The sequence below is a fragment of the Nuphar pumila genome, chromosome 6 (assembly GCF_984573655.1).
Source record: "Nuphar pumila chromosome 6, dmNupPumi1.hap1.1, whole genome shotgun sequence".
Taxonomy (NCBI): Eukaryota; Viridiplantae; Streptophyta; class Magnoliopsida; order Nymphaeales; family Nymphaeaceae; genus Nuphar; species Nuphar pumila.
Window position 1 is genome coordinate 96,376,428 of NC_143254.1, and position 116,179 is coordinate 96,492,606.

Here is a 116,179-nt window from a genome sequence, read left to right on the forward strand (position 1 = left end):
TATATATATATATATATATGCTTCTACGGTGATGCCTTCATATACACTTGTTTTAAATTTCAGCTTTATATACAAAATCTAACCTTTGGACTATATTTAGCATGTTCTATTTACCATTTTCATGTGTTAAGTTGACTAAAAAAATGATGTATTATACCATTTTTTGGTTACCATTATTTTCATGAATTGTGAGCCGTTGATTTTCACTGTTTTCTTATATATATAAAAGGGCCAAGGGTAACCCGTTAGCTCACTGACTGGCCGGACCCAACCCATTTTTTGTCGGGTTGGGTTTAAGCCCAGTTCAGGTCAGACCTTCTTTCAAAAACTAAGCCCAAGGCCGACCTGATCGGACCAGGCTATGGGATGCGGCCCTAGTTTTAGCTTTTAAACATTGAAAAAGCAGTGGATCTTAATTGAGACTGGAATCAGACCTATGTCCGATACAAAAGTGTAAAAGCAGACCTAGTCCACATATTACTTGTAACGTGCAGGTCTAATTAACCCTGTTAACTAAATGGACCTATATAACTGAAGATCCTGTCAGATCGGATCCATGTCGGCCTAGTTGCGATTGACTCATGAGTCATTTGACTATCCTCAACTATAGGTTTGGATATAATGGTCCTCCATTTGATGTTGAGCCTCACACCTCACAGGCTGTTTTCTTTTTTTATAGGCAAGCTAGGGTTAGGCAGACGACTACCAGATATCTCTTGAGCTCCATGTGACAGAGGGATTCGAACCTGAGCCTTCAGTTTGGCATAGGACCCCGCTTACCACATGGGATACCTCACAGGCTGTTTTCTCTGGTCCGGCCTCATGGGCTTCACTTGTTTGTTAGTAGCTGTTAATGTGCGTCACCTTGTGTTGGGATGTTACAAGTTCAAAACCCAATGGTACCTTCATCTCAGGTTTGACTTCCACCGAGTGTGCAGGTGCCTTTAACTGAAGAGCTCTTGAAATGAATAGAGAGGTCTCGATTTATGATAAAATTATATTACCTTCTTTTCATGCACAAAATCCAAGAAAAACTCAAAAAGAAGTAAAAAAACAAGAAATAACCCAATTTAATATTCTCAATCAACTTCAACTTAAGTGTCTAATCTTTTAGGCCCTTCTCATATTTATAGGAAAAGAATATTCATTATAATAGAGCCCTAAACTCTGATAACCCTATAAAAGATAAAACTTGTCTTACTTATCTTAATTTAATTAAATTTGAATATCGGATACAAGATTCATTTACAAAAATAATCTGAATACCGAAAATATCTAAACTAAATAATATGGATTTTAAATGATCCAATGAAGAAAATACCCGGATATGCATCGCTTCGATCCTGCATTAGCTCTGTAAGTTTCAGTGTCGGTGACCCGACCCAGAGATTATCCAACTTGTTAAATTGTCATTATAGCAAGGTGGATACAGGTTTTTGGGTCTCATCAAAGGCTAACCACTTTTTGTGGCAAAAATACAAAAAGAATTCTAGCTTGGCTAGTTTACAATAAAATAACCATGTGAAAGCAAAGAAACCAACTTGAAATTTCTAATTAATAATTGATTGTCCATAACAATTAGTAAAAGAAAGAAGGGACAAATACATGTATTGTAGTTAAGTTCCTTTCACTTTTTCCATGCCTGCCATTAACTTATGGTACAAGTTGGATTAAACAATTACTGTGAATACTTCCATAATACACATCAATTACTGGGTATCTAGTCTCTGTCCTAAACCTAATGAACTGCATAGGGTTATGCATATTTTACCAAAGTTAGTTGCATAAGTTAATGAGGTTTCTGATACTAAATTGATCCGACCCGAATTCTTCATTAGCATCGTCCATCCAGATCACTAGGCCAGATATATAACCTGTTCAAGCTACATCCAACCTGTTTACATCCCTACTCTCTTAATAATGAACTACTTATTAAATTAATTAGGCTGAAATTCATGGAATTGAAAAGCTTAATTGGGTATGTCTGCTTGGTTTTGCAGGTCTCACTGGAACAAGTTCGTAAAGGAAATAATACAGGTGCCCTTATTTTTTACTATGAGAGGCATATAGATATTACAAAGGGGTTTTTTTTTTTTTTAAAGGCAGGCTGGGGTTACTCAGACCCCTACCAGTTATACAACTATACCATTGGGTTTTGAACCTGCAACGTCCCAAGACAAAGGTGACGTGCACTAGCTGCTTCTACCATAGAAGCGGAGCCCAAGGCTTTTTCTACCAAACCGACTGTAGATTTTAGGGCCTGTTGTTGCGGGTCCAGTTTTGGTTGTTATTTACCCGACTCATTGACAGCAATACTCCTAAGTGCACCCTGAATGTGCGTTACTTTTCATCATAAATAAGTCTTCTGCCCTGGCCCCAAGGGGTTTTGGCATAATGGGGTTGGGCCTTGGCTGCTTGACGGGTAGTCAAGGTTCGAAACTTATGGGTGTCACCTCTCTACGCAAGCCAATGCTTAGCATAGGCCTTTGGGGCAGGGGTCTTAACCTTGGAGTTTTATGTTGCCGGCATGATGATCGTAAGTATGGCTGGCTGAGCCAGCATGATCAGATCTTCGGGTCGGGTCGGGCTCCGCTTGTCTGGTAGGAGCAGCTATTGCACGTTGCCTTGTGTTGGGACGTTGCAGGTTCAAAACCCAATAGCTTAGTTGTATAACTGGTAGGTGTCTGCCTAACCCCATCTTGCCTTTTAAAAAAAAATCTCTTTTTAGACATGCTTTTTTCCCAACAATTTTTTCAGTTGCAAATCATTATTTCTTCTTGTTTTTTCCATAAATTGGCGATTCACCCAATTCAGGAACTCGAACCAAATTTCTTTGTTTCCAAGTATACAATTTAGTTGGTCAAGTTGGTTACGTAATAGCGACGATTATTTGAAAGTTGGTAAATATTTGACATGAAGTCATTATCAGAAGATTCATCACTACTTTTTAAAGTTTCTTGACGTGAGCTTTTTCTTTCTTTCACACTGTGAGCCTTCTTATCCTTTAAAATTTCCAACTATGGACGCCTGGATTGATCCAGAGATAGGTATGATGTCATCATCATCACTTAATCATTGTCATTTTTTTATAGTCCAACAGAAAAAACTTCTTCACTGATCACATATTAGCTGGCCTTTGGTGGTTAGTAAAACCCTTGAGGTTTCCCTGCCCACCGGTGAGTACATCCAGTGGCGTAGCTAGGATTCATGTGTGTATGTGTGTGTGGTGGTGGTGGTGGTGGTGGTGGGGGGGGGGGGGAACAGGGGTGTAGGGAAAAAAATTGGTGTGATAGTCGCGGGTGGGGGATTTTTTTGAGATAAAATAAAAAAAGGCTACAATTATTAATAAAAATCTATTTCATATGGACAAATCAAACTATTTGCTGCAGTCAGAGCTGGGCTAAAAAAATGGATAAAAATCTATTTCATATGGAATCGGGATTGGGCTTTTTAAAAAAAAAAATTAACTGTTTCGGGAGGCTACAACCCAGTCCTGCCCCTCCCCCCCAGCTCCTCCTCTGAGTACATTCACTTCGATCTTGCTGCAAGGGACGACACAGGTGAGTTTCGAGTTTGTGACATCCGGTCAACTTGACATTCACAAGTCGCCCCTACCAGATGAGCAGAGCCCTTGTGGACAGTCATTGTCATCTCAACTGCTGCATGAGGACATGCAAAACTGGAGATTTCTCTATTCCCTTTCATTTGTTTGTGTATGGGGAGCTCTCATTTCCCAACTATCGCCTCACCTTCAAATCTCTGAGTGAGAGAGGAGCTGAATTTCCCATTACCCTATAACTCTGGTTTCCACACCACCATGGTCACTGTTTAACAAAAATTGTAAGAACTCTCAAATATGTAGCAGCTTGCATACAAGATATCGTGTCACAATATCTCATTCTTGGATTTTTTTTGGTATGGAAAACCTCATGATGTTTAAAAATATTTTTAATGGAAATCTTGATGCATTTAGAGCTAAAAATGAAAATAAAGGGGTTTGTGTTGGACGTAGGAAGAGATGAGGAGGTAATTCAAATAAAGAAAACAATTGGGGACCACTCCTTTATGGAGTACTTTTGGACTTTGATGATGCAGAATAGTTTCATATTGAAAAATCTCAAAAAGGTTGTGGGCTTTATAACCTACATGGAGATTCTAACACTTGTTCCAAAGAACAAAAGGATGGGATGGCTACCACATGCGCGCGCGCCCATCCGTCGTGCCCAGCTAGAAACGGAGATGGAGAATTGGCCCTTTAGGGCCATATCCATTCAAAGTCTAATGTTCTTTTTGTCCCGCATTATTGTTTTTATTTGGATTAAATAATGAGATAAGAGAAATATATAATGTATAGTTTCGTTATCGGGTCACATTACTTCGTAATGTGTAACAGGTCTCTTCTACGTTTCGTAACTATTCAGGGATTATAAAACATGGTTAGAGGGCTGGGGTTTCAAATACGAAGATGCATGTGACTCGCATTTTTTGTTTTCTCTCTCCCTAGTATCTCTCTCTCGATTTTCCCTGTGGGTGTTCCCCTGAAAGGGAAGTTCTGCATCATTCGTTCATTGAGGTTGTCTTCGAAGGACAAACTACTATCAGAGTGCACCGATCCAGATCATCGAGGCTACTATATCCTGAGGGAAGGATGTTAGACCTTTTTGCACCGTATGTGGGGGCAAATCTTCTATAAGAAGAGTATTTTTATATGCCTTAGCCTTTTGCAGAATAATAACATGCTTTCTTTGTTGTTTTTATTTTATTCAATGCATATGTTTGATCTTTTGATATTGACTGGATTTTGGTTTAAAACAGTATATGACATGCTTGAACCTTGTTACAACTTGAATCAAATGTTTTATTTCTATATCATGTTATATGAAAATCCAATTTACAACATGATTCTGTTTTTTATTCTAACAGTCTCTTAGAGAAGATTCGAAGCATGTCAATTGCATTGGGTTTTATACCGAAAGTAGACATATCCGGTATGCCTAAAAAAATTATCGATTAGAATTTCAAGCGCTGACAACAGCGCATGAAAATCTGGTTCACGGCTATAGGTTTGTTATATGCTCTAAAACTCGAATGTCCTTTGGTTTCTGAGACTGGTCTTGATCCTGCTGTTGTTAATGCGATTGTAGAGTAGAAAGAGAAGGATGGTATATGTCGTAGTTGCATTTTGTTGGCTTTGTCCAACACTTTGTTTGATGTATATTGTTCCTCGTCTACCACTGCTAAAACCTTATGGGATCAACTTAACAAAAAAGTATAATATCGAAGGTTAAGGTCTTGAGAAGTACTCGGTTGCCAAGTTTCTGAAATATCAGATGGTTGAGGGCAAGTCGGTCACTGAATAGGCACACGAGTTTCTGTTGTTACTTCATAGTTTGGCTGAGGCTGATATGAAACTTCCTGAGAAGTTTCAAGTCATGACTATCGTAGAAATTTTTCCTAAGTCTTGGGTAGACTTTGGCATGTCTCTCAAGCACCGTAGAGGAAAGATCTCCCTGGATGATCTTATGGTAGCCATAACCATTGAGGAAGGACATAGGAGTCAGAAACAGGTTGTGATGCCAACTGAACAGCCTAAAGTGAATATGATGACCGGATCATTTAAATGCAAGGGACAAAAAGCAAAACCTGTAATGAAAAATCAATTTAAACCTAAGGCCAAAATACAGAAGAAGGCAAAGAACAAACTGTGTTGGAACTGTGGATAGGTTGGACACTGGGCTAAGGAATGTTTTTTCAAGAAGGCCAAGGCTCATGGGACCACAGATGGAATGCCTCAAGTCAATACGGTGACTGAGGTCGTTGGGACCAATACTGGGTATGTTTCTGTTAACCCGTAAATCTATCATGTTTATGAGCTAACTGAGTGGCTGGTTGACATTGAGGCTAATGTGCATGCTTGTACTGATAAGTTTGTTTGTATCTCATACCAGGCTATTGCAGGCAGATCCGTGACTATGGGCAACTTCACGACTGTAAAGGTGTTGGGGATTGGACGCGTGGACCTAAAGTTCTCTTCATGACGAGTTCTATCTTTACACAGAGTGCACCATGTGCCTGTAGTTAGAAGGAATATTTTAAGTGGTTCATGTCTAGTTAGAGAGGGTCGTGAATTTAATTTTAAATATAATAAAGTTATTATTTTATATTCTGAAATCTTTATTGGCAAGGGGTATTTAGATAATGGTTTTTTTGAACTTTGTGTTAAACATGTTTGCAGTAATAAATTAGAGAATGATGTTTCTTTTGATTCATTGTCTAATGTTGCTTATAAAATAAAATCATCTGATTTGTGGCATAATAGATTGGGTCATGTGAATTTTAATTCTGTAAAAATACATGATAAACTTGAAAATGATTCCTGAACATTCCATAGATAAAACTAAAAAATGTGAAATTTGTGTGCAAGCAAAACAATGTAGGAAACCATTATGTACGGTTGTTAGAGATTCTGAAATTTTAGATCTGGTGCACACAGATATTTGTGAGTTTAATGGAGTGTTAACTAGAAATCATAAAAAGTACTTTATCACTTTTATAGATGATGGTACTAAATATTGTTATGTGTATTTGCTAAAATCAAAAGATGAATCCTTTGATAAGTTTTTTATTTTTAAGAATGAAGCAGAAACACAAACTGCTAGAAAACTTAAAATATTGAGGTTTGATAGAGGAGGAGAATATACGTCTAACAAACTTGATTAATATTGCAAATTTGTTGACATAGTTTATGAGTTTACTGCTCCATATTCTCCTCAATCTAATGGGATTGCAGAAAGAAAAAATAGAACCCTAACTGACATGATAAATGCTTTACTTGGGAGTTTTGGATTACCTACCTGTATATGGGTGGATGCTCTGAATACGGGTTTCTATATTCTGAATAAAGTTTCCCAGAAGCATAAGGATAGTAGCCCATTTGAACTCTAGAGAAATGAGAAATCTAGCTTAAAATACCTCAGAGTATGGGGGTGCCTTACAAATGTACTTGTCACATAGCATAACAGGAAGAAGTTGGGTCCTAAACTATAGATGTTGTCTTTTTGGGTTATATAGAGAACAACTATGCCTATAAGTTCTTAGTAATTAAGTTTGAAATATCTGACATAAATGTAAACTCTATTGTTGAGCTTCGAGAAGCTGCATTCTTTGAGGATGTGTTTCTCATGAAAGTTGGTATACCTCAGAATCTTTCTTCTTTAGATGTACCTTCAACTTTTGGTTCCATTCCCGAACATGTGAAAAGAATGACAAATGTGGGGGTTGAGCCATCTTGTTCCCACCCTAGATCAATTGAGTCCGAGGAAGTGGTTGAACTAAGAAGGAGCAAGAGACCATGGATTATCAAGGATTTGGGAAGTGATTATATCACTTACCTGATCGAGGATGATCCTCCCACTTTTCGAGATACAATAGCTTCACCTGAAGCAAGGCATTGGAAAGAAGCCATAAAGAGTGAAATAAACTTTATTGTCTCTAATGACACTTGGAAACTAGTTGACCTCCCTCGTAGTAGCTCCACTATTTGGTGCAAATGGATCTTTAGGAAAAAGTTAAAACCAGATTGATCCATTGATAAGTACATGGTTAGACTAGTTGCCAAGGGGTTCAAACAAAAAAAAGAAATAGATTATTTTGACACCTATTCTCCGGTTACTCGGATGACCACAATTAGGGTGTTTATTGCATTGGCTTCTATTTATGATCTCTCGGTCCATCAAATGGACGTGAAGACTGTCTTTTTGCTTGACGATCTCAAAGAAGAGATCTATATGGATCAACCTGAGGGTTTTGTGACTCCTAATAATGAAAATAAAGTTTGTAAACTTGTTAAGTCATTATATGGACTAAAACAAGCCCCTAAACAATGGCATGAGAAGTTTGATAAAGTTATTTTATCATTTGGCTTTGTTGTCAATGAATCTGATAAATGTGTTTATTGTAAAGTTAAAAGTGATGCATGTATTATTTTATGCATGTATGTAGATGATATTCTATTGTTTGGTTCCAATATGAGAATTGTGAATGAGACTAAGTCATTTCTTAATAGTAAACTTGATATAAAGGATATGGGTATTGCAAATATGATCTTAGGATTAAAGCTGACTTGTTCAGCTGAGGGGATAACTATTTCTCAATCTCACTTTGTTGAGAAAATACTTGAGAAATTTGGCTATAACCAAGAAAGATCTGTAGCAACTTCATATGACCCTTCTACTCCTCTTTATAAGAATATGATTGGTGTCTTTGTGTTTCAATTGAGGTATTCTCAGATTATTGGAAGTTTGATGTATTTTGCAAATTGCACGAGACCGAATATTTCGTTCTCTATGACAAAATTAAGTAGATACACAAGTTATCCAAATCACACTCATTGGAAGACATTGGATAGGGTACTTAGGTATCTGAAATGAACTATTTCTTTTAGTTTGCATTACAAGAGATTCTCTGGCGTTCTTGAGGGATATAGTGATGCAAGCTGGATAGCCATGAACTCTGAGAGTTATAGCGTAACATGTTTTATATTTACCTTGGGTGGCGGTGTAGTCGTTTGGAGATCAGTAAAGCAGACCATCTTGTCACAGTCTACTTTTGAGGTTGAGCTCTATACTTTAGATATCACATGAATGGAAGTTGAATGGTTAAATGGACTTCTTTAGGAACTTTCTCTTATGAGCAAACCAATTTCTGCAATATATGTACATTGTGACAATATGACCATAATTGCAAAGATCAAAAGTACAAAATATAATAAAAAACAGAAAAGACGCATCCAAGTCAGAATAAAATCTGTAAGGGAACTGGTGTCTTAGTTAGTGGTTGTTGTGGAATGTGTTGGATCCAAAGAGAACACAGTTGATCCATTAACTAAAGGACTAGATAAGTCATTAGTTCTGAAATCTAGAGAGGGGATGAGACTGAAACCCTTCAGTAGTTCATCTACAGTGGCAACCCAACCTATCTGAGTGAAGATCCTATAAAGTATGTTCAATATGATAATAACAAGCTGTAGGGTAACTTGATAGCACCTTCTTAATAAGATACTATGTATCTATGTCGAATCCTCTGATTACTCTGGAAAGGTGTTGTAGTTGCAAGTTAAGGAAGAGTTAAAACTCTAAATGGGTTCAAAGCTTTCTAGGTGAGATGTTAGTAGTGCATATCTGGAGAAGCCCACCTATGTGAGTGTGACTGTGTTGCCGTAGTTTAAGGAATTGGGTTATTCCTGAAGTCACTCATGAAACAGGATTCAGGCGCATGGTCATTAACGCGTTGCTCCTAAATATTACAACCAGAACCTTTATCGCGTTGTTGCTAATGAACACTCCTACATCAAAGGTTCAAGTTCATGATTTTAGTTCACTTTGTTCCTGTGAGGGTAAAGTTAGTCAACTAAGGTAGTGGTTCAAACTGGAAGGTACTATTATTGAAAGCATGATATGTCCTGCTGCAAATTACTTCATCTTGCATCTTTGTTTCCTCCTGTTTTCATTCTTTGAATTTGTGAGGGAATGTTGGATATATGAAGAGATTATGAGGGAATTCAAATAAAGAAAACAATTGAGGACCACTCCTTTATGGAGTGCTTTTGGACTTTGATGATGTGGAATAGTCCCATATTGAAGAATCTCAAAAAGGTTATGGGCTTTATAACCTACATGGAGATTCTAATACTTGTTCCAAAGAACAAGGGGATGGGATGGCTACCACACACATGCATGCGCGCACCTGCCCGTCGCATCGTGTCGAGCCAGGTCGGGTTCGAGTTCGGGTAATTGGACCTTTAGGGCCATATCTATTCTAAGTTCAATGTTCTTTTTATCGCACATTATTGTTTTTATTTGGATTAAATAATGAGATAAGAGAAATGGATAACGGATAGTTCCGTTATTAGGTCACATTACTTCGTAATGTATAACGGGTCTCTTCCATGTTTTATAACAATTTAGGGGTTATAAAACGTGGTTAGAGGGCTGAGGTTTCAGATACGAAGATGCCTATGACTCTCGCATTTTTGGTTTTCTCTCTCCCTACTATCTCTCTCTCGATTTTCCCTGTAGGTGTTCCCCTGAAAGGGAAGTTCTGCATTATCTGTTCACTGAGGTTGTCTTCGAAGGACGATCTACCATCGAAGTGCACTGATCCAGATCGTCGAGGCTATTGTATCTTGGGGAAAGGATGTCGAACCTTCTTGCACCATATGTGGAGGCAAATCTTCTCTAAGGAGAGTATTTTTATACGCCTTAGCCTTTTGCATAATAATAACATGTTTTCTTTGTTGTTTTTATTCTGTTCAATGCATATGTTTGATCTTTTGATCTTGTCTGGATTTTGGTTTAAAACCGTATATGATATGCTTGAACCCTGTTACAACTTGAATCAAATGTTTTATTTCTATATCATGTTATATGAAAATCCGATTTATAACATGATTCTGTTTTTTATTTTGCGGTCTAAGTTCAAATTTCATGGGTGTCACATCTTGTGCAAGCCAAAGCATGACTACTTCGTGAGAACAAGGGGTAAGCTCACGGAGTTTTACGCTGACAAGATAATGATCAAAAGTAAGTATGGCAGGCAACACAACTAAGTCTCTAATCCTGAGTGTTGGTTTCTCTGTGTAAATATATAAAAAAATTAGTAAGAAATTTGCATTAAGATTATGATACGTTTTAGAGGTAACAAATTGATTTTATTGGCATGTTATTATGATTCACATTTTTATGAACTCCGTGTGGTAAGATAAGTGATGTTTGTGACATGGGAATGGACTTCTCAAGTCCCTTCAATTTTTTTTTGGAATTTTCAACTTGTAAATTCCTACATGCCAACTCCCTGAGGGTAAGGGGGTAAGCCCACTGAATTTAACGCTACTACCTCTAGCAAAGCCAGTGTGACTAGGTCTTTGATCCTGGGGATGGTTTATTCACGTAAATATCAATAAAAAAAAACTTGTAAATTCCTACGAATATATTCATCCAAATGAAATCTAATAATAAATTTTATCTAAGACTAAGTGGTCACGTCCTCAACCCGGAGTTTTACCTCGCAGGTGGGCGGACCCATTAAGTGACACCCTTTTGGGTAAAGGTTTTCCATCATTATAAAAAAAAAGACTTTTTGATTAGCTTAACTTAAATAAGAAAAACATTCCATAGTGTTAACTATTAATTATATCGTAAGAATTTAATTCCTATACCAATATGTGTGATTGTGCGTTGTTGCATGCCAGTGTGCTTGTATGTGTGTGCGCGCATGTTTTTTTTTGTGTGTGTGTGTGTGCGTGGGTGTGTGGGTGGGGTGGGGGGGGGGAGAGGAGAGGAATTCAAACCCTGGGTGGGCTCACTTGCAAATTGGTGTCCTAATCCTGCTATTTGAAAATCAGAAGTTAGCTGACAGGACGCAGCTCAGGTTGAGTAGGTCAGAGCAATGTGGTCAGTATCAGACCTGTATCGTTTGGCCAATGATTCAAGTGAATTGGCCGATACCAATTCTCAACTGTTCTGTATTGGCCAAAAAAATAATTAAAAAATATTATGTGTCAGAACGTAACACTTGCTAAATCCATTAAAATAATATTAAAAATCTAATTTAAGTTATTTTTATATTTATTAAAAGTAGCCAATTCAAGTCGGCATCGTATTGAGCCGATAAGCACCAATACTGACAACACTGGGTTAGGGTCAAGCATGATTTCGTTGGGACAAGGAAGTCTTCGTTGGATATCACCAACATGAATTTGACTAGATTATTCTCCCAATCAAAGAGGCAACTTCGTAGGGAAAAGATTCATAGTTGACTTGGCTAAGCACCCCAACCCAAGTGGATGCGATTATGTCAGCCTTGGTGGCTAGTTAGTGAGGGTTTTACTAGCAGGAGGCTTGCCAACACAGTCAGTGAGTGGGAAGTGGAAGCAGATCAGGTCATGCTGAAAATGAGCGTTTTTGCTCATGCTAACAACGTGGCCATCCGATTTGCATTTTAAAAAGCTCAAAAGTCAACAAAACCACGTGGCATTCATCCAAAATGCAAACAGACGACCACGATGTCAGCATGAGCAAAAACACTCATTTTCAGCATGACCTGATCTGCTTCCGTGGGAAGTGGGTCCTTTGGTATAGCAAATAATAATAAGAATAATCGTTTTCAAGAATTATCTTGGAAGTTACAACATCATGAGATTTCCAAATATCTCGTTTTTTCTCCAAATTACAATATTTCCATCCCATCTCTTTTGTTAGAGGGAGTTTATGACTCATTTTTTGTTTTACTCGGAGAAACCGACCTAAGCGCAGAGACCTAGCCACGCTGAATCAGCCTGCCATACTACGGTCTCTGTCCATATCGGCATAATACTTTGAGGGAAATAGATCAGGTCATGCTGAAAATGAGCGTTTTTGCTCATGCGGACATCGTGGTCGTCTGATTGCATTTTGGATGAATGCCACGTGGTTTTGTTGACTTTTGAGCTTTTTAAAATGCAAATCGGATGGCCACGATGTCAGCATGAGCAAAAACGCTCATTTTCAGCATGACCTGATATGCTTCCTACTTTGAGGGCTTACCCTTCGACCGGAAGCAGATCAGGTCATGCTGAAAATGAGCGTTTTTGCTTATGTGGATATCGTGGCCGTCTGTTTGCATTTTGGATGAATGCCACGTAGTTTTGTTGACTTTTAAGCTTTTAAAATGCAAATTGGATGGCCACGATGTCAGCATGAGCGAAAACGCTCATTTTCAGCATGACCTAATCTCATTCCCCCTTCGACCCCAGAGAGTCGCCAAGCTTCCGCTTTTTGAACCTAGACTCTAACTGTCACAGGCCTATTTTTTTCAATGAGCCAGCGCGGCGCAACGGTCCTTCCCACTGCCGCAAGCCTACTTGTCAGCTCGCTTGCCGATCGCAAAAGCTTGTAATCAGAGTGCAAGAGAGCAAGAGAGAATAGAGGGAGAGAAATTGCAATCACAAGAAGCAATCACAACGAGGGTGAACAAAAGAAAGCTCAACGCATTTACTTCATTCACAATTTTGCCCGCAGGCTATTACAGTTCAAGTATACGGGCTGCCCCTTCAGGGTATTGATTCACCTGAACCGGGCAACTTACATCAGACTCAACAAAAGCAAAACAGACTCTAAGCGCAACTGTACATTATAAGTCGCAAGGGAACATGCTCCCCCCTTCAAATCATGCGTCGTCCTCGGCGCCATCTGTTTCGTGGTAAGCCCTGACTTCAGTCGGATAGCGGCTATTCATTCGAAATGCAGGCTCCCACGTTGGTTCGTTGTTTCTTCCCACTTCACCAAGTATTTCTTCGTGTGTCCCAAGTAGTTGACCTTGTGGCGAATGATCTGACCGAGGTGCTTCTCGGCCCGTTGTGCTGCCGGGGCCCTCTGCATGATGGGAGCACGTTGTGGCACACAGCGTTCCGGGTCTCCATCATCTGGATGAAACTGCTTGAGGTTGCATACGTGGAACATCGGGTGCACCTTGAAGTCTGGGGGCAACTCCAGCTTGTATGCCAGCTTGCCCACCTTCTTTGTTATGGTGAAGGGTCTCTCATACTTTCTGAGTAGTCCGCGATGCCGCCCGCGAAAGATGCATGTGCGACCAGGATATAACTTCACCAACACTTGGTCCCCAACTTGGAACCCTGCGGGCCGACGGTGTTTGTCCGCCCACTTCTTCATTCTCTTTGCCGCTTTGTGTAAGAATGTCTTTGCCAACTCATTTTGCTCGTGTCAGTCGCGAACAAACTGATAGGCGAATGATGGCCTTCCCTTTTCTTGTGTGGCAAGAGTGTGTGGGGTCAGTGGCTGATGCCCCGTGGCTATCTCAAATGGACTGTGGCCTGAAGACTCGCTCTTCTGCAGATTATAACAAAATTGTGCCACATCAAGGAGCTTCACCCAATTTTTCTGATTGGCACTAACAAAGTGCCTAAGGTACTGCTCCAGTATCCCGTTGATATGCTCTGTTTGCCCATCTGTCTGCGAATGGAAGCTTGTTAAAAACAGCAACTCAGAGCCAAGTAGCCGAAATACTTCACGCCAGAACTTGCCCGTGAAGCGAGCATCGCGATCACTCACAATGCTCTTTGGTATGCCTCAGTGCTTCACCACATGCTTTACGAACAACTCTGCAGTCTTCTCAGCAGGGCACTCCTAGGAAGCTGGGATGAAGGTGGCATACTTTGAGAAACGATCCACCACAACCAAAATATAACTGAGGCCCTCTACCCTCGGCAGACTAACAATAAAGTCCATGGAGATGCTATCCCAAGGACGTTATGGAATTGGTAGAGGCTCAAGGAGACCGGCAGCTTTCTGGTTTGTCCTCTTATCTTGCTGGCAGATGAGGCATGTCCGCACATACCCCTCAACGTCGTCTCTCATCTGCGGTCAATAGTAGCCGCGCTCAAGGAGTGCTAAGGTCCGCTCCTGACCAGGATGGCCGGCCCATAGTGTATCATGGCACTCCTTGAGTAGCTCTTGGCAAAGGCTTCCCCAGCGTGGTACAAAGATGCGTCCCCCTTTTGTTACGAGAAGGCCATCATGTAGCCAAAATCGTCGAGTCTTCCCTGCCTGTGCTAGAGAAATAAGGTGTTGTGCGGTCGGATCCTGCTGCGTATCCTCGCGGATGCGGCTCAGCAATGCACCCTCCAAATGCACTTCGGAAGACTCCGCGCGCGCAGCTGCCAGTTCAGCCCTACGGCTCAGGGCATCCGCCACAACATTGGTCTTTCCAACCTTGTACTCAAAGGCAAAGTCGAACTCAGCCAAAAACATCTTCCATCGAGCTTGTTTAGGCGTCAACTTCTTCTGTATCTGAAAATAGCTCGTGGCCACATTGTCCATCTTGACGACAAACTCGGCACCCAAAAGGTAGTGCTGTCAGGTCCTGAGGCAATACACAATGGCGGTCATCTCACGTTCATGCACTGTGTAACGCCTTTCTGCATCGTTCAGCTTGTGACTCTTATATGCAATCAGATGACCATCTTGCATAATAACTCCGTCAATGGCAAAGACTGAGGCATCAGTGTGGACTTCAAAGGGACTCGAATGATCAGACAGTCGCAGCACTGGGTCCCTCACTAAGGCTTTCTTCAAGCCATCGAAGGCATCTTGGCACGCTCCTGTCCTAAGCCATACCCGATTCTTCTTTAACAAATCTGTGAGGGGCGCAACAATGAGGGAATAACCTTCGATGAAACGCCGATAATAGTTTGCCAAACCGAGGAATGACCGCAATTCGGGCACTTTGTTTGGCGAAACCCATTCCTGGATGGCCCTTATCTTCTGCCCATCCATACGCAGCACACCACACCCCACAACGTGGCCAAGAAAGCTGATCTCCTCCTGCCCGAAGAGATGCTTCTCTCGTTTGACATAGAGGTCATTCTCCTTCAGCACCTGAAACACTGTTCGCAAGTGCCCGACATGTCCCTCCATGTTGCCGCTGTAGATCACGATATCATCCAGGTAGACTACCACAAACTTGTCTAAGTAAGGGTAGAAGATCTGGTTCATTAAAGTCGTGAACGTGGCTTGAGCATTTGTCAACCCGAATGGCATTACTAGAAATTCGTAAGCACCATAGCGGGTGACGCAAGTTGTTTTCAGCTCATCACTTTCGGCAATCCTCACCTGCCTGTAACCCGATCGTAGATCTAGCTTGGAAAAGATACGGGCACTGCCTAGTTGATCGAACAAGTCCGCTATCAATGGCAATGAGTATTTGTTCTTCACCGTGACCTTGTTCAAAGCATGGTAATCCACACATAACCGTTTAGAGCCATCATGTTTCATCTGGAAAAGGACCAGGGCACCAAATGAGGCTTTTGATGGACGAGCAATGCATGCGTCCAACATCTCGTCTAGCTGCTTGCGCAGCTCCTTCAGCTCAACTGGCCCCATACAATATGGAACCATTGCAGGAGGCTTCGCTCCTGGGGTCAACTCAATCTTGTGGTCGACCTCACGTCTTGGCGGAAGATGCTTTGGCAATTCCGGGGGCATCACCCCTCGAAACTCCTCCAATAGTGGGGCTAGGGTCGGCGGCACTGCTGCTTCTACCTTCCCTTCATCTGCATGCACTGCAACTAAGAATGTCTGCTCCCCATGCTTGACACCCTTCTTCAGTTGCATTGCCGATAACACAGAAGACTTGCCTTTCTGCGTAAGGCACTGCATTGTGTGTGACAGGTCTGACCCCATGATCATCAACGTGTTAAACTTTGGCAACATCATAACATTCTGGCTTCGCAGAAACTCCATACCCAGAATCACCTTGAAATCGTCCAGGGGCACCACAGAGAAGTTGGCTTTGCCGACCCAACTCCCCACTTGAGTAACCACATCTCTTGCTTCACCAAGGATGAGCTTGGCCTCAGAGTTTACTGTTTTGATAGTCCTCTGCTTTGGCCCAGTTTTCAAACCCAACCGCTCTGCCTCTTCCCGAGAGACAAAGTTTTGTGTGACCTCCGAGTCTACTATTGTTGAAGTAGACTTTCCTTTCATAATGACTTCTACGTACATATAAGTTCCTTACTGAGCTGCATGTTCTTAGTTGCGCAACTTCTAGTTGCGTTAATCGATCGCATGGCCCCCATCCTTGGTTGAATGGTCTCAGTGTCACTGCATTCAGTATCGCTGCATTCTTTCTGTACAACATTGGCTTGCCCGTCGTCCTTTACAAGGCGCTTTAGGCACTGCCTGACGATATGTCTATCGCCGCAGAACCAACATGTCACAACCGCACCCTTGTTGTTGTTGTTATGCTTTGTGAAATTCTGTTTCTTTTCAGATTGATGGTGTGTCGACGCCTCACCTTTATCATTGCGTTGCTCATCCTTCTTGCCTCCGTGGTCAGGCTTCTTCCCAACTTTGGTTGATGGGGTGAAAGGCTTGCGCTGAGTGTCAATTAAGCGCTATGCCGCCACATATGCATCTTCCAAAATACGGGGGTCGCTCCTTTCCACTTCAGACTGTGCCCATGGCTGAAGTCCCACAATGAACCAGTTGAGCATATCGTCTTCTGGCATGTTAGGTATCTACAGCATAAGCTTCTGGAACGTTCTGACATAGTCTTGCAACGAACCAGTGTGTTTGAGCTCACGAACCATCTGGTAAGCCTCTCTCTGCACATTTCTTGGCATGAAGTAGTTGCGCAACTCTACTTTGAAGTCATCAAAGGTGTCTATCACACATTTACCCCTCTTCATGTCATTGCGCTTCCACCTCCACCAAGCGATAGCATCACCATCAAGTAAGGTCGCTACAACCTTAATCCTTAGATCTTCAAGGGTCACATTCTGGATATCCAAGTAGTCTTCTACTTGGAACAAGAAGTTCTCAATGGCCTTGCTGTCACGAGAGCCATTGAATTTTGTGGGTCTTGGCACATCAATCCTTGATGGCCTCTCACCATTTCTATCATTTAGGGTCATCGTCCGCTGCAACATACGGTTCTTCAACTGAAGCTCCCATACTTCAGTCTGCAAGTCGACCATTGTAGTCGTCAACGAAGTGACCTGCCCCATTAATAAGGTAACCTGCTCTTGCAGGCTCGCCACTACATCATTCAGTCCATTGAATGATTCACATGCGCGTGAAATCGCTTCGTCATGCAAAGTCACCTCTTCCACCAGCTTGTTAACAATTGCAGCCAACTCTTCTTGGCCCCGAGGTGAACCCATCTCTTCAGCTTCAACAACTGCCTTGCCTTTGGTGTTGCACAAGTTTTGATAAGGCGCCACGATGTCTTGCTCACAAATCGCAGCTTGTCGGCGTGTCTGACGACACCGACTCCGGAGTCCCTTCCCCAGCACGAGAATGGTCTCTGGTACCACTTGTCACAGGCCTATTTCCTTCAATGGGCCAGCGCGACACGACGATCCTTTCCACCGCCGCAAGCCTACTTGTCAGCTCGCTTGCCGATCGCAGAAGTTTGTAATCAGAGTGCAAGAGGGCAAGAGAGAATAGAGGGAGAGAAATTGCAATCACAAGAAGCAATCACAACGAGGGTGAACAAAAGAAAGTTCAACGCATTTACTTCATTCACAATTTTGCCCGCAGGCTATTACAGTTCAAGTATACGGGCTGCCCCTTTGGGGTATTGATTCACCTGAACCAGGCAACTTACATCAGACTCAACAAAAGCAAAACAGACTTTAAGCGCAACTGTACACTGTAAGTCGCAAGGGAACACTAACAGTCTAGGTCTCATCTCAATAGGCCAAACCCCTTGGGTCTAGGAAGTTTATGAAGTATATGTAGGGTAAGTGGTCCACTAAGCTGTCAATGGATGCGTTACTGATCACTATCCCAATTTGCCTGGCCTAAAAAAAAAACATTTCTATGTTATTTTTCTACTGGTTAGATAAGCTCACACCAGTCAAGGTCAGTAATGATCTCTAACCCACTGAACTTGTCCCGAACACAATTTTCTTTAATTTTCACTGTAGACTTGATTCAACATTAATCAGGGTTCGTTTGGGAGCCGGTGTCGGAAGTGGAGACAAATTTCCGAGCTCCCCACCTCAACTCTGCTGGTTATTTTGGTGCAGTTGAGAGTAGCGGTGGGCATCGGCCCAGCCCAGCCCCAATTAGAACTTGGCCCACCGAGTTTTAAGTGCAGCCCGACCTGGAGATGGCCAAGCTAGTTTACTAATGAGTCGGGTTTTCACCCGGTTCTTAATGGGTATGGGTTTGAAGAGAAGCCCATGACCCAGTCCAATGGGCCAATGTGAAGTGGACTGGCCCCGTCCCACATGACCCAAACCCATTTTTAAGTTATATTTTAATAAAATTAATTTTTAGAATACCAAAAAATGAATTAAATAAAAAAACATAAGATTCAAAATTTTACATATGATAATGTTAAAAGTATCCAAATCAAAAGTTCATAACAATATTTTGCCCATGACATATCATTTGAACTAATAAATGAACATCAACTTTCCAAAATGACATACAACACGATCTTGAATTCTAGTCCTCCAATGCAAGGTTTCCTCAATCCATTGATATTTTAGTCCTCCTAAATAAACTCAATCCCATAAAATTATCTTTGTGTCTCTTAAAATTATTGCAACTAACTAGGTAAATAGTAAATAATTAACAAGTTCTTGCGTATCCAACTAGTTATCTTTCTAGATTTCTTAACATTAATGCAACTAATTAGGTAAATAATAATAATTTATTTTTAAAAATTTATATTATTAAAAAATAATAGATAGCTAGTCCTGTTAGGCCAGCTCAGTAGCCTACAGGCCGGTCTGGGCCCAGTCTACCTATATAACTGACCAGGTTTCGGCCTCGTAGCTAATGGGCTCAGACCTAAAACCTTGACCCAAACCGAGCCTATGATGGGACGGGTCGGCTTGGCCCATAAGGCTGTCGGCCCGGTAGTTGAGTTTGGATACTCCGCTCATTATTTTTGGCGAAGTTCAATAACATCCTTGTGAGAATGTCATGAACTCCCCCTCCCCTCTTTGCTGTCCCTAGGGGTGGCAAAACCTGACACGACCCGCCAACCCGACTCTTAGGCGGGTTCGGGTTTGGAAAAAATGAACCCGTTTAATAAATGGGTCGACCCGCCTAACCCGTTTATTAAACGGGTCGGGTTCGTGTTAGGGGTATGCCAACCCGCCAACCTGCCTGACCCATTTAATAAACGGGTTAGGCGGGTGGGTCAACCCGCCAACCCGACCCGTCAACCCGCGATCCTGAGAACCTGTTTACCCGACCCAACCCATTTATTAAATGGGTTGGCTGGTCGTATCGGGTTACCCGTTTATTAAACGGGTCGGGTTCGTGTTTGCCACAGCCGACCCGTTTAATAAACGGGTCGGGTTTGGGTTGATGTATGCTGACCCGCCAACCCGTCGGGTCGACCCGCCAACCCGACATGATTGCCACCCCTAGCTGTCCCATCTCGATTCTGGTCACCCTCTCAACTCGAGCCACGATAAGGTGCCATCACATGGCACACTTTGAGTGTGCCTCTGCACCTAGCTGCCCTCAATCTGCTGCTGACAGTCTGTCAGGTGTGGGGGCTCGATGGAGGGCATCCACAGAGGCACACTCAAAGTGTGACATGTTGTGGCTCCTGATCTGGGCTCTCTCCCCTCCGGCTCTCAAACAGAGCATAAGGTTGTTTCAGCCTAACCCTTAGGCCAAGTTTTTCATGTCAAATGGGTGCCTCTTGCTTTCATACCTAGTGCTTTTATTAAGACTCATTTATTCTCAAGGTAAAAAAAAAGTTTTATTTTCAATTATCTGTTGACTGTACAAACCTATTGTGGGATCCATTTAACGTGGTAGTTTCTTTAAGATGGAGGGCCACTTGAATATGCAGTAAATTCTCCATTAAATGTGAACATCTCATGTGAGAAATGAAAAATGCAAGTGTGTGTGTTGAAAACGAACCACCGAACCAAAATTTTCACGTTTAGAATTTCACTGCAGTTGACTCACTCACTGCCACACCAAGCAATCAAAGCAAGAAAAAAAACAAGGTAAATAATGAATAAACCAAACACCGTTTCAAAGAAAGCCGAAAGTGAGAAAAGCAAGGAAGAAGACGACGTTGTTGCCGTCTTCACTTCATAAACTCTTGTGGGACTTCCACGATAGAGCGTCGTCGTACACTCTCTTCACCTGTAATGTTGTCAGAAAACGGCCGTCGAGACCCCTGAGGAAACTCCAAAATCACACCTCTCCAAGTGAGAAAAAAATGGCATTTTGCCTCAAGTTTTGCAGAGGGAAGTCTTCTTCGCGGTAAGTTTCTTCTTTTTCTCTCTCTCTCTCTCTGGCCTCGTTTCTTTTTCTTTCATTTTCGGGGGTTTGTTTATTGGCCGTGATTTAGTGATGATGATTGTTGATCTTTGGAAGACTCTATTTTGCTTGGTTCTTGGTTTTGGTTGGCGTGATTGCTGGGACCAGATCTCTCTCTCTCTCTCTCTCTCTCTCTCTCTCTCTCTCTCTGTGTGTGTGTGTGTGTGTGTGTGTGTGTGGTGGTTGAATGGTGTTTGGGAAAAAGATTTGGTTTTGCATTTGGGGTCTGACGGGAAAAGGAAAAAAATTGCTTGGTTTTGTGCTTTTTCAAGGGGCGGAGGGTTTTGTGGTGTTGTTTAGTGAAGTGGGGTGTGGTTGAAACTGTGGCAGGAAGGGTGGGGAGAAGAAGAACACGACGTGGAGGATCTTTTCGTTGAAGGAGTTGCACGCCGCCACCAACAACTTCAATTACGATAACAAGCTCGGGGAAGGCGGGTTCGGGAGCGTCTATTGGGGCCAGTTGTGGGATGGATCACAGGCAAGATCTCTCTTTCTCTCTCCCCCCATTATGGGTATTCCCTGTTACCGGATTTTTTTTTTTTGGTTTCCCCTAATTTCTCTTACTGGTGCTTCATTAATGTAGATGGTGCATACAAATGTTGATATCCCCATTACCTCTTCCCTTTTTTTCTTTCCAGTTTTGTTGGTTTTAGTTAATTAATCGTTGCATTTATTTTTGGGATGTTTCACCATCGTTCATGATAGAGAAGCCTAGTTCAAACTCCTTGTTTTTTTTCTTTCTTAATCCGAGGTACCCAGATTGCTGTTACATACATTTGTATCGCTTCTTACTGTCCCCCTTCAAGTCTTTGTTGGGTGTGGCATGCTTACGCTCGCTTGTTTGCAAATGTATAATTTGGGTGATCTTGATTGCGTTCAGTAGGGTTGGGCGTCAGACATGGTTGTGATTCCAGTGTCAATTCCTAGCAAATGGACCATGCGAAACACATCTGCAGTGCTATATTTGCAAATATATATATATATATATATATATAGATAGATAGAGAGAGAGAGAGAGAGAGAGAGAGAGAGAGAGAGAGTCCCGGAAAGAAGGTGGTAACTGCAAATTCCTCCCAGCAATCCTAGAAAACCGGTGGTTTCCCTGTCATAAAAAAGATGATAAACACATCTATGGAATCATATTAAGCAAAAAATTCATGCAGGTGGACTTTTTGAAATAGTTTCTCATGCCAAGTCCGTGCTCAAATTAGGGAGGATGGACTTTTTAAAGCATGTCTTGTTATTGCAACATGTGGAGGTCAACAAAATCTAATCTTTCTTATAGCTAATTGGAAACCAATTAGGAACTGGGATCATGATCCATTGATCTGATAAACATGGTTACTGTAGGTGGTGTCCTAGCAAGGGTATTCATCACCTGGTGGAGGTCTTTAGATCTCGTGGTATCCATGATGGTTCTTAATCTTTTTTGCTCTGACACTTATTCTATTTGATCAATTGTGCCTCTGAAGTTTTCTTAAATATAAATATCTTTTAGAAATTCTGACTAGCAACATTCTTCCACAATCCCAGTTACTTCCTGTGGCAAGATTATGTTCTTGTTTTCTGCATATCATGTTGCAAGATTCTTCCTCAATACCAGTTATTTTGTTTAGCAAGATTATGTTCCTGATTCTGCATATCATGTTGCTCATAATGATGCCAGTCTGGTATATTTTTCATTGGATACTCCTCTTTTTCTATCAAAATTCTGTTCCTTAAGGAAGTTCGTGTAAAAGTATCTCCAACAAGATACTAAGATCAAGACCTTAATATTCTTGATAATAAACTTGGCACACATGCACAATAAGAACACTTTCGAACACTTTGTGCCCAAAAGCACAACTCACAAAATCTCACAAATGCACAACAACATAAAAAATATTGGAATCACTTTATTGAGCACTTGGGCTTTGACTCAAAGCCATGAGAATACAAGAGGGGGAATCCCCTATTTATAAGAAAGTAAAGGAGCCACATAGGAGGCTCCCAAGAGAGTCGTTGGGAGCCCCCAATGACTCTTTGGGGAGCCTCCCTATGTGGCACGAAATACAAAAAAAGAAAAAAGGAAAAAATAAAATAAAAAGAAAGGTTACAAGCATATTCCAAAATGGAATATGCGTAAAACAGGAATTTACAGAAATACCCTTTTTGGGTGGATAAGAAATATATATATATATATATATATATATATATATATATATATATATATATATATATATATATATATATATGAGATTATAAATATCAATACATAATTTAACACCCCTCCTCAAACTTAGGGCATGATGACCGAAAGTTTGCCAAGGAGAAAGTTGAATCTTGGTGCACATAAGGCTTTGGTGAAAAAATCTGTCAACTGATATTCTGAAGTAACATAAGGTAGATCAATGACTCCTTGCAAGTAGGCTTCACGAACATAGTGACAGTCCATTTCAATGTGCTTAGTCTGCTCGTGGAAAGTATGATTTTTGGCAATGTAAATTGCACTCTTGTTATCACAGCACAATTTAGTATGTCCTTCAATAGTGATCCTCATGTCTTTAAGCAGTTGATGAATCCATACAATTTTCATGGTAGTAGTTGTCATGATACGATATTCAACTTCAGTCGAAGATAGAAAAACTTTTCGTTGTTTCTTACATCTCCACGAGATTAGTGAATCACCTAAGAACACACAAAAACCAGTGGTGGAGTGACGGTTATTTGGGTCACCTCCCCTATCAGAGTCAGTATAAACAATTAATTTTAACTCAGAAGAGGATGACAGAAAAACTCCCTTATTTAGAGTACCCTTTAGGTATCTTACGACTCGTAAGACGACACTCATGTGAACATAAGTAGGTGCATGCTGAAACTGACTTGCCGTATGAACTGCATGTGAGATATCTGGTCTGGTAATACTCAGGTACATCAACGATCCTACAAGCTGTCTTTAGGAGGTAGGATCGGAGAGAGGAACACCATCATCAATTTTCATTTTAGCTCCTACTATAGCAGGAGTTTCACAAACCTTATCAAAATGTTGTGACAAGCTGAGCATGATTGATATCTATGCTCCAGCTTGAGGGGGAGTGTTGAATATAGGTGGTTTTAAGTTAAGTCATTTTATATTAGAGTTTTTTTTTAAATTCTGTTTTTATATTGGGCTTAGATGTAATTATTCCTTTTTGCCTCTCTCTATTTAATAATAGAGAGAAGCCCTAAGAAAAGTTAACGAGTTCTTTTTCTGCAGCCGTCCCTCTCTCTCTCTTTCCCTTTTTCTCCTTTCTCTCTCTCTCTCTCTCTTTCTCTTCCTCTCTCCTCCTAGGGTTCGGTGCATCTCTGCTATTCTTGAATAGCTTGCATCTGATATTATTGACAGGTCAGTAGCAAGAGGTTTTGTAAACATATCTGCAACTTGGTCTTCCGACTTTAGATATTTGGTAGTGATATGACCAACTTGAACCATATCTCTTACATAGTGGCAATCAACCTCAATGTGCTTTGTTCTCTCATGAAATACAGGATTGTTCGCTATATATGTTGCAGCTTTGTTATCGCACATCATGGTCATAGGAGAGGAAACCTTCACCTGAAGATCATGAAGAACAGTACGAACCCACATCAATTCAGCAGCTGTTTGGGCCATAGCCCGATATTCTGATTCTGCACTCGACCTAGAGACCACATTTTGTTTCTTACTTCTCCAAGAAATCAAGTTGTCTCCCAGAAACACACAGAATCCTGTGGTAGATTTTCTATCCACTACAGATCCTACATAGTCGGCATTAAAATAGACCACTATCTCCAGAGTTCCACCTTTCCTGAACAATAACCCCTTTCCAGGAGAAGATTTTAGATATCTGAGAATCATAATAGCTGCATTCCAATATACCTCAGTTGGTTTGTCCATAAACTGGCTAACTTTGCTTACTGCTAAAGCAATATCCGGCCTGGTCACAGTTACATACAGTAGTTTCCCTACTAGGGAGCGATAGCTTTTGCTATCAACCGGTTTTGACCCTTCTTCAAACAACTGAACTTTATGGTCCATGGGAATATTTGTTGGTTTAGCTCCCAACATTCTCGTTTCCTTTAATAAGTCAAGAACATACTTCCGTTGAGACAAAACCATCCCTTCACGGCTCCTGGCAACTTCTATACCCAGAAAATACCTGAGTGAACCAAGGTCTTTTGTAACAAAGTGTTTTTGAAGATGAGCCTTTGTGGCTTCAATAGCTTTCACATCATCTCCTGTAAGAATGATGTCATCCACATATACCACCATAACAACTATGCCAGAGCTAGTTGTCTTTATAAATAGTGTATGATCTGTTGCTGACCTATTAAAGCCAAAGCGTGACATCACTTCAAACAGCTTTTGAAACCATGCACGAGGACTTTGTTTCAAGCCATAAATCGCCTTTCTCAATCTACACACCTTCTGACACTCCCCCTCAACCTCGAATCCTGGAGGTTGTTGCATGTAAACGGTCTCAGATAGATCCCCATATAGAAATGCATTTTTCACATCTAATTGGTATAAGCTCCAACCATGCTGAACAACTACTGAGAGAACAAGACGAATGGTACCCATCCGTGCAACAGGAGAAAAGGTTTCAAAGAAATCAATACCATATGTCTGAGTATACCCTTTTGCTACTAATCTAGCCTTGTACCTTTCAATAGAGCCATCAGATTTGTACTTGATGGTATATACCCATTTACATCCAACAATGTCAGCATCTGCTGGGGGATCAACTAGATCCCATGTATGCTGAGATACTAAAACATCCATTTCTTCCTGCATAGCCAGCTTCCAGCGATGATCAAGCTCTGCCTGTTGATAGTGCAGAGGAATAGTTTCAGCAGATAAGGCTGAAATAAAAGACTTTATCTGATTTCCAATTCTGGCATCGGAGACAAAATGAGATATGGGATATAAGGTACATTGTCGTGTCCCCTTTCGTAGAGCAATAGGCCTGTTATCATCATCATGATCACTATTGTCAGTAGTACTTACCTCAGGGGAAGAAGAAGATGAAGGCGCTTGAGGAGGTGGAGCTCTACGCACATATACCAATGGAGGATTATGAAATCTGGAAGAGGATGAAGTTTGGTTCGGTAATGAGGGCACGGATTCCAAAGGAAAAGGGGGTATAGGTAATGAAAAAGACTCAGCTGGATCATCCTACAACGGGGAACTGGTACTAGAGTAATATGGAGTGGATTCCAAGAAAGATACATTCGCACTGACATATTCTCGGCGAGAAATAGGATCATAACATCGATATCCCTTTTGGTTTTTTGGATAACCTATAAATATGCATTTTGTAGCTTGAGCAGCTAATTTATCACGGTCAAGGCCAAATTTGTGTACAAAACAAACACATCCAAATATTTTGGGCGAGAAGGAGAAGAGTGGGGTATTGGGTTTTAGGATATGTAATGGAATTAGATCACCCACAGAAGACGAAGGCATGCGGTTGATCAGATAACAAGCAGTGGTAATCGCATCACCCCAGTATAACGCAGGAACATTGGATTGAATCATAATGGTCCTGACAACATCAAGCAGGTGCCGATGTTTTTGCTCAGCCACCCCATTTTGTTGAGATGAATAGGCACAGGAAGTTTGGGGTTGGATGCCATGATCTTGGTAAAATTGTATAGATTTTTTTATTTAAACTCGAGAGCATTATCAGTGTGCGAACAATCTTGACAATAGATTCAAACTGAGTTTTTATTTCAAGAATTAAGGATTTGATAATACTTGAAACTTCAGATCGTTCCTTTATTAAAAACACCCATGACAACTTAGAGAAATCATCAACAATAACAAGATAGTAACGACACTGAGTCCTAGTAGGAATCTTACTAGGACCCCATACATCTGCATGAAGAAGTTCAAAAACTTTATTACTAGACTGACTCTGACTTGAAGGGAACGAACTTCGATGATGCTTTCCCAATTGACATGCTTCACACTGAAATGATGTGGTGGAAGAAATTTGAGGAAAGACCGAACGAAACTTTGACAATGAAGGATGACCAAGACGACAATGCCACTGAACTGGACTGAATGAGTGTTCCATTGCAGCATGAACATTACCCATTGGATGATGTAGGTAGTAAACTCCATTTTCTTCATAGCCTCCACCAATCTTCTTCCCCGTCAGCAAATCCTGAAAATGACAACCCATCGGATCAAATATTACTCTACAGTTTTGTTCTCTTATAAGGCAACTAACAGAGAGTGAACTTTGATGAAAGTTTGGAGCATGAAGAACATTTTTCAACTGTAATGAGGAGGATATAGAAATATTTCCCTGACCAACAACCGGGGAGGAACTCCCATCGGCTAATGAGACTCCTCGATGAGCATTAATATCCTTTATATCTGAAAAAACACTTGAATTCCCACATAAATGTCTGGATGCACCAGAGTCAATAATCCACTTACTGTCAGTCGGATGAAGATGATTTCTGGTTGAATAGGCAACACCAGCTACAAGAGGGGTGAAACTCAAAGGACGAAGAGCTATCAGCTCATCATATTCAGCACGACTGAGAGTGATACTACTGTCACTTGCGGAGATATTTTCCTGTATCTTTGTTGCCTCGTGAGTAGTAACATTTGCTTTAGGAGCATATGACTTTGATGAAGAGGAGGTTGGCCGGCCATGCTTATCCCAGCAACGATCTTCTAAATGTTCAGATTTTCCACAGAATGTACATTGAAGCTTTCCTCTGCCTCCAATACCTCGTCCACGACCTCGTCTTCTGATATTCTGAAGATTTCCACGCCCATAACCAGATGAGACAACTAGAGCAGATGACTGAGTCACAAGCTGAGATTATGGAAGAGAAACTGCAAGTCTACTCAGACGATTGTATGCATCAGCAAGAGTAGGAACATCTGATCCAGTCAACATTTGGACTTTTGCAACAGAGAATTCTGAAGATAAGCCTGTAAGAAACCGAGCAACCATAGTTTGTTCTTGATGATCCTTCTGCTTCGAACAACAGAGAGGCCTGTGAGCATTGAGCCTTTCAAACGCAGCTTTTACTGATACATAGTATTGGGCCAAGGTTTGATCCCCCTGCTGTGAATTATATATCTCATGTTCGACTTGCAGGATACGACTCACATTAGTCTCTTGTGAATACGTATCACGAAGATTGTCCCACATCTGTTTGGTTGTATTATAGTAAATTAAACCATCTGCAATATGGGTTTCGACACTATTCATGATCCATGACATAACAATGTCATTATCTTCATCCCAAGTAACGTATTTTCCCACCTTTTCATTGGGTTCATCTTCCAACAAAATATGTTTTCTACGATGTCCAGACACCGACAACATAAACGTTCTGGACCACCTGGCATAATTAGTTTCATTCAACCTTACAGAAGAGTCGTACGAGAAGGGATTGGCAAAAGCCTTATACTCTCCAATATGCTCAATTTTGGAATCACATTTCGAAGTTTCACCCATACTGAATATTTAATTCTATTTCAGCCAAAACAAATCAACTCTACCCACTTGAATAGCAGGTTTTATAAACCCAGCAGCCACAACAGGTATACAATCTTGCCAGGCTTCACGCAGCACATACGATAGCGTATGTGACGATCACTCATCAGCCAGAACCGACGACCAGCATCTATACTCAACACAGAATCCCTCGACAATAATAAAAAATTTCACATAAGCATGATATTTTCCAACACAGCAGATATTTTCCAACACAGCAAAGAAACAATCTTGCTGTTTCCACGACAGAACTTCTGAAAAAATAAATTTCAAGACAGCATGTCTGATACCAAAACTAATATGCGTCTTTCACAACAAAGAAAAACATCATGACAGCATGAAAATATACCCAGCAGGAATCACGGTATCACGAGATGCTGAAATCACGACAGCAGTTGTTGAACCCATATTGGCTTATGCTGGAAATCACGACAGCTAAAAACAGGATGCTAAAAAAAATCACAACAGGGACACGATAAACAAATCACAGCAGCAGCAGATCTCTATCCCAAATAGCGTAAACAAATCCCAGCCGCAACACATCTCGATCACACATAGCCACACGGAAAGACATCTGTTATCAGCTTCCACACCCAGAAATCACGGCAGATGGAACTCAAGAGAAAGGGGTTACGGCTGCCGAACACACACTCCCACGATGCTCCTTAGATCTGATAACAGATCTGCCATCAGATCTCACTAAAAAAAAACAATTAATACACACATGGTTCCAATATAGTTTTTGTTGGTGTAGATCGATTGCAGAGGAGATCATGGTCTATCACGTTCCTGAGATCGTTGGCTCTGATACCATGTTCAAGAATAGCAGAGATGCACCGAACCCTAGGAGGAGAGAGGAAGAGGAAGAGAAAGAGAGAGAGAGAGAGAGAGAGAGAGAGAGAGAGAGAGAGAGAGAGAGAGAGAGGGACGGCTGCAGAAAAAGAACTCGTTAACTTTTCTTAGGGCTTCTCTCTATTATTAAATAGAGAGAGGCAAAAAGGAATAATTACATCTAAGTCCAATATAAAAACAAAATTTAAAAAAAAACTCTAATATAAAAGGACTTAACTTAAAACCACCTATATTCAACACAAGCTTAGTTTGAGACAAAAAATACCCTCTATGAGAGTATGCTACTTCAATACCCAAAAAATAAGTTAGAAATCTCAAGTCAGACATTTCAAACCTATCCTTTAAAATTGATTTTATGCTTTTAACCCCTTTAGAATCGCTTCCGGTTATAAGCATGTCATCCACATATAGAAGTAAAATAACAATCTCTGCATTGGATTTTCTAACAAATAAAGCAGTATCAGTAAAACAAGATGAAAAACCATTTTCTATCATTACGGAATTAAACCTATCATACCAAGCATTGGAGGCTTGTTTCAGACCATAAAGTGCTTTACGAAGGCGAAACACCTTTCCTTTAGCAGACTCCATTCTAGGAGGAGCATCCATATATAATTCTTCATTTAGATCTCCATTTAGAAATGCATTCTTAATATCCATTTGATAGATATTCCATTTGTTGATTGAGACAACAATTATAAGACATCGGACAGTGACCATTCGAGCTACCGGGGCAAAGGTCTCTTCATAATCAATCCCATATTTTTGACTATATCCTTTTGCCATCAAACGGGCCTTGTATCTCTCGAGGGTCCCATCACTCTTAGTCTTAACCTTAAATAGCCATTTACACCCTATTGCTTTCTTACCTTTAGGAAGGTCTTGAAATACCCATGTCTTGGCTCTTCTCAGAGCTTCGAGTTCATTATCCATTGCGGATACCCATTCAGGACATTTTCGTGCTTCCTTGAAGTTTCTAGGTTCTATGTAAGAATGAATGCCGCTTAAACATGCTCTATGTTTATGTGAAAAAGACTCATATGAGATTAACCTGGAAGGGGTTTTTCTATGTCTTTCGGTCCTACGAAGGTTTTCCTCACTTTGAGGAGCAGTCCTATCATCATATCTTTCAAGGGCACTTCTGAAAGTATTTTTATCTCTATTAGTATAGGTTATGGGATCTCTATGCAGTTCCTCATTGACATGTTGATGAAATGAAGAGGACACAGGACTGGTTTCATTATCACTTGAGTCATTCTGATTTGACTCATCATTCATCACCTTCAGTTAAAAGATCAAATAGAAAAAAATAGTCTACATTCTTGTCATTAGATTCAAGTTTTTCAAAACCACTGAGATTTTCCAAAAAACTTACATTTCTGGAATCATATAGTTTATCATTTTTAATATCATAACACTGAAAACCCTTTTGAGTTTCAGAATAACCAAGAAAGGCACAAGGAATGGCCTTGGGGAAGAGTTTATCATTTTTGTCAGTAAGGACAAAACATTTACATCCAAAAACCTGTAACCTGTTATAATCAGGTTTTTTTTCATACAATCGTTCAAATGGGAAAACCTTGTTCAAATTTTTTGATGAGAGTCTATTTATGAGATAGACTGATGTAAGGGTTGCCTTAGCCCAGAGTCTTTTCAGAATATTCTGAGAGATGAGCAAAGTTCTAGTTGTTTCAATGATATGTCTATGTTTTCGTTCAGCCAACCCATTTTGTTGTGAGGTTTTTGGACAAGATTTTTGATGGAGAATATCATAACTATCAAGATAACTTTTGAATTCATTTGAAAGATATTCGCCACCGGAGTCGGTTCTAAGAATTTTTAAATTTCCATTGAATTGATTTAAAATTATCATATGAAATGTTTTAAAAATTGAAAAAACTTCATGTTTATGTTTAAGAAAATATATCCAACAAAATCTAGTGAAATCATCCACAAAAATAACATAGTATATGAAACCTCCTTTAGTTATCACAGGAGCCGGACCCCATACATCGGAGTGAATAATTTCAAAAGATTTTGTTGTAAACATGGATCTTTGAGTAAACGGTAGACTTTTCATTTTCCCAAGAATACATTCATTACATACAAAATTCTCATTACAAAGATGCTTAATAAAAGGCAAATAAGAGATTTTAACAATGTTGGGATGCCTCAGTCTCTTATGTCATACATGAATATCTTTGTTTTGAGCAACATTACAAAACTGGTTCTTGAGGATTTGGAGAAAATCAACATAGTAGAGGTCTTCTCTTCTAGAACCTTCTCCAATCAACTTCCCGGACTGGCGATTCTGTATCCAACATTTATTAGAAGAGAATTTTATATCGCAACCATAGTCCGAGAGTTGAGAACTTGAGAGACCAAAAGTAGGTTTAAGTTAAGTTTTGATATAAGACAAAGTTTTGGAATAAAGAAGTCTTATTTTTCAAAATTGACTATTCCTTTAATTTCAAGAGGTGTTCCATCCACCGTTGAGACTAAAGATGGAAGAGAATTTTTAGAAAAATCGGAAAGCGAACAAGCACTTGGAGTCATGTGAAAAGATGCACCGGAATCTAGGAGCCAAGATGTCTTACCGAGAGATGAGGAGGATGTCATAGCGGCTCCAGAAATGCCTCCCTTGAGAAGAGGTTGTAGAGCATCCACAATTTGTTGAAGGGAAAGAGGCACATTTGATGAAGATGGCCGTTCCTCTGGTTGGGATGCCATAGCCGCAGCAGGGATTTTCTTCCATTTGGGGCAAATGGGTTTGATATGCCCAGGTTCTTTACAAAAATGGCAAGTTAATTTGCTATAGTCTCTTTTGCCATATAGATCATTTCCTCCTTGTCCTTGATTTTTGAAATGAGGAGGTTTGTAAGTCTTCATATTGTTCCCGGGTCTTGACACGACATTAACCCCTTCACAATCATCTTGAGAAGAAGATGTAACAAGGATGCTAGGATTATTCTTACTAATCCCCATACGGGTCTCCTCACTACTAAGCTTAGTGATTACATCTTCAATAGAGGGAGTTGTGAAGGCGGATAGAAGAGATGACTGAATTTGTTCAAATTTGGGTCTAAGTCCATTTAGAAATTTGAAGAATCGATCTTTCTCTTGTTGTTTTTGTCTTAACTCAATTGCTTCTCCGCTCCATTTTTGTTCGAGTATAGCAAGCTCATCCCAAATAGACGATAGTTCGACAAAATATTCCCGAATAGACAAATCGTTTTGTTGAAGGGTCAAAGCCTTCTTTTGGAGGTAATACTTGTGTGATAAGTCTCTTGAAGTATACATTTTTTCAAGGTACAACCAAGCTTCGGAGGCCTTTTTGAACTTAATGATGTTGGCGTTGATCTTGGTTTCTACGGACGAAAAAATCTAAGACAAGATCTTGAAGTTCTTCATCTCCCACTCATCATGCCTTTTTGAATATTCTTCTAGAGCTTTTTGTCTATCTTCCCCCTCAAGAATCTTAATATTCCATTTTTCAATGATTGTAAGTTTGGGTTCGGGTTCCGGTATTGAACCTTGAACGTACCCCCAAAGGCCCTTTCCTTTGATATGGGCTTCCATATTGCCGGCCCAAACATGATAGTTTGAACCACTAAGTTTAAAACCAAGGGAGAAGTGAGAGTCTTTTTCACCCATTAGAGAGGGTAGAAGATAAAAAATAACACGTACCTCAAAAGATTTTCAAGTCTTTCTTGATAAAAGAGGCTTATAAAATATTGCTCGAAGAAGATGATCCACTTCAAACTCCAATAGCTTGAAGGCACGTTTTTCGAGGCATTTAAAAATGAAGAGATGCACGATTCCCCTTCTTCAATGAGGCTCTGATACCATGTAAAAGTATCTCCAACAAGGTACTAAGATCAAGACCTTAATATTCTTGATAATAAACTTGGCACACATGCACAATAAGAACACTTTAGAACACTTGTGCACAAAAGCACAACTCACAAAATCTCACAAATGCACAACGGCATAAAAAAATATTGGAATCACATTATTGAGCACTTGGGCTTTGACTCAAAGCCATGAGAATACAAGAGGGGGAATCCCCTATTTATAAGAAAGCAAAGGAGCCACATAGGGGGCTCCCAAGAGAGTCGTTGGGAGCCCCCAACGGTCACATAGGTGACCGTTGGGGGCTCCCCAACGACTCTTTGGGGAGCCTCCCTATGTGGCACAAAATACAAAAAAACAAAAAAGAAAAAAGGAAAAATTAAAAGGAAAAAACAAAATAAAAAGAAAGGTTACAAGCATATTCCAAAATGGAATATGCGTAAAACAGGAATTTACAAAAATACTCTTTTCGGGTGGATAAGAAAATATATATATATATATGAGATTACAAATATCGATACATAATTTAACAGTTCACTGCTTAAAATTTATTCTCTTATTCAAGGCAATGTGAAAATGAAATCACATTCTGTGATATACACCAATTCAAAAAAGGTTGAGAAGGCATTTTATTTAAGATGAGGTTATATTCCTGAGAAATTACAATGTTCTAGAATAAATGTGTAAAAAATGGACTTATGGATGCTCTAGTTTCCAACCATGCACAAATCCTTAAACCATGTACATATTCTCTTTGGATTCTTAGTTCTTAGCCTCTAAGTACCTTAATCTTCTTGTGGCCTTGTTAAAAGGTAAAGTTGCATGTACTGACAATCTGATTGGTTTTTTCTCCTGTATTTTGTCATTCATCATGTATAGAATTTCTTCAAATTGAACTCTAAACTAGTGTCATTGAAGCTCTTTCTTATCATGAATGGAGAGAAGCTATGAATGATAAATTTCAAATGAACTTGCAAATATAATTCATGTGATAATATTGGAAATTTTTTCCTTATGGTAATTTTAAAAGTTGTTTTTCTTAGAAAAATCTCTACTCTTTTTCAAGAAAAAAAATGAATTAGAAAGTAGAAATTTTGATTTAGAAATGAATTTTCTGGAAAAATGTCATGATCAACTGATTCATTGGATTAGAAAAACCTACCAAATAATACCTTCACTATGTTCAATTTAGGTGAAATGACTGCTCAAGTTGTATACTTGAGCATGTTATTATCATTGGAAATGATTCTTAGTTAACTGAAAAATTGGACAATCTATGAAGACATTGTGATATCAAGGATCTTGGACAATTGTGCTATCTTTGTGGAACTAATGTACCCAATCTGGGGAATCTTTTACCAGAAATGTGCATTGGATCTATTCAATGAGGCTGGGGTATTTTTAGCATAACTTATTCCGGTAGGAACCTTGATATTCACTGGGTACGTTGGGGGAGCAATGGAACAATTACATATTACATAAGATATCTTATGCTTGTATATACCACCATGGATAGGTGAATTACTAGGACTGTGCGCTAAAAGTCTGTGAATATGCTTTGAGTTTTGGGGCCCCATGATCTATCAAGGATGTTCTGTTCCCTTTTTTGCCTCTCTTTGCTTGCTGGTCTATCAGTAAGAAAGTGCCTATTTATTTGATGCCTCAGTTCACCAATTCCCTTGTCTATTTATTGTACTGTTTGCCATACATAAGATCCTTATAGGTAAAATGCGAAGGATGGTGATATTATGTGAGGATAATCTCCAGTTGTCTTGTCCATTTGTTGTACCATCTGCCATGCATAAGATCCTTAAAATGGGAAGGATGGTGATATCATGTGAGGATAATCTCCAATTGTCATTGTCTTTGTCTTTTTTGCCTATGGAGCTAATGATATCCCATCACTTGATGTACCTTTTTGTTTCCTTAACCACTTGATGTACCTTAAAAGTTAAAATCCTTAATTATTAACTGTATGTTTTTCTTCATTTTTAAAGGACATAGGGTTCAATATTTTTCTGTAGTAACTTTAGGGCAAATGTCATAAATGGATTTCTCTAGTAACTTTAGAACAATTAAAGTATTGTCTTTTTCTATGAGTTTCAAATGCATCATAATGAGGTGAGAATGTTGATATCCTGAAAGACGGTTTTCAGTGGATTAGACACATTGAGATAGGTTTGTTGCATGCGACTATATATTTATGGCAGTGTTATGAAAAGCGTTGAGGCGTAGCGAGGCGCTCCACCAAAATCTGAGGCGAGGAGTAAGCCTCGAGGCGTAAAGCGTAAGCCTTAAAAAAATTGAAAACTTAAAAAAAACTATAAAAATATCTAAAATTATAAATAAAAAATAATGCTTTATTGATGAAGCAACAACCAACAAAAAATAAAAAATCTCAAATAAATATTGACAGAATATAAGATTAACATGTAAAAGTAACATTAATGCAACAAGATGATCTACGTAAGTATCTAAGAAATAAGATATGAGCATTCATTCAATAAAAAATTAGCAACGAAATGCATATTAGCATTAACAACATCATGTCATAATTAGAAAATGCATGTTAGCATTAACAACCAAACATTAATATATTTGTCCAAAACTCTTCAAAATGAGACTAAAGCACAGATAGACGCTAACATATAAGAATATTCAATAAAAAAACTTAATATCAAACAATTAAAAAATTGGGTAAATTTATTATTCAAATGTAGTGTGTTAACTTTTTGCCACTAGCATTCACTAAAAGTAGCTTGTCAACATAAGGGCCAGAATTCATCTATTAATATGAAATAATAGATAAAGGTTGATTCAAGCTGCAAAGAGCTTCTTGTTCACTTTTTTCTAATGAAATCTTGTTGAATCTATAAACTGTCATATAGGTACAGCTATGGGTATGAATGCAGGTGTGTGCACATAGGGTACAACATCAGAATTTACAAAAGTATGGGGTATAGGGGTACGACACAGCTATGTGTGTATGTGCGCATGTGTGTATTTTTTTGTTTGAGAAAAAATAGGTATACATGCATGTGTGTTTGTGTGTATCAAGCACCATACAATAATGAATAACAACAACCCTTTATGCACCTTAAAATGGTTCAAAATAGGTAATGGATTGGGTTTGATTGGTCAAATCCAAAACTGGTCTGACCCATGCCCATTGAAGTACTAGTATCTGATGAGTTGTAGAGCCTGATTCAGAGTTTTTTTCCTTGCAGTAAGGGGGGCCGGGGGCTCCCCCCTGGTGCGGGTCCCCTAGAAGAATTTGTTTTCTTGGGCTTATGTTTGAGACCCGGTGTCTTATAGATAAGACCCGATTTGTTTAGGTTTAGGGTTGTTGCCCTTGCCTTGTGTTGAGACACGCTATAAGGGCATTTTGGGTTTACGTGTTATTATATATTGTGTGAGGGCTATTTTTTGTAATTTGGTGCTCTTGTTTAATCTCTATTTAAGAAGAGATTAAACTCTAATAAAGTGAAGCATCTCTCTCTCTCTCTCTCTCTCTCTCTCTCTCTCTCTCTCTCTCTCTCTCTCGCACGCGCGCGCGCGCTCATTCTTCCACTGCCCAGGTATATTTCTCTACATGGTATCAAAGCCAACGCTCCTGGAAACTTGACCTCTCGATCTTCTTCAATCCCTGCGTGAAGGAAATCGTTCAACTGTGGATCGGGAGATCACTTGCAGAAGGATCGGGTAAGGTACGTATGAATCTGAAGATCGCGTGAAGGGAGATCACAAGCTGACGATCGGGTAAGGCTTAGTTGATTGGTTTCTTTTTGGTAAAGATCTGATAACAGATCTGTAGTCTGACCAACGTCATGACTCAGATCTGTAATCAGATCTACAAATCGTTGCAAAGCCCACTCAGATCTACAATGGATGTTTAGTCAACCCGATCTGGTGAGTGTGGATATGCACACTACGCTGATGTCGTGGAGTGGGAGACAGGGATTAACTTTGCTCGTGTTTGATAAGGATGGAATGACAACAAGAAGCAGTTTTTTTTTTCTGCGTAAAGTCTATCACAGATCTAAAGGTAGAGTCTGCAGTTTTTTTTGTGGTACAGATTTGATAAACCAAACACATCTTTATAACAGATCTGAAAGTAGTCTCTCACTGCTGTGGTTGAGAGTTGAATCTACCAGTGTCAGCTGGAAGTGTCGCAGTTTCAGGTATGAACCAAACACATCTTTATCACGTTGGATGTGTGGTATTGATATACATTCTATAGCAATCCTTTGTTGAGGTGGAAGGTTTTGGTCAAGTTCCTTTAAAATTATACTTGAAGTGTGGATCTAAACAGGCAGCAATTGTGTATCTCAGATTTCATTAGTAAAATCCAATCGAGATATAGTCGGTTTCATAGTTGGTTGTTGGTGTGCGCGTGTGACTGTACCTGTTCGTTTTTAACCCATTACTTTTCCTTATGGTTCTACTGGTTAAATCAGATGCAGATTACTCCAATGATTATGTAACTCTTAACCGGGCTGAATATAACAAGCTTCTTGCTTTATGCTCATCATCTTCGAAGTCTTCTGTTGCTAAGGTTGCGTGCTTGGCAGGTGATGGCCTATCTGGCCAAGGTGGTAGGTGGATCATTGATTCTGGAGCATCCAGACACTTGTGCGGAAATTCGAGTAACTTTTTAAGTTTAAATCCTGTGACTGATAAAAAATGGGTAGTTCTTGCTGATGGGAGCTCTTCCCCAATTGTAGGGCAGGGAAACATATCTATTTCCCCTACCCTTCAATTGTCGCATGTTTTTCATGCTCCTTTGTTTCCACAGAATTTATTATCCGTCAGTCGAATGACAACAGAGTTGAATTGTAGGATGATTTTTTATCCTATGGGGTGCACAGTTCAGGACTTGCTAACGGCAAAAAGGATTGGTAGTGGCTATGAGGAAGGTGGTCTGTATTATTTACATCAACCAGAGGTTTCGGCCTATTCTGTTGTTTCATCATCCTCAAGTCCTCTATTATGGCATCATCGCCTGGGTCACCTTCCAGTGACAAAACTTCGTTGTGTCATTCCTTATATACCTCCTTCAGTTTCCTTTCAGTGTAAAACATGTCAATTGGGAAAACATTGTCGAAGTTCTTTTCCCTCCAGTCAAAGTCCGTCCAGTCAAGGATTATTTGGTCTTCTTCATGTCGATGTGTGGGGTCCGAGTAGGATTCCGAGTAGAACTCAGTGTTGTTATTATCTAGTTATTGTTGATGACTTCTCAAGGTTATCGTGGGTGTTCCTGTTAAAAGATCGGTCTCAAGGTCCTGTCGTTCTTAAATATTTAATTGCTGAGATAAAAACTCAATTTGATGTGTGTGGTAAAATTGTTCGCACTGATAATGCTCTTGAGTTCAAATCTAAAGACTTGCTTCAATTCTATTCTGCTAATGGGATTCAACCTCAATTTACATGTCCCCATACCTCCCAGCAAAATGGTGTGGCTGGGAGGAAACATAGACAAATCCTCAATGTTGCTCGATGTCTAATGATTCAATCTAATATGCCTGCCTCGTACTGGGGCGATGCGGTTTTGACTTCCGGCTTTCTTATAAATCGCATGCCTTCAAGTTTTGTAGAAGACCAGATCTCAATTCAAATTCTTCATCCGGAGGCTCCTCTCTTTCCTATCCCCCTAAAGTTTTTGGGTGTGTGTGTTTTGTGCATAAGCTGGGTCCTGGTCGAGATAAACTTGTTGCACAGTCTATTAAATGTGTTTTCCTTGGGTATCCTAAAAACCAAAAAGGATATCGTTGCTATGACCCTATATCTCATAAAGAGTATGTCAGTGCAGACGTTACCTTCTTTGAGTCTATTCCATATTTTTCGAGTACTACTCTAAGATTACAGGAGAGCCTTGTGTGATTCCCTTCCTCTGCCAATTCCTCCTTTTCCGTTAGAGTCGCTTCCTCCTCAGTCCTTGGCTCCATCGTATGGGATATCTCGCTATCGAAACCCTCCCATAGTATACTCTCACAGGGTACCACCTACCTCCATGCCTCTGTTATCTTCTTCTCCTGAGGTAAGTATTTTTTAGCATACTACAGTTTCTGCTCCTGATGATGATCTTCCCATTGCTTTGCGCAAGGGAAAGAGACAGTGCACTCTCCACCCCATCTCGCAATTTGTTTCAGAAGTTAACCTTAGGGCATCTATGAAGAATTTTATTTCAGCTCTGTCTGCCTCCTCTGTTTCGCTTCATCACAGTCAAACTCTACTCGACTCCAAATGGATGCAGGCTATGCGTGATAAGATGGATGCCCTATGGTCTCGAGGCACTTGGGACTTGGTTGATCCTCCCACTGATGCAGATATTGTAGGCACTATGTGGATAGTATCAACTTTAGATCCTTGGTGGGTAAGTTGTTATATGTGACTGTTACTAGACCTGACATTTCATTAGCCGTGAGTAAAATCAGTCAGTTCATGGACAAACCTACTAAAGTTCACTGGGATGCAGCTATGATGGTTCTCAGGTACTTAAAGTCATCTCCTGGTAAAAGTCTGTTGTTTAAACGAAATCCCTCCTTGGACGTTGTTGCTTACACTGACACAGATTATGCGGGGTCTGTTGAAGATAGGAAGTCAACATCTGGATTTTGTGTGTTTGTGGGAAGAAATCTTGTGTCCTGGAGGAGTAAGAAACAAACTGTTGTAGCTAGGTCAAGTGCTGAATCTGAATACCAAGCGATGGCCCAGACCGCAACTGAGATTATGTGGGTAAAATCAGTTTTGACTGAGCTTCAGGTAAAAGTATCCCTACCTATGTTGATGATGTGTGACAATAGGGTTGCTACATATATTGCCAACAACCCAGTGTTTCATGAAAGGACTAAACATATTGAAGTTGACTGTCACTATGTTCGCGACTTGGTTCAGGCTGGGTATATCTGCATCGATCATGTATCTTTTGAAGATCAAATAGCTGATGTCTTTACCAAGGCTCTGGCGAGGTCGAGTTTCTCTCACTGTTGTGACAAGCTAAGCATGATTGATATCTATGCTCCAGCTTGAGGGGGAGTGTTGAGACATGCTATAAGGGCATTTTGGGTTTACGTATTATTATATATTGTGTGAGGGCTATTTTTTGTAATTTGGTGCTCTTGTTTAATCTCTATTTAAGTAGAGATTAAACCCTAATAAAGTGAATCGTCTCTCTCTCTCTCTCTCTCTCTCTCTCGTGCGAGCTCGCTCATTCTTCCACTGCCCAGGTATATTTCTCTACACCTTGTATAAATTATTTCTTTTCTTTCTCTCTTGTATCTATCGAGAAAGAGCAATAAAGTTTTTCCTCTGGGCGGTCGTAGTTTTTTACTCCCTCTCGGATTTGAGGGGAGGTTTTTCCATGTAAATCTGTGTGTTCTTGTTGTGTTTTGTTTTCTTCGGTTGTTTCTTGCTTGCAGTTTTTGTAACAATACCAGGTATACTTGAGTTGACACAGGTCAATATTTTCATGAAGTAGCCATATTACATAGCTCATGACAAGCCAAACCAAGTCGAGGCAAAAATTTACCTTTCTTCTTCTTCTTTTTAGGCTGACATAGGCGAGAGGTGCAAGAGACCTAGACGAGCAAGTGCGTGAGAGACGAGTGACTAAGTGAGAGACGAGCAACCGAGTGAGTGAGAGATAAGTAGAGATGTGGGAGACGAGCGAGAAGTTGGAGAGAGTGAGTGAGAGACCAAGACGAGAGGCGTATGAGACGTACGCCGCATTTGCGCCTTTATGTTGAGCTTCAAGGCACAAAGGCCCTCGCCTTGAGGCGAGGCGCATTTTTAATAACACTGATTTATGGTGTCAAGTTGACTGCATGTTGTTCCTCATGTTGATTCACCATGCGGGAGAAGACAATGTGTTCTCTATTTATTGGCTAATCGGGATCATCCCAATACCATACTTCATCTTCATTAGGATAGAAACCGAATATGTGATGTCTTTATTACTATGCACATTAAAAACTCTAAACTCAAGGCAATGAAGTATGAATATCATATTTAAGTGCAAATTCTTGAACAACATTGAAGTCATTTTGATTATTGGATATTAAATAATAAATCTTAGTTGAAATGAATGGTGAAAAAAAATGCAAGTAAATAAAAAAACCGATTAGTTTTATAAAAGTAGATGATGTTAGGGACAGAGTTTTGAGTGCTTTTTACACTGGTTTGACTATGTTCATGAAGAGTCATGGCGTGTCCATGTCCAGTTTCATGGCGTGTCAACATGGGATGCATGCAAAATGAAGTACCTGTGTGATATTGCTTTTATATCAATAGTGTAAGGAATACCTTTCTAATTCATGCAGCAACTGAGTCACCTAAGTCCATGGAGGCTTGATCTTTGTTCCTTGGCTCCTCTGCTGATGCAGCAGCTCACATTTGGGCCGAACTGGGTCAAGTCACTCAATTTCTGGGATGAGTGCCAGGTTTTCATGAGTTTTATTTTGTTGTTGAAGTGGCCCTTGTAAGAGCAACTTTTCCTTGGCAGATTGCTATTAAAAGGTTGAAGGTCTGGAGCACCAAAGCTGAAATGGAATTTTCTGTTGAGGTCGAGGTCCTGGGTAGAGTCAGGCATAAAAATCTACTGAGTTTAAGAGGCTACTGTGCCGAAGGACAGGAGCGTCTTATTGTGTATGAGTACATGCCAAATTTGAGCTTACTTTCCCATCTTCATGGACAGCACTCATCAGAGTGCCTTCTTGATTGGGATAAGCGGATGAAGATTGCAATTGGATCTGCAGAGGGGATTGCGTAAGTCATCTTACATGTGTTTTTCTTTTCTTTCTCATATATGCACTATGAGGCCATGAGAGTGATTGCTGACCAAATTTCCATAAATGTTGTTGAACAGCTACCTTCACCACCGTACACCCCATATCATTCACAGAGACATCAAAGCAAGCAATGTGCTTTTAAATTCAGACTTCGAAGCTCAGGTAGCTGATTTTGGGTTTGCAAAACTAATCCCAGATGGTGCTAGTCATGTTACAACTAGAGTAAAAGGCACACTTGGTTACCTTGCTCCCGAGTATGCCATGTTTGGGAAGGCATCAGAGAGCTGTGATGTTTACAGCTTTGGAGTTCTGCTGCTTGAGCTTGCTAGTGGTAAGAAACCGATAGAGAAGATCAGTGTTACTGTAAAACGCTCAATTGTAGAGTGGGCCTTGCCTTTGGTTTGCGAGAGGAGGTTTGATGAAGTGGCTGACCCAAAGTTGAATCAGAAATACAATGCAGAAGAGCTTAAAAGATTGGTGCTTGTTGCATTAGTATGTGCACGCAGCAAGCCAGAGAAGAGACCCACAATGTTTGAGGTTGTAGATTTGCTGAAAGGTGAGCAGAAAGAAAAGCTGTCGAATTTGGAAAATGATGACTTGTTTAAGCCAGATAAGTCTGGATTTTTAGTTGCAGAAGAGAGCACGGACTTCATATCTGATGAAAGCCATGCAAAGAACACAAAGAAAGAAGCTGTGGTTTCCAGAGTGGATTCTTGATACCGGCACTAAATCCTCTTATTTTACAGTATCTGTTAAAAGTAGTGATTGCCTATTGTTTCAAATGTTGCTGAAACTGCGTTCAAATATTCAGTAGGGTCTGTTGGTTAAGGTGCAGATACCAAGTTTCAGGTGCTCGGTCTTGTGAAGAGGGAAGCAGGGAAATAAAACTCTACCGAGTTAAATTTAGTTGGTGTGAAGTTGTACATTTTCTTGTATTATGTGTGGTATATTAAATTTTGTGTGAATTGCCCTGACAGGTCAGTGGTTGTTTTCTTGTAATTTTACGGGGTACTGAACATGTTTGCAGTAAATAATAGAAACAGGGGCATCATTCTACACAACAATCTGATGCCAAACAAGGATTTGAAGTAAATGAGTTGATATGTGTGCTTTGTTTGCTTGTTTATACATTCTCTGAAGAAAAATGATCACATACCCATCATGGCATAAACTTAAACCTGCTTGCGCCCATTTGGAGCTTTCATTCTGAACCATCTGTGCGATCTGTTTGACTAATAAGAATACTCCGTTTTTCTCTTTCATATCATATCCTTTTATATACTAGTCGAATTGTAAAACTTCATAAAAATGGCTGTATCCCTGTATTCACAACCAATTCCATACTCCGTAGGTTGTTGGCAGCGACCCCTTTTTGCTCAAATCTAGATCTGAAGGCCTTATATATGTCTTGAAGACTTGTTTCTGTTCGCTAAGACAGACATCAGTTCAACATAGCAACTGTTACGCCATGTTTGTGTGTGGGAAAATGATGAGAAAATTCTGAACAAAATGTGAGAGAATTTTTGCATGTTATTGCAAATGTTACACTTTTTTATATGAAAATTTATTGTGTTTTGTATGATCTCACCAGCTGCATGTATGAAAAGTTCCTCCACGTAAAATGGTGGAGATATGGTGATGAAAACTTTTGCAGTTGTATGTCTCGTACTTTTCATACGATATGAATGCACAAAATTTCTAATGCAACATTTAACCACGTCCAAACGTGGCCTAAGAGTGTACCAATTCGTGGGCTATTAAATACCTTCACATGGCCAGTGTCTAGAATGCACGATGGCTCAATGACAAAACAATGGTAAGTTTCCCAGTTGCCTAAGTGGCGCCCGTTGTATCCTGAGAGCTGGATGAAAAAGGTTTTATTCGCCTACAGTCACTGGGTTACACTCATTAGAAAAAGGAGAGAGGAGAGAAAGAGAGTGTGGAACTTAAGGTTAGGAAACAAATATATATATAAGATTTAAATGTTATTTTACTAGTAATTTTAATAACGGGGATGGGGGCAGGGCAAAGTCTACCCCTACCTCCATCACCGCACGAGCTTTGGTTTTCACCTCCATCCCCGGTTTATTTCTCATTTCATGTCCTACATCCTCATCCCAAATAGTGCGGGTTAGGATGGATCCTCATTCCCCCTGTCCCACTGCCATCCCTATAAGGCGTTGAAACCTAGACAGTGAGAAAGAGGGAGAACCTTTTTTTTTCTTTTTTAAATTATGGAACAATTGCCTTACACAGTTCATTGGTGTAAAACCTAATAAATTGTTTCCCTGCTCTTACATATTGCAGAAATGAAAAAAGACTGTATGGTAAGACAAAAATGATGTGATTAAAAAATGCCCACAATTTACCAAATCCACCAAATAGACAATCTTGTAGGTTCTCAAAAAATTTTTAACGTTTTTATTCCTCACAAGTGCAAAATTTTAATTTTTGCATGTCATGATGCTAAAATAATACACCCACGAAACTCATCAACAAAATCGCATATGAGGTTGTGATTTTCCAAAAATAATTGTGAAACTTGTCACGAGTTTTGTGCAACCACCTGTACAAATTATAAAATTTGTGAAAGTTCGATAATTGTGAAATTCTATAATATTTATGAAAGTTCGATATTGTAAAAATTTTTATTCGTATCGCACCTGTATTGTGGAATTCCTTTTTTTTTTTTGCGAATTTTTGTCAAAAGATAAAAAAAATTGAAAGTGATTAATTTTAAATTAAGGCTAAAAGATGTGACTCTACTTGGAGATCCTACACTTTACCATCAACTAATTGGGTCACTCACTTATTTGTTTATCACTTGGCCAAATATAGCTCATGCAATTCACTCGGTTAGCTAGTTTTAGCATGCTCCAACCACTTTGCACATCAGTGATGTCTTGAGAATTGTCAGATATATCAATAATACTATAATAAAGGGGGTTTTCTTATCTTCATCTTCTTCATTAGATTTACATGCTTATAATGATGCTAATTGGAAAGAAAATCTCAATGATAGAGTCTCAACTATTGGTTTTTGTATATTTTTAGGTGACTCTTTGATTTTATGAAGATATAACAAGCAGCAAAAAGTATCTCTATCTTCACCATAAGTAGAATATTACGTGATAACTACAACAGCTATGAAGCTTGTATGGCTAAGAAGTTTTCTCATATATATAAAGATAATAGACTCAAACCCTTTGAAGATATGATACGATAATAAGAGTGCAATTTATATTGCAAGCAACCACACATTTCATGAGCGAACCAAATATAATGAGATGAATTGCCATTGACTATGATGAATATCTGAGAGGGACCATTGACTTGTCATATGTTACACCAGAGTACCAACTGACTTACTTTTTCATCAAAGCTCCCCTTGCTCTTTGGTTTAATTTTTTTTCTCCTTAACAGACTTTCACTCTAAGTTTGAGGGGGGGTGTTAAAATATATGTGTATGTATGTATGTATGTATATATATGTATATATATATAGTTTTAAATTTTATAATAGTTAAATTCCCTATAGGAGTATTTATGTCTTTTTACTTATAATAAATATTGTTTATTAAAACAATAATTGTTTTTCTATTTTTTTTTCTTTTTGCAATTAGGGAGTTCCTTACCTTAGAGTCGTTGAGACCATAAAGTCGTTGAGTGCTCCTAATGGTTACAAAGTGTGATCGTTGGGAGCTCTCAATGACTCTATTTGAGATCTCCCCAATGTCTCTCTCTCTCTCCCTTGTTTTTTGCGTATAAATAGGAGACCTCTCCCCCCCTTATTTTTTCAATGATTTCCAAGCATATTATCAATAAACTACTTATTTTTTACTTATTTGCGTTGCCCTTGAGTTTTTTTTTCTCGTTTGTATTTTGGAAGAGTGGTAACCCCAATCCTCTTCCCTCTAAAACCCCAACCATTCCGGCGATTCTCATGAAAGTTGTTCATTTCACCTCATGCAAGGTTGTGGTATACTTCTCATCTACTTCTTTTGTTAACTATTAAGTTTGCAATATCTTTTTTTTTCTCATTTACCGTTTATGGTTTATCATCTTTAGAGATTTTCGCACGTAGTTATTTATTTTTCTTTGTTCCTTGTCAATATTCGATGCTTTTATCAATATTTTTCTTTGTTTGATTGGGGGTGGTTGTGGGTGTATTGTAGTTTATTGAGGGTTGTTGGTTTTTAGAGTTGTTAACTGAGTGATACGTTATGTGGTTAGTACGTATAGGCAGTTATGATGGCTAATGAAATGTATTTATAAATTACTATAACATTAAGCACATCTCCTTTGGAGATCTATAATATCTTTAAAAACGATATCTATAAGGAATTTGTAGATTTAATATCTCATAAAACCATATATATGAAAGAGTTAATAGTCCTTCAGTATAAGTGCACTGAAAATTAAATGGTGAAAATATATGGATACATCTCTTGAACAACGATGATGTATAACCAATGTTATATAGGGGCAACATTTACTTAGTTACTAGTAAAGCTATATGAATTGACAATGTTTGCAAATTTAAACAAGAAGTTAGAGGGAGTATAATTAAACATCAAGTGGTAGTATAAAGTAATATACAATATGTGGTTGAAAGTGATGAAAAATAATAGAATGATGAAAATATTATAACTATTGTGCATCTATCTTAGCCACTAGCTATTGAGTTCACTCCCTTGGCGAACATACCATCATTCCCAATCATTTATTATGAGAGGATTACTGCAAATGATATTGAACCACTTGGACAAATCAGTGTTGATAGTTTTCATCGCAAGATGTTGTATAACACCCAACCTTTCAACGTAGATGATAAATCTAGGTAAATGTTGACGTTTTTTCTAATGTATGTTTGAACTGAAGGTGTTATTTTTTTTGTTAATCTTAAAAGTTGGTAATGCAAGAATGTTGCATTTTTTAAAGCAAAAAGATACATAGATACAATGAGTTTTAATTTTCTTTGTGCAGTCAATCAATTATTTTATGCTAATAGTAATGATGTGCACAATGCTTAATCAAATGATAGTGATGATTCTAAGTATACAATATTGGCTGAGTCGGACTCATAAACGATAGGGGAGGACCAAATTAGTGATGATTTGAAACAAGTACTAGTGGGTGAGAATGATGCACTATTGACATTTGGGAAGTCAAACCCTTGGTTCCCAATGAACGAATTCTCATTCAACGAAAATTAATTGAAAATAATTTATACAAAGGTTTTTCAATTGTATGATAAGTTGCGCAAAGGAAAACCAAATGAATGCAAACAGTTTCAGTACCTATCAACATGGTCAAACAAATGTGAAATTCCTTGCGGCAAAAGGTTTGCTGATCTTAAGTAGTATCACAAGTTTTTGAGAGATCATGTGGTTAAAAATAACTTTAAATTAAATTTTGTAAAGAGTTGCAGTATCAGAGTCACTTTCATATGTACGAGAAAAAACCTACAGACTATAGTAGATTGCCTCTAGAAAATCCTTTACATAAAGATGTGCAAAGCAACATTCTTTAAAGTAAAGATGTATCAAAGTGAGCATACGTATAGTAGATCAATAGACAACCTTGTTATAGGAAAAATATCTTCAAAGTAGATTTTACATATTATTCATAGACGCTTGCATGATAACTTGAAGATATCTACAAGAAAAATAATGAACAACCTTAATTGTGATGTAGGTGTGGAGGTTTCTTACAAACAAGCATGACATTGACATAAATTGACTAAGCTAATGCTATGGTTCATTTTAGGAGTCCTTCATGATGCTTCCTACTTATTGTCAGCATTTGATGATGGCTAACCCTGAATCAATAGTGTTCATTGAGACTGATACAGACAACAAATTTAAGTACATGTTTATATCCTTTTGGTCATATATCAATGCGTTTGTCAAATGATGTATTCAATTTCTTATGGTATATGACACTTTTACAAAGGAAAGTACATGGGTATTTTGTTATTTGCTCATACAATTGATGCTTATAGTGATATATTTATTGTAGCATTTGGAGTGGTGGATAAAGAATCGAAGAAGTCATGAAAATATTTTTTGGGGTATATAAATAACCAAATAAATATCTACGATGATGATAAGTCTAAGGTTAAATAATAGTTGACAATTATTTCATATAAGCATGATGAGATTTTGTATGTTGTCGCTCGCATATGGCGAAACTGTCATTATGGATATTGCATGAAGCACATGACTTAAAACTTTTTGAAAAATTTTTGTGCATTACTTAGTGCATACCGGTGGTACGTTGACAAAGCACCCATAAGACAATAATGCTTTTTTTATATTTCAAAGATCCGTGAGCAAAGTAAAAAAGCATACAAATATGTTGCTGATAAGGTATAACCAATACATTGGGCTAACAATCATTTTTTAGTTAGAAGGTATAAGTGCTTAACCTCTAATATAGTGATGTGCTTTAATTTGCTGATTCTTCCCATACGTGACAAGACATTAATCCCACTTATTGAAAAACTTTGTATAATGTTGATGAAACTTTACAGAAAAAAAAAAGACTAACAAAGAGAAAATGACTGATATTGTGGTGCCTGAGATAATTACGAAGATTAAAGAGCATTATATAGAAGCACAAAAGCTAGGGTTTCACAATTTAATATAAAAGCAAAGTTAGGGTTTCATAGAAACTAGGTATTTTGTGGTCTCCAACTAATGAGAAATTATGGTCATTTTTCTATTACCAAACATCGATGGTGAGAAGATCGACTACTCTTCATCAATACCAGAATCATTGATGAAAAGTTTTTTTGGTAAGAGCGTCGTATGGTATGGGTAAAATAAAAAATAAAATATGCAACACATTCTCATCATAGGGAACGAGAATAAGAATGATGTGTCTCCCCATCAACACTGAGTCGACGTATCTCATAGTTAGTGTTCGATCATGTCGTATGTGTGGGATATGCATCATTCTTGAGGCCTTCACTTTAAAAAAAACGAGTTTTTTTTATTAGCACATTTTATGGTATGTAGAATCGATGGGGGGCATATGCTCTAACGAACTATGATAACTGGATAAATGTGTTTTTTCTCTATCAATACAATGTCGCCGCATCTTACAGTCAACGTTCGCTCAACAAAAAGTCGATGTACCACTTTTTTTCTCTCCATCAAAGAGGCATTAATAAACTATATTCTTGTGAAAGAATTAAATGAATGCAATGTCTGAGTGATTTCATTTTGTGAAAGAATAGAATTAATGTAATGTATGAACGACTTTGCTTTGTGAAAAAATATAATAAATACAATATATGAGAATCTTCATTTTATGAAAAAATAAAATAAATAGAATGTATGAGCAACTTCGTTTTGTAAAAGAATGACATTTCATTTCTCAACTCCTTTTTTGCATCCAAATGTCCTATTTTCGCAAAACCCCGAATTTTGATCCCCTCCAACAAATTTTTTGACAAATCTTTTGTGAATGGTAGAGGCGAATAAAAAATTTTGCAAGAAAAATGATTTTTGCAATACCGATACAATGCCAATACGAAATTTCATAATATCAGACTTTCGTAATATTGATGCGATGCTAGAAGCACAAAAATTTTCACCGCTTTGTACATAGAATGCACAACTTCAAAAGCCTAGTTTCATTCACTCATTTGTAAATTGGGATGCAATCTCCTTGTGCAAAATTGTCTTTATTTTCTTATTTCTTCATTGTTTTTGTTAATCACCAATTAACCTTTGTATTTGTGCAATTGTGACTTGATTTTAGCTTCCGTTATTCACAATGATATCTCTGTTTTGGTGATAAACAACTCGATAATACCCCTACAAATCAAGCCCTGTATATTTTGCCACCACTTATATAGCATTTTTTATAACTGAAAAAGTTTTGAAATGAAGTGTATGTTTGCTTTGATCATAGGTGAGAAAGTAGAAGCCATAAACTTTTACAACATTCTAAAGCAAAATCAATAACCAAAGTGAAAGCTAGTAATCACATTCACAACTTGCACTTTTTGGTGTTATACTAACCTTGAGAAAGTATTGTGTGATTGTGATTTATAGACATAGGATTCAAGAATAACAAGGCATTGCAAACATACCTGAAACTGCGTTATATTTACATTTTTTTAGACAATTCTAGAGGTTCTTTATCAAGTTTCAAACTCAACCCTGCATCATGAACATAGCCATAAATCTTGTTATTCGGATTTTCTTGTCATCTAAAAAATTTAACAAGATATTAATATATTCAAATTTTAAACGACATAAAAACATGTTTTTACAAGTATAATAAAAAAAGTATGAAAAATATAAAAACTTAAATATCACATTTTTAAATGATTATATCAGTGCCCCAACGGGGTTTGACGTAGTCGGATGGGGGCTAGGCCATTAGGCAGGCAGGCAGTCTATATTCAAATTTCATGGGGCGTGTGACTTCGTCCTTGATCATGGGGGATTTTTCCGTGTAAATATAAAATAAAAATAATTATATAAGTGTATGGAAATTTCAGAAGATCTTTAAAAATATGTTATATTTATATCTTGTCCACAGCTATGTGACAAGGACATGTCATTTTGTCGGAGAATCCCCGGTGACACTATAAACTATATATATTTAATGTTTTAAAGTTTTATTTCAATAAAAATACATTTTTTAACATTAAAATATAAAAAAGCACCAAGTGAGGGTTCAACGTGGTTGGTAGAAGCGGTCAAAGCAGGTTATATGTTCCCCCCCCCCGAACAGGGCAGTTAGCTACATCTCATGATCGGGGGTCCCAAAGAGCACCACGTATGTAAGCATGTGCGTCTCGTATCCCCATGTTTGTCAGCATTAATTAGCGTTGGAGTTTGATGCGATTGCAAAGACTTAAGTACCCTCTCCTCCATTGGTGCAAAAAAAAATGGCGGTTCTTGAAAAGGAGTGGTTGTAAAGACTTAAGTGCCCCGAAGATGATTATTTAAGACCCAGTCTCTGCACTGCAGGATTATCCGAGAAAGAAATCTCCCCTGGAGGAGGCCATGAACATCAACCCTCTTACTCTCTCTCTCTCCCTTCTATTTATGCTTCTGTGCACATCCATTAGAAGATCATACATTGCTCCATCAAGCACCGACTGACCTGCACAGGAAGAGGGTCTGGGGGCTCCTCCCAGCGTGGGTAGCATCACCAGTGTGGGTAGCATCATTCAACTTGAAGAGTTATGGAGTCTGATTCAGAGCTTTTACCCTTACAGAAGGGGGGTCTGAGGGCTCCTCCCAGCGTGTTCATGGCCTTTTGCCCTTACAGGAGGGGGGATTTACATTTCGTAGAACACCCGTCACCGGAACGAGATGAACACCCGTCAGCGAAACGACGGCTCCGCTGAGACCTCCTCGCTAGAGAGAGGAAGACGACGTGGTGGAGCTTCTGCTGGCCATCCTCAGCGCGACTGCACCGACTGGGTTGCTGTCGAGGAGGAGGGCGAGAACGGTGACTCTTAGCTTGGGCAATCTTTCTTTTGATGATTGTGGTTGTAATGTATCGTTGAAGTTAAAATGAGGAATGAAATGACAATAAAATTTGCTGAAAATTTACAGAAATAAACTAAACTCAATAACGAAGACCCCACTTTTTACGAATTTGAAACATGACCTTTGGTTAGGGAGATATGGCCCTGACAAGTTGGTCCTAATTCGGGTAGCGATTTACAACGATTTGCTTACTGAATAACATTACAAATCGCTATAGCGATTTGCGGAAACACTACAAATCGCTATAGCGATTTGCGAAAGAATCTACAAATCGCTACAGCGATTCACGGAAGAGACTACAAATCGCTGTAGCGATTTGCGAAAGAATCTACAAATCGCTATAGCGATTCACGGAAGACACTACAAATCGCTATAGCGATTTGCGATTTGTAGTGTCTTCCGCAAATCGCTATAGCGATTTATAGTGTCTTCTGCAAATCAATATAGCGTTTCGTTGGACATATAAGTAAAGATCCGCGCCGGGGGGGAGCCCCCGGACCCCCCTCCTGTAAGGGCAAAAACTCTAAATCAGACACATAAGTAAAGAGAGAAGGGAGAGAGAGTGAGAGGGTTGATGTTCATGGCTTTCTCCAGGAGGAACCCTTTACCTCCCTTGATTTCTTCTCTAGAGAAAGAGAGGGTTTTACAGTGTTTTACGAAGAAGGAAGAAGAAGAAGATGACGATGGAGCAATGTAGGATCGTCTGTTGGATGTGCACAGAAGTAGAGAGAGAAGGGAGAGAGAGTGAGAGGGTTGATGTTCATGGCCTTCTCCAGGAAGAACTTTTTGTTTCCCTTGATTTCTTCTCTAGAGAGAGAGAGGGTTTTACAGTGTTTTACGGAGAAAAAAGAAGACATGTTTGTCCTTTTTTTGAACAGAAAAAGAAGAAGACTTTGAAGAGTCAACATCATCCTCGACTTTCTGGATGGAGGACATGTTTGTCCTTTTTTTGAACTGTTTGTTTTTTCTTTTTTGAATGAAGGGCATTTTTGTCATTTTCTCAAACCATCACTTTATGAGAAAAATAGCAAGAAAGGGTACTTAAGTCTTTGCAACAACACCAGAGTCCGATGCAAAGTTATGTCAACATATACGGGAATACGAGCCCCATGTGCTTGTACACGTGGTGCTCATTCAAAGCCCCGAACACAGACGTAGGATTCAGTGAATCATCGGGGGCGAACATACACAACCCTCTCAGAAGCGGTCAGTGCACGTCTTCTTTTGGTAGGACGTTGCAGGTTCAAATAACTTGTGGGGTTCTGCCTAACACTAGCTTCTGTGTCCTCATGTCTCATTTTCTAAAAATTCGAATCGTGTCCACGTATCTTTGTGACATAGGTCAGGAGATCAGTTTTTCTTTCCCTCCCACCGGCTTGGTCGTTGCCCAGACGGTCTGAGCCTATGAGGCGGTTCGTCTCAACCAGGGCGACCTGATCGCGTATATAAACCCTGATCTACCGCCTCGATGGGTTTGGCTTTTTTTGTTTCCTCCGTCCCTCTGCGGGCGAACCAAACCCTCTCCCTCTCCCTCCCTCGCTCACTCCCCCTCTGCAACTAAAAACCCTAACAAAACCCTAACCCTAGCAATTCCTCCATCGGAGCATCTCCGGATTACTATTCTCTTACTTTTTTCGTTTCATCGCAGTGGGTTAGCCCCTTCTAAGGCGTTTCAGTCGAAGAATTTTGACGGGCAGAGTCGGTTTCCGGGGATCTCTCTAGGGTTTTCTTCGTGTGAAGATGTGGAGCGGTGAGATGGGATCCCAGATGGCCCCTCCCGGGACCGGTCCGGTGGTTCCGCTGCCGGCTATGCAGCCTTCCTACAGCGTGCCGCCGTCGGCGGCGGAGACGGAGGCTGCGCTCGAGGAGAAGGCGCGGAAGTGGATGCAGCTCAACTCGAAGAGGTACGGGGACAAGAGGAAGTTTGGGTTCGTCGAGACTCAGAAGGAGGACATGCCGCCCGAGCATGTCCGGAAGATCATCAGGTGAGTTGTTCATCTCATCCTCCCCCTAAAATAGGTTTCCTTTTCCTTTCTTTTTTTTGTGGGGGGAGGGGGGCGGGGTGTAATTTTTCCCTGTTCGCAAAAGATGCTGTGAAATGTGTCTCCCTTGAATTTTTGTTTTGTGTTGGATGTGTTCGTAGAGTTGTCTTGGCCTTCATGGATAAGGCTGCCTAATTTCCATATATTTATGTTGAAAATATCATATTCATTGTTCATTCGTTTGCAGCGGTAAATAAGTTTTTCTAAATGAGCGGTGGTAAAATACTTGTATGCTTCATATGTTCATGATATAAATCTCACTTCCCAATGTCGGTCCGTTTGCATTCGTTGGTTGTTCCATAAACTGATTTGTGTAGCCACCATGCATTTTATTCGGAAAACAGATACCAACTCTTGTATAGCATGTTGTGACTTCATAAATTTCCTTGAGGCCGATCGAAACTAGAAGCACAAGCCTGTGGTTTTGCAGACGTCAAGAAAGTTGGTACTCCTCCAAATTAGTTTTTTTTTTCCCCATAACAGAGCTTGGGAAATTAGGCCCCCCTCCCTTTTACAAACAGCTTTTAAGCCAACCCAGACAGACCAGAGTCCTCTTCAAACTACCAGGCAGTTATTCAACCACCCTTATACCAGTGGGGTTCGAACTTGCAACGTCCCATCACATGGCGACTTGCACATACTGCTCCTACCAGATTGTCGGAGCCCCTGTTGGCAAATTAGTTGGTTTATTGACGTGAGAATTATCTCTGATATATTGGGTGTGGATGATCTATTATCTTTGGTAACTTGTACAAGTGCACACCTTCCCATGGAGAAATTCTATTGCTGATATACACAAAATGGGCAACAAGTAGCAATATATATATATATATATATATACATGCAGATGCACAAAATGGACAAGTAGCAATACATATCTAGAGTGGGGAGTAGGTGCCTACTGCGATTGAACAAGGGTTTTTGGGGTGTTTTTCACAAATGTGTTTGGCATAGTCAATTTGCTAGAAAATGTGCTAGAACCCGACCCTAAGAAGGGGAAGATTCTAAAGTAGGGCTCCAGGGATGGTTAAACTTACCCTCTCTAGGGACCAGTTTTAGCAGTTATGCTCTGAGTTGTCTGAATGAAAAGAGGGCAAGGGAAAATGGAAGGGGCGATTGACCTGACAGGGTTCCCAAGAGGGATGCCTGAGGCTGTTTTAGGGCAGAGCATCGACAGGGTAGGAGGGAGGCAATCAATCCCGCTGGCCTGCATGCAAATAGGCGTGTGGAGGGAGAAACTTAATCACTCAGGCAAAACGTGAACCACAGAGTGAAAAATAAAATTCTCTCATTAAACTTCGTTAATTTCATTCATAATTAATCAAGAATAATAACAATTATTTATAGAGTCTAATCTATGTCACATGGGTGGAGGTGCGGGTGCGGGGGGTGCGGCACTTTCAAAAAATTTGGGTGTGGGGGTGCGGCAAAAATATAAAAAATTATATATATATATATATATATATATAATTTTTAAGTTTTAACAGTTAACAACAGTAACACTAATGAAATAAAAAATAATTATCACAATTATCATGAAATCAATTCATCATCATGCATTCATGCAATAAATCAAATTAACAATCTACAATTCTATTCTACATCATAAAAACCAACATAATCAAGAGTCTATTGGTTTTAAATTCAAGTGTGAAGCTTCAACTGTTCAACATGAATTCAAATCTAATTGCTAATTGGATGCTCCTCACTTTATCAAATCCGAGTACACAAATTCGGGTTTGGTTTGGATGATTACTGCTTTCTAGAATTAGCTTAGCATGCTAGAGCTATGCTTGAAGGAGATAGAACAACAAAAGCCATCTATAAATTAGTGATGAAGAGAGCATTCTTAGCCCTAGTACTGCAAATAACAAGTATAAACATGAACTGTCAATGCAAGGTAGCATCCCCCTGCGTATGTCCGTCTGAACTGTCTCTATTCCGGTAAAACCAGCAGCTCAACAGGTGATTCTAATGTGCCTTCCTAGTTGCCCAAAGATAATCGCACTGTATACAATGTGTAACAGCATAGTGTAACAAAATAGTGTATGAGAAAGCAATGTTGAAGTCATTGGGAGCACTTCATAAACACACCGAAAATGGGAGGAAGAGTAAGGTTGCAGAGAGACATAAAGGGAGGGCAGGATAGAGGGGTTTGGGAGAGGGAAAGAGAGGGTTGCGTAGAGAGGGAAAGAGAGGGCGAGAGAGAGGGGTTTTGAGAGAGGGTTTTGAGAGAGGAAAAGATAGGGTGGGAGAGAGAGCGATAGTGAGAGAGACAGAGAGATTGAGAGTGAGAGACAGAGAGAGTACCTAAGGAGGAGAGGTCGTCGTCGGGGTCCGACAGAGAGGTCGTTGCCGGCTTCGGCTTCAGGAGGAGAGGAAGGGAGGATTAGGGCAAAACATTTTTGCCCTAATCTTCCCCTCTGCAGCCCATTTCATCAGGCGATTTTTTTTAAAGTCTAAAAACTGGACATAAATGACCCTAGGTGCGTTGACCGCACCCAGGGTCGGGTTGAAACTGGACAAAAATGACCCTAGGTGCGTTGACCACACCCAGGGTCGGGTCGACCGCATCGGGTGCTGCACCCGTACGTGCACCCATGTTGCGTTGCGTCGACGCAGGTGCGGCACTTGGTTGGCCGTCTGTGACTTAGAGTCTAACTAAGAGTCCTAAAAGAAATAAAAGATTAAAATTAAGAATCCTAATAGGAAAGAGGATCCTCCATTCTAGACTGGGCCTCTTGGGCGGATCTGGATCCATAACGACTTTTCGAGGTCGGATCTTGGACGGTTCGTAACAATCCACCCCTCTCAAATTCGGCTTGTCCTCAAGGTGAGAGTTTTCTGGAAACTGCTGCCGCAACTAATCTTTGTCACCTTCGGGGTCAAACACTTGGCGCATGTTTTTTTCACGTGCCTTGATGGGATTGAGTCTTGGGATATTCAAGGTATGGGTCCGATCTTGGTTTGGATATGAACTGGGTGGGGTTAAGGTTTGGGTTGGGTTCAAGTTTGGATCATGAGTTGAGTTTAGGTTTATATGTGTTTGGATTGAGTCCAAGTGTAATGGATTGGATTTGGACTGAAGTTTAGTGGATTCAGTCTAAATTTTGAGGTTTGGGGCAGTTCAGACCGATTGGGATAGTGGTTAGGGTTAAAATGGGTTGAAACGAGGGGTATTTGGCTAAGAATTGGGTCCAAATTTGATGGGTATCTAGAGGTAGGACAAAAAGCATAGATCTTGATTTGATCAAAGAAGGAATTCAGACCAATCTCCACCAATTTTAAGTAAGGGGTGGGGGGGGAGGGGAATCCGAGTCCAAAACCAATGGCAACTGGTTTGGGTCCTGGGAACCAGTGAGAATCGGGTTAGAACTAGTTTGGGCCAGCCCTGAATTGGTGTCATGCTCGTAGAAACCGGTTTCAAGGCAAGCCACAGGGGGAACCAGTTTCTTAAAGAGAACCATCGTGGGGTTCTCTCACCACGAAAGGGGGATGGTGGTGGCTAGGGTTTGGAATCCCACCAGCCACCACCATGTTCTTCGTAGCATAGAACAGGGGTCCCACCGGTAGGGATGGCAGTGGGGCGGGGCGGGGCGGGGCGGGGGACAAGGTCTCCACCCCCGCCCCGCCTCTTCGGCGGGGATAGATTTTATCCTCCACCCCCGCCTTCATCCCCGTTTCATGTCCTACATCCCCGGTTCAAACGGGGATGAGGCGGGGCGGGGATATTGTGGGGAAAAGTGGTCGGGGCGGGGATCGTGGCGGGGACGGGGCGGGGCGGGGAAAAGTGCACGTCCATCCCCGCCTCCACCCCCGGATGGGGATGGATTTTAACCTTCGTCCCCACCTCCATCCCCGTTTCATACCCTTCATCCCCGGTCCAAACGGGGTGAGGCGGGGCCCCGCTTTCCCCCGGTCCACTGCCATCCCTACCCACCGGTTGGGCCAGGCTGGTTGCCAGTTGTTGGAGTCGTCTCTATCGATGGTACCTTCCCACCACGTTGGAGAAGGGCGAGGGTTTGAAATCCCTCCAGCCTCACCCATCACTGCTGAGGTGTCGACGATAGGATCCCCAACCGCCATCCAGGTGTCTCTCCGCCTTGAGCTTGCCGGCGGTGACCCGCCAGCCAGCTCTCCATCGACCTGCACCCACCCATGAGTGATCAGATGAGTGGGACACGACAGGCAAGACATGGAAGTGGGAGTAGCTGCAAGAGGGCTTGCCGCCAGCGGTGCTGGTTCTCGTTGTCCTACCCTATCCGACGGATGGTATCCGAACAGGGTCCAACGGTCGGTCAAGCCTCGGGTGGCTTTGTGAATGCTTGATAGGGTGAGGTATGCCCTAGGTGTAGCTTTCGACAAGACAGAGAGGGAGAGGGGAAGAAGGGGGTCGGATGGTGGAGGCAGCATGGGCCGGGGGGGGGGGGGGGGGAGGGGTTGGCGCCGACAAGCAAGGGGCGACACCTTGCTAGTATTTTTCAGCTGGCGGGTGGCCTCTGTCGGTGGTGGGAGCACCGATGGCCGGATTTCACGAAGATATGGTTGTTGACGTTGGCGTAGAGGGAGGTGGTGCGGGCGTAGACAGTCTTAAGCAAGACTACTCCTTGTGGCCCTCCATGAGTTGAGAGGTGGTTGTCAGTTCTTGTAGAGAAGGGGAAGATGGTGGAGTAGGAGGCTGAGAGGGACAGGGGTCGATGAAAGGGCTCTGTCGGTGGTCTGACTCTAGTAGGTGGACTCCACCGCGGCTATGCTCGGGTCGGTGGGAAGCAGAGAGAGGAACGAGAAAGGGGAAAGGGTCAAGATAAGGGGTATCAAGGGTAGATCCAGATCCAAAATATGGGCTTGAACCAGATCCAAACAAGGGTTAAAAGGGAAACCCAAGTGCACAAAACCAATTTTGGGTGAGAAACCGATATGTTGATGTGAAGCTGACGAATCAATGCAGGATGCCATTAAGGGGATGAATGGGAAGGAGGTGCATGAAAACCGAGAGGGGCGTGGGCCTTTGCTGCGTCGATCAGGGCAGTGTGTTGGTCGGCGTGGCTCGTAGGATGAACTGCTCTGATACCAAATGTTAGAACCCAACCCTAAGAAGGTGCAAATTCTACAATAAGGCTTCCGGGCTCGTTAAACTTACCATCTTGAAGGATCGATTTTAGCAGTTATGCTAGAGTTGTTTGAATGAAAAGAGAGCAAGGGAAAATGGAAGTAGTGGAAGGGGTGACTGACCTGGCACAGTCCCCAAGAGGGGACACTTGGGGTTATTCTAGGGCAGAGCGTCGGCAGGCAGAAGAGAGACAATCAATCCTACTATTTTGCGTGCGATGGATAGGCGTGTGGAGGGAGAAACTCAATCCCTCAGGCAAAATGTGTATCACATAGTACAAAATAGAATATAGTGTAAAATAATTTTCTCTCAATAAACCTCACTAATTTCATTAATAATTAATCAAGAATAATAACACTTATTTATGTAGTCTACCTAAGAGTCCTAAAAGAAATAAAAAACTAAAAATAAGAATCCAAATAGGAAAGAGGGTCCTGTGGTCTCTGTTAGACTTGGTCTCTTGGATGGATCTAGGTCCAAAACAATTTCTTGGGGTTGGATATGGGACGATTCGTAATAAAATGACACTTGGATCATGTTTATTCGATGGAAAAAACATGAAAGTTTAAGCTTGAATATGTAAGAAAATTTTATACCATCGATTTTCAAACCTTATAAAACCCTACCCACATCCAAGAGTCCATTCCTATAAAATCAAGCATGTAGAACACATCTGTACAGTCAGATTTGAGAAAAACTCTTCAGAAGCCTAGTATGCTGGCGGTAGGCACAAATCAGAATAGAGACAACTACCCCTACTCTATATATCTATATATTGCTTTATACATGCACACATGCACATGCATGAATTGGAATAGGATGTGAGGAAAAGAAAAAAATGAATAAAGAAGTGAAAAGATTTTTTTTTGTGCATGTTTACACGCCATGTGAAGGATGTGTATTGTACTTATTTTCTCAACTAGGATTTTTCATAATAGCTGTTGTTTCACCTCTGTGATTTTTTTTCCAAAATGTCACATGGTATTTGTTTCTGAGCCCTGACCTGTGGGCTGCTTTCTTTTGGCTTCTGTTTCTGGTGGTACCTCTGCCTCCTACTATCGGGGGCCACACTGGCAACCTCTTGGAGGAATAGGAAGATGACACACTGGTTATCCTCGTGTATCATCTATATTGATTATGTTTTTATTGGAAATATTTGGTGCATATCAGATAGTCCATACTAGTTTGTCTTTTCATTTTTTAAGATACTTGACTCTGGCATACTTTATGTTTTCATTGCAAATGGTTGGATCGGCAGATTGTACCATTTTGATCTGCTATTACTGTCGTGCTCTTTGTTTGCTTGTGGTCTCACTATTGCTTTGATAATTTCACAGAGATCATGGGGATATGTCCTCAAAGAAATATCGTCACGACAAACGTGTATACTTAGGGGCACTCAAGTTTGTTCCTCATGCTGTGTACAAGCTTCTGGAGAACATGCCGATGCCATGGGAGCAGGTCTGGCACAGATGTCTGTTTTATCCGCCTTCTGCATATCTGTGATTTTCTATCTTCTGTGTCGTTTTCAGTTCTGTTGGTTGAATTACTGACTGTAAAGTGTTTCACTTGATTGCAGGTTCGTGATGTAAAGATTTTATATCATATAACTGGAGCAATCACATTTGTTAATGAAATTCCTTGGGTGGTTGAACCCATATACCTTGCCCAGGTAATTTTTTGTTTCATCCTGTACCTCCTTTTTGACTTAGGGACATATTTGTTTTTTTTATCTATGTAACATATGCTAAATGTGAATGACAGTGGGGTACAATGTGGATCATGATGAGAAGAGAGAAGAGGGACAGGCGCCACTTCAAGAGAATGCGGTTTCCACCTTTTGATGATGAGGAACCTCCTCTGGATTATGCTGACAACCTGTTAGATGTGGATCCTCTTGAGCCTATACAGCTTGAACTAGATGAAGAAGAAGATTCTGCAGTCTATACTTGGTTCTACGATCACAAGCCCTTGGTGAAGACAAAGCTTATAAATGGTCCGAGTTACAGAAAGTGGCATTTGTCTCTTCCGATAATGGCAACTCTTCATCGGCTTTCAGGGCAACTTCTTTCTGACTTGATTGACAGGAACTACTTTTATCTGTTTGACATGGAATCATTTTTCACTGCTAAAGCACTGAACATGTGCATACCAGGTACTCTTTTGAACTTTATTGTTTTCCTTCCTCTCCCTCTCAGTTGTTAAGATGATCTTCGTAACTGCTTTAGTCTTGTAGAAGGAAGGTCGATGCACAGCCACCTGTGTAGAGAGAGAGAGAGAGAGAGAGAGAGAGAGAGAGAGAGTCGGCTGCACAAAAAAAATCTTGTTACTTTGAATTAGGGCTTCTCTCTATATTAAATAGAGAGAGGTTAAAAGGAATAATTACATCTAAGTCCATTATGAAAACAAAATTTTAAAAAACCTCTAATATAAAAAGACTTAAACTAAAAGCCACCTATTCTCAACACTCCCTCTCAAGCTGGAGCATAGATATCAATCATGCTCAGCTTGTCACAACATTTTGAGAAATTTGGCCTAGCAAGAGGCTTTGTAAACATATCTCCAACTTGGTCTTCCGACTTTAGATATTTGGTAGTGATATGACCAGCTTGAATCATATCTCTTACATAGTGGCAATCAACCTCAATGTGCTTTGTTCTCTCATGAAAGACAGGATTGTTTGCTATATATGTTGCCGCTTGTTATCGCAAATCATGGTCATTGGAGAGGAAACCTTCACCTGAAGATCATGAAGAACAATGCGAACCCACATCAATTCAACAGCTGTTTGGGCCATAGCCCGATATTCTGATTTTGCACTCGACCTGGAAACCACATTTTGTTTCTTACTTCTCCACGAAATCAAGTTGTCTCCCAAAAACACAGAATCCTGTGGTAGATTTTCTATCTACTATCTCAAGAGTTCCACCTTTCCTGAACAATAACCCCTTTCCAGGAGAGGATTTTAGATATCTGAGAATCATTATGGCTGCATTCCAGTGTACCTCAGTCGGTTTGTCCATAAACTGGCTAACTTTGCTTACTGCTAAAGCAATATCCGGCCAGGTCACAGTTACATACAGTAGTTTCCCTACCAGGGAGCGATAGCTTTTGCTATCAACCGGTTTTGACCCTTCTTCAAACAACTGAACATTATGGTCCATGGGAATATTTGCTGGTTTAGCTCCCAACATTCCCGTTTCCTTTAATAAGTCAAGAACATACTTCCGTTGAGACAAAACCATCCCTTCACGGCTCCTGGCAACTTCTATACCTAGAAAATACCTGAGTGAACCAAGGTCTTTTGTAACAAGGTGTTTTTGAAGATGCGCCTTTGTGGCTTCAATAGCTTTCACATCATCTCCTGTAAGAATGATGTCATCCACATATACCACCATAACAACTATGCCAGAGCTAGTTTTCTTTATAAATAGTGTATGATATGCTGCTGACCTATTAAAGCCAAAGCTTGACATCACTTCAAACAACTTTTGAAACCATGCACGAGGACTTTGTTTCAAGCCATAAATCGCCTTTCTCAATCTACACACCTTCTGACACTCCCCCTCAACCTCGAATCCTGGAGGTTGTTGCATGTAAACGGTCTCAGATAGATCCCCATATAGAAATGCATTTTCACATCTAATTGGCACAAACTCCAACCATGCTGAACATCTATTGAGAGAACAAGACGGATGGTACCCATCCGTGCAACATGAGAAAAGGTTTCAAAGAAGTCAATACCATATGTCTGAGTATACCCTTTCGCTACTAATCTGGCCTTGTACCTTTCAATAGAACCATCAGATTTGTACTTTATTGTATATACCCATTACATCCAACAATGTCAGCATCTGTTGGGGAATCAACTAGATCCCATGTATGCTGAGATACTAAAGCATTCATTTCTTCTTGCATAGCCAGCTTTCAGCGATTATCAAGTTCTGCCTGTTGATAGTTCAGAGGAATAATTTCAGCAGATAAGGCTGAAATAAACGACTTCATCTGATTTCCAATTCTGGCATCGGAGACAAAATGAGATATGGGATATAAGGTACATTCTCATGTCCCCTTTCGTAGAGCAATAGGCCTGTTATCATCATTCTGAAGATCACTATTGTCAGTAGAACTTACCTCAGGAGAAGAAGAAGATGAAGGCTCTTGCAGAGGTGGAGCTCTACGCACATATACCAATGGAGGATTATTAAATCTGGAATATGATGAAGTTTGGTTCGGTAATGAGGGCACAAATTTCCAAGGAAAAAGAGGTATAGGTAATGGAAAAGACTCAGCTTGATCAACCTGGAACGGGGAACCGGAAATAGAGTAATATGGAGAGGATTCTAAGAAAGATACATCCGCACTGACATACTCTCGGCGAGAAATAGGATCATAACATCGATAGCCCTTTTGATTTTTTGGATAACCTATAAAGATGCATTTTGTAGCTTGAGTGGCTAGTTTATCACGGTCAGGGCCAAGTTTGTGTACAAAACAAACACATCCAAATATTTTTGGTGAGAAAGAAAAAAGTAGGGTATTAGGTTTTAGGATATGTAATGGAATTTGATCACCCACAGAAGACGAAGGCATACAGTTGATCAGATAGCAAGCAGTGGTAATCGCATCACCCCAGTATAACGCAGGAACATTGGATTAAATCATAATGGTCCTGGCAACATCAAGCAGGTGCCGATGTTTTCGCTCAGCAACCCCATTTTGTTGAGATGAATAGGCACAGGAAGTTTGGGGTTGGATGCCATGATGTTGGTAAAATTGTAACAGACCTTTTGATTTAAACTCGAGAGCATTATCAGTGCGAACAATCTTGACAATAGATTCAAAATGAGTTTTTATTTCAAGAATTAGGGATTTGATGATACTTGGAACTTCAGATCGTTCTTTTATTAAAAATACCCATGACAACTTAGAGAAATCATCAACAATAACAAGATAATAACGACATTGAGTCCTAGTAGGAATCTTACTAGGACCCCATACATCTGCATGAAGAAGTTCAAAAACTTTATTTCTAGACTGACTCTGACTCGAAGGGAACGAGCTTCGATAATGCTTTCCAAAAAGGATGACCAAGACGACGATGCCACTGAACATGACTGAATGAGTGTTCCACTGCAGCATGAACATTACCCATTGGATGATGTAGGTAGTAGACTCCATTTTCTTCATAGCCTCCACCAATCTTCTTCCCCGTCAGCAAATCCTGAAAATGACAACCCATCGGATCAAATATTACTCTACAATTTTGCTCTCTTATAAGGCAACTAACAGAGAGTAAACTTTGAGGAAAGTTTGGAGCATGAATAACATTTTGCAATTGTAATGAGGAGGATATAGAAATATTTTCCTGACCAACGACCAGGGAGGAACTCCCATCGGCTAATGAAACTCCTCGATGAGCATTAATATTCTTTATATTTGAGAAAACAAGTGAATTTTCACACAAATGTCTGGATGCATCAGAGTCAATAATCCACTTACTGTCAGTCGGATGAAGATGATTTCCGGTTGAATAGGCAACACCAGCTACATGAGGAGTGGAACTCAAAGGACGAAGAACTCTGATCTCCCTGCTGCAAATTATATATCTCCTGTTCTACTTGCAGGATACGACTCACATTAGTTTCTTGTGAGTATGTATCACGAAGATTGTCCCACATCAGCAGCTCAGATTGTGACGAAGAAATGAAGTTCCATTTCAGAATTGCAATAACCACATTTACACAAACTACTCAAATACAAACGAAAGTGTCCCAGGTTTCGGCCTACAAAAAGCCACCTGTTGCTGCCCAGAAAAAATGTCAAGCACGTGACCTCTTGAAATTGAAATTTTGGCAACGATGGCTCAGTCCATCATCGACTGTTTATTTGTAACAATAGATTAAACTGAGAATTTTCTTATTGGAAGTGGACCATCATATAATACACCAATAGCCGGCCATGATTGCTTATAAATAAGTCCACTACATATCTCAGGTTACAAGAGTAAGTACTAAATTTTAACATCAAAACATAAAGATGGCAGATCCGAGACAGAAGGCAGAAAAGCCGAGACACGACGGCTGATAAGAACAAGCTGGACTTGTGCAAACTTCCTAATGATTTTATCTGACCAAGAGCAGGTGATCAGGCACAAAAAACCACAAACCCACAAAGATCAGTTGCATTTGCCAGCACAGCGGATGCTTGACGCCCCTCGCCCAAGAAACTTTATCCGGTCAGATTACAGCTGAACGCAAAGTTATAAACCTTCTGTATTAACACGGATGTTAGGATTACCAAATTCATAACCAAATTTAAATAACAAAAAACAACGACGAGGAAGAGGGAGAAACGGAAGCGCAGGGTGGCAATCACACACGAACGGATGAAGATAATTAAACAAGAAAGCAACATCTCGATCGAAGAGAGTATCAATCAAGACTCAGTCCGAAAGATAAAAGATCTTCCCCACAAAACAATCACGCTCCTTCTTGTACACAGACACCACCACAGTCATTAAAGAAAACCCTAAGGAAATAAAAACCGAGACCCACACCCCAACCAAAAATAAAGAGAAAACATTCAAACCAAAGAAAGAGAAGAAACAAAAAAGAGCCCCATCGATGACCAATCCGTCGATACAACGACAAAAATCATTATCTTCATCCCAAGTAACATATTTTCCCAATTTTTCAGGGGGTTCGTCTTCCAACAGAATATGTTTTCGACGATGTCCAGATACCGACATCATAAAAGTTCTGGACCACCTGGCATAGTTGGTTTCATTAACCTTACGGAAGAGCCGTACGAGAAGGGGTTGGCAAAAGCCTTATACTCCCCAATATGTTTCATTTTAGAATCACATTTCGAAGTTTCAGCCATACTGCTCACTTGAACAACAAGTATTCAAGTAGAATTTTCCAACACTGTAAGGAATCAGCCCTGCTGTTTCCAAAAAAAAAACAGCCCACAACCAGCAGGGAATCACTCCAGCTGCTTTCACGACAGAGGGATAACTTAAACTAACACAGCACGAAACAAAACTCTACACAGCAGGGAATCACGACCATTGTTGCGCCCAAACACACCACGACCAACGATAATATTCAGTTGCAAAACAGATGATCACGACAACTGTTGTTCTCCAAACATATAAGACATAACAGCCAATAAGTCTTCAGGGCACAATTAAATAGATCAATCATATCTCGATCACACGCAACAAGCACAAGAAATAAATTTCAGAATCACGGCAGACACGCAATCAACACAAAAAAATGAAATCACGACAGGCACGCAACAACACAGAAACTTGCTGCGTGACCCAAACAACAGGAACAACCAACATCACAACAATCACGGTAAGCACGCAACAACAGGAACACAACTCACAACACAGAAACTTGTTGCGTGACCCAAACAACAGGAACAACCAACAACACAACAATCAAGGCAGGCACGCAACAGCAGGAACACAACTCGTCAACAACAAAAAAAAAACGTCACGGCTGGAACAAAACTCGGCAACATCCAGGAAATCACGACAGGAGATCACGAAAAAAAAAAAACTCCAAACTGAGGAGAAAATGAGGTTACGGCTCCAGGAAATCCTCGCTGGGAGCTCCATCCCTAGATCTGACGACAGATCTGGGTAACATCCCAGATCTGTTATCAGATCTTCCACAATCGTGCAACAACAAACCTGATTTCACGCAGTCGGGTTTTTTTTTTCTCGTTGGTGAAGATCAGTCCTCTCGTGATCACGCTCCCGAGATCGAGGGCTTTGATACCATGTAGAAGGAAGGTCGATGCACAACCACCTGTGTAGAGAGAGAGAGAGAGAGAGAGAGAGAGAGAGAGAGAGAGAGAGAGAGAGAGAGAGAGAGAGAGAGAGAGAGAGAGAGAGAGAGTCGGCTGCACAGAAAAAATCTCGTTACTTTGAATTAGGGCTTCTCTCTATATTAAATAGAGAGAGGTTAAAAGGAATAATTACATCTAAGTCCATTATGAAAACAATTTTTTTAAAAAACCTGTAATATAAAAAGACTTAAACTAAAAGCCACCTATTCTCAACAAGTCTCATGGAAAAAGAAAAAGAGAAAAGTCTACAACAACAACAACAACAACTACGCCTTCATCCCAAAACAATTGGGGTCAGCGATATGAACCAAAAAAGAAATTCATTTTGGGTCTTCCACATGAATCCTTTTCCTCCAATCATTTCTATCCAACGCCATGTCCTCGGTGAGGTTCAAAGCATTCATATCCTTTCCTATCATCTCCATCCAAGTCTTCCTAGGCCTACCCCGACCTCTTTTAACTAATATATTTTCCCATTTCTCCAACCTTCTAACTGGAGCATCATTAGGCCTTCGCCGAATATGTCCAAACCACCGTAAACGATTCTCTCGCATCTTATTTTCAATGGGTGCAACACCTACCTTCTTACGTATCTCTTCGTTCCGAATCTTATCTTTTATTGTATTTCCACACATCCATCTAAGCATCCGCATCTCAGCTACACTCATTTTTTGAATATGATGTCTCTTGGCAGCCCAACATTCCGTACCATATAGTAAAGCGGGTCTAATAGTCGTCCTATAAAACTTTCCCTTCAACCGCAATGGCATTCTACGATCGCACAACACTCCAGTAGCACTTTTCCATTTCATCCACCCAACCTTTATCCTATGATTTACATCTCCATCAATTTCTCCATACTTTTGAATGATGGATCCCAAATATTTGAAATAATCATTCACCGGTATATCTTGCTCACCAAGCTTCACTACACTCCCATCACTACTTCGTTGCTTACTAAACCGACATTCCATATATTCAGTCTTACTCTTACTCAACTTAAAACCTCTAGCTTCCAATGTCTGTCTCCATAATTCTAACTTAGCATTAACCCCAGCTCTAGACTCATCAATCAAAACAATATCATCAGCAAACAACATACACCACGGTACATTTTCTTGAATTGATCTCGTAAGCTCATCCATCACTATCGCAAATAGGAAAGGGCTTAAAGCAGATCCTTGATGTAACCCAACCGTTATCGGAAAATTGGTTGACACCCCTCCACAAGTGCGGACATTGGTTACTACTCCTTCATACATATCTTTAATTATACTAATGTACTTGAGAGAAACACCTTTCTTCATCATTGTCCACCAGAGAACGTCCCTAGGTACTCTATCGTATGCCTTCTCTAAATCAATAAAAACCATATGCAAATCTTTGTTCCTCTCTCTATATCTTTCAATAAGTTGTCTAAGAAGATGTATAGCTTCCATAGTTGATCTTCCAGGCATAAAACCAAATTGATTCTCCGATATCATGACAACCTTCCTCAACCTAGACTCAATCACCCTCTCCCAAAGTTTCATAGTATGACTCATGAGTTTTATACCACGATAGTTTGTGCAATCTTGTATATCACCCTTATTCTTATATAAAGGCACCAAAGTACTCTTCCTCCACTCATTAGGCATCTTATTTGTTCGCCAAATCAAGTTAAAAAGATTTGTCAACCATTCTAAACCTTTCTCTCCCAAGCATTTCCAAGCCTCGATAGGTATACCATCTGGGCCAACTGCCCTTCTTGATTTCATTTTCTTCAAAGCCTCTGCAATTTCTTTCTTTTGAATCTTGCGCATGAAGTCACGATTTATCTCATGAAAAGGAATGGAGAAGTCTCCAAGATCTTGAGCATGACTATCATTAAATAGCTTATCAAAATAATCTTTCCATCTCTCCTTGATCTCCTCATCTTTGACTAAAACCCTTTGCGTTTCATCTTTGATACATCTAACCATACCCAAATCCTTCGATTTCCTATCTCTCATCTTTGCAAGCCTATAAATATCCTTCTCGCCTTCTTTGGTATCCAACTTGTCATAAACCTCCTTATATACCTTAGCCCTCGCGTTTCGAACAACTTTTTTAGCTTTCTTCTTTGCTATCATATACTTCTCCAAATTCTCATTATCACGACTCTTACTTAGATTTCTATAACACTCTCTTTTAACCTTAATAGCTAATTTGACATCCTCATTCCACCATGATGTATCCTTACCTAGTGGTGCACCGCCTTTAGACTCACCCAATACCTCCTTAGCTACCTTTCTCATACCACCCGCTATCTTATTCCACATTGATTCTGAATCCTCCTCGAGACACCAATCAACTTCCTTAACTACCTGCTCTACAAACATTCCTTGTTTAGCTCCTTTCAGTGCCCACCACTTAATTCTAGGATCTATCCTATGTCTATCCCTTTTGCGGCATTGTCTAATTCTAAGATCTAAAATTAAGACTCTATGTTGTGTAGCTACACTTTCTCCTGGTATAACCTTACAATCGATGCAACAACCCCTATCTCTCTTTCTAAGTAGGAAAAAATCTATCTGACTCGTATTAACCCCACTTTTAAATGTTACGAGGTGAGACTCCCTCTTCCTAAACCAGGTGTTTGCTAAGATCATATCATAGGACAAACAAAAATCTAAAATCCTTTCTCCACTTTCATTTCTTTCTCCTATACCATAGCCTCCATGGATATTCTCAAATCCATCCCTACTAATGCCTACATGTCCATTAAGGTCACCGCCGATGAAAAGCTTTTCTTCATAAGATGTCTCTTGTACTACTCCATCTAAATCTTCCCAAAATTGATGCTTAATGGAATCATCTAAACCTACTTGAGGTGCATAAACACTAATAATATTAATAATATCCGTACCTAATACTAATTTAATAAGTAAAATTCTATCACCCTTCCTACGGACCTCAACTACATTATCTATAAACTGACGACTCATAACAATCCCTACTCCATTCCTATTCCTATTTATTCCTGTATACCAAATCTTATATCCCCAAGGTTCTATCACTTTAGCTTTCTCACCTACCCATTTGGTCTCTTGAAGACATAAAATATCAATCTTTCTCCTACACATAACATCTACTAACTCTACCAACTTACCAGTTAAAGACCCTATGTTCCAAGTGGCTAACCTAATTTTATGGTCTTGGACTAACTTCTTTACCCCCACCCGTCCAACAAAGTGAGGGAACCCTTGCCTATTTGACACCACACCCGGGCGCCGGTGTGACGCGTCGCTTCTGGGCGACGACCTAGCAACCCTTGCACATTTATCACTGCCTCCGGGCCTAGAGAGTACAGTGCGTCGCTCAGTAGGGAACGCCCCAACAAAATTCTCATATTGGTTCATTTTCATAGGATATGACAAAGTTTTTATGCTGGCTGTCACAGGCCTACCGCAACCCTCCTCCTTTATCCGGGCTTGGGACCGGCAGTGTATAACGAAAAGTCTCTTTGAAAAAAAAAACCCGCTTTAGGATAGGCTGCTGGTGACAGTTTAAGCATAAACTGTAAATCCTGTGCTCGAGGTTCATGCTGGTTTGTCTTGAATTGATGTATTTCAGTTAGATGTTGAAGTCTATTCTTATGTTATGTAGCCAAGAGTATGTGTTATAGAATTGGCATCAATATCATGTGGATGTATTGGTTCTACCGTGTGTGTGTGTGTGTTTAATATCCTTGTGCACGAGAAGGCTCGTGTATGTCGCGTGGTTTTGTCTCCTTTGTCTAAACATGCTTGTATGCATGTGAAGGTGTGATCTGGTAAAGAAGCAACTATTATGGGTCAAAAGGAATTGTTGCACTCTCTGCAGCTAATAGTTACCAAACAGTGTAAAGATTGACTTGGAGTTACACTGTAAAGTTACACCTTTTCAATCTCATACTTGCACCACTGGGTCACATCTTATACATAAAGATGAATGACATTTTGCGTTGTCCTGTTCACATGAGATTGAATTCTCTTTTTTTGTCTGACTTGTGGGTAGGGACCTCATTAAAAGAAAAGTGTATAAATATGATGCATGTTCTGCACTATATTGGTTGTTCTCATCCTTAATTTATATTCTATTGCAGGCGGTCCCAAGTTTGAGCCGTTGTATCGAGATATGGAGAAAGGTGATGAGGATTGGAACGAATTCAATGACATCAATAAACTTATTATCCGTTCACCACTGAGGACTGAGTACAGAATAGCTTTTCCTCATCTGTATAACAACCGGCCTAGAAAAGTGAAGCTTGGAGTATATCATACTCCCATGATAATGTACATTAAAACAGAGGATCCTGATTTACCAGCATTTTATTATGACCCTCTGATTCACCCCATCACTTCTATAAACAAGGATCGCCGAGATAAAAAAGTTTATGAAGAAGATGAAGATGATGACTTTTACATTCCTGAAGGGGTGGAAGCTTTGTTGCAAGACACTCAACTATATACAGACACTACAGCTGCTGGTATATCCCTTTTGTTTGCTCCTCGACCCTTCAACATGAGATCTGGTCGAATGCGGAGGGCAGAAGACATCCCCCTTGTGTCAGAGTGGTACAAGGAACACTGGTATGGTTTCTTTATGATTTTCTCATGAAGGATAAGCATGATCCTACTAGTAAATTTTGATGTAAAGTTCTTGCCTAATTCGTTTGATCTTGAATTGAATTTGCAGCCCTCCATCATATCCTGTTAAGGTTCGGGTGAGCTACCAGAAGCTGCTGAAGTGCTTTGTATTAAATGAGCTGCATCATAGGCCTCCCAAAGCTCAGAAAAAGAAGCACCTCTTCCGGTCTCTTGCTGCCACTAAATTCTTCCAGTCTACTGAGTTAGATTGGGCTGAAGCAGGTCTTCAAGTTTGTAAGCAGGGCTATAGCATGTTGAATCTTCTGATACATCGAAAGAATCTTAACTATCTTCATCTTGACTACAATTTTAATCTGAAGCCTGTCAAGACTCTCACCACTAAGGAACGTAAGAAGTCGCGATTTGGAAATGCTTTTCACCTGTGCCGTGAAATTCTACGTCTAACAAAACTTGTGGTCGATGCCAACATACAGTTTCGTTTGGGAAATGTAGATGCATTTCAGTTAGCAGATGGATTGCAATATATTTTTGCACATGTGGGTCAATTGACTGGTATGTACAGATACAAGTACAGACTGATGCGGCAAATCAGAATGTGTAAGGACCTGAAGCACTTGATTTACTATCGGTTCAATACTGGACCTGTTGGAAAGGGTCCAGGTTGTGGTTTCTGGGCTCCAATGTGGAGAGTCTGGCTGTTTTTCCTTCGAGGAATTGTTCCTTTGCTGGAAAGATGGTTGGGAAATTTACTTGCTCGTCAGTTCGAGGGACGCCATTCAAAGGGAGTTGCCAAAACAGTCACAAAGCAACGAGTAGAAAGCCATTTTGACTTAGAACTTCGAGCTGCTGTCATGCATGATCTTATTGATGCCATGCCAGGTACACTCTCTTGCTGTATATACATCTATTGTAGGCTTTCTGGGTCATTTCTTTTTTCATTTAATGCTTTCTTCACATATTATAGATGTCATTTCTGTCTAATTCTTCTATTCTGATATTAGTTTCTGCAGTTGCTGATCCTTTTGTTGGTCTGTTGTGGCTGTGAATTTGTTTCCTCCACTGCTGATATAATGATTTTGCATGCCATCTTCAAGTTGTTTGTTTTTTGGCTACTGTGTATAGTAACTGCTCTGTAATTAATTGCGTTCCAGAGGGCATCAAGCAAAATAAAGTGAGAACTATTTTACAACATCTTAGTGAGTCATGGCGCTGTTGGAAGGCAAACATCCCTTGGAAGGTGTGTAAAAGAGTTTCTTTTTGGCGGTTTATAGGTTATGAATGCTTGTGTTCTTTTACTTGTTCCTCATAACCATTGTTTTACAGGTTCCTGGGCTTCCTGTCCCCGTTGAGAACATGATTCTTCGTTTTGTGAAGTCCAAGGCTGATTGGTGGACAAATGTTGCTCATTATAACCGTGAGCGTATTAGAAGGGGTGCAACCGTTGATAAAACAGTTTGCAGGAAGAATTTAGGCCGATTGACTCGCTTATGGTTGAAAGCTGAGCAGGTACTGCTTTTCTTTCTCCAAATGTAGGAAGTACACGGTGAAAGATGGCTTTATAAGATTTTGCTATTGCACGAGTTTGAGTCTGCTGTTTACAAATTTTGAAAGCATTTGTTACTTTGGTTTTGTCATGTCTGTCTTCTGAGAACTATCACTTGATTGGCTTTGAACTGAAAACTGGATATGGCCATTGCTTTGATCACTTGACCATCATTTGGTTGGATTCCCATCTGTACCTTTGTACTGTCCTTGCTGATGCATTTGATTCTACACCAGTCCAGTGAGAACTGATCCAAAAGACCAATTTGATGTCCAAACTTGTCACATTCATAATATGTCACGTTTTATTCTGTAAGCCCGTTCCAACCTGACAGTTTGGAAATAGACCTAGTAAGTAGGTCCATTGGCTGGTTGCGTCAGATGCACATGGTTTTTGTGGTACATGGATCTGGGTCCAATTTGGATGTTCATAAACCAGACCATGTCTGATTTGACATCTGATTAAGATCCAGAATTTTTACATGTAAAGCATTTAGAAAATAGAGATTTCTGTTGGGTTTGGTTCTTGCGACCCAAACCTGGATCTGGATCTGGCTAAGCCGGGCTTGGTCAGTGCTAATAGCTTATCCAGGCTAAGTTTTGGGCAAATACCAGCACATCAAAGTCTGGTCTGGTCCTCATCCACCTGAACATGGCTTAGGTATGACCAGTTGACAGATTCTATCTGCGTCTAGGTTTGCCCACAGTTACAAGTTTCCTTACAAGTTCTTTCTCTCTCTCACTCTCTCTCTCCATACGATGATTTTATGCAAGTGATATCTTTCAAAAAAAAGTTATTGTGCATGGGATGTGCAGCTCTCAATATTGGGTTACAGGGAGCCAAACAGTGCCTGCTAGTCCATGTTTTCCAATTTTAGCATGTCCATATTGATGATGGAAGTGACACACTTAATGCATGTAATAATGTGGCATAGGTTGCTTTTATGTTATTGCCTTATTGGTGATTTTGAATTGCTTATTCTGGAATCTGGATTGTGCTATATGTAGGAACGGCAACATAATTACTTGAAAGATGGCCCTTATGTCACACCTGAAGAAGCAGTTGCTATTTATACGACTACTGTCCACTGGTTGGAGTCAAGGAAGTTTTCTCCTATTCCATTCCCTCCCTTGTCGTACAAGCATGATACCAAGCTTCTTATTCTTGCACTCGAGAGGTTGAAGGAGTCCTACAGTGTGGCAGTGAGATTGAACCAACAGCAGAGGGAAGAGCTTGGTCTTATTGAACAAGCATATGACAATCCACATGAGGCACTGTCACGCATAAAACGTCATCTTCTCACACAGCGTGCTTTTAAGGAGGTAATCTTACATTTGGTTTTGCATCTAAAAGATCATACGACTTTTTAGTATTCATGGTTTTGTCCAAACACATGCTTGAATTTAATAATTGAATTTGGATTTTTTTTCAGGTTGGAATTGAATTCATGGATTTATACAGTTACCTAATTCCTGTATATGAGATTGAACCTCTTGAGAAAATCACTGATGCATACCTTGATCAATATTTATGGTATGAAGGTGACAAGCGCCATCTCTTTCCCAATTGGATTAAGCCTGCAGATTCTGAGCCACCTCCACTTTTGGTTTATAAATGGTGTCAAGGTATAAACAATCTGCAGGATATATGGGACACAAGTGAAGGACAATGCGTAGTGATGCTTCAGACCAAGTTTGAGAAGTTCTTTGAGAAGATAGACTTGACTTTGCTCAACCGGTAGACATGCATGTTTTTTTAAGAACTTTAAGAATCATTGCTAACATCCATCCTCCTCTTCCTGTGCATATATGTTTTGATTGTTTTCTAATTTTGACATTTTCAGACTTCTCCGACTGATTCTTGATCACAATATTGCTGATTATGTTACTGCCAAGAACAATGTTGTATTATCCTACAAAGACATGAGCCACACAAATTCATATGGTTTGATCCGGGGTCTTCAGTTTGCTTCTTTTGTGGTGCAATATTATGGTTTAGTCCTCGATCTCTTGCTTCTTGGTTTGACCCGTGCAAGTGAGATTGCTGGTCCTCCTCAAATGCCTAATGAGTTCATCACATACTGGGATACCAAGATTGAAACACGCCATCCTATAAGATTGTATTCGAGGTACATTGATAAGGTCCACATACTTTTCCGCTTCACTCATGAAGAAGCAAGAGACCTTATTCAGCGGTTCCTTACAGAACATCCTGATCCAAACAATGAAAACATGGTTGGGTATAATAATAAGAAATGTTGGCCAAGGGATGCACGAATGAGGCTTATGAAACATGATGGTAAGTTGCTTGTTTCTTTGTTTGGAATAAATACTAGGTGATTCTTGAGAAGTAACTGAAAACTCTTTTTATTGTTTTGCAGTCAACCTGGGAAGAAGTGTCTTCTGGGACATGAAGAATAGACTTCCTCGAAGCATTACAACATTTGAGTGGGAAAACAGCTTTGTTTCAGTATACAGCAAGGACAATCCGAACCTGCTGTTCAGCATGTAGGCATATGCTTTAGTATTAGCATTTTCTTTCTGAGATTCATGAAGCAGTGTGGTGGAGCATACTTCCCTCTGAATGCTGCTCATTTTTTCAGAGCCATGAATACTTTGTTGCTTTCATATTTTCTGCTTAGAGTTACATCTGCAGCCTTATTGTGTTTGAGTCTTGGCTTGTCCACTGCAACTCTGTAGATCTTCATTTTGTAACATATATGACTGTTTTCATTTCCAGGTGTGGTTTTGAAGTGCGGATATTGCCAAAGATTCGTATTACTCAGGAAGCTTTTAGCAACACGAAAGATGGAGTATGGAAGCTGCAAAATGAGCAAACCAAAGAGGAAACAGCAGTTGCCTTCTTACGTGTTGATGATGAACACCTGAAGGTGTTTGAGAATCGTGTCAGGCAAATTCTTATGTCATCAGGCTCAACAACATTTACAAAGATTGTAAACAAATGGAATACAGCACTTATAGGTATTTTTCTTGTTATATAATTTCTTATTTTCAAAATATCTGCTGTTTGCATGACACCTCTATCAACGGTTGTTCATTAATGTTGGTTTTCTTTATTAGGTCTCATGACATACTTCCGTGAAGCAACTGTGCATACTCAGGAGCTGCTAGATTTGCTTGTTAAATGTGAAAATAAAATCCAAACCCGTATTAAGATTGGATTAAATTCCAAAATGCCAAGCAGGTAAGTAAATACTTTATAAATTTGTAGATATCTCTTAGAGGTGTCCTTTCCCTTGGTTTTCATTCGTATTCTCTTTTTTCAGATTTCCTCCTGTCATATTCTACACACCAAAAGAAATTGGAGGGCTTGGAATGCTGTCAATGGGTCACATATTGATTCCCCAAAGTGATGTCCGATATAGTCAACAAACAGATGTTGGTGTTACACATTTTCGAAGTGGTATGAGCCATGAAGAGGATCAACTCATTCCAAATTTATACCGTTATATTCAGGTAAAGAGAGTGCACTGTGCATTATTCCATGTGGTCATACTTTTCCATCATGTCCTTTGTTTCTGACTCTGATTTTTCTGTCAGCCATGGGAAAGTGAGTTTAAAGATTCTCAGCGTGTATGGGCTGAATATGCACTGAAGAGGCAGGAAGCTCAGTCTCAGAACAGGCGTCTGACATTGGAAGATCTTGAGGTTCTCTCTCTCTCTCTCTATATATATATATATATGCATTCCAGTGGACACTGCAGTTATTGCATGAAATTCAGCATTCTGTTTGGTAGATTGTTTTATAAGTGCTAGTTGTTGGGTCGTTAACCACTGGACTTGTCTGTGGTTTTGAGAGAGCTATTTTAGAATTCATGACAACCTTACAATTTGATGTGCATCAATTCTCGTGAACTCTTTGCAAATCTCAATGTGTTGCATAGATTTGACATTATTCATGTACGCTGTGCAGGATTCTTGGGATAGAGGTATACCTCGGATCAACACCCTTTTCCAGAAAGATCGACACACGCTGGCATATGACAAAGGCTGGAGAGTGCGAACTGATTTTAAACAGTATCAGGTCCTCAAGCAGAACCCTTTCTGGTGGACTCATCAACGGCATGATGGGAAGTTGTGGAACTTGAATAATTATCGGACTGATGTCATTCAAGCACTCGGTGGTGTAGAAGGCATTCTTGAGCATACCTTATTTAAAGGAACATAGTAAGCTGCTATTCTTTCTTATGTTTCTGAATTGTTTGTGTTACAAGAATATGTTATCACCATCTTATCATCTATGTCACAGGGATTCTGCTAGCAGGGTGCCGCACCCGCATCGACGCGATGCACCCAGGGTTATTTTGGTCCAATTTTTCGGACTTAAAACAAAATTGCCAAGAATTTTTTTTTAATGTATGTCACAGAGATTCTTCAACTAGGTGCCACACCTGCACCCGCACCCGATGCGGTCAACCTGACCCTGGGTGCAGTCAACGCACCTAGGGTCATTTATGTCCAACTTTTTGACTTTATATATATATATATATATATATATATATATATATATATATATATATATATATTTGCCGCACCCCCGCACCCGGGTTTTTTGGAAGTGCTGCATCCCCGCACCCGCACCCATGTGACATAGCTTATCATCAATAGTTTCTAGCCTTGTACTCTAAACATGTGCTCACAACGCATTAACCAAAGGTTGATGATTCTAATAAGATAACTACATTAATAGAATAAATATGTTCCCAGCTACTCATGTTGGGTACTGATGTAAACATGATGAAACCCAAAATTGACACGGGTATGGTCTTTTCACTGTGATTGGTATATCAGAGCAAATTTGGCACTACCGTTATGTCCGATTAATGTGAAGAGAAAAAAGTCAGACTATGCATGACCATGTATTTTTCTCATTTCATGACCTCAAGAAACCATGATTGATTGCTTTATCCTTCACTAATAGTAATTACTTTATTTCATTTTATGAGGCAATTCTGTTTAATATTTTCGATGCAATTTTCTTTCTTTTTTTTTTAGGCTTGTGATTGAAGTTGGCAGTTACCACATTTTATGTTGCTATCAATGAAGTCTTTCGTGTTTACAACTTTGATGATTGGTGATTGATAATTCCTCTTCTTTTTTAGTTTGATTCATAATGACTACAATTGCCATAAAAACGCTAAAATAATGAATTCTTGATTTGAACATTTAATTTGTTTGTTGTCTTAATTTTTTATACGAGGTGATAGTTTAGTTACTTTTCTTCTGCCCCAAATTTCATTCTTATCTATGGTTACCATTGGAGACAGAGATCTGTGTTGTAGTCACCTCATTCTATTTATTAATTTATGTATCTTAATCACTTGCTTGACATCTACTTCATATGGGAAGCCCCATCATGGACAGCAGTCTTATTCTCCATCTCAAAATGGCCGGCAAACCTTCTATCTCCAATCTGAATGTTTGGAACCTTCATCAGCCGATTGGTTAATTTGGTTATGACCTTGAAGTATTCTATAAACTCAAAGATAGTTTTGAATCATTCGAAACAAACAATATTGATTCCTTGCATTTGGCAATTGGCAGTTTTCCAACTTGGGAAGGTCTTTTCTGGGAGAAGGCATCTGGTTTTGAAGAGTCTATGAAGTATAAGAAGCTGACAAATGCACAAAGATCTGGGCTCAACCAAATTCCTAATCGTCGATTTACACTTTGGTGGTCTCCAACTATAAATCGTGCTAATGTTTATGTTGGTTTCCAAGTGCAATTAGATCTAACTGGAATATTTATGCATGGAAAGATCCCAACCTTGAAGATATCTTTGATTCAGATTTTCCGTGCTCACCTTTGGCAGAAGATACACGAAAGTGTTGTGATGGATCTTTGCCAGGTATTGGATCAAGAGTTGGATGCGCTAGAGATTGAGACTGTGCAGAAGGAGACAATACATCCCAGAAAGAGTTACAAAATGAACAGTTCTTGTGCTGATATCCTTCTCTTCGCTGCTTATAGATGGCCAATGTCTAAACCTAGTCTAGTGTCTGAGTCAAAGGATGTTTTTGATCAGAAAGCTAGCAATAAATACTGGATTGATTTTCAGCTCCGTTGGGGAGATTATGATTCTCATGATATTGAGCGTTACACCAGAGCAAAGTTCATGGATTACACCACTGACAATATGTCTATTTACCCTTCCCCTACTGGTAAGCATATTAGTTTTAACAAGTTCAACTTCTTAGTTCTTGTCATTGTTAATACAAAAAGTTGATGCTTATTTGTTTATGTTTCCAGGAGTGATGATTGGTATCGATCTTGCTTACAATTTGCATTCAGCCTTTGGTAATTGGTTTCCGGGTTCAAAACCACTGCTTGCTCAAGCTATGAATAAGATCATGAAGGTCTCTATCTATCTCTCTCACACACACACACACAAACAAACAAACATGCATGCATGCAGGCACACACAAACATGCATGTAGAGCCTTGTTTTAGGTGAGCTAGGTGAGGTAGTGACTGCCTTGGACACCTATGATCAGGTACTAATAGACCTTTTCTGGAAGGATTATACGTTCTTTCCACCTCCTTGGGATGGTAAAGTCCTTTTCTATACAAAACATGCGTTATGTTAATTTTTTATCACATCTATTAAAATTGTAGAAACATTAAATATCCCTTCAGCTCTGCCCGCTTTCCTCAGCTTGTCGTCTTTTTTTTCTTCCAAATCTCTTATTTTCTTGAGGAAGGTAAGTTGTGAAATCTAGGGGTACAATTGCTCTTTTATTGTTGAGGTGGCTGTCAATGAATTAGGTGTCTATTTTTTGCTCGAGTTCCTACTTTATGCTGTGTATTTTATGCTAGGTTTTCTTCTTTATTCTCTTCATATTCTTGTTTCTATTCTCTATAACCAAATGTTACAGAGGCAGTGAAACTCTGTTCCTTGGTTTTGCTTGTGTGTGAGGGGCTTCAAACGATGTGCTATCCCTTATCGTCCCTTTTTTCCATTCTCTGATAGATAAATAAATATGTTGTGTTTTTTGTCCTAGACTGTGCATGTTTCCATTGCAGTCTTACGACTTGCGTCACCAGTGAACATGTAAATGCACATGCTTAAATGCATCACACACTATTAATGCTTTTTGCAGTATATTGAATGAAACTGAGTCACTGAATGTATTTGTTGCAGTCCAATCCTGCCTTGTATGTTCTGCGAGAACGAATAAGGAAAGGTCTACAGCTTTATTCCTCTGAGCCTACAGAACCTTATTTGTCGTCACAGAACTATGGGGAGATCTTCAGCAATCAAATTATATGGTTTGTTGATGATACAAATGTGTACCGTGTAACCATCCATAAAACCTTTGAAGGTAATCTGACAACAAAGCCCATCAATGGTGCTATTTTTATATTCAACCCAAGGACAGGACAACTGTTTTTGAAGGTTTGTTGTTATTACTTTTTTGTGATTTACCTTTTTGTATTTGCAAGACTTGGTGGTGTAAACGGTATTTTTTGGTCATTGCAGGTCATCCATACGAGTGTCTGGGCAGGTCAGAAGCGTCTTGGACAGCTGGCAAAATGGAAAACGGCTGAAGAAGTTGCTGCACTAGTACGATCTTTGCCTGTTGAAGAGCAACCAAAACAAATTATAGTAACTCGGAAGGGCATGCTTGATCCTTTGGAGGTTCATTTGCTTGACTTTCCTAATATTGTAATCAAGGGGAGTGAGCTACAGTTGCCATTCCAGGCGTGCTTGAAGATTGAGAAATTTGGTGATTTAATTTTGAAGGCTACAGAGCCACAGATGGTTCTTTTCAATATATATGATGATTGGCTGAAGACGATTTCTTCGTACACTGCCTTTTCTCGTCTTATATTGATATTACGTGCACTCCATGTGAACAATGAGAAAGCAAAAATGCTACTGAAACCTGATAAGACGATTGTCACTAAACCACATCATATATGGCCATCTCTAACAGATGATCAGTGGATGAAGGTAAATTCTGAAGTTACTTTTTTCTTTCATATGCACGTGTGCGTATTTGTGTGAATGAATGCGTGAGTACATTTTATTATTGTGCTGGATGTTAAGAGCTTTAAGTTGCTAAAATCTCAATTGCTGCAGGTTGAGGTTGCTCTGAGGGATCTCATTCTGTCTGATTATGCAAAGAAGAATAATGTGAACACGTCAGCACTTACCCAATCTGAAATTCGTGATATAATTCTTGGAGCAGAGATAACTCCACCTTCACAACAGAGGCAACAAATTGCTGAAATTGAGAAGCAGGTGACATTTGGTTGTTTTCATAGGAGTGATTATTTTTCATTATTGTCATTGATTTTTGGATGATTCTTACATGTGACCAACTGACCATGCAGGCAAAGGAAGCCAGCCAACTTACTGCGGTTACAACAAGGACCACAAATGTGCACGGTGATGAACTGATTGTTACCACCACAAGCCCATATGAGCAAGCAGCCTTTGGATCAAAAACTGATTGGCGGGTCAGAGCAATCTCTGCTACCAATCTTTATCTCCGAGTGAATCATATTTATGTGAATTCAGATGATATTAAGGTACCACATTTCAATCACTTTTCCTTATCTGTTTTAATTGGTAAAATGCCTGCTGCACGCTTCTTGTATCTTTTCTTTTTTCTTTTTAAGCAACATATGAACATTGGGTTTTATGTTGCAGGAGACTGGTTATACGTACATCATACCAAAGAACATTTTGAAGAAGTTCATATGCATTGCCGATCTCCGGACTCAAATTGCTGGTTATCTATATGGAGTGAGCCCTCCAGATAACCCTCAGGTTAAAGAAATTCGATGTATAGCAATGCCACCTCAGTGGGGTACCCATCAACAGGTTCATCTGCCTTCTGCATTGCCTGAGCACGACTTCCTGAATGATCTTGAACCATTGGGTTGGATGCACACCCAACCAAATGAATTGCCTCAGCTCTCACCTCAGGTATGTTTCTCACATCTTAGCTGTTTCCTGTTCTCCTACTGTGGCAATGTTTAAAAGGTTTGATCTTTCACACCGACCGTCTTTGCATGCAGGATCTAACATCTCATGCTCGGGTCTTAGAGAACAACAAGCAGTGGGATGGCGAAAAGTGCATCATCCTGACTTGCAGTTTCACTCCTGGATCCTGCTCCTTGACTGCCTATAAGCTCTCACCAACTGGTTATGAATGGGGAAGGCTCAACAAGGACACTGGCAGCAATCCACATGGTTATTTACCAACCCATTACGAGAAAGTCCAGTTGCTTCTCAGCGATCGATTCCTTGGATTTTACATGGTATCATGTCTTAATCTTGTTCTCAATCACAAGTTTGCTGAATTTTCCCTGGACCCTAATTTTGATGAGATGGTATACATTCTTGATTTACAGGTACCTGACAACGGGCCATGGAATTACAATTTCATGGGGGTGAAACATACTGTGAGCATGAAATATGGGATCAAGCTAGGGGCACCTAGAGAATTCTATCATGAAGATCACCGACCAACTCATTACCTAGAGTTCAGCAATCTGGAGGAGGGCGAACCAGCAGAAGGAGAAAGGGAGGATACATTCAATTAGAACACAGTCGGCATATTTTTAGGTCTGATGGTATCCGTCTGTCAGAACTGAAACTGCTAAATTTTGCATTTAATTTTTGGGGGTCATCCAGTACCGTAGATGTAAATATATTGATTATGTTGGGGTTGACTGTGTGTATGTATCATGTGATCCGTTGTAAAATTCATCAAGGGCTTGGAGTTTTTAACTCTTATGCTGTGCTGCCAAGTAGTAGTAAAAAATATCATGAGTTGACACTCCTGTTCATTACCTCAGGAAAGCAGATTATGAAGTGATAAAATTTCGTACTTGTTGCAGTTATTTATGTTGGCTTTCTATCGTAACAGCAATCCCTATGATGGACTTAATGTTCTGGATTGTCAATGTGTTCGGGCCATAGTTACCGGAAGGTTCTTAAAATTTCAGAAGCTTGCTCAAGAAGCGTGAACCAGTGCATTTCCTTCAAGCTTCTAAAAATGTGTGGAACATGCTAAGAAAGGAAAATTTGCTTCATACTATGGGAACATGAATTTCTTTGATATTGTAAATGTATTTTTTTTGGATAATCCAAGGGAAAACTCCCCATCACCACATTGGCTGACCTCCAATTGGTGAAACCCCTTCCGGTCGCCTGCCCAGAGGAATACACTCACCTTCGACATTGCGGCAAGGGTTGTTGCCCGTGGGTTTCAAACTTGTGACGTCCCTCCAACTTGGAGACATTCTCAAGTCGCCTCTACCAGACTAACGAGCCTTTGTGGGCATTGCAGATGTATTTTTTGTGTTAAAGAATTGTACTCTTTTTCAAGTTTTTTAATAAAATTTATTATAATGAATATTTTGTTAAAAATGCCTAAGCTTCATTTTAAGTAATGGATATGGATATATAATACCCACTTTTACGTTTCTTTTTTGTCACTCGATTTTGCTATTATTTCTTACTCCCTCTCTCTTAAGCGCTTCATGCAAGTGCCCTGACCAGTGCTCGACACAGTGTAGACAGAAGTGGACCAAACTGAGGAACTTGGGTCTGATTGAACCAGGCCAAGGCCATCTGGCCTCCCCTGAGGCTCATTTGAAGAGCCTGGCCTGTGAAAACGAGCCAACGCATATAAGGGCATTTTAAGGTTGATTAGTGTTAAATTGGCAGAGTGGTTGATGCACTTGGAACCCAAAGGGATCCCATCTTTTCTTGCGAATTTCAAGGTTGTAATGGCAACGTATCGAGTATCAGGTGTACAAGTATTAGATGCTAGTGCGAAGCTCGTTTTGAAGACCACAGATAAGTATCAGATAGTTAATAAGCTTATTCTAAATATTTGGGAACTCGCACCGTCTCCATTAGAAACCCTTTCACTACATTATAAATATCAATCTCCTTTTTATCATTTCAATGCGCAAATAGTGTCATTACTATAAGGGCACCCGTTTTGATTGATGCTTCCAAAATGATGATAATTGATCAGCTATTCATGTTAACTGTTTTAATTCTTTCTTTATCTTCATGAAAATATACTTACTAAAAACGTCTATAAGAAACTCATATCACTTGTTTACAAATTGTTTCAAACTTTCAATATTTATTGGAGCCTTGTATCAAAGATTTTAAAATCTTTATTCAATATGATGATCAATTCAACACGGTATGTATGTCATCTTGCAGCCCCACAGCCACAAGTGAGACCTCTATCTGTTTCGGTCAAACTAAAGGAAGAAAGAAAAACAGTCAAAGCTAAAAGAGCCCATGTTTGTGCTTCAGTTTGATTACCATTCCTGCCCCTGCCCCCACATCACTATCCTCTTCAGTCCAAGATTGACAGAGGGGTAAAAGCAAAAATACCTGCTTGAAAAGGTAGGGATACTTTAGTAAATTGGTACTTAACAAAGGAAAAAAAATCGTGCTTCAACTTGACTGAGGAATAAGAGAAAAAACTAGTGAAAGCGGGCAACGGGGAGGGATAACCAACGAAAACGAGACGTTCCCATCAGAAATCCCAACCCCGCAGACCCTTTCTCATGGGAATTATGACAACCCAATTCCCCTCTTCCCTCTCTCCATCGATTTTGTGATGACCCATCTCCCCTTTTTGCCGGTTTCGAGCAGTTTTTCCGCATAGTTTGAAGGACTAGAAGAAGACAATCATGGCGTCTAAGAGCCACATACTGCCCGTGACATCGGATTCTTCAAAGGATGAGAGCCTGTATAAGGGCTCAGGGATGACAAAAAGAGGGGTCTATGCTGCTGTTTCATACATGATATGTGCAGGTGAGTCCTTTGCTATCTGGGTCTTGCGTTTTCATTTGGATAGTGTTGATTTACATCGTTGTAAAGGACACCATGTAGTCTTCTGGAGCTAAACGATAAATTGGGTTGTGCCAATTCTTCTCAAGATCTTGATTCTGGGTTTTCTTTGAAAGTGAGTTTGTGTTGTGTAATGGGGTGTGTTGGATTAATATGTGTTGTGAACAGAAACATGGTTGTGCCATTTCTTCTCAAAATCTTCGTTTCGGGCTTTGTCTGAAAGATAAGTTTTGTGGTATGTAACGAGTGCAGTGGATGGATGTGGGTGTTGTATAGTGTTTGATTTGGTTTGGTTGTTTCTTGGCTGAAAATGGATATTTTGATGTGGATTCTGATGTCTATTGATTGGGTTTGGATCGTTTGTTTCATGTTTAGCCTCCAAATGATGTTTTAGATCTTGATTTTTGTTTGATTGTAACTTGACGGAAAATGAGAACCTGATAGATTTTATTATTTTTCGTTTCAAATTTCTTATTTGATCCTGATTTAAGTTTAAAACGATCTGATCTAATCGATTCAGTCACTCCTCTAAAAGCCTAACGCAGTTAATGTTGTTTATCTAGAAGCCAAAGGGTTCATCGCTTTGTGCACCCATCTGAATCGAATCCCTAGATAAGAAAGATAAAAATAATAATTCTTGAATATGGTGTCTTCAGCAACCGGTGCGAGATAACATGATTTGTTAACCATTTTCTACATTTGAGAACCTTTCAAAATACTTTCCTAACCATCCATGACGTCAGCGACTAGGATTTATTCAATTATTACAATCGTGAACTTCCTTATCCCTTATTTTCAGCCTTATCCTCCAGTGGCCTGCTACAAATTTTAGAAACCTTTTTTTTCGGGAAAGAGCGAATTCAATCTAAAGCATTAATGTCAGTTAAGTTCTTCATAGGATCAACAAGAAATGTTTGTTTTCTTTCACACACTGTGACATTTATCCAACTCTACTTCTCATTGTGATGGGAGCAAATGATGACAGATTGCTCAAAAAGTTTCTCTTTGGAGATCCTTTTGTTGCATTTGAATCGACTAGCTTGTTCTTTTATCTTTTGCTTGAAGTAGTGATGGAGCTGGACGTCACCCATAATGCAAGCAATACAGGAATTTGTTCTGTCAACGTCTGTGGATAGTAAATCTCCAATTTGTGTTAGATGCATGGGAAAAATCTGTATAGATGTCCTAAATGAGTTGTTCTTCAAACCATTGTTGCTTGGTTCAAGAAATCCAAGCAAACATTGATGCTCGGGGATAGTGATGCTTGGTGAATCTTGGTGAGTTTTATGTGAACACTTTCACTGTAAGATAAAAGTGTATGTTATTATCTAGGCGCTTGACAAACCCTTCAGACATTTGTGTTCTATTTGTGACATTCCTACCACCTGATGGCATCACTAATTTTGATGGATATGTGTTTTCTATGTCTGTGATATCCAATTAAGTAGGTCACCACATTCCCAAAATGAAGACTTGAGCTTCATGCATAATTTTTTTTCTTGATCACCATGTTGTCAAAATTCGTGTGTTTCTCATTTATTCATCAAAAACCATGGGAATCCTAAAACCTCTATTATGCCCATCTATGTTCGAGTCAAAGAGCTGCTTTCCTGCATATGAATTGCTTTTGATGAGTCTTAATCAATGACAATACGCTAGGTTGATACACAAACAGTTTTCTTATGTGCACCTGGAAACTTGTGTATGACTCATACACAAGTTACAAGGTGCATGTACAAAAACTGTTTAGAAATCCCCAGATGTACACTCTAGAGTGAAGAACACATACACACAAAAAAAACCCTAAAATCCCTACCCTTGGAAATGCTAAATTTTGTCCCCGAAGCTCCGAAAATGAGGTAGGTTTTGTTTTGGGTTGTAAGTGAGAAAGTTCCTGCCAAAGTTGGCTGGACCTCTTAAAAGATTGCAAAATAAGCTATCATAAATCTTTGGTTCTAGCAGCACAATATCATACATTACGGTTGACACATTACCCATAGGTTGTATCATGTTGGTTTTTCTTCAAAAATTAATGTTGTATCACAAAGTGTTGATTATAACGAACCGTCCCGGATCCGACCCCCAAAATCTGGTCTGGATCCAGATCCACCCAAGAGACCCAGTTTGACAGGGACTTGGGGACCCTTTTTTCTATTTGGATTCTTATTTTTGGTCTTTTACTTCTTTTAGGACTCTTAGGCGGTCTTTTACTTCTTTAAGGACTCTTAGGTAGATTCTATAAATAAGTGTTATTATTCATGAATGAAAGGAATGAGGTTTATTGAGTGAATCTCTATTTTTCTTTCTTGTTCTTGTTTTTCAATTATCGAGGGATCAATATTCTCCCTCCTTAGTCGTCCCTTTCCATCTCCTCCCTTGCCCTATTTTATTTCAGACAACTCGGAGCTCAATTGCTAAAACCGGCCCCTCAAGAGGGTAGGCTTTACTAGACCCTGAGCCCTATTGTAGAATCTGCCTCTTCTTAGGGTTGGGTTCTAACAATGGTATCAGAGCTAGGTTCGTCCTGCGAACCACGTCGACCAATAGATTGCTTCGATCGACGCAGCAAGGGCCCACGACCTTTCCCTTTCTGAATTCGTTCAGGTTCCTATCATTACATTAATCGAATCGTCGGGAGTTTGAAATATATTCAAGTGATGGAGAAGCTTAATGAGTCCTTCGACGATCTTAAGAGAAGCGTGGATGGCTTTGGGAGCACGCTGCGTGAGGGGTTGGCCAGGTTAGATCGAGCGATCATTGAGCTACTGATACCCGACAATTTGTCCGACCGGGATTTGACCGGCGACCTGTCGTCATCCACGCTCAACTAACAGGACCCCCACTTGCCGACAGGAGAGCCCCCACCAGCCGCTGGGTCACCGATTGTGGTGGGTGATCCTCCCGATGGCCCGTGCCATCGCCCGCCTTGTGAGCACCCGTCGGTCAGAGCCCTTCCTCGAGCTCTACCAGGCCTGTTGGATGGGCATTGCGCCACCTCGCCGATGACTTTTCAACTGCTTGCTGTTCTTCTTTTTCCTCTTCCCCTCCAGGCCTCACTGAAGCCCTCCTTCCTCTTCCTCTTTCCCTTTAAGCCTGACATCGCCTCCTCAAGGACTCCAAGGTCGAAACCTGGTTTGTCGATGCCCTCAACGGTGTCGTCCCCGTCAACCTCCTCTGCGGCTTCTCCAACACCACTGCCGCCTTCGTCAACCGTCACCTCAACCTCGACTCAGGCACCGTCGCCGATTGGGATCGCCACGAACCCCCCACTTCGGAGGATAGTGGCTCCGCTGCCGTGCCTTGGCCACCTCCCTCCTTTTCTCCCCTTGATTTCGCGAGGGTTAGCTGGGTCAGCCGATGGCCGGCCGCCAACCAGGAGGATCCTGGCGACCATCCGTCGACCTTCACTGGCCGGCGGCATGCTAGGCTGCCCGTCAATGGCCCCCTTCTCAACCCGTCATGGGAGGCGAGTGGAGGGTTTCCAAACCTTAGCCACCATCGTCCCCCTTTAGTGGTGAGAGAACCCCACGATAGTTATCTTTGGGAAACCAATTCACAGTCAAATTGGTTCCCCCCTATGTCACATGGGTGCGGGTGCGGGTGCGACACGGGTGCGGCGCAATTTCAAAAATTTTGGACACGGGGACTCGGCTATATATATATATATTAAAAATAAAATAAAATATATATATATATATATATATATAAGACTCGGTCAAAGTTGTGCCCATTAGGGGACAGGTGATGAGTTGTGAAGGCATTCTGTACACTTTCTTCATACAGGAATAATTCACTTTTGGGCACTTTCTTCATACACTGTAATAATTCACTTTCTTCATACAGGAAAAAACCACAAAAACTTGAGTTGTGCCCATTCTGTACTTAAAACTTGAAAGTGTACAGGTTTTTTAGTTGTGATGGGTTTTTTTCCTTACAGCTGTAGCCCAGAAAATTTTTAAAAAAAAAATTTCAAAATTTTTTTTTCCAAAAAATGGACCAAAATGACCCTGGGTGCGTTGACCACACCCAGGGTCGGGTTGACCGAGTCCGAGCCGCACCCGTGTCCGCACCCGTGTCGGTGCGTGTCGACGCGGGTGCGGCGACCTTGGAGCCGAGTCCGTGTGACATAGGTTCCCCCTGTGTCTCCTTCTGAAATCGGGTTCTACGAGCAGAACACCAGTTCAGGGCTGGCCCAAAACGGTTCTGACCTAGTTCTCATTGGTTCCCAGGTCCTGAACTAGTTACCGCTGGTTTTAGACCCGGATCCAAACCAGTTACAGTCTGTTGGTTCAAGCCTGTTCTTGGATCTGAAGTTTTGTTCCGCCGACCCCGGCTCCAAACCAACCCCAAGCATGGACGAATCCCAATCAGATTGACATGTTCTCTGCCTCAAACCTATTAAATCCAACCCACAATGACCCAAGTAACCCGAAACCCTATCTAGACATCCTTCTTTTAGAACCCGTCTAAGACCCTCCTCTAGACCCAAATCCAATTCAAGAAGATTTGGATCCAAATCCATGTCTTAAATATGAATCTCTTGTATTGGATCCCCAAAATCCAAATAACCCAAAACCCTATTTAAAACAAATGGACCCTTACTCAATTCAGTCGGATCCTATCCAAAACCATCCTCTTACCTATCTAAGCTCAAACTCAATTCATGATCCAAAATTAACTGAAAATTTACATGTCCTCATATCCAATCCTATTAGGGCACGGGAAAAAAACCACGAGCCTAGTGTTTGACCCCGGAGGTGACATAGAGCAGTTGCGGCAAAAGTTTCCAGAGAGCTCTCACCTTGAGGAGAAGGCGAATTTGAGAGGGGTGGATTGTTACGAACTGTCCCGGACTTGACCTTGAAAAGCCGTTCTGAATCCGGATCCACCCAAGAGACCCAGTCTGACAGGGACTGGAGAACCCCCTTTTCTATTTGAATTCTTATTTTTTGTTTTTTACTTCTTTTAGGACTTTTAGGTGGTCTTTTACTTCTTTTAGGACTCTTAGGTAGATTCTATAAATAAATGTTATTATTCGTGAACGAAAGGAATGAAGTTTATTAAGTGAATCTCTATTCTTCGTTCTTGTTCTTGTTTTTCAATTCTTGAGGGATCAATATTCTCCCTCCTCAGTCGCTCCTTTCCATCTCCTCCCTCACCCTCTTTTATTTCAGACAACTCGAAGCTCAACTGTTAAAACCGGCTCCTCAAGAGGGTTTGCTTTAACAGACCCTGAGCCCTATTGTAGAATCCGCCCCTTCTTAAGGCTAGGTTCTAACAGTTGTACAACACGTTACAGCTTTTACAACACCAGTGAGACTTAATAAGATACTTTTTGAAGCTCTTGGTGCATTCCCACCCTTGTTATACATGTTCATATCAGTGCTAACAATTTCAACATGTTCGTCTCACCTTTTGGTTCTGCATAATATTTGAAAGGTCAAAAGGAACAGCATCCCCAAATACTTCACAGGATTGTATACCTTTTGGCATTATGTAATCTGCCATTCACAACTAGGTACATGTAATTTCTTCCTTTAGTAAGTAGCCTAAAACAGCGATGAATAATTGCCATGTCCTGTTGACTTAAGTCGTTTTCTCCAAACTCAGGCTTCCAATGTTTAGCTCATCAATTTATATTTGTCACATCACTACATGTTTATGTATTGGCCTGCATTATAATGAAGTAAGTGATAATATTTTAGTCATAAATTTTATACAGTAATATTTACTTGTTTGACAAATTTTGTGAGGGCGGTACTAAGAATAAGAACATGTCCTTATCACTGCACAAGAAGAGGTTTGACAGCATGGCTTTTGTGGTGGGGGGTATGCACTAAAGGTAGCTATTACAGTGGGAATCATTAGGGCATGGATGTTTTTGGGTCTTTAATTTATCTTGTGATGTCCTGAAGTCTGGACGGATATCTTTTTCTTAAGGAGAGCATGTCTCTTGAATGAAATGGAAACTTGTTTTTATCATGTTGTTTCGTTCATACGAGGCATTGAACCAATTCTGTACAAATCTGTCACATGGGTGCGGGTGCGGGGGTGGGGGTGAGGCACTTTCAAAAAACTTGGGTGCGGGGGTGCTGCAATTTTTTTTAAAAAAAAAAAAAAAAAATATATATATATATATATATATATATATATATATATATATATATATATATATAAAGTCCAAAAGTTGGACATAAATGACCTTGTGTGTGTTGACCGCACCTAGGGTCAGGTTGACCACACCGGGTGCCGCACCCGCGTCGCGTCGCGTCGACGCGGGTGCGGCACCCAGTTGGCCGAGTCCCTGTGACATAGGTACAAATTAATACCAAATAAAGGAGAGTTATTATTTTAGCTAGTTAACTTATCTGAGAAATTCATAGATGGATGTTCATTTCAGGAATTTATTAATTTATAGTTAATTTAGATGCCTGTTTGACATCTTGGCATTTTACTTTGTTGTGATTTCACCTGTGGAAAGAAGTTGGTGTATATATTAGTGATTTCCTTGTGTATGCAAGTTTCCGAATTAGCTGTGATTTTTTTTTTTTACTTTTTGACTTTGTGTAGGACCTGTAGGTGCTAGATGATAGGCACATTCTTGCTGTTCTTTTTTAAACATCTTTTTGGCCTTCTGTTATGCACATCCTTGCTAACAATCTGTCAAACTTGTTGAATTTTGGTGGTGCAGTGCTTCTGGTGATGTTTAACAAAGCAGCTCTTTCTTCATATAATTTCCCTTTTGCAAATGTCATTACATTGCTTCAGGTAAATATGTCTTTTTGTTTGGGAAAATTCACTATCATTATGTTGCTCATTTGTGTCCTGATATTGGAGCTCAAAGAGCGATAAGTTTTTATACCAATGTGTGTCCATTATATCATTTGTTCATTTATTTCCTGGTTTTGGATTAAAGAGTGATAAGTTGTCATACCGAGCAGTGTCCTTTTGTTGAATGATTTGGCACTTGAACCTTGAAATCTTAGATCTGTTCTCTTTTGCAGAAGATGAGCATTTGATTCTAGGGTTGGACGTAGTGCCGGGCCAACCTGGCCCAAATAGGGTGAGCCTAACAGGCCCGACGTAAGCCCAGCCCAATTATTTGTATGTTTGGGCTGGGATGGGCCAATTCAACTTTTATTTGGGGCGGGGCCAGTTAAAATGCCATTTAGTAGCTGGGGCAGGTCTGCAATCTGCAGCCAGGACCCAGCTCATGTTAGGCTGGGTATGGTGCCATTGGGTACCTGGCAGGTTGGTAGTCCCTATTTGGTTGTGACTAGAATGAACTTTAGCGCAACACATTTATCTGACTAATTTGCTAATGATTACTTTGAATCTTCAAACATGCAAGCTCAGAAGCAAAGACCACAATTCCCCAGACCACAATTCCCCAATACTAATTGCATGTTTCCTGCTGATTAGTTAATTTTTAAACGGCTAATACTAGTAAATATATACATTGGAGTTTTGCAAATTTTGGGACTGAGAAACTTAGGTTCTATTTGGGAGCTTGACGTTGGAGGTGATTTCTGGAATCCCTGCTGCCTCTGGCTGATTAATGAACTGATATCACCATGGGAATATGATGTTATTTGATAATGCGGGATTTTATCTGGTAATGTCAAATCCTCCCCATCTCCTGATCTTGACTAACCACCATGAATAGGCAGTTTTTTTTTTCTGAAATCTACACTCCATTGCATTTGTCAGTGACCTTAAAAATTTCACAGCACCCTCCATAACTACCTTCCTAATGTGTAGACTTCGTTATGCATTTTCAGATTTCATGATTCATTCTGTGTTTTCTATATTGGGGCAATCACAAAGCTCTCTCTCTCTCTCTCTTGTTTCAGATGGAACCAGAGTTACCGGAAGCGCCTAGGCGCATGGGGAAGCGCGCTTCCCTGAAGCGCGTTTCGGAAGCGCAAAACATCGCGCTTCCAAAACGTGTAGGGAAGCGCGCTTCCCAAAAATGGGAAGCACGCTTCCCTTTTATGGGAAACACACTTCCCATTTATGGGAAGCATGCTTCCCCCTCGCTTCCCCATTTCTTTCATTTTTTTTCGCTTCCCCCTCGCTTCCGATTCCCTTCCTATGTCGCTTCCGGTTCGCTTCTTAGGTCGCTTCCGAGACGGTTCGTAATTTTCTTCTAAGTCATCCCACGCTTCCCGCTTCCTAAATTTTTGAAAGTGCCTCGCTTTCCGCTCCCGCTTCCCGTATCGCTTCCCGTTCCCGCTTCCCCGACTGGTAACTCTGGATGGAACCCACCCGCTACTTGACCTTGAAGATGAGATGTATTCGTGTGGATCTGATCAATACCATTACATATAAATAAAAAACCTTGTTTTTCTTTTTTATGGCATCTGTTTTTGAAGCGCAATTGTGCTCTGCAGCCAATTCTGCTGACGCAACTCAATTCGTTTTTAATTTTGTGGTTTTGGATATAGGCCAGATCATGATAGATCCGAATCCAAATCCGAATATTTGGCATTGATTTTTTTTTTGAAAGGCAAGCTGGGGTTAGGCAGACCTCTACCAGTTATACAACTATACCATTGGATTTTGAACCGGCAATGTCCCAACACAAGGTGACGTGCACTAGCTGCTCCTACCAAACAAGCGGAGCCCCCTGTTGGTTGGCATTGGAATTAAATGCATTGTTCTAGAGTTAATCTGGATCCTTTTTCAATTGATATTCCTGGATTCAACAAAAAGGATTAATACAAGGGTTTTAACTTTTACATGTAAAAGGTGCAAGCAATTGTACTTTTGTTGGATCCAGGTGTAGATCCAACAGTGAATATTGACCCAAACTTGAATCAGAATCCAAAAGTTTGGTCATGTAAGTCCAAAATCCAATCTGAATATACATTCAAATATTACTTAACAGTCATATCTAAGAATATTGTGTTGGATTGGGATCAGAGGTCCAGTCGCATCCAATCCTTTTGCACCTTACCTCTTGCATGGGTTCCAAAGAATTTCGTTATGTTGGAGAGTAGGTAGTTGGCATTGGAGATGCCAATTGTGGCCAGACTCTTAAAAGGATTACAAATGAATAATGGTAGTGCCAAATCCTTCAAAACATAAATCCTAGATTTGGCTAATCCTAGAGTTGGCATTTCCTTGCCAAATACTGGCTCTGAAACAGAGCTTTAGTGTCGAATTCAAAGTCACATTAATCCAATTTCACTTTTTCATATTATGGATCTTCCATTGTGACTGCATTATGGGTGTGTACACACATGCACAGACACACACACCTTGTGCTTGGGGTAATGAAGCAGATAACAAGGAAAACATGGTGCACGTTAATTGCTGGTTCAATGTGTGTAAATTAGGATTTTACTTTGATGAAGTCTTGCTCTAATACCATGTCAAAGTGTTCACCATGAGAGAAGAGGGGGGGGGGGGGGAGGCACTGCTTGCAGCCAAAGAAACCAAGGGGAAGTCCAGTCTTGGAAGGCGTCCCATCTATTGGGTTGCTTTTATAGTAGGGTTACATGGTCACTTTACAAATATGGCCCTCACTCAATATACATAATTACTTAATGTACAAACATGATTTTTCACAATAATATCACAACAAATAAAAAATACTGCATAGAAGACAAAGAAATATTATATGGGATGTCCAAAAAAAATGACCAAAATATCCCTGATCTGAAAATTACAGAAACACCGCTGGTGACCAATGCCAGAAACCTCCTGAAAGCTCTCTGAATGCTCAGAGTCACATGTATGTGTAGTGCTTGGGGTAATGAAACCGCTATTAAGGTAAACACTGGTGCACGCGAATTGCCTGGTTGAACATCTGCATGTGTGCATGCGTTTGTGCACAGACACATATCCTTGGCTTGTTTACCTGACATGCATTTTCATACTTGATCTTCTGCTCATGGCTAGATCACGTGCATTATTCTCTAGTGCCAATGCCTATATGCATCTTTATATTTAGTTGATATTGAAGCCATTCTTATCAACCATGAAGCTCATCATTCTTAAATACACTTGTCAAGTGTTTGCATGTGGTGGATTCAATATGTTATGTGAATCCTTCTCCATGCTAGATCTCTTGACTCTCAATTCATTTACGAGGATTAAACTTCCTCTGCGTACTTTTCTATAATAAATTTGTTAGATGACTTTAATTTTTTTTTCTAATCATGTAAATTATGGTTTGTGGAATGGTGCGGATGTAATGAAATATGCGGAAAAGCAAAGAGTGCATTAAGCACTTACAACATCCACTAAGGAACAAACAAAAGGGCTAACACCCAAACCCACAAGAGACAACACAACATAAAAATAAAAGTCTCTTATTGAAAAGAGAGAGAGCTCTCTTAAGTGAAAAATACAAGAGGGGTTCACCCCTATTTATACACAAAAGAAGGAGAGGGGGGATGGCCAAGAGGCCTTAAAAGGAGAGCCACCTAGGGGCTCCCCATGTAGTCGTTGGGAGCCCCCAACGGTCACAAATGTGACCGTTGGGGGCCCCATCGACTACATGGTGGGGCCCCTTTTGTGTGAGCAAAAAACATAAAAAAGAAAAATATGATTTACAAAAAATAAAAAGGAAAATAAAAGAAGAAAAACAAATACCCCTATCGGGTACTTGTGAAATGACTAAAATACCCCTATCGGGTATTTTAGACAATTATATATATATATGAATTACATGTATTTTAACAGCGGAGCTGTACCCTTATGCTAAATTACAGAAATTTGTCCCTTTGGCTTCCTGTACACACCTTTGAGCTGTTGGATTTCTATAAGCTTCCAAGCTTTGACCTCTTTTCTCTTTTTTCTCTTTGTTTCTTTTTTTCATTTATAATGAGCTATCTTTTATGCAAAAGGATAAATGCCGGAGTGATATAGTTGTTACGGATATGTTGGTATATTTTATGTCCCATTTAGCTCTTTGGGAGCAGTTGCACTGCCGTATCTAAATCTTGTTGCTTATAAATGTTAGCCTGCAGAAGTTGAGAATGTTCTTTCTATATTCACTTAGTTTTCGGGACAATTCTGTGTTCTCTTATATCTAGTTTATGTTAAACTTGAAAGCCCATCTACCGTAAGAGATCAGGTTGGTAGTGATTAGCTTGGTCATCTGAATGGTCCTCTTCATACTTTGCATACTGATAGTTTTATGGTTTGGTTGTTGATGTGAATTACTTTTGAGTTTTGTTCTGTTTCAACTTTATATTGACCAGCCTACATCATGTGATGTAGTTTACCGAATCCTGTGTCAACTTGTTACAGATGACATGTTCAACTTCAATCCTGTATGCCATGAAGCGTTGGAAAATTATTTCATTTGCAGTGGGTGACACATGGACATCTGAAGTTTCACCACTGCTCGTGCCATTTGAGACTTTGCGTCATACTATTCCTCTTTCATTATCATATATGCTCTACATGGTAATTGTTGTTTAATTTCCTCATTCAATAGCATAATAGGAGGTTGTGTTCCTTTTTTTCCAAGTTTTTTATTGTCATTTGATATTGCTGTTGTTTGGTCAGCTGGTAACAATGGAATCAGTTCGTGGAGTTAATGTCCCTATGTACACCACGCTTAGGCGGACAACTGTGGTATTCACAATGATTGTTGAGTATCTTCTCACTGGGCAGAAGTACTCTTATTATGTTGTTGGCAGGTAAGCATCTTTTTCCCGCTGTTGCTCTCCTGTTTTCATGACTTGTGTTGTTTGATGGCATTTCCAAGTCCATTCAACTCTGGATATCCAAAAACAGCATAAACGCTTGCTGCATGATATCGTTTTCAAGGAGTAAATATCGCGTAATGTCTTATGTGGGACAAATGGATTACCTTCGGGCTTCTTGCTCACAGCTTCATATAATGTATGGATTGCATTCATTTGGCAAAATTTATGCAGTTATAAAGTTCATAAATTGTTGCCCTTTATAGTGGGGGCCATGAGTTGGTTGCATATTTACCAGTTCTGGATCTACCTTCCCATATCCAAGAATGTGTTCTAGGTTTCTGAAACTAAACGGAAATGTTGGCAGAGAAATTGTCAAGCAGATTCATGTCAAATGCAGACATGGCTTGTTCTTTTCATCAAAAAAACTACAAAAATAAGGTTTCTGTTAGATTTGGCATATATTTATCATGGTTGTTTCCATCCGTTCAGGTAAAATTCCAATTCGGAAAACATAATGGTCAGTTCTGGCTAGATCCAACTCGCTGACAGCTTTTATTTTCATGTCAGCATGTGAAGGTCATTTTTTGTGTCTTCAGATTCATTTGTTTTGTTTCTAATTCTTTCCCACTGGCAAAAACTAAGGTTAGTGTGGCGGTGATCGTTTCTGGAGCATTTATTGCTGGCACTCGTGACTTGTCATATGACTCATATGGCTATGCCATGGTTTTCATGTCAAATATAACCACTGCGATATACCTAGCAACAATAGCTCGAATCGGTAGCAAATTTCATCTTGCCATTTCTTTTTGGATCAGCATTCTCAATGTTTCAGTTCATTTACATCTCTGGTATCTGTTTTCTCAGGTAAGACTAGTGGTCTTAACAGCTTTGGACTCATGTGGTGCAATGGTATTTGTTCCTTAATCTCTGATTTCTTTATTTATTTGTGCTTTTTTTTTCTTTTCTTTTCTTCTTCACGTAATCAGGTTAAATGATAATTTGGATCCAACAAGTTCTTAATTGTTACTGCTGAAGAACTTGACTACTCGAGTAAATGCAACTATAAGCTAATGGTGATTGTGAAATCTCATAGTACTTTATGTTTACATGCAGGGCTTGTGTGTGGGCCACTTATACTACTTTGGACCTTTATCCGAGGTGACTTGGAGTCAACAATGCAATTTCCTCATTTATTTGATCCAGGCTTCCAGGTTCTAACCTAGCACTTCTTTTATTTGGTAGCTCTGATGCATCGAACATGCTGACACATCCCCAATCTGGGGTTGTTTATGGAATGCAAGCTTCCTTCATCTTGTTCTTGTATAGGCAAATGTTGCTTGTATTCATCATATCTATGTTCATCCATCTTATTCTTTCTGGGCATTTCCCCAAACCATTTGCCTGCTATTTGATTTGTTGATAAGAAGATTTAGGAACATAGAAGAAACTAACAAAAGCATATAACAACTGAACATTGGCCATACCTAGGATACTTTTTGTTTGATCAGATTAGGAGGAGAATATCAAAATGCTAATGGACCGATAGCCTGGTAGCCAGAATGTTGAAAATTGAAACTCCACTTTATTTGGAATTTTTTCTTTCAATTTATTTTCATGAATATTCTCTTTCAAACTTTAATGCCTGGAATTTCTTTTTTTTTTGTTTATTGCTTAATACCCAATAAAAAGAAGAAATTTGAACACTGGACAACAAATTTGCTTAAACGTTGGCTCTTTATACTCTGAGGATAAGTTGATTTGTGTGCATTTTTAACTCGTGTATTTTTTTTGCAGGCAATAATGCTACTTTCTTGTATAATGGCATTTTTCCTTAACTACAATATATTTCTGAATACAACACTTAACTCTGCACTCACGCAGACCATGTGTGGTAATTTGAAGGTGAGAATTAGTTGTCATTTTCTTTGAAATGTAGAAGAATTTTGATCATATCGGGTTTTGTGCAGGAAGATTTCTACATAATTTTGCTACAAAGAAATAAAAAATTAAAAGAAAATTTATTTTTATGATTTTCTTGTGATGCTTCTAGGAGAAATTCAAATTGCTGAACATTGATTTTTCTTTCGGAAAACCAACTCTGTCGAGGTTTTGTGATTCCTGGTGTGTGTGTGTGCTTACAAGTTTTTGCAGCTAACATCATTGTGATTCTAGGATTTCTTCACCGTTGGAATCGGATGGATTTTATTTGGAGGACTGACATTTGACATTGTAAGTTGGCACGCTCCAATTTTTTCTTTTGTTTTGCATTTCTTTTTCTTGGTGTTCTGTTAATTACTTTTTTCTCTGCTGTTCTGTGGTTGGCAGCTGAATGTATTGGGTCAGTGTCTTGGTTTCGTTGGCTCTGGTTTCTATGCCTACTGCAAACTCAAGGGCAGGTAGCTTCTCTGTCATCAAAGTGCATGAGCTTCTTCTGCCTGGGGAACTGCATCACTGGGACTTCGAGATTCATTTTTCGGTGGCTGTTGATGATTACGTGACAGTCACTGGATGAAGATGAAAAAGTAAATGTGGATACAGTTTTTCTAGTAAAATTAAGCACTTTGTTTTGTTCTTGCTGTAGAAGCTTTATTTCAATCTTGGATAGTAAAGCCTTTGGATCCAAGCTCACTATGAGGCTCAAAGGTCTCCACTCTAGCAGCGTAATGGGCGATGACTCTTTTTGAGGTTGAAATTGGATGACCATACTTCTTTCTTCCCCCTCTTTATTGTTGTGATTACGGTGGATATATATGGTTTATATTTGGTACAATCAATTGTACCTACAATCTAGTTTGAATCTTATGATGCAAGTTGTTTTGACACAATCTAATCTCATAGATGCGTTCAGCATGTTCAATTTAGTAGGAATCAACTCTTGAATAGAACATGTTTTGAGTCAAGAAAAATTGATGCCTTAGTATCTGTTGATTTTTAGATCGCCATAAAAAACTGTATACAGGTCAGATTTCGTGATCTAAATGTCAGTTCTCACCAAACAAAACATGTAGACGAAATCCATGGTATTAGATAGGCGTTGGATGTGAAAAAAACCAAAAAAAGAGGTTTCAACCCATTTGCTAAGTTGTTTGCACCTACAAACGGCACGGCTGTAGCAAATCTGTTTTTTTTTTGAAAGGCAAGCTGGGGTTAGGTGGAACTCTACCAGAACAACAACCACCCCATGTGGCAGAGAGATTCGATCCTAGGCCTTCAGCTTGACACAGGACCCGCTTACCACATGGGATACCACCGAAAATCTTAACCTATAGAACATGATAATGGATTTTCAGTGTTTTTTCAAATTTTTTACCCTAGAAATGTAATATATACACTTGTTTTTATAGGAATCACTTCTTGGATGATTTAGATGCATGGATAGGTTTTTATAAGGTTTCAAAAATCAACAGCCTAAAAATTTCATATTTTTTTGAGGCTTCAAACATCATTTTTTTCATTTAAAATGCATGTTTCAAGTGTTGATTTCTAGTAAATCAATCATGCTGAATACATCTATGGGGTTAGAATTTCTAAAAAAACATCAAAAATTCATTAGCATGTTACATTTTAACACCATGCTCATTTTGTAGGTTTCCACATTATATATAGTACAGGGTAGCTGCCTACAATGGTTCGTGTCTATGGCAGCCTGAGGTTTTTTAAGGGTTCTCTTCCATTATTTTCTCGAATCTAACCATATAGTTGTGTTCTACAGATAGTTACCAGGAAATGAAATAGATACGAAAAGTGATGCGTGAAGCAAGAGAGAGTTAAAAAATTGTATGAAGTGGGAAGCGGGATACAGTTATGAAGCAATTATGAAAGTGCATGAAAAATGAAAAAGAAACATAAAAAGTAATATGAAACATGAGTAGAAGCAATTGAGAAATGTCATAAATACAAATATAAAACTACATAAAAACAACATACATGTTTGTTATAAAAAAAATTATAATTTTCTAATATGATAAACATGACTGAGAATCAACAAGCATCAAGAGGGAAATGTTAAAAGAAAAGAAAGATAATCAATTTAGGAAACAAAAAAAAAAGTGGGCTTCCCTCTAAAAAGAATCGAGTTTCCCATATTTTGAAAGCGGGTTTTCCAAAGCTTCTCCTTCTTTCAAGGAATCCAAGAGTTTTCCACTTCTGAAGTGAGCTTCCCCATGTAGCAAGAAGCTTCCATTAACTATGGTTCTATATGCTTAATTTATGAGAATTGACTCTTGCATAGTTTGATTTCAACGCACAGGTTGGCTTTTATGAGGTATGAAAATCAACGGTATAAATTTTTTATAAATATCATAAATATCCAAGGTTTAAAAGATCATATATATATTTTTTTATAAAAAAACACGATCCAAATGTCGTTTCTTAGCAAATTGACCATGCCGAACACAGTTGTAGGGTCGGATTTGCGAAAAACAACTAAAAAATCTTTCATTTGCTCGCAGTAGGCTATGGTAGGCATGAAAGCTTCCATTAACTATGGTTCTATATGCTTAATTTATGAGAATTGACTCTTGTATAGTTTGATTTCAACGCACAGGTTGGCTTTTATGAGGTATGAAAATCAACGGTATAAATTTTTTATAAATATCATAAATATCCAAGGTCCAAGGTTTAAAAGATCATATTTTTTTTTTATAAAAAAACACGATCCAAATGTTGTTTCTTAGAAAACCGACCATGCCGAACATAGTTGTAGGGTCGGATTTGCGAAAAACAACTAAAAAATCCTTCATTTGCTCGCAGTACATGAAACGGAGTAGACTGCTACCCTTTATAGAGTAGAGGGTAGCTGCCTACTCCGTTTTGTGCCTACCACAACCTACGGGTATGTGCTTGATTTTATGAGAATCGACTCTCTCATTATCTGATTCCAATGCACGGGCAGGTTTTTATGAGGTTTGAAAATCAGCGGTATAATTTATCATAAATATATAAGGCTTAAAAAATCATAATTTTTTTTATAAAAAACAATTTAAGTATTGTTTCCTAGCAAATCGACCACGCCGAACGCATCTGTGAGGTTAGATTTATGAAAAACAACCTAGAAATCCCCCGTTCCCTCGCGGTATTCACAAAACTGAGCGTGTGCCCCATTCGCTCGTGATAGGCACACAACAGTGTGTATATATATATATATATATATATATATATATATATAGTCACAAGAATATGAGAACTACTGTGTGAACTGAAATTTTTATGGATGTTTTGTTCTTTTCTCTTAAATCTAACCATATGAATGTGATCTACATCCTTGGTTTTACAAGGATCAGCTCTTAAATCATCCGATTATGATGTATAAACAAGATTTTTTGAGGGTTTAAAATCAATGGCTCATAATCTTCATAAATATTCAAGCATCTAAAAAATGTATTTTTTTCATCGAAAATACACAATCCAATAGTTGATTCCTTGCAAATTCAGCATGCCGAACATATCTGCATGGTTGGATTTGCCAAAAAAGTGTTGGAAATGCCCAGTTTACATGGTAGTTCTCATATTTGAATTACCAATCTTATTTGATAATTGTCTCTGATCTTGCATTCTATTGGGTTGGATAGAAATGCTGATTCATCCTGGTAACTAATTAAATTTGTCTGTCCATCTCGCAGTGTATCTACCCAGTTGATGTTTGCATCAAATAGTGGAACTGGTTGGTTTAGTTTTTCTAACCTTCATTTCTGACAACCTTTGCTGTGTTCCTGTATGATGGGTTTTACTCTGGTTTTTATCACATCTTTTAAGTTTCAAAGCGAATAAGTTCAATGGCGTCTTTGAGTAAATGATATTACAGAGACGATAATCAGTTGCTATCTTTGTCCAGGGCCTTGTTGGCATTGAATCTGGATTTCACTGACTGCAATCCAGCATGTGAACCTAGTAGGGATCTACACGGGTCGACCTCAGGATAGATCTAGGCATTGCTTAATCCGACCTTATCTGATCTAGCTTGATTGGATTCATATTCAGATTGAGAGTTGGACGGGAAACAGGTAATACCAAATCTGAATTCAATTAGATAATCAAACCTTTTTTTTTACATGTAATCAAGTCAGATAATCCATCAGATTCAGACTCAAGCGCAAAACTGCATATGAAATCTGAATGCAATTATTGATCAAATCCTATTCTCTTTACAGAATCCGACTAATCAGATTCGGATTCGGTCAAATATCAGATCAAAAGCCAATCAATTGATCCCTAGTTCCCAGTCAGGGGCCATGTTGAGAATGTTTTAGTGAATGAAGGCGTGTTGAGAATGCTGTGCAGCAATTCTCACGGATTTGGATACAGCTGATATTTTATGCTCCATAATTTTGGCTATAGTAAGGTATGGTTTATTGGTGAAATTGAGCACATGCAGGCTGGCATATGAATGAATGCTTGATGTCTGCATCAATGTGGTCAATGAGATTATATCATACTGTGTACTCCTTAGGAAAATGCCACAACTTTGAAACGTACAAGAGGTCAACTTAAAGGATGAAAACCATTTTAGATAAAGAGTCGTACTTTTTCAAGTGGGCACGCCTGGTTTGACTCCCCAACTAAGTGAACAAGATTACATGGGGAATTGGGGTTTGTCTGCGAACTCAGTGACCCGTTTGACATGTGAAAATTGATTCCCACTCTAGAAGCAACTCGGCTGCAAGAAACAGTTGTCAAGCTCTGAAATTGTGCAGTGGGCAACTAGTGAAGATTTTTGAGATTATAGCATGGAGAATCAAAATGGGTGATCCATTGTGGCCAACAAAACTAAATTTGTAGCCACTAGATGTTAATGCAGGAAGGATTCCCCTTCTCTTACTCCCAAACTTAAAATAATTTTATTTATCAATGTGTGTCTTTACTGTCACCACACACAGACAAAAACTTTAGTGAAATTAGCATGCATGATGGAATGACTAGTATTTTAATGTTTTTAAAAGTTCATGCCTAGGAGAGATGCTTTTGGTATTTGGGACCTTTTTTTTTCACACTTGAGCATACTTCCACCGGTTCTTAGACAAAAAGGAACACTCACCACTATTCAATTCAAAAAAGAAAAGGCAATTAGATGACCCTCACATTTCTCACATAGAAGGAAAAGTGCACACTAATAAGTACCCTTGTCTTAAAAACTGCTCAAAAGATCATCAAAAGCACGTTGAGCACTCATTCCCTTATGTTAGGATCATGAAGTTTGTGCTTTTTACTTTTTGTGGTAATTTCCAAAATTAGCACCTAAGTTTTCAGCATAATTCAAAAGTGTACTTAAGTTTTGAGAATGTTCTTAAGCACATCTAAACTTTATTACGGTTAATCCAAAACTTCAGGGATAGTTTTGGCGTTAGATTTACAATGAAATATTATAAATGACCTTTTAAAATTTATTAGTCACTTTTCACTCTTATCCTTCCAATTTCAAACACCTTTTTCATATTTGTTGTAGCATGAGATGATGATGATCTAAATATCAGTACATTTTAAGAATAAAAACTAAAAAATTAAGGGCGCAAAATATCAAATAAAGAACTACCTTATTCATGCGACCCTAGATTGACATACAAGACCAACAGTATATTCTGATTGCTGGAGGGAAAATTGGTGATGTAATCAAAGTAGGTTAGTAGTAACTGAAGTTAATTTTAAAGAAGTTTTTTTAAATTTACATGAACGGAAATTTGGTGCCTTTTAAAAATTTCCAAACATTAGGTACATTTTTGAATTATGCCCAAAAGTTATATGCCATTCTGAAAATTTCCCTAACCTTTTTTCGTTGGTGCGTGTTATTAATTGTAAGTTGAATTCTTGGTTAGAAAGGAGGGAATGTGTGAGGGGGGGGGGGGGTGTTGGAGCATATGACTAGTCGGAATTTTGACTTTCCCCTTTTGTCAGCCTCTGACTCCACCTCATGGGTTCATTTAGCTGAACAAAAAGAGAAATTCCAAGATGGTTCTTTTCAAAGTTCCATACTCCATCTAAGTTTGCCCTTTTTTTGATGTCACTGGATTGGACTACAATTGAATGACTATGTTGGCTTTTGAATTTATCCTTCTTGGGTTGGCCAGAACCAATTCAAGGCAGGTTTGTCAGGCACTACTTTTATCCATTTTGAAGTCCAATTCCTTTTTACCTCTTTATAGATTTTTGTAGCAAGTACTCAAGAACAGTGACAGATGAACTAAATTAACAAAGCTCATATTCATCCTGATTTAGTACCATCAACCACACCCTTATACATATGATTTAATACAAGAGTACTACTTTCATTAATTAATTAAAAAATCAATCTTCAAATTTGTCCTATGAATCATAGTCCTTCCTTTCCAACCTATGAAGATTTTGGTAGTTATGCAAAAGAAGAAAGTTGATATGAGAGTGAGAGTGTGGGGGGGGACAAGGAAGAAATGTTGGTGGGAATGCAAACATGCATGTCTCAATGTCCACCCTCAGAACCCATAAAATTTGTTGACTATATTCAGTTGTTTATATGGTGCTATCCTAGGATCTGGTGGAAGGTGTAGGAGGGAAGAGAGGGTGGCTAATTTAGTTGGGAGCATCTCAAAATATGTTAATGGTAACGCAATTGCTGCTAATTTCAGGTGGGGTTAGTTCTAGAGAGAGAAGTGGGGATCATAGCACCATAAAGCACCAAGAAAGTGAAGGGAATCTGTGTGAATGGGAGACGGCACGCGAGTGAGCCACTAAAATCATGAGACGTCCAAGAAAAGGCACTTAAGAGAAAAAGAAGAAAGGAAGGAAGCAAAAATAATAAATAAATAAACAAATAAAGTGGAGGCCCCAAAGCTGTCCCCTCTCACACGCCCTCCCATGGAGCCCATCGCCGCTGTCCCCGCCCCCCACCATTTTTTTTATGTGTATATGTGTACGTACCCCTCTGGAAACTTCCTTTTTATTCTTTAGTCCTGATACATGCTAGTGTTGGATTGTTTCACAAAGTGTTTGGAAACTTTTCTTTTTATTCTTTATTTGCCTCGCTTTTGAGGGTAGCTTACAATTCTGAGGCGGTGTCACCTATATATGTCTCTTTCATAGAGTAAGGCGAGATGAACAGGCTAGTTGAGAGAACGGTGGTGAATGAAGAAAATGTGATTGCGAAGAAAATGTGATTGTGTGTATTTATATGTATATTTTTTTAATGAAGTGTATTTATATGTATATGTATATGTGTGTTTCAGCACGAGTATGGTAAAAGTTGGTAATCAGCCATCATGCTACTCACCGTCTTTCGTGTGCACGCAGGTGTCCCCTCGCCTTTAAATCCCTCAAAATCTCCCCATGTATGGCCGTCCTCTTCACTGCCATCTTGTTGCTGACTTCCCCACCTGAGCATGTTTAGCCTTATAGTTCTTTGTGGTATGTGGTGCATTAGTACTGTCAGGTTCCCCCAGATCAAATCTGATAATGGGAACACTAGGAGCAGTGTTAGATGGGAAGGCTTAAAAGGAGTGTGTTTCTTTTCTAAAACTGGGTTTAGTATTCAGTTATTCAAAAGCAGATTTTTGTTTTATGTCTTCGATTAAGATTTTATGTATAGAACAAAGATGATAGTAGGATGGCTTTCAAAACAAAAAAGATGACAGTAGCAATTGTAAGTTATTGTCTTGTTGGTCTTGCATAGGCAACTGTCAACCTACCTTACCCTAGTTATTTTTCAGTTATCCTTGAACTGGAAGCTACCAGGTAGATGGTAGGTTGCCCATGATGGGAAGGCTACTACTGAAGTTCCATCCAACTTTGTCACATTCGTTGATTTGTTTGGAATTTTCTCTGTAGTCATATCATAAACTACCATTATTTATTGATTATCTTCTTTCAAAAAATTGTTTGTTGATTATCAAAATGTCTACTGTTATTTATTGCATAAATGATCTGTATTGTTTTACCAAATGGAGGTTTACTAGCCTTTTCAGTAAAATTTTATCATATATATATATATATATATATATGTGTGTTGGTTAGCCCGTTGCCTTCATAGATCCTCATTTAGTCCACTAAGCTTATCATCATGTTTCACAACTACTGTATTTTGCTCTCTCTCTCGAATTTCATCTGTCATCAATTTGTTTTCTTATGATCAAATTAACTTCTTTTTGTTCGTTGGCACATTGGTGTCATGACCTTCCATCTCTCTCTCTCTCTCTCTCTCTCTCTCTCGGTAGGGGAAGAATTTCTCTACAGAAAGAGCGCGATGTTGGTGAGGTTCAATCTGAAGACGGATTATACGATAACGGGACACGTACAAACGATCTCAGATTGAGCCGCGCCAATATCACTTCTTTCTACCAAGCTTTTCTTCTCTTTTTTTTTTTTTCTCAGATCCATTCTTTTGGGGATCTATTAGACAAGTGGGTGCAGTAGCCTTTGCATTGGAGAGGAGCCTTGCAGAAACGATTCAATGAAAATGGAGTGTGAAGAATCATGTGATTGTTTCATTCATTTTGATGTGGATTAAAGGTAATGCTTGCTGTTTGATTGCTCACAATTTCCTTTGGTTGTAGATTTCGAGTTAAGGATCGACGTGATGGATCAGAGGACAGTTTGTTAGTAAAGCCAACACAAAAAGATAACCATTACCAAGAAGACAGTTTTGCCTGTGATGAGGATCATTAAATTATCTAGGAAGTGAATACCATATATACGTCTGCATATATCTTTCTTGAGGTGCATCCTCTTTCCCACACTGTGACTGCAGAGGACACACCCACATGGAGATGAACATGGTGCACACACAAGCAAAGCTGAGTACATTCATGCAAACAAGAGTGTGCAGAACATAACAGATTTGCATATGCACAGGAATACATATGCACATACAATTGGGCTGAATATATGCAGATATATTGCGCATTGACATGTATATGTATATACGAAGATGTGCACTCATGAGCACTTGAGCATGCAAACATGATCAGGATATACACCCGCATGCACTCACGTGCATGCATATAATATAATGAATGCACAGCATTTCTGACATGTAAGAGTAAACACTTATGTAGGATCATCATGATAGATTTGATGTACATAGGCATGTATACATGCAAACATGCACATAATAAACATGGGTATGGTCATTGAAACAATTTATGCAGCAAACTTTTGTGCACGTGCAAGTTATTGCATGTATGGTATCAATAGATAATACATGAAATAAGAATCGGTAGTCTTTTGCTGATGCCTGATGCCATTGATACTTGAAGCTGATTATGAGAATTAATATTTGATTAACAAAGAAGTAGAATTGCTTACAGGATAGAAGATCAAGCTCTGCGTTGCATGAGGTATCCCCCACTCATTTTAGTTTTAAACATCTTTTGAAATTTCCCCTATGAAATTCATTTGGTCTTTTAGCCAAGGGCCTTGAAGAAACTGCATTAATTATTAGGAGACTCAAGGCCTACACAGTTGTTTGCGTATGTTTGTTTGTGTGTGTGTGTGTGTGCGTGAGAGAGAGAGAGAGAGAGAGAGAGAGAGAGAGAGAGAGAGAGAGAGAGAGAGAGAGAGAGAGAGAGAGAGAGAGAGAGAGAGAGTACTAGATGAATGGCTTTGAATCCATGATCTTCAATTGGGACACCTTGATTATGAAAAGCTTACTGTGAAGAAAGGTTTCTGTGGTGTTTTGGAGTTCATGCATCGGAGTGAAGGGAAACACATGCGACAACAATCCCAGTACTACTGAGGGGATGTTGCACCTGTATGGTGAGGGAATTTCCGACTTAGTTGGAGATATATAATTCATTTTTTTATTTTTATTACTTGTTTTTTTTTTAACCACTTTCTCTTGATGAAAGGGACCCTTCACCATGCTTGGGTATTTGGTCAAACCTGAATAGTGTGAAGATCCCTTAGCTTGTAAGTATGGATTAGAAGAGTTTTCATCCACGTCTGATTTTCCCTTCATAACCTTGAAATTGGCCACCAAATTTGTTGTCAGCAATATTGAGCCATTTTTTCCATATCTCACGAAAATCTCGGTAAATAAAAGGTGTATGTATATATATACCTTTTTATTAGCATTATTTTTAAATCATCAAAAAGCAGAAGAGAAATATCAATAACATGGAAAAGGTAAACCATAAAAAATCTTTTTTAAATTTAAAAGAAAGGTAACCATGTGATTTTTCTTAATTTGTTGATATTTTATTATCTTTCAATATAATGTTGTAAAAATCTCAAGAATACCTTCTCACGTTATCTTCTGAAATTATTGCAATAACTTGAAAATATCAGTAATATTTGTGAAATGTCTTAAAGGGAACAACCTTTGGAAGATTTTACCTGAGAAAATTTCTTAGTTGTCCCATTATCTCATGAGTGTCCATTAAATAGATTGAGCTTGATAATGGACTGTATAGTCCCACCATCTCCAACCAAAGGTCTCAAATTTCAATCCCAAAAGTTATCCCCAGTCTTACAAAAAAAGAAAAAGAAAAAGAAAGACATCTAGTTTTTACATGTATGTTTGCTTAATTCAAACAAATACAAACTCTTGTTAAAAGGAGTGAGGAATCTTCAAGCCTAAAGTTGTGAACTCAACACTAACACAAGGCTCATGTATACGAAATTGGGATCAAGGGATCTCTTAATTGATCCCTTATGCGCCCCAGCCAATCGCATGACATCATTTTGAGTGGGGGCTTGCTTCTCTTGCTGTGGGGCCATGACATGCTGTCAAGTGATTGGTTTGGGGGCACATAAGTGATCAGTTAATAGATTCCCAGATCCCCTCCAAGCTCATGTCAGACAGAACACGCATTCTTTGCTTATTCTAGAAGAGTGTTTAGATTGGATATTGGTGTCTACAACATCATTGCTGCCATTAGAGGAAAACCATTGTAACTTCTAGTTCAGTGTAAATTGCTGTTCTTTTTTTTTTCTTTTTTTTTGATTATCAAGCTGGAGTTGTAAATTGCCTTCCTTAAAGATCATTATTTAACCAATAGCTTTTCGAATAGAGTTATTTAACCAATAGTTGCTGATTGAGCAAAAGAGTTCTGGATACAATACGTCATGTGGAAGCTGGAAGTTCTGTGTGCATGAAGAAGTCTGCAGAGGAAGTGAAGGAAAAGCATTGATAGAACCAACACGTGGAGGAAAAGATCAGAAGCGTGGCAGAAAAGCAGAAAGCTACGAGAACATTTTCATGAAGCAAGCTTCGGATCTGCACATCTGGCTGGGTGGGTCGGCTTAGAGCATTCAAGTTGAAGGATGTCAAGAGTTCAGTAGCTAGAGTGTGCGTAACTCGCCCAAGGCCGAAGCGGTGGGCAAGAGAGGGGTACCGAATCAAGATCAGGTGCAATGTGATTGAACACTTTTAAGTATGCTGCTGCACCTGGTCACCCAACATCTATTGTTAGGCTCCACAGCTGACAGAAGGAGGATCAGATGCAATGTAATTGCACACATTTGGCGTGCTGTTAGCCGGTTGAATACATGGATAGAGCCATAAATGTTCAGTACAGAATTGTCTGTTTTTAATCTTTATGCAGTCTGTATTCTTCTATTTTAGAGTGATTAGGGTTTTTTATTTTATTTCCTTATAAAATCTTTGCTTAACAAGATTGTGAGAGAATTTCAGTGAGCATCATTTATATTCTCTTCTATTTTCATGTTGGGTATCACCCTTCACTTCTCTTTGATCTTTGAGAGAATTTACGAGGATATGTTTGGAATCAATGTGAAAAAATAAACTTAGTATACACCTTTTTTAGGCCTTCAATTGGTAAAACCTATGACAGGCATATGCCACCATTTTGGCTGCATTTCCCAGGTGATACGAGCGGACATGCCTGACATGGACACCGACACGTACAACATTATTTTAATATTTTTAAAATAATATTTTATTATATTTTATATTTATTTTAATAAAAACAATTTTAATGTTAAAATATTTAAAAAAGTTTTTTATTGATTAAAAGTTTAAAAAATCCGTGTCCTTAAGTCCAATCAGAATCTGCATCCTCAAGTTCACAATTCATTGTGATTTGTGATAAGGTAAAACCCTTGAGGTTTTCCCTACCCACCAAGGGCGAGCAGTATTATCATATTGTGTATGCCCCTCCCCCCCCCCCCCCCCCATCCGATTCGAACTTGTAACATCTTATCAACTTGATGACATTTATAAGTCGCCCCTATCAAATGAGCGGAGTCTTTGTGAGCTAGTGTACACCATTGTTTGTTCTAATATAGAAGTTGTTCTTGAACCAATTCATGCTTTGGATGCTGCTGCTAAAAATGCTGGGAGTTCCACGAACTAGTTTATAAAATTCAAAAGTTTTACATGCAGATTGTTGTATGAATGTTCAACAAATTATTATGCATCAGGATTATGGGAATAGGTGCCTTCAAATCTGAAGGTGGAAATGCTGAATTCTTGTACGATTTTTCTATCTTCTTTGTCATATCATTTTTCATATATACTTTGATTTTCCTGAACTTGGTGCATATGAAGCTTTCAAAGGATCCTGATAGCTCATAGTTGTTGATCTTTAGCCTGTGTTTGAACTAGTCTTTTGCCAAAGACAATTTTTATACAGTTAACCATTGGTGGAAAACCCTTTTTTTTTTCTGGCTAGGCCAGGTAGAACCCCACCAACCACTGATAGCACAGTGGCTGACTTCCAGATAGTAAAACTCTTGAGGTCCTCCTGTGCCCATCCTAGAGTACACCTAGCTTCTACCTTGCAGCATGGGATGCCTCTTGTGGGCCTCTAATAGTGGTTATTCCATGTCAGGTGACAAATCATGGTCTCTCCTAAGTAGAAAATTAGTTATTTAGATGTGGTGATAGAATTACTGGCACATCTCCGGCTGGTGACAGTTACCACCTCAGGGTCGCCCATGTGGACAGTAGAGTTGTTGAGAGGGTGCTGAGACAAAGGCACCGGATCGAAGTGCACTGGTACACAGGTGTGTCAGTAGCTTACAGAAATGGGCCACGCAAGGCAGGATGGTCATGGGGACCCACTTGGGGTTTTCCTTGCATGGGCGACTTAAAAGGGCAAGGTTCCAAGTCATAAAAAAGGGCTGGTGACAGTTTAATTTCAGCCAACTTGGTTAATTGCCAACAACCCCTGTCATCAATGCTCAAATAGCTGAAAAAAGTGCCAATATTGGGGATCTTCGGAGACTCTGTAAAGTTATTATATACTTGTATGCATTAACTATAAGTTGATGATGAGTGAAAATGGTATTTGCTTCAAAGAAAATAAATGAAATTGGTATGCGTCAGTTGGTTTTAACGATGGTACAAATCTTGTATGGTTTACTGTACCATACTATCTAGTTAGAAAACCATAGATGCAAGCTTTGTCTAGTCAATACCAACGGGGCACCGCTTGTCTGGTAGGAGCAGCTAGTGCACGTCACCTTGTGTTGGGACGTTGCAGGTTCAAAACCCAATGGTATAGTTGTTTAACTGGTAGGGGTCTGCCTAACCCCAGCTTGCCTTTCAAAAAAGAAAAAAAAAGCTTTGTCCAGTCAATCTAACATCATAGATGCATTTAACATGGTTTGCATGTTAATGATTGCATTTTGAATTGTGCCATGTCAACGTAAACAAAACATGTTTTCTTGAGTGATGAAATTTTGATGCATTGAGACATTGGTTTTTCTGAAACGGTTGAAAAACCTACTTACACAACATAATCCATGATTCAAAATATGTTTTCACTAAATAAACCATATAGATCACATCTTTGAAGTTAATGTTGATGAATAAGTGTACTAATCTTTGACCCTCTCTTAATAAAAAATCATCAATATTCATGAGTACAGTCTAACACAAGTCATGTCATCGTAGCTCATCTGCTCAACAATGTTTACATGATCATACATTATCTATCAGCCTATCTATGGCCAAGCATGGAATTCAATGATTGGACAAAGTACTTTTAGACTATGTTTGGGAGCCTTGAATTGGAGGTTGCGTTGTAATTTTCCTCATGCTCTCTTGCTGTTTGGGAGGGTTGCTGAACATGCATTGGGAATGGTATTGGCATCACCAAGATGTTTTGGCAACTCCATCACTTAACGTCAAAATAATATTTTGGCAACACACTGAAACTGTGTCCCATCCCAATGCAAGGCTCCCAAACATAGCCTTAAAGTACCAACATAATCCCATCATTTGAAATATGATAGGTTCTATCATCCATTCAATCCTAGCCATCCAGCAGAACCATCTAGCCGTTGATTGGATGGCTAGGATTGAATGTATGATGAAACCTATCTTATTTCAAATGATGGGATCAGTGTTCTTAAAGTACTCGGTCCTTTTGCAGGAGGGAGAGACATGCATCCTCTTTTGAAGGAGGAGGGCAGGTATGGGATGTGCAAACAGTGGCTGAACCCAGTACTTTTGCAAAGTACTCTGTCGATAGCTGAATCTGCTCTCATCTCAGGGTTCTCCGTTCATGGTATGTTCAAGATGCCTTGCTTCTTTAAGGAATTAAAAAAAAAACTGTTCTTTATTCTTTAAGTTTTAACCATTAAACTTTAACAGCTAGACTATATATGTGCTGTGGATCTTGACTTTGAAAAATCATGAAATTCAGTTCAGTTTTCACTTGGATGGTAACTAGCTTAAGTCTATTCTTTATCTTTTGCATGTATGTGCTTGCTTCTTCTCTGATATTTAACAATTAGGGCGTGTTTGGCATCACGTGAAATGTCACCAAGGTCTTGAACTCCAACTAGTAGAAGAGCTAGTACAAGTACTACAATTCATGAATTTGGTGGTTTTCCACATGACGTCACAAAAAAATCAGCATTAATTTCATGAATTTCTTAGTACCACTGAGACTGATGAAATCCGAGATATGCTGGACTCCTGGGATAATCCAGCGGATCATTTTGATGGAACTGACATGCATAATTTCCTGAATTCATGGCATTCCTATATTAGTAGTGATTTAACAAAATAACAATGTTGCCATATAATAAGGCAACTTAATTGCCAAAATTTGGGACAATCATGGATCTCCAAAAAGTTCAAGATTAGCCCATTTGATTACCCTGGATCTATTCCTGAAATCCAGTGTCAAACAAAAGAGAGAGAGAGAGAGAAAGAGAGAGCCGAAAGAAGATCAACATTATCACTCATGAAGATCAACAAAATGTTGAACCCCATGAACCGAACAAAATAGAAAACAAAACTAAAATATATAAAAACAAAAGCTAAAGAAAAAAAAACTACAGACAGCTAGCAACAAACAACAAAGCCAAGCTCAACCAGGATCCGCTGGATTAGAAGAAACCACCAATGAGTGAACGTTGTTCAAACGGAAGGAGAGGTCTCTAAGATGCATACGTAGAATCACATATACATCAACCAGGATTTTATGGACAAAATTATTAAGGATGACCGAAATTTGACGGAAAGTACCATCATTGCATGCCATCCAAATAAACCACCAAGTAGTAAGCAACCATGTCTTCCAGATCAGCCTCCACCGCTTGCATCATCTGATTTCAATAGGGCCTAGGAGCAGATCAAGCGCAAAAGACTCCTCATTGACAGTTTCACAAATCTGAGGGTATTCTTGGATCTTCCATCTTTTGGTATGGGCTTCATGCCAAATCCGAACCTTGGATCTAAGATCCAAGTTATCAAACACGCCCTTAAGGGGGGTGCTTTGGCACCCAGGACAATTAACTTGTCCTTCAGGAATTTGTCCTGGACAGATTGTCGGACCTCTTTGGGTTCAACAATTTGTCCCACCAAAATGAGAGCAAGCAGTCGTTTGTTTAGCAGGGAAAATTTTCCCTGCATTTGACGTCCGCTGTGGGATCCACAAAAGACAAGCATTCTTCATGCATACATCAAAGCAAGGAATAATTTATTCCGGGTGGAAAGCATCACCATTCTTCACAACCAATTGTTCTACATTATCTTTCTTTGTTATAAAAATGACCAGTGATGACAGTGGATCGGGTGGGTGCAGGGGACAAACTCTCCACCTCCGTAACGTCTCAAACTTTTGTCCTCTATCTCCAGTTCAGTTCTCCGTTTCATGTCCTCTAAACCCGCCTCGAATTGGACAGGTTCAGACATATCCCTGTTTTGTCTCGATACAGGATTTACAAATAAAGAATTGTTGGAGGAAGGAGATGAGAAAGGGGACTATGGTTAGGAAGTAGGAACTTAGGGTTATAAATATATACAGGACTTAAATGTTATTTTATAATATAATAAAGATATATTAGTAATTTCATTAATGGGATAGGGGATAGAGTGAGATAACAAGAGTAAGTTCATTCCCGCCTCCATTCCTGCATGGGTTTTTATTTTCACCTCCATTCCCGATTCATTCATTGTTTTGTGTCCTCCATCCCCGTCCTAAACAGGACGAGTTCCGAGGGAGTCCCGTTTCTCTCCGGTTCACCGCCATCCCTAGTGATGGACAGTTGATATTATAAGTATCAAGACATCTCAAAACGGAGGTCAAGAATGATGCACACACGGACGTGTTCAGATGCACCCTTTATCTAGACAAGTGAAATAAACTGAGGAATTGTATAAAACAACCAATAGAATATCCTAACTTAATTATCCCATTTATCTAGATAAGTGTAGGGGATACAAATAGTTAATGCTTGGGTCACATCAAACGTGATCAAGTTGATAAAGAATGATTTAGAGTTGATAAGTTTCTTCATGAGCCAGTGGATGGGTTAGGGCTCCAATTGGCTTAATCATTACCGGGATTCAGTGACGTCCTCTCCACTCCTGTTAATTGACTGACTGGATCTGGTCGGAGATTTCAATAGGATAAACTGTTTTTCATGTTAAACCAAACGAAGTGAGAATGAAAGGTGGATAGAGTAATGTGTTCCTTAGGCCCTTTTTTCGTTAAATCTCGTCAGGCTCCTTCAAAAATTATAGTTTTAAATATTTTTTCTTACTTTTAACACCATAGATGTGATCATTAGGGTTTTTTTAGTGGGAACCAGCTTTTGGATCACTGGAATCTGACTTTTGTATACAGATTTTTTCTAAACACTTAAAACCTATAAGGAAGAGCGAAAAATGAAGCCTAATATATATATATATATATATATATATATATATATATATATATATATATATATATATATATATATATATATATATATGAGAAGAGAGTAGCTGCCTACGGCAGCCTAGTGCAAGCAAATAGGGGGTTTCTGAGTTGTTTTTTTTCAAATCTGACTGCACAGATGAGTTCGGCATGGTTGATTTACTAAGAAATGACGCTTGGATCATATTTTTTTGATAAAAAAATATGATTTTTTAAGCTTTGAATATTTATGATGTACAAATTTTACAACCTTGTAAAAACTTACATGCGTGTCGGAATCAAATGATGCAAGAGTCCGTTCCTACAAAATCAAACACAAAACACATATGTATGGTTATCTTAGATAATAACATGCAAAATAACCTTTCAAAAGCCCTGTAGCCAGTGGTAGGCATGGATCGATGTAGGCAGCACTCTTTACTATATATATATATATATACCATTTTTGCAGCCTATTGTTAGTCTACCACCAGCTAATAGGTGTTTTGGGGGTTGTTTTTCTTAAATTTAACCTTGCAGATGTGTTCCACATGGTTGATTTGCTAGAAAATGACACTTGGATAGGTTTTTTCAATAAAAATGTAATCTTTTAAGCTTGAATATTTATGAAAATTGTAGATCATCAATTTTTAAATCTTATAAAAACCCACCTATGTGTCGAAATAAGACGATCCAAGAACCGATTCCTACAAAATCAAGCATGCATAGCACATATGCATGGTCAAATTAAAAAAATAAAAAATTCTTTAAAATCCCAATAAACTGACGGTAGGTTAGAAAAGGAATAGGCAGCCACCACCTTATATCCGGGCATAACAGTGAATGCACATTTTTTTGTGTCAAAAAAAGTGCTTTACCAGCGGTTGTGACCCCTGCTAAAAGCCTTTTCAGCAAATGCGCTGTCCGTCCATTGTTACGCGTCTCTCTCTGTATCTATCTATCTATCTATCTATCTATCTATCTATATATATATATATATAAAGAATATTATACGTTTAAGCCAACTTGTTTACCAGGCA

At 39.5% G+C, this 116,179-nt stretch overlaps 3 protein-coding genes across 3 annotated transcripts; all 3 read left to right on the forward strand.

Annotated features, from left to right (window-relative positions):
• Window positions 1–20,600: 20,600 nt before the first annotated feature.
• On the forward strand, window positions 20,601–42,995 carry LOC149835302 (PTI1-like tyrosine-protein kinase At3g15890). Its single transcript, XM_090008367.1, has 4 exons — window positions 20,601–20,801; window positions 21,189–21,336; window positions 41,586–41,848; window positions 41,949–42,995. The coding sequence occupies exons 1-4, from the start codon at window positions 20,758–20,760 to the stop codon at window positions 42,586–42,588; spliced, it is 1,095 nt and encodes a 364-aa protein (XP_089864493.1). The 5' UTR covers window positions 20,601–20,757; the 3' UTR covers window positions 42,589–42,995.
• Window positions 42,996–52,866: 9,871 nt separating this feature from the next.
• LOC149835303 (pre-mRNA-processing-splicing factor 8A) lies at window positions 52,867–82,434 on the forward strand. The gene is made up of 26 exons (XM_090008368.1): window positions 52,867–53,376; window positions 59,881–60,004; window positions 60,123–60,215; window positions 60,308–60,698; window positions 70,512–70,998; window positions 71,105–71,895; window positions 72,168–72,253; window positions 72,340–72,522; window positions 73,567–73,881; window positions 73,992–74,296; window positions 74,403–74,857; window positions 74,940–75,066; window positions 75,299–75,540; window positions 75,640–75,763; window positions 75,846–76,035; window positions 76,120–76,227; window positions 76,493–76,746; window positions 78,124–78,740; window positions 78,829–78,935; window positions 79,721–79,975; window positions 80,060–80,533; window positions 80,663–80,824; window positions 80,917–81,114; window positions 81,236–81,514; window positions 81,607–81,849; window positions 81,943–82,434. Exons 1-26 carry the CDS (start codon window positions 53,132–53,134, stop codon window positions 82,132–82,134), a joined length of 7,047 nt encoding a protein of 2,348 aa, XP_089864494.1. The 5' UTR covers window positions 52,867–53,131; the 3' UTR covers window positions 82,135–82,434.
• A 1,598-nt stretch (window positions 82,435–84,032) lies between these two features.
• On the forward strand, window positions 84,033–98,904 carry LOC149835304 (UDP-N-acetylglucosamine transporter UGNT1-like). The gene is made up of 10 exons (XM_090008369.1): window positions 84,033–84,379; window positions 91,107–91,183; window positions 95,678–95,836; window positions 95,939–96,072; window positions 96,729–96,859; window positions 96,946–96,990; window positions 97,195–97,292; window positions 97,876–97,983; window positions 98,254–98,310; window positions 98,407–98,904. Exons 1-10 carry the CDS (start codon window positions 84,256–84,258, stop codon window positions 98,479–98,481), a joined length of 1,008 nt encoding a protein of 335 aa, XP_089864495.1. The 5' UTR covers window positions 84,033–84,255; the 3' UTR covers window positions 98,482–98,904.
• The last annotated feature ends 17,275 nt before the right edge of the window (window positions 98,905–116,179 follow it).

What these genes read in the sequence shown, in the direction of transcription:
- LOC149835304 (XM_090008369.1), top strand. Translation starts at nt 84,256, where the DNA reads ATGGCGTCTAAGAGCCACATACTGCCCGTGACATCGGATTCTTCAAAG. An exon ending in TTCATACATGATATGTGCAG is followed by an intron (nt 84,380 to 91,106) that starts GTGAGTCCTTTG and finishes TTGGTGGTGCAG; the next exon opens with TGCTTCTGGTGATGTTTAAC. An exon ending in TATCATATATGCTCTACATG is followed by an intron (nt 95,837 to 95,938) that starts GTAATTGTTGTT and finishes TTGTTTGGTCAG; the next exon opens with CTGGTAACAATGGAATCAGT.
- LOC149835303 (XM_090008368.1), top strand. Translation starts at nt 53,132, where the DNA reads ATGTGGAGCGGTGAGATGGGATCCCAGATGGCCCCTCCCGGGACCGGT. An exon ending in GAGTGGTACAAGGAACACTG is followed by an intron (nt 70,999 to 71,104) that starts GTATGGTTTCTT and finishes TTGAATTTGCAG; the next exon opens with CCCTCCATCATATCCTGTTA. An exon ending in GAGGCTTATGAAACATGATG is followed by an intron (nt 74,858 to 74,939) that starts GTAAGTTGCTTG and finishes ATTGTTTTGCAG; the next exon opens with TCAACCTGGGAAGAAGTGTC.
- LOC149835302 (XM_090008367.1), top strand. Translation starts at nt 20,758, where the DNA reads ATGGCATTTTGCCTCAAGTTTTGCAGAGGGAAGTCTTCTTCGCG. An exon ending in AGAGGGAAGTCTTCTTCGCG is followed by an intron (nt 20,802 to 21,188) that starts GTAAGTTTCTTC and finishes AAACTGTGGCAG; the next exon opens with GAAGGGTGGGGAGAAGAAGA. An exon ending in AGTTGTGGGATGGATCACAG is followed by an intron (nt 21,337 to 41,585) that starts GCAAGATCTCTC and finishes TTTCCTTGGCAG; the next exon opens with ATTGCTATTAAAAGGTTGAA.